Genomic DNA, 135,287 nt, shown 5'->3' on the forward strand with positions numbered 1-135,287 from the left:
TTGTATAAAAAAAATTTTAATGCACTAATCTATTATGACCAAAAAAAAGCAAATCAGTGTTTGCCTGAGGCCAGGAAACTTCTCCAAACTCATGGATTCCTATCCAGCAGGAATAGCAGGGAGGAACAGACTGACCCAAAAGGAACAGAAGGAATCTTTTGGGGGTGATGGAAGTGGTCTGTATCTAATTATGGTGGTGTTCTCAGGGGGGTGTGTAACTGCTGAAGCTCTTTGGATTGTAAACATTTTAAAAACATTTTTATAACACCCTCACTCCTGTGGCTCAGTTGATTGAGTGCTGACCTGCAATCCAAAGAGTCGCCAGTTCGATTCCCAGTCAGGGCACACGCCTGGGTTGCGGGTCAGGTCCCCAGTTGGGGGTGCATGAGATGCAACCACACTTTGATGTTTCTCTCCCTCTCTTTCTCCCTCCCTTCCCCTCTCTCTAAAAGATAAATAAATAAAATATTTTTTTAATCTTTTTATAAGACTTTACTTGAGCCAAACTAATAACATGCCAGGGAGCAAGATCTCAAATGCTCCAGAGAATAACATTTTTGCAGCTTATACATTTGCAATTAAGGAGGCATTACATAGAGGTGGGAGAAAGTAAGGTGGGGGTTAAATTGCAGGATAGTTCACAAGACCATGTGCTTTCTTGAAGGTGGTTACAGCTTATTTCAAGGGTGTGTTAACTTAGAAGCACAGAAACAATTGGCAGGATCTGCTTAAGACAAAGGTAAACCTTTTACTAAAGAGTTACATGACTGGGGTGTGACTACCCACCATGCCCTGTCCAGTTAGGAGCTTATGATCAGATCACTCTGTAAAGTTATTTTCCATTGAACCCCCTTTTTCATCTGTAGTTTTCCCTTTTGGTCATAAACCAATTTGCAGGATCCATTGATGACCAACTTTTTGGTTGGATAGTGTGGTCTCTGTCACAGGCAAGGGGGCATCCCCAAAAAGAATCACTTATACATGTTTGTGTCTTTTCACAATGTCAGGCTTATTAGGGGAGACCTCCGCAATCAACCAATAGCATCACAGGCAGGTTACATGCAGAGAAGGGCAGCTTACGCAATAAAAGCAAGCAGAGCACCACAAAGTCCCAGTCACTGGCAGCGTCCACAGGTACAGAGGTGGGCATGGATCTCAAGCCAGGTGGCTACAGTGGCAGCCTGCATCTGGTGGAGTGGAAGTCTGTCAGGGCTCCAAGCATGACCCATGGTACAGCCAAGCTCAAGCACTGAGTGATTGGAGCCCTGAGTTCTTATAGCCCACAAGGGGCAGAGGTCCAACTCATATCGGTGTCCAGATGGAGTCCTTATTCAAGTGTCCAGACTTGAGGTTTTGAGTATCCGGGCCCCTCCTAAGGGTGTTCCCGTTATATCCCATTACTTCAGTATTGAAATAACACTCAACATAACTGTTATGGCTGACAATGACTCCATATTCGATTACCAAAAGTGTCCAAAGTTCACTATGCTCTTGCTCTATACAATCTCACAGTTCTAGGAAGGCCCATCCCTAGGAAGTCTCAGTATTGACATCTGCTTGTTGACCATTGGTGAATGGGACAATACTGTTAACATGGGATCTGAGTTGAGGCTGAATTTTCCCCATAAGGAAAAGTCAGGTAAGTGCAATGCAGTCAGGTGTATGGCTTTCATTGCAAGAAAACACTCCAGATCATTTCCATCCTATGAACTATCATGACCCAACTTTTGCCTTCTGTCTCATTTTTCTGTATTTGGCACCTACTATAATATTTACATAAGCCATGAAAAATATATTACTAGTTATCTTATACATGTTCAGTAATCATAAACAGTTGGACTATATAGAAAAACCCAAAGGACAAGTATAACTATTATTTTGACTAATATCATTAGCAAATAGGTTAAAACTGATAAAGACTAATCGTAAATTTTTTATTAATTTTTGAGAGAGAGAGGAAGAGGGAGGAAGGGGGAGAGGGAGAGGAATATAGAGAGAAAAATATCGATTTGTTGTTCCACTTATCTATGTATTCATTGGTTGATTCTTGTATGTGCCCTGACCAGGGATCAAACCTGCAACCTTGGTGTATCAGGATGACAGTGTAAAATCAACAACCAAAAGACTAACTGGAACTTTAAGAAGACATAATCAGTCAGGAGGGTCTATGGGAGGAGCTACAGCAGAGGAAGTTCTTGTACTCTACGTGATCATGAGAAACCTACAGGAAGAACACAGTGTTTATAATAATGCTCTGTGTTCTAACTTGCCCTTTCTTTAACTTCCTTTTCCCTCATAAACTTCTCCGTCTTGGCACGCAGACCAGAGTATGCATGAGTTCTGCCATGTCTGCATGCACTGGGTTGCAACCGTTTCTTTTTCCCAAATAAATCCTTTTTGGTTACAAAACCCCTACCTGATATTATTTTTCAGCAGACAAAACAAACAAAATGGATTCTCAGTTCAGTACCAACCCATAGGTATACAAGCCTTGTCGATGTCTTGAGATAGCTGTCTACCTCTGATATCAGCAGCTTCTCATCCTCTAGGAGTCTGATTTCCGTAGACAAGGGTAGATGTCCACTCAAGATTAGGTGCCTGATAAGGTCCCTTCCAATGAGGTTGGAGAGTGTTTTTTATTTGATGTTCTTCCCAATAAGTAAAATCTCCAGGCAGCAGTCAATGACCTTTAAAGTCTTTATCTCCTGGGAGCTTGCTGTGAAAGGAAGTGGTTACCAATTTGGCATTTTCTTCAACTGACTCTATCAAACCTTGGCAATAGTGTAAGATGTCTCCTTTCAATAATGTCAGCTTAGCCCTGCCTGGCTGGGTTGGTTGGAACACTGTCCCATACAACAAAAGGTTATGGGTTCAACTCCCAGTCAGGGCGCATACCCAGGTTGCAGGTTTGCTCCAGGTTGGGGTGTGTACGGAAGGTAACCAATCAATGTTTCCCTGCCATATTGATGCTTCTCTCTCTTTTTTGTTCTCTCTTCCTCTCTCTAAAATCAATAAACATATCCTCAGGTGAGGATTAAAATAAATAAATAATTTCAGCTCATAAGTTCTTCATCTAAGTCCAGCGTAATGCACTGTGTTGATACCAGTGAGCAGGGCAGAACCAAGCAGTGATCTTAGGTTTCCCATACCCTAGAAGTTTTTCATCACCTAGTTTACAATGCTTATAAAACAAATATTTTGAAGTGTTTCAGGGTCCCTTCTGAAACACTGCAGTTATTCCTACCTATATTGAGATTTTTAACCCTTAAAGCCTCATGTCTAATAAAAACTAAGAAATAATTAATTAGCATTCTTTAGCTTGGCAGATTTATGGAGACATTCTATGACCCCTAGAAACATGTTCCATAAACATGAAAGTTAGTTATGTTAACATGGGCTTGTTTGTTTTAAACCCAGGCAAAATAAAGACATGTCTGTTGTATTTGAACCAACAAACTTAAGCCAGCTTTTATTTACTAAGGATTAATCCTGGATCACATGAACTTGAAAAGCATTTGAGTTGGTTTCTATATTTCTAAGAATGTTAGAATATTCGATCTTTTCAAGTGTTTGTCTTTAAATTAATTTTAACAATACCATCCAGAGGTAGAAAATTATCTCACATTTACAACATACATTAATAGACATACACAGACACAAACAGAACAGTTGGATCCAATTTTTTTTTCGGAAGCATTTACAATTTATATCTGTCCTTGACAAGCCAAGTTCCAAATGACTTTCCCCTTTTACAATAAGGATAGCCATTTTTAATACCTCAGAAAATTGGGTTGACATCTAAAGGACATCAAAGCTTGATCTATGTATCTAAATTCTCTTTTTGAAGCTTTGAGAGACCAATTAAATATGTTTTCCAGCCATTCTGCCTAATTTTATAGCTATTTTTTTCTAATTGTTTGCACCAAAGATTAATTTAGAAGTATCAAAGGATTCTTATCTTGGCCAGTTTAATATTAATGGGAGGCTGACTGTCATGGGCCTTGTCGGCGTAGAAATCTCGATTTCCCGTGTTAATTATTATTTTTTTTCAACTGTGTGGTTGCCTCTCACTTGCGCCCACAACTGGGGACCTGACGTGCAACCTAGTCATGTGCCCTAACTGGGAATCAAACCAGCGACACTTGGCTCGCAGGCCGACGCTCAATCCACTGAGCCACAGCAGCCAGGGCTTCCCGTGTTAATTTTGAAACCTGTAGAGTCCAGATAAACTTCTAGGGAAAACCAGCCCTTATGTGCATGTCTCCAGATGAGCCAAATGCAGTGAATATCCCCATAGGACTGCTTTACACCCTAGAGGAAATTTTTCCTGACAACGCACTAGGATTCTTAGCCACCTAAGAATACCCAAGCAAGAGTTTACCAAATGCTCTTTGAATCACAATGCTTTACAAGGCATGGGCTCCTCTCTCGGGTCCCCTTCTCAGGGTGAACCCATTCCAGGGCACCCTGCCCTTCTCCCCAGGGCTCCCACCAGCTTCTCGGGGATCAGCTGTGCTACTGCACTGGACAACTCCTGGCACCCATCCCCACTACTCCCATTTTGGGGGTCTGAACAATGGTCATCACCCTATTAACTATTCAGGTTGGGAAAGCAAGTGTCCTTTCTCTATCTGAGCTAAAAAAAAGTTCAGTCTCTCATATAACCAGCAAAGATTTTGCTCAGACTTTCGGTAAGCAGTCCAATTAAAAAGCCAAAATTAAAAGCAGCAACCCATATTTTTCCCATTCCCTGGATTATCTCAACTCTTATCCAACCTCAAGGATTTTCTAAGAATAACTCAAATAAAATCATGGCCTGCTCCTTGAAGCAAGGAGGCCTAATTTCCAAGAGAAACTCAGCCAAGTTCACTTGGTGCAAAGTGGAGAACCAGTGGAGCACAATGGGCACTTGCTGGTACCTGGCCCCCGGTCCAGCTCACAGGTTGGTCCTGAGTGGTCTTCTTCCAACTTCTGCCATACCACGCCAAGTAAATTTTGACATAAGAAATGTCCAAACCTGCAGAGAATTTTTGTAAGAGTGTATCTGAGCCAAACTTATGACATATGCTGAGGAGCAAGATCTCAAGTGCTCCTGGATTGTATACTTTAAATGAATGTACATAAATTAAACCACAATAAAATTGATTTAAAAATCAATAGCATAACAACTCTTGGTGAGGATGTGCAGAAATTTAAAACCTGTGCATTGCTGGCAGCAATGTAAAATGGTGCAACTGCTAAAAAACAGCGTAGTAGTTCCTCAAAAATTTAAACACAGAATGACTACATGACCCAGCAATTTAAGATACTTGAAAGATCTGAAAGCAGGGACTCAAATAGATACTTGTACACACATGTTCATAGCAGTGTTATGCACAATAGCTAAAGGTGGAAAAACCTAAGTATCCATTGACAGATGAATGGATTAACAAAATATGACATATACATACAATGAAATATTATTGAGCCATAAAAAGGAATGGAGGTGTTTTTTGTTTGTTTGTTTTTTATTTGTTTTTTTTAAAGAGAGGGAAAGGGAGGGAGAAAGAGAGGGAGAGAAATATCGATCAGTTGCCTCCTGTACACGCCCCAAGAGCAGGGGCCGAACCCACAACCCAGGCATATGCCCTGACCAGGAATCGAACTAGTAAGTTTGCTTTGCAGGATGCCTAACCAACTGAGCCACACCAGTCAGGGCTAGGAATGGAATTCTAATACATGCTACTATGTGGATGAACCTTGAAAACATTATGCTCAGTGGAAAAAGTCAAACACAAAGGACAGATATCATGTGATTTCATTTATATGAAATGTCCACATTAGGGAAATCCATACTGATAGAAAATATAATAGAAGTTACCAGGATCTGGGAGCCAAGGGAACAGGGGGAGTCGGTGTTTAATGAGTGCTAAGTTTCTGTTTGAGGAAATGTAAAAGTTCTGGAGACAGATGGTGGTGATAGTGTACAACACTGGGAATGTGCTTATGCCACCAAATTAAACGCTTTAAAATAATTAAAATGGTAAATTTTATTTTATGTATATTTTACCACAATAAAACATCAATAGCATTTCTTTATGTCAGCAGTAATAACAAATCTAATGGAAAACATGTCATTTCTAGTAACAATGAAATCCACAGTCATAAAAATCAACCTAGCTAATCATGCAGGATATCTTTACATGGAACAACCCTGCATGACAGAGGTCAGTGCTCCTAAAATTATTCTATAAATTCAATTCAACCCAATAAAAATTCTAGAGGATTTATTTTTTCAGGAACACAACACATTCATTCAAAAAATAAAGAAAATATCTATGATCTAAAAAGAAGCAGCAAGCTCCCAGATATTAAGACAAAGCCATAGTAATTAAGATAGGAACAAAAAAGACCAGAGATTTCAAGCAAAAAATACCCACATGCATGTGAAGACCTCATACCTCAGAAGGATGTCCCACAAACAATGATAGGGCATGGGGAGAGGGACAGACCTGTGGAACAGATGGTATTGAAAAATTGGGCTCTGCTTTTTCTGCCATATTGGAGCCTATGGAGGTCTGCTGGGGACAGAACGTCTGTAATGACATGTCTGGAAGGCTGCGATCCAAGGCCATTTTTGCCACCTATAAATGGGATCTCGGGAATCAGAGGGAGCACACAGTCTTCTTAAAATTGAAGGGGTTTACGCTATGCTCGAGATGAAACTGAGTTCTGTCTAGGCAAGAGATGTGCCTCTGTGTACAAACCAAAGAACAGCACAATAACTCCTGGTGGCAAACTGAACAAAACAGAGTCATCTGGGGAGAGGTAACTGTGCTCACGGAAACAGTGGTGGGTCCATGCTAAATTCCAAAGCAACCTTCCTACTAAGGCCATTGGATGCAGAATCTGTATAACGCTGTACACCTCAAGGATTTAAAATTATTGAAAAGTAAACAAATAAAATGGGCTTGTGAAATATATATATTAACATATGACTCACTGTATCAAGAAAAATAAAGCAAACCCCTAGCTGACATCATGTATAGGTTGGATACCAAAAGTATTAAAGACCTACTTATGACAGAGGAGACCACATGGGTAGAAAAAGACATGGCAGAACAGAGAAAGATACCGACACAGCAACAGTGTGCAAAGTGTGGGTATAACTGACTCCATCGGAATTTCAGATTCCTATTCAACAGACAGATTGGCAGCTAACAGAGAGAAGAGATTTCCATCACCTAAAAGTGCCCAAGGCTTGGTAAGTGAGAAAGCAAATTACAAATCAACAAGAAAAACAGGAAACCAATAGAAAGGGAGCCAAGGAGACAAGCAGGAATTCTCAAAACAAGACTAAGTGGCTAGTGATTTATGAAGACAGGCTCAACCTTTGTAGTAACCACAGAGATTCATATTCAGACAAGAATATTTACGAAATTAGAAAGGTAGATAATAGCAGGTGTTGACCATTTGGAGAGACAGACCCAACAATAGATTTTTTTTAAATAAGCAAAAGCAAAAGTAAGTGATGATCTGGAAAGAAGTAGTAAAAATTTGGATTGTGAAAAGAAGACAGCTGCCCTGGTTCCCACCTCCATCCCAGCAGCTTTGCAACCTGGAAGTGAGCTTCCTTCCGGCATTGGTTTAGCATTTTTCAGGATGCGCTGGAGCACACAGCGGGCTTCTTGCACATCTATCATCATTTACATATGATCCCTATTAGTCCTTGCTCTCTGTCAGGGGCTGGCTACAAGCACCTCCCCTCAGGCTATTGTTGGCCTTTTGACTCTGAGAGAACAAAACTTGGGGACAGTTTATTCTGCACATTTGTTTTAAAAGGCTTTTTTTTCCCTTTATTTTCACCTGGCTAAATCTGATGCCTCCAGTCATGTCTAAGAAGTCTGGCTTTGCTGATTTGATTGCTGGTGTGGACATATTTGGCTCTAATGTGATAATCCCCATGAAGCCAAGGGCAACCAGCCAGCTCCTGAGGCAGAACCATGTTCTCAGAGGGCAGTAGCTGTGCCCGGAACTCAGTAGATTGGCTCCTGCTCTGATTTCTCAAAAACAAAACTAACAACAACAAAAAAAAAAACTATCCCCCTGTTGGAAACCGCTCCTTGTGGTTTGGGAACTGTAGCCCAAGTGAGCCAGCAACCCCTCCCCCACCCCAACCCCACCGGGAGGCCTTTAAGTCTCAACAGAACACTGGAAGTCTGTGAGGCAGACAGGACCGAAGGCCACTCAAAGGGTTTCCATGGGGACTGGATTTAAAGAATGCTTATTATGCTTTGGAGCTTGCTCTGCTTTTCTTATCTCTCAGTTAACTATAAACAATCTCTAGCAAGGAATGTATGAAACCTTGCACCTAATGCAAGTGTGGCGTGAAGATGTTTAATAGACCCTGACACAGACTGGTCACTGTGCCCTCTATTTTGATACTTGTAATCTGTAACTGTCAACTGTAACCCAGGCACCTAAAAGCTATTGATGATTTATGAATTTTGACCCTGTATCTTCCATGCGTACCCTTCTCAATAAAAAGCATGAGGGACGGAGGTCTTGCACTTTCTCCACTAGAGGGAACAGCCACCTCCTTTTTCTTCCCATGGAAAATACAGTGTCCTGGATAAATTTGTTCTGCTGTGGTCATGAAACCTCTGCTGGACAGAGTAGTTTCCAACTGAGCCAGGGCATTGGAGGCAATTCAGCCTCATCCCCCAATGTGGACAAAATAGAAAAGGAGACTGCTGGTCTGGAGCCTAAAGCAGACCTGTCATTGGATCTCTGCTCCAGGTTGCCTCTTCCAGGAAGCCTCCCATGATTGGCCCACTCTTCCTGACTCTGGGAGGTCAGCCATTCTCTTCTCCTCCCAGGGTGCTACACCACTGTCCTGGAGGCCATGTTCCACTGGCTTCTGTCGGGCTCCACCTCACTATGGCCACCACTGACCTCAGGAGCTGGTTCTGAGGGGTGCTGACCCTCTTCCTGGCCTCCATGAACCCTGCCCTGTTCACTTCCTTGCTCCCATCTGAAGAAGAGCTGGGACTGCTTCATTCAAGACAGGGGAAATAGGCCAGATCCCAAGGTGGAGGTGTGGGCCAGGACCTGAAGTGGACATAGGCTGGGCAGAAGCAGCCGTCCAGTCTGAGTGCCTGCCTGCCTGAGGTCACTGCTGCGCAAGCCCTGGGCTGTGAGGCCCAGTGGGGCCTATGAGAATTGCCACTGAACTCCTGGTGCTGGGAAGGCCTATGGGCTCCTGGACCCTCACCCAAGCATAGCCGCCGCCCCCTCCCACCGCCACCATGTCTGTCCTAGATGCAGCCTTCAATGCCTTCTTGATGGAGGAGAGGAGGCTCATGCGCAGCTGGCTCCAGAGTTCAGGCCACCCCTAATATGACATGGCAGTATCCGGGAAGGGGTACAATCCTGGAGCTGACCCAGGTCTCTGCCTGGGTCCTGCTGACCCCAACACAGCTGGTCACACTGGCTACGAGCCCAGTGTGCTGGCCCAGGAGGGGCAGCCCAGCCAGATACTCCTCAGTGCCCTGGCCCATTTCTCAGACATGCTGATGTGCATGAGTGGCTGTCCTGAGTTGTTGGGTACAGGGAGGTAGGGCTGCCGTGTGCCCAGTTGACCTCTGTTGCACAGGCCCAGCTCCCAGCGGCCCCGGCTGCTTGCCGCCTGCCGGACCTCTCCTTCACACCCTGGGCCCTGCCCCCAGGCGGCACAGCCAGGACATCACGCTCTGGTTCCAGGCTTGCGTATGGACCTTCCTGCTGGCTGTGGGTGGTGCCACCCTCACCCAGATCCCAGGGACATCTCCTGTGACACCCTCCTGCAGTTGTAGAAGTGAGGTCAGTGGGTGGGGGTGGGGGGCCCTGGCGCTGAGTCTGGGCGGCTGGGTAATGACCCCACCCATGTGCCCTGACTCCAGAGTGAGGGGCTACAGAAACTTCCTGACCTACAAGGCATCTAGGGGTGAGAGCAGGTGAGTAGGGCTACCCTAACCCTCTGACCTCCCCCCCGCCCCCCTCCACAGTCTGGACCTGGGACAGTCACTGAGGGCAGCAGATAGACAGGGATCTCAGATGCAGTCCTGGCTGTGATTAGAAATCAGGCTTGGGCCCCGAAGGTCCTGCTCCAGGGCCTAGGCTTGGGGACTTCCACTCCCCATAGGTCAGAACCACATTGGGCACTCACTCATGTCCCCATGCCCAGTGGCAGAAACTGCCCACTGTGGCTGTATGAACAACTGGGAAACAGTGTCTTCACCAACCAGCCATCTGCTGCACTGGAACCTAAGGCTCAGTGGTGTGAACCAAGGGAGGGGACAGGCAGGGGAAGGGAGAGTGAGGGTAGGGGGACCTCGGCGGGGCGGGTGCCTTGGGGTAGGACAGGTAGCTCACTAATTGCCAGAGGACAGAAGCTGGGTGTCAGCACCAGGGTATGGCCAAGATGATGGGGCAGTATCTCCCACAGGCCCAGGTCCTGGGTAGACTTGTGCCAGCCCAGCTGACTGCCTTCCCCATAGCCTCAGGCGCCATCACTGGAAGGTATGCATGGCCAGGTCCTGGACTAGCTCTCTGTGGAGCTCCCCTGGTGGGCCTCAGTATTGGTCTCTGGCTTCAATGTGGCAAGTGTCTTGGGGGTGGTCTGAGCCCACTTCAGCCAGTCCCTCTCACCTTGTCCCCAAGCTTGGCCTGTACCCCACCCAGCACTGTCAACCCCATGTGGCTGGTCCTTTGTAAGCCCCCTTCGTGCCTATGATGATGTTATTTAGCTCTAAGACAGCTTCAGAAAGTACATTACCAGGTGTTGGCCAGGGCTGGCCCTGGTGGTCATGGGAGGATGACTTTGCCTCTGGCTCCTGGCATGCTCTCACCACCAAACGAATGCATGCCATACACTCACAAACACACCTGCCTCGCTGCCTTGACCACCGGTCAGGATGGCCTCTAGGAGCAGGAGCTGAGTTTTCTGGAGAGGTCAGGACTGGAGTGCAGGGGCTGACCCAGGACAGGAGGTGGCTCCAGGTCACCAGCTCCACATCTACCATGGAAGGGAAACAGAGACCAGAGATGGAGAGGGAGCCAGGACCTCAGCAGAATTTGGGGCGGAGCAGTAGGGGGACACCATGCCGGGCATACAGCGTGGCTTCCTGTCCCATCCCCACCCACACCAAGGCAGCTGGCTCCCTCCTCTAGAGTTTCCAGAGCCCCCAGCATGAGAAAGGCCTCCTCTTCCGCAGGGTACAAGAGACCCCCAGCCTGCTCCCAGCTGCTGTGAATGAACTGGGTGAGTTAGGGTGCAGCCACAAAGGAGAGTTTCAGGGATAGAGAAAAGGAAGCCTGGGGGGTGGGTCCACTGGGAGCTCCTGAGGCTGGGTTGCTGGAGCCCTAAATGGACAATTTCCAGGGTGACCCTCTCACAGGCAGCAGGCCAGGCCTGACCTTCACAAACCAGTAAAAATATCACACAGAGAAAACCAGCCAAGCTGCCAGTGATCGAGGGGCTCCCAGGTTCCTGGGCCTGGGTGGAGGCCCTGGAGCTGGGGACTCCCATGGGGACCCCAGCCCCACCCAGCCACCCCACAACTCTGTCACAAGGTACATGCTTCCTCAGATGCTCAGATGGTCCACCTGGATGACTTGAAGGGCTGAGTACAAAGTGTGAGTGCAGAGCCACCTCCAGGACCACTGGTGAGCCCAGCCTTGACGCTCCAACATGGCAGCTGTGAGCAGGATGTTCTAACACCGTGGGCTGCAGGAAATGCCCCCGAACAGTTAACCTGCTGCCACTCATCCCAGACAGGCAAGTTGAGTAAGCCCCTGTGAGAGAGTCACTCTGCACAAGCTTGCTGATTTATGACTGGGAACTCAGCCCTGACCAGCTTTGTGCCTGCTGTCCCAAAAGAGCAAACCAGGCAGTCTAGCCATCCCAAGCCTGCAGCCCAGAGGCCCATCAACAGAGGGTGGAACTGCGGAGCCCCAGAGCCTCCTCCCATTCTCCCTCCAGCACATAGTTAGGCAGGTAGCCTGCTCGCTGGCACTGCTCAGTCCACTGTACCCACAGAGTTGTGGTCTCTTGTGAGGGATCGCTCCTTGTGGTTTCAGGAATTGTAGCCCAAGCCGTGAACCAGGCCCCCCCACTGGGAGGCCTTTAAGTCTCAATGGAAAACCAGAAGGATGAGGGGCAGGCAGGACCGAAGGCCACTCAGAGGGTTCCCATGGGAACTGGATTTAAAGAATGCATATTATGCTTTACAGCTTGCTCTGCTTTTCTTATCCCTTCGTTAACTACAAACAATCTGTAGTAAAAAATGTATGAAGCCTTGCACCTAATGCCAGTGTGGCGTCACGATGTTTAATAGACTCTGACACAGACTGGTCACTGTGTTCTTCATACTGATATCTGTAATCAGTAACTATCAACTGTGACCCGAGCATTAGAAAGCTTATTGATGATTCATAAATCTTGACCTTGTATCTCCTGAATCCCCCTCAATAAAAGGCACAGGAGATGGAAGTTCTGAGCTCTTCTCCCCTAGAGAGATTGGCCACCTCCCATCTCTCCAGACAAAATACAGTGTCCTGGATAAATTTGTTTCTCCGCCATGGTCCTGAAACCTCTGCGGGACAGAGTTTCCGACCAAGCTGGAGCATTGGAGGCAGGACAGCCTCAGTCTCTGTGTCCCCTGCTTGGGCCTCAAGGGGCTGGGGCAGAGCCAAACTCACACACCTGTGGACAGGTGCACAGTGCACCTGTTTTCCCAAAGAGCTTGACCATCCCCATCACACAATGAGGCCCTCTCCATGACCTGTTCTTCCTGATGCTTCCTATAACCCTTTCCTGGGCGGGAGCAGAAGGAGGACCGCTGAAGGGCCACTGAAGGGCCATGACCCTCCTTCTCTCCCAACTCCCGGCCTGGTGCTAGCCTCCTCATTAGCTGCTAATTGCGCTCTGTGTCAGGCCTCCCAGGGCTATTGCCCCTATCACACCTGTTGACAAGATGTGGTGGCCCCAGTGGGAAGGTGCTGTGTGTTGATTACGGTGCTAATGATGTTCTCATTGCCCTCTGTAATTCCCCAAATGAAACACTGTCTAGGATGCAAATCTTTCTTGTAAAGCTGGGGGCGAGGGGGTGGGTGGTGGTGGCTTGGCTTGGGACAAATCGTCACCGGTGCGTGTCTTCCTATGAAAGTCTCCTTCTATCTCCGATTCTGAGAGTGACAGGTACAGGGACTCACACACGCAGGGGGCGGGGGGCTTTCTCACCTCTCCTTCCTGCACCTAAGGCCTGAGCATGAGGACCCCCTTATCATAAGGATACCCCCTAGTTGGCCACCCACACTAACAAACTATATAGTCCCTGGCTTATGAAAAGCATGGAGGTGGGTTTGAAAGGCAAGAGCCACTTAGTTGGGTAGGGGGCCAGCCCTGCACTCAGAGGGTTGCCTGAGCCAGGCCCCTGGGAAACCAGTCCTCTGTTCCCTGGGACTGTGGCCTCACAGGCAGACGCTCATGGATCCAGCCCCCTCCCCACTCCTCCCACCTGGCAGTTCATGGGCTCCCAAACTCAATATGGGCCGCTCTCAGCAGCTGATCCTGCAGTGCTAGGGGCAGCAGAAGGAAGGCCCCTCTCCCATGGTCCCTGGCCGCCCTTTCCCAACTTGTGCCTGATGGAGGGGCATCTTGGTGGATCCTGTGGGCCTCACCCTGGATGCACGTCTCTCTTCCTACACTTCAGCCATGCAGAGCAGGAGAGGAACAAACCCCACCCCTCCAATTTCTTTGGGAGCCTTTACCCACAACAAAGTAACACTGGAGAATGCAATCAATGTTTTGAAATCACATGTTTAGGGAAAATTTAAACTTATTTTGGAAAACAAAAATACCTTTTACTTGTCCCCACCCTGGGTCATTTTACACAGGCTAGCTGCCCCAGAAAGACGGCTGCTAGCCCAGCCCATGGGGGAGCCTGCTGGTGTGGCTTGGGCTGTCCCCTCCATCCCACCAGTCCCCCAAGGGCTGGCCCAGCCCACCTGGGAAGTGGCTACAGCCTGGTAAGGTGCATCCCATTAGGTAGCTGTCCTCCAACCCCTGAGGATCCCATAAAAACCTAGACATGTGGCTGTGGTGGGCCTAATGTGGCCCCTCAAATGATATGCCCAACCAGAACCTATGAATGGGAACTTATTTAGAAAAAAAGGTTTTTATAGATGTAATTAAGTTAAGAATCTCTCGATGAGGTCATCCTGGATTAGGGCCCTAAATCCGGTGATGAATCTCCTTATAAGAGATGGGAGGTTACACTGGCCTGCAAGCCAAAGGGTCAACCAGTTTGATTCCCAGTCAGGTCACATGCCTGGGTTTCAGGCCAGGTCCCCAGTTGGGGGCGCACGAGAGGCAACCACACATTGATGTTTCTCTCCCTCTCTTTCGCCCTCCCTTCCCCTCTCTAAAAATAAATAAATAAATAATCTTTCCTTAAAAACAAATTAGTATACACATTTAAAAAATATTTTTTTTAAAGAGAGATGGGAGAATACACACAGGAGCTTTGTGACCATGAAGGCAGAGGCTAGAGTGATACTCCCCAAGCCCAGGACTACCTGGAGCCTCCAGAAGCTGGACACAGCAGAAGGATCCTTCCCTGGAGCCCTTGGAGGGGGCACAAATCTGCCCACACCTTGATTTCAGACTTTTGGCCCATAAAACTGAGAGAATAAATTTCTGTTGTTTCAATGCCCCCCCCCCCCACTCCCGCCATCCCCAGTTTGCGGTCCTTTGTTATAGCAGCTCCAGGACACTAACACAGGGTCAATCCCTTGGAGGGTGAATCTGACACCTGAACCCGACACCGGCCTGCAGTGGGGGACAGACAGCTTTATGTGCTGGGTGAAAACCACACCTACGCCCTCCCAATGGTCAGCTGGTTGGCTTTGTGCAGACCTGTGGGCACGTCCAGAGCAGAGGCCAAGTTCTGCACTTGTTCCAGCTCAGGTACATGGGCATGCACGCGCAGTGGCTGCATCACAGCAGCTGCACAGGCCAGCTGGCCTGGCCACAGGAGCCGTGGCCCCTCCACGCATCCTCAGCCGGCCCTTGAGTTCCGTCCGCACAACACGTGTGCAAACTCTGGTATTGCACATGGGAAGAAGTACACGGTAAATACTCGCTAATGATGATGATGAAACAATTTGCAAAATGTGAGAGCAGGCGCACCAGAGGTGCAGCATAACGTTGGCACTAGAGCCTGAGGATCTCTAGGGACACAGTCACCCAGGCCCTCCTCCGGGGACAGCAGGAGCAATGGTTCAAGCCTGGGCAGACCAGGATGTACTTACTGCCTGGCCTCTTGGGGCCACCTTGGGGCAGCCATGTTGAGTAGCAGTCTCTAGCCCCCTCGTTTTTAAAATAGTTTTACTGAGATATCAATTCACATATTAAACAATTTGCCCATTTAAATATTGAAACCTATTCTGCATACCTAGGTGTCAAACTCCACCCCTCCCGTGTTGGGGGAACTATCTCCCTACCCTCAAATGGAGACCATCCTTCGCCCCCTAGCCAAAGCCGAAGCCCCCTCCACTATAAATCTTTTCCATCACACCAGCCTAACTGATCCTTATCCTGCCTCAATCCCAACGGCACTTGTTACTGTCACAAATTTTTTGCAAACCTACTCTGGGGCATTTGGGTGAAACTAAGTTTATCTTGTGTTTCGCTAGTTATAATAATTAGCGGGACTGTTCAGATTTCAGGAATCACATCTCAGACCTTGCTGAGGTAGAGCCAGGACAGGGAGATGGGTGCGGATTGGAAGCCTACCTGGGACGCTTGCTGGGAAAAGTTCTGTCCTGGGAGCCAAGAGGAGTGCCTGCAGGGCTTGAAGAGGTCACACCAACAGGTGGTCTCAGGTCCCTGGACCATGTGGTAAACCCATAGGCAGGTGCAGGAGTCACCAGGTAGTGTCATCAGGGCAAGAACCCCAAGAAGAGCAGGAGTCCATGCTGGGCTGGCCCCTCAGAAATTTCGGAATACCACCAATACTCTGGGGCTGAACCTGTCAGGGAACCGAGAGGGCTGGGCCCAGGGACTGGCCAGACTGGACCACTGCGTTTTCTGAAAAGCCTTAACAAATAGTGTTAATTAAATGTATAACTGTACTTAAATCGTTTAATGAGCCATTTAAGAATTTAGCCCTACAGCAGCTGTTTCGGGTTTTAAAATCTTGCAGGGAAATAGTTTTATCAGGCTGGTCTCCAAAAATAACAGAAGACGGTGTGGAAGCCATCAGAGGAGCTCCGTGAGCCAGAGTTGTGAGGAACTGCTCCCTATCTCTGTCACTCTCATTTTCTTCAATTAACTGGCACCCTTGTGTGCCAGGTGCCCTTCTGGGCTCTCGGACTGCAGTAATATGTGAGAGCAAGCACACCAGAGGCGTGCCGCCACGAGTTCCCAGGGTGGGGACCCTGTGGCCGCACACCTGGCAGGCAGGGGATTACTGCCTGAGTGAGGGAGAAGTCATTCTTGTCCTCGAGGCCCCTCAGCCCGTGCCCCATAAACTGGGAAAGTGCAGGGTAGGAAGTCGGCTCCGCAGCAAGACTGGGTCCAGGCGCGCATGCGCTCCGTGTGGGGCCGCTTTCCGGCAGCGTGGCGGAACTACTCAGTCGTTTTTCTCTGTTTGGCGACTCCTGTACTCAGTGCTGGGCAGTAGTGTGGCCGCCATGGCGTCGCCCTTCAGCGGGGCGCTGCAGCTGACGGATCTGGATGACTTCATCGGGCCGTCTCAGGTGGGGCGGCCTGGGTGGGCGGCGCACATGCGCGGGGATTTGGGGGAAGTGGTAGTCCCCTCCCGTCTCAGTTTCTCCCCGTGAGAAATGGAATCGGAACCTAGGGACCCCGGCCTGTGTCCCCAGGGCTTCCGGCACTCTGGCCGGCTTCCTACCGACTGGGAAACTGAAGCCAGGGAGGGCGGTGCCCCCATCGGGTTACTATGCCCTAGGCCAGGTCCGCGGGTTTGGGTTCGGAGGCTTGCCATCCCGCACAGCCCAGTGAGACAAGTAGGAGCTAGTTATGTTGCCCTCAGGACAACCGGGCTAGGGGAGTGCGGTGTCCCCTTCATAGATGAGTATACGGAAGCAGAAGGGTGCCAGGCAGTTGCCACCAGAGTCATCAGCTGGGGAGTGGTGGGCTCAAGATTGGGGTTGTGAAGACCCTACCTAGCTTCACTGAGCCAGCTTTTTCTGTGTAAACGGGCGAGACGTCCCACCCCAGTTGCCAGAGCAGGGAAGCTGGTTCACTGGAATCTCGCACGTGACTGCCCCGTAAATGTCAGGGTGTGTGGTCACTGGCGTTGTTGCCCTTCTGGAGCACAGAGCTTGCCCCTGAAGGAGACAGGCAACTTCTTATCAGTTGCCTCCAGCTGTGCAGCCCAGGGCTGCGAGGGTCATAGTTGAGTCCCAGAAAGTGGGGGGAGGGGAACACCCCTGAGCAGAAATGAGCTCGGACAGGCCTCCTGCCCGCCCTTTCTGGGGCTGGATATGTTTATGAAGGCCATGGTTAACGAGGTTTCCTAGTGATGATGAGGCAGACAGGATGGTGAGGAGAGAAATGAACTTTTTCTGGGGCAGTAGGCAGGGAGGTGATGACCAAGCAAAGCATTCTTGCCAACTCCTAGGCTTCCTCTCAGTAGTCAATGTAATACTGGCCACTGGCTCTCTCGGGGGTGACCCTGCCTCCTGTTTACACTGAGAAGGGTAAAGGTCAAAGTTGACAGGTGTCTGCTGACAGATTACCAAGCAGGCCCAGTTAGCACCTTTTTTTTTTTTCTCTCTCTTTTTTAATCCTCACCTGAAGACATGCTTATTGATTTTAGAGAGGGGGAGAAAGGAGAGAGAAAGAGAGGAAGAGAAACGTCAGTGTAAGAGAGAAACATCGATTGGTTGCCTCTCATACGCACCCCTACTGGAGATGAACCCATAAGTGCGGCATGTGCCCTGATCAGCAATTGAACCTAAGACATTTTGGTTTGCGGGGCGCCACCAACCAACTGCAAACTGAGCCACGTGGATCAGGGCAGTACCAGTCTTCATCTGCCTCTGACCTGCAGAGTGATCGTCTGTGCCAGCAGAGTATTAGAATATGTGCCCAGTGTGTGAGCAGGCCACCCCTCTTCTTTAGGATACTCTGCCCACTCAGGCCTGGTTTGGGGTCTCTTCCTGGTATAGGAGTGCATCAAGCCCGTGAAGATAGACAAGAGGCTGGGAGGTGGCACGGCCAAGATCCACATCGAAGATGACGGGAGTTACGTCCAAGTCAGTCAGGTAGGTTCTAGCTCAGATGATCTGAAAGGCATTTCACTGCTCCATCCAGTCAGGAGTGCAGGGCCCATGAGATCTTCCACATCTGCCAGTCCTTCTTCACAGGTCAAATTCACTGAGTTCCAGGAAGCCTGAGAGAATAGGTACGAGAGGGACCAGAAACATAGAAGCTGAACATGGAGCTTGATTTCTTCTGCAGAGGTTCTTTTTGCAGAGATGGTGGTTTCTGTCTTCCCCTCTCTCTGTCTCTGAGTTCTAATTACATAAGATTTTCCAGTTCAGACACCTTGTTTTTAGTGAACACCTACTTCCTGTATAATTAGCAATGACAAAATCCTGATGTAATGCTGTTAAAATTCACCCCACCTAGCTACCATTTGGACTTTCAAGCACATTTGTGCCATCCCATGGACTCTAGGCACCAGGAGCACCTGGCCCAGGAACCCCTTCCAGGGTGACTGCTGGTAGGGGCAGACAGTGTGGATCAAGGCTTTACAGGGAGAAAGCAGGCTATTCACTTGGTGCAGGAGGGTGAGTCAGGAGCACTTCAGGATTCCCACTCAAGCCTGTCACAACACGGAGGACTGGGTCCTTTTTAGGGAAAAGACACCTTGGGAGGGGTCCCACGAATGAAGGGACCTAATTGAGGCAAGGGTGCCAGTGTGCCCCGCTGTCTAGAGCAGCAGTGCTTAATTTGGAGGGAAACTGGGGAGCTCATCAGCTCAAATTGTGTGGCTTTGTGAAAAGCGCTGACCTAGGGAGCTTGGCTAGGAACTTTAGTTTCCTCAGGCCTCTGATCACATTTCCAGCCCCTGTAGCTCACCTGGCCTTGGTTCAAACCATTCCTGCTTTTGCAGGAGTGAAGGGGCTCAGCTGGGATCATCTACACCTGAGAAGAGTCACTGTGTTTCAGACCGGAGGCTTGACTCAAACATGAAGTTCTGTATCTGCTTGGCAAAGTCTGACTTTGCTGTCCATTGTCTTCCTCCTGACTCCAGGTGCTGGCTCTGGGACATTAAAGCCCATGGACATGGGTTACACTGTCTCCTCCCTCTGCGCTCTGTCCTTCCTTCCTCCTCTCCCTTGCCTTTCTCTTCCCCTTTCAGAGCCTGGCCTTTGGCATTTTTCTGTCCTCACAGCCCCAGGAATACAACCTGGGGACCACCAATTCCTCCAGCGTCTCTGTGGAAGGTCGCAGGCTTCCAGCTGAGTTTGTACCAAAGTCAGAATTTGATGGTGCTATTTAAATCTAGAATGTGTATAAGTACTTCTACGATAAATAACGTAATAATTCAGTAGCACATAAAGCCAGCCAACTACCACATTGGTTGTTGGTGTTGTAAGAGAAGCAAGGTTTCCTGTAGGTCCCGATATCCTGAGAGCTCTGTTCCCTCGTGCAGAGGGGCCCTTTGCTTACCAGATTCTCGTGCTTCCAGGACGGAGGAACACGGAAGCTAGAGAAGGCCAAAATCTCACTCGATGACTGCCTGGCATGCAGTGGCTGTGTCACCTCAGCAGAGACGGTGCTCATCACTCAGCAGAGCCATGAGGAGCTGCGGAAGATTCTAGATGCCAACAAGGTAAGTGGCAGGCAGTCTTCAAGACTCCACCGTAACCCGACATCGGCCCCAGCATCCTTCACTCGTGCTGTCAAGGGCAGCTCCTCCCCTGGTGCTGTTTGTCCTGCATCTCCAGTGACCCCTGCCCCCACATTTTTTAAGTCTAGTCCGTGGGATTTCGACAGTGAAGTGTTGGACCCTAAACTTTGGGTCCTGTGTACGTATAAATGACACGCCCTGATGGAGTAGGGCTGCTCTTGCCAGTTCTGGCTCACTGGGAGTCTGTATAAAATTCACAAAGTGAGCAGTGTGTCCTTTGCTTTGCAGACATCGGCGCCTGGTCAGCAGAGGCTGGTTGTCATTTCAATCTCACCCCAGTCCAGAGCATCACTGGGTGTGAGATTTCAGTTGAATCCTACAGACACTGCCAGGAAGTTAACTGCATTCTTTAAGAAACTAGGTAGGTGAGAACCTTGGGTGAACGCTGCGGGTTAGAACATGGAGGCATTGGCGGCAGGGTAGGGCGGGCTCTTCACGCCTCCAAATCACTGAACTTAAACATGTCAGAAACTCTATTTTGAGTTTGACTTCAGCTTAAAGTTTTTGCTTGATGTTTGGAAGCAGTACTGTTAAAGAAAAAGCCACCTGAATCCTGATTTTGTACTCTCCCAGGACTCAGATTCACCTACTTTTTGTCTTGTTTCTGAGTTATCATTATCAAGGCACATTTCTCAGGTCCATGCTGGGACTGGCTCAGATTGAATATGTATGCTAGGGGCAGGGAGGGTGTGGGGCGCACCCGGTGCAGACCGACGTCCTAGGCAAATGAGGGAAGCCAGTGGTCACACTCAAGTCTCCCAGGCAGCAGCACAGGCTGTCCATGGCATTAGCTCGTCCTGTGACACTAGAACTGCATGTTTCATGTGGCCGCTGAGGCGCAGAGCCCTGCCCCTGGTGGCACGGTCAGCAGCACCTCATGCTCTGGCCGGCCTCCATGGTTCTCAGAGAGGTGCTCGCCTTCCAGGGGCACACTATGTGTTCGATACCGCCTTCTCGAGAAACTTCAGTCTCTTGGAGAGCCAGCGAGAGTTTGTTCAGCGGTTCCGCTCACAGGCCGACTCCAAGCAGGCCTTGCCCGTGCTGACTTCCGCCTGCCCAGGTACGCTCACACTGCTGACACCAGGTCAGCTGGGTGCGGGTAGTGGGAGCGCCAAGTGAGGAGGTGAGAGGGCTCGGCCAGCATAGAATGGTTTCTTTGGCAGAAGGAGCTGCTCTTAGAGTCACCTGTAGTCAGTTCAGTTCCCCAAGACAGCAGTCACATGGATGTTAAAAATAATAACAGACCGGGGGTGTTCTTTAATGGGATGGAACTCCTTGTACAAGTTGGTCCACCCCCAGAATGTCATGTCACAGCCAACAGTGAGAGGTGACTTATGAGCCACCCCCATTTGTTTCATGTCGGCTTCAGGCTGGATCTGCTATGCAGAGAAAACCCATGGGAGCACCATCATCCCCTACATTAGCACCGCCAGGTCCCCACAGCAGGTCATGGGCTCCCTGATCAAGGACTTCTTCGCCCAACAGCAGGTAACAGGGACAGTCCAGCTATGAATGATTTAGTGTCATTGTCTTGAAAGATGAGCCAATACCTGCAGTGTCCAAGAACCCATTCACAGACTCATGGTCACGCCCTGGCTGTGTTCAGGCCATTCCTGTGATGTCAACCTGTGTCACCCTAAAAGGACCCCTTAATACTGGGGTCAGGCAGTGACTCCACATTTCCACATCTCTCTGTGCAGCGTGTGACCCCCGACAAGATCTACCACGTGACTGTGATGCCCTGCTATGACAAAAAGCTGGAAGCGTCCAGACCTGACTTTTTTAGCCAGGAATACCAGACGCGAGACGTGGATTGTGTCATCACAACAGGTGTGAGTTCTGCCAACCTGAGCCCATGTGTGGTCCCCAAGCCCAGGGCACAGGCTCTGGCTGGAGCTGCCATCCCCTGTGCAGAGCGCTCTGGGCCTAGTGTGAGGCAGGGGCCCTTCCATAGAGCCTGGTTGGCATTTGCAGCTGTCTTGTCTCAGGGACCTGAAGTAGACGGGTTTCTCAGCACCACTAGTGTTTGTGCTAAAATAGTTTGCGTGCCCTGGCTGGTGTGGCTCAGTGGATTGAGTGCCGGCCTGTGAACCAAAAGGTCGCCAGTTCAATTCCCAGTCAGGGCACATGCCTGGGTTGCAGGCCAGGTTCCCAGTTGGGGCCATTCGAGAAGCAACTAATCAATGTATCTCTTGCACATTGATGTTTTTCTACCTCTTTCCGCCTCCATCCCCTTCTCTAAAAAGTAAATAAATAAAATATTTAAAAAGAATAAAAATAAAATAGTCTGTGTAAGGAGATGGGGAGGTGGTTTTGTCAGCCCTTCTGGCTCACATTGGTTACCCTGTTTCTGAGCTAAACAGCCTCACAGACTCTCCAAATGCTTAAAAAAAAAAAAAAAAAAAAACAACAACACAAATATAAATGCTGGAGAGCTGAATCTGAGGCAGGTCTCCATGTATGAGCACGTGCCCAGATGTGAGGGGCACACTGCTGTGGGAACACCTGGGAATAGGTGTGTCTGCCAAGTCATTGTGAGGGCGGGTGCGGTCCCAGGGCAGCACGGCAGCTCTCCCGAGGGTCTTCAGAAATGGAGTCTCCCTCACCCCTGTGGCGGGGTTCATCCTCCACCCTGGGAGTGGACATCTGAGTCTCAAGTGCCCAATTACAGGTTGTTAGGAATGCAGATGGTGTGGGTGTTCTTTGAGGTTCTATGTTTTTACTGAGATCCCAGCTGATGAGCATCTGCTGTGGTTCCATCATAGGAGAAGTCTTTAAGCTGCTAGAAGAAGAAGGAGTCTCATTATCAGAACTGGAGCCAGCCCCTCTGGACAGTCTGTAAGTCACTACCTGTGTAGTGGAAGGGATGAACCTACATCTGGTGTCCAGGCACTCTTGACATTGGGGGTTGCAAGTGTCCTGGCAGGCAGCAGGAATGTGGTGAATGGCAATGTCCCCTCCCTACCTCTTCCCACCACGGCTTCCTTCTGGTTGGTCCCATACCTGTCCTGGGGGACTGTCGCGGTGTCCACAGAGGTTGTCACCATAAGTTCTGGCCCCAACTTGATATAAATCTGGTCACCAGATACAACTGACTCAATGACTCAATGGAGCGGGACAGTCCTCTCCCACCTCCTGATACACCAACAAAGTTCCCAGGGGTCCATGACTCATTCCCACTCAACCATGAGAAACAGGTCCCCTGGAAGCCTCAGCAGGTAGCCGCCCTGCTGCCACCTGAGGTCTTACTCCCCTCACCAGGCACAGCAGCATGTCTGCCCAGGAGCCCACCAGCCATCGAGGTGGGGGCTCCGGAGGCTACCTGGAGCACGTGTTCCGGCATGCAGCCCAAGAGCTCTTTGGAATCCACGTGGATAAGGTTACCTACAGACCCCTGAGGTCAGTGGGAAGGGCTGCAGTTGAGGGCAGCCTTGGCCCTGAGTCCCTTTGCTGATGTGGGCTTGGTGGAAGACAGTAAGCTGGGCTTTGGCGCAGATCCTGAGACACTGGATAGGAGCTGGTCCTCCTCTCCAGCTCGCCTGAATGGGCCAGTGCTCTGGGCCTCGGTCTTCCCATTGTGGAGGTCAGTGTCCCCTGCCCACACCACAACAGCCCAGAGCCCTGGGAGGCTAATGGTGGCAGGGTGGTGTGCCTGGCACAGGATGTCCCATTGGGACATCCTATCCCACAGAGGGAGTTGGGAGCTTTGACCTCACCATGCTGCACAGCCACCCTTGAGAAGTGGGGTTCCCATTCTACAGATCAGGAAACTGAGGCTGGGGGTGGGTCACCTGCCAACTTGTGGAACTAAGTTTTCTGCCCTCCCTCTGTCACTGTCCTCCACCGGGAGCTGGTAACGTTGGCAGCCGCATCTGTTGGGGTGGGAATGAGCCCTGTCTCTGCTTTCCAGGAACAAGGATTTCCAAGAGGTGACTCTGGAGAGTGAGGGCCGCATCCTGCTGCACTTCGCTGCAGCCTATGGCTTTCGCAACATCCAGAACCTGGTGCAGAAGCTTAAGCGAGGGCGCTGCCCTTACCATTATGTGGAGGTCATGGCCTGCCCCTCAGGTACTCATAGCAGGCCCACTCTGCACAGAGGGTTCAGGAACCCCTTCTGGGACCAGTGCTGCGGGCAGCATCCTGAAGGGCAGGAGGGGCATAAGTGGGGCCCTGACCCCTGGTGTGCGAACAGCCTTCCCATGACTGTACCCGCGCCCATCCTGTTCTGCCACAGGTTGCTTGAACGGTGGAGGCCAGCTCAAGGTCCCTGAGGTGCCCAGCAAGGAGCTTCTCCAGCACGTTGAGAGGCTGTACAGCATGGTCAGGACGGAGGAGCCAGAGGATGTGCCTGGGGTCCGGGAGCTGTACGGGCACTGGCTGCACGGTGAGGGCTCAGAGCGGACTGACCGCCTGTTGCACACAAGTTACCACACAGTGGAGAAGGCCAGCTCTGGCCTCAGCATCAGGTGGTAGCAGTGCTCGCTGTAGCCAGTGCCAGGACCTCGAGATCCCAGGGTTCGCCCTTAAAATGCTAGGTGAGCTGCGACGATGGATTGGAACCCATCTGGAGATAGACTCAGGACCCACAGCCAGCAAGTGACTTCCAGCCTGCACTCACCTGGACTCCCCAGTGCAGGCCAGAGTTTCCATAGGGTACCAGAACCTCTCCACAGGCCCATGTCTACGAGCAGTGCCCTTGCTCATCCTGGTTGTGGTGACCAAGTGTGTGTGAAGGTTTCAGCCAGTCCCATGAGGAAAAATGGGGTTCCTCTGCCCCATTTCTAGAGGTACTCCTGAAGCTAGGGAGGGATAGGCTAGACCTGCCTGGCTGGTCAAGCTTACAGCCCAGCATGGAGAACCTATTGCACTTGGCAGCAAAGGACACTGGCAGGAAAGGGGCACTGAGCCCATGATACCACATGCTGGGGAAGCAATGCCCACTTCACCTGGCAGTTCCACCTGGAACCAGTGTTTATTTTGAGGAAGCTATGGCCTCCAGAGCCTAGAACCTATGTTCTTCACTGCTGGATCCCCACTTAACCAGGGTGGGGAGGGGAGGCAGAGAAGAGACTGGGCTCTGCCTGTTAAGCCCATCCCTACTGTAATAAAGGAACCTCCCTCTGAAAACCACTTCTCTAAAAGCTTCTGCCAGCATTGGAAAAAGGCCTTTCAAGGCTTTAAAGTTCCAAAGCCCTGTGTACCTTGCTAGACTGTTTCCCACTCAGGTCTTAGGGCTCAAGTGCACCCCAGAGAGGGGCCCACATGTCCACCACCAGGAAGTACCAGAGTGCCCACTCTCCAAGGCTGGGCAGCCAGTTGAGTGGGGATGGAATATGCTGCTGCCTGACCCCACAGCAGGTCCATGCAGGATTCACTTTGATTAAGGTGTGGTCAGGATGCCCTCTCACCCACTGCAGCACCAGGAGGGCCTGGGATTGTGGCTACAGTGGCTCAGCGGCCTGCTTCAAGCTCGCCCACTCCCTGCAGAGCACCTCCAGACCTCATCTGGGGCCACCTTCCTGGTGAATTTGCTCACAGGCTCCTCTTTGCTGGAATAGGGGGTGCCATGGGAGCTCAGAGGGGAACTACTGGGCAGGTGCTGGCAGCTTCTCCCCATTGCTAGTCAGCCCAATAATGATGGTTCCCCAGACACCTCCCTCTGTGTCTAAATGACTGCCAGGGAGTCCTCACAAACCCTTGGCTGGCTGAGTCAGTCACCTCTGAAGTGCAGCCCCTGGGGAGGGCACAGGACCTCCCAAGGCAAACTGGCTCAGGCCTTGCCATATGCTCCTGGCCCGCCCCACAGGAAGGCCCTGGACACCAGCCTCACAACACTCCCAGGAAAGGGTTGCAGAGGAGATCTTCTCCCAGAGTGGATGGTACTGTGGGCATGTCATCCCCACCCCTCTTCTGAAATAACCACAGGTCCTTGTTATGGCCTTGTCTGAGAGCCCCAGGCAGCTTGGCTCTGCTCAGCCCCACCCTGGACCTTGAGGGCAGCCACTCATGAATCAGTCCTACAGGCCGCCTACTACTCCCTGTTCAAGGCCTGCAACTCCTCCTCCCCACCAATGGGAGCCTCAGCTGGCGAGGGTACCCCAGTCTAAGCCAGGTCTAGTCACCCTGGCCTAGTCATGGCTGACTGCCCCTGCAGTGCTGCTCCTGGGTCCCCACTACCCTCCAGCCCTCTCACCACTGAGAGGGAAGAAGTGGCTGCACATTGGCTTGTGACAGCTTGGCCCTCACATGGACATTGCAGGGCTCCACAAACTCCAGGTTGCTCATGGCCACAGAACATGTGGCCCAGGCTGGTGTGGCTTGGTTGGGCATTGTCCTGCAGACTGAAAGGTCACGGGTCTGATTCTTAGGGCAAATGCCTGGGTTGCGGGTTTGCTCCCTAGTCGCGGTGCATGCAAGAGGCACCTGATCGATGTTTCCCTCTCTAGAATCAAAAGAAAATACTTCTTTAAAAAGAACACCTTCTGGAGAGAGGCACATGGTGGGTATACAACACTGCCACAGGCAGATATGGGACAGGCACTCACCCTGGCAGCCTGTCCAGGCCCCTCCCCAGACCCCAGCACCCTTCTGTGTGCCCCTCACCACACCCAGTCTGTCCTGTCCTGGCTGGCAAGCATTCATTCCACACTCCTGGCACAAGGTAGGTGCACAGCCTGTGGGTTGTGCTAGGAGGGTGGACCACAAGGGAGAAGGGATAGGCCACTCAGTGTCTCAGGGGGCAGGGTCTCTGCCAGGCTCTGGTACATCTGTTGAGCTGTGCTTTCCAGGTGCCAGTTGGAGGAGGGCAGGTCAGAGAAGGTGGAGCAGCTGGGTGCAAGGCAGCTATACTGGAGAAGAGGACAGGCAGATCCAGGACACTTATCTTCCCACTGGAAGTAGCTAGTGTGGCCGGAGGTTGGCTGGGCCTCGGGAGGCAGCACACGGGGATGACCCCAAACTGCCACAGAGGAGCAGGTTGGTGGGTGAGGTGGGCAGACCCGGCACCCTTCTGGCCCTCCAAGGCACATGCTCATGGGGAACTTCTCACCATGTGCCAGTCTGGGTCAGCACACAGATGTGCTCATTGGCATCCAGCACTGCCAGCCCAAGCCACAGATATACCAGCTCTGCGTGTCCTTGCCCCTGGTCCCTCCAGACTGGTGGGAGCAGAATCACACAGGGGCCAGGGTGGAGTAAGGCCAACACCCTTGAGCCTCAGCCCACCCCAACCACACTCAACAGCGATAGTGAATGGTCAGTACAGTGGTCAGTGATACCCCCTTCCAGCCCACGATCTCCAGCAGTTGAAAGGGATGGAAATTAAGGAGTTGCAAATGCTCCTAGTGCCCTTCCCATATCGGGGCACAAGGTCTGGTATGCACAGCCCCTCATTATGTGGTGGGAGTGAGGGTGATCCAGCAATTACTAAGCTGCCAGAGTGTAAGGAACAGTTAGGCACCAGAAACTGGGAAAAGAGAAGGTAGGGGTGGTCAACCCCAGGGGAGACTCAAGATACAATCAAGGAACACTAAATGTAAAACCACCAGATGTTAGAGAGCAGAGGAAGGATCTACTCCAACCAGGGTGGTCGGGCAGGGAGCCTCTTTGAAGCGGGACTGGATGGCCAGTTGCTGCCCAAGATGCCTGGGCGCACTTCCTGCCCTCACCCTCTTGGGCACAGCCATGTCCATGGCCACAACCTTCCGCGTGTGCTCCTCGATGACTAGATACATTTAGTTGTCCTCAAGCACAGAAATTCCCTCAACGTTCAAGGTCGCAGAGCTCAGTCTCCCCGGGTGCTGCCTCCAAAATAGGCTCCCAGCCTTCCTAGCTCCTTCCTCAGGGTAGGACTTCCCTCTCTCAACTTCAGGTAGGGCTGTAAGCGGCAGGGGTCAGCTCTACAAACACACACACACTGGGGGCCAGAAAATGAGCCACGCTCCCGGCTCCAGAAATTCTCCGAAGGACCCGGGTGGAATCCCTCACGCCAGGCTCAGATGACAGACAGCTGCGGACTTCTGCCCTTGGCCAAGCCAGCCTGTGCTGCAGGCCCCGCCCCCTTGAGTCAAGTCCCCAGCGTGTTTTTTATCTGCCTTGCCTTCTCCCTGGCTGTGCCCCAAGCCTAAGTATCGGACCTGGCGGGCCACACCTCCTCCAACAGGCCACGCCCCTATCGAGGCCTGCCCCCCGACCCCCTCCAGCTGCTGCCGGACCCCGGTCCCCGACAGCTCCCTTCCTCGGGCTCCTACTTACCCGCGTGGGCTGAGTCAGCCGTCTTGCGGACGGCATGAAAGGCGCGGGACAGAAGCGGACTTCGGGCGCTGGTCACAGGACCTGGACAGAGCGCAGTGCTCAGGCTGGCCGCCGTGAACGGCCCCCAAACCACCCGGTGTGCCGCAAGCACAACCACCCCATGGCGCCCGGCACTGTGGCACTCTTCCGCGAAGCCCTCCCTAGCCTTCCTGCTCCCCCTTCCCTCCGTGTGGGATGTGCGGGGATCTGTCCAGTTTGTTTACCTTCCCATCCCAGCTCTCAGCCACCACCAAGAGGCACACAAAAGGCTTCTAATGTGTATGCAAACCCGTACTGTAGGGCAGGGCACCCTACCCTACGTATTGTAGGGTAACAGGAACAGCAGAGGCAGCTCCTTTTTGTGCGTGCTGTCCCACACCTGCACAGACTGGGCAGTTTCAAACACCCCTGGTTCCATCTGCACTCCGGATAAATGCAAGGGTGCTGGTCTACATTTCCCAGGTGAGGCAACTGAAGCCAGAAAAAATGGTTTGCAATATACCGAATATATAAATATACTGAAGGAGTTGAGAGTCCCCCCCCTCCAACCACTGAACTGTCCTGTCTGCCTCTGTGTGTGTGTGTGTGTGTGTGTCAGGAGGAGGGTTGGTAGGCAGGAGACTCTGGGGACCAACAGAGGCCTTGGCAACACAAGACACCATGTCCCAACAACAGGCCAGTAAACAAGACTGCACTAGGCGGCAGCCACAGTTCCTTTTGCCTATGGAGCATGCAGCAGCCCTAGGCCCCAAGCAAGGGGTCCCATCTCAGGCCATTGAGAATGTGAGTCCTCCCAGGATGCTGCTGCTTCTGCCATGGGGTTGGGGTTCCTCCCTGACCCCTCAGGGATCAGGAGGGGTGCAGGTACCCATGTCCTGGGCCTGATCTTGGCTATATGCCTGGTTTCACCACCTTAGCTAGGCTGGGTGTGTGGGAGTGGATGGCTTGTAGTTCTATGGGAGTGGAGGCCACAACCCAGGCCTGAGACCCACCTGGGGATGGGTGGTGGTTCCTCCCCAGGTTCTACCACTGGCTGAGGACTGGCTGCCAGGTGTCCCTGGAGATGTCCCACCCTGGGCCATCAGTCTTAAGACAGAGCTTCTCTCAGATCTAGAGCTGAGTGAGGAACAGCGGCTGCAGGTAAGTGTGAGAGCCCTGAGGAGCTAGCAGGTAGGGTGCCCACAGGATCCCACAGGTACCACTTCTTACCCTGGCTACCCACAGATCTCCAAGGAGCTGGTCGATCTGCAGATCACAACCCATCGTCTGCAGGAGCAGCACGAGGCTGAAATCTTTGGGCTGAAGCGTGAGGTGGGTGCTGATGTGTGCCCACATGTGCCAGCCTGAGAGCTTTGAGCAGTGCATACATAGGACCAGTGCTGGGGGGGGGGGGGATATGCCCATGTGACAGGGCATTCACACAGTATTAATTCCTGAATGTCCCACATGCGCTGTATGTCCATGTGTGCCCAGATGGATGTTGATTTGGCCCAGCAGGCTGGTGTACCTGCTCACCCTGGTCACCTACAGGTCCTGAGGCTGGAGAGCCGGGTGCTGGAGCTGGAGCTGCATAGAGACCATGCAGTCCCAGAAGAGACTGGTCTGGGACACCACCAGGCATTTGCACGGAAGCTAGCACAAAAGGCCAAGGGTCAGGTACTTGCCAACCATCTCATCCTCCAGGTCACCATGAGCTCCTGGAGGACCTGGCTGGGTGGGAGCCAAATAGGGATGCAGCACGGGTGCAGTGAGGCTAGGACCCACTCTCCCTTACAGGCACAGCCTGATGACTTCCAGACCCCTGAGAATGAGCTGCAGAAGCTGGGACATGGTGTGAGTATGCAGCCACCTAGCCCGGGGGTCTGTCCAGGTTTCTCGCAGCCCAGGGTTGGGTGGGGCAGCGCAGGGGACCCAGAGCTTGGGGTCTCATCCAGCCAATCCTGTGTACTCTACAGCAGCAAGAAGTGAAGTGGGCGCTGGAGCAGCACAGGGTCAGGCAGCAAGCACTAGAGTTGCGCGTGTGAGTGGCTGCCTTACCTGTCAATGTGCATGGAGCAGTTGTTTCCAAGGGGCAAAAGGAGTCCCCTACCCTGAGCCTGAATAAGCCTCACACCCATGTCAGCAGGTCGGCCCTGGGCCAGCAGCTGCAGGGAGCCCAAGAGGAGGCCAGGACAGCTGGGCAGCAACTGGCTGCACAAGCCGTGGTGAGTGAGGTCCAGCCGTACCCAGTTTGAGATCTGGGGGGTATGGGTCCTACAAGCTCAGCAGAGGCTCACCTCAGGGAGTATAGGTTCAGGGCTGCCTCCATTCCCTAGGTGTTGTCCACCTGCCAGGGCCAGCTCTGCCAGGCCGAGGCCGAGAATGCCCGGCTGCAGTTGAAACTCAAGAAGCTGAATGAGGAGTACACTGTCCGACTGCAGCACTGTGCCCGTGCCCTGGTGGTAAGTGCTGGTCAGGGTGGCCCTATTGTGGGCAGGAGGCCCCTGGGTCCTGGGGAGCCCAAGCCTGGCCTCGGTTTGCTGGACTGCTTCAGAGACCCTCTGGGCCTTCACTGCTGAACTGCAGGGCCTGCTCCACAGAGGTAGGGGGAGGGGTGTGGGCCCTACCAAGCCCAGGCCCCGCCCCACCTCCTCCAGGAGTATGCAGATGGTGCAAGCCAGGCACCTACAGCTGCAGTCCTTCGGACATTCCTGGAGACCACCCTGGAGGACATCCGAGCAGCATACCACAGCCGTGAGCAACAGCTGGCCCGGGCTGCTCGCATCTACCGCAAGCGCCTGGCAGATCTGAGCCGAAGGCATGAGGAGGTGCTAGGTGCCCACAGGTAGGCCCCTCCCCTCAGATGTGAATTTGGGGTGGGGTGGCACTGTACAACCTCACTTGTGGCTTAGTGTGCAGCAGGTGCTAGCAGACCCCAATGGGGCACCTGGGATCCCCAAGGCTACCTCTGATGCAGTCACATCGGACCTGAAGCCACAGCCCCTGAAGCTGGTCACCGAGCTTGTCCACCTTCGGAAGGATCAGGCAAGGCTGGAGACACAGCTCCAGAAGCTCCAAGTCCAGATTACCCCTCCCTGCTGCCCCACACTGTCCTGGGGTGCAGAGCCCAGAACTCATACTGGGGCCCATCCAAGGCTAAGCAAAGCCCCCACTACAGGGCCTCTGAGCAGGCCCTGCTCAGCTAACGGAGAATCCCAATCATGCAGCCGTATTACAAAGGGCTCAGTCTGCTGCTCTTGTTCCCACAGAAAGGACCTGACAAAGTCTCCCAGGGGAGCACAGCAGAGCCACAGTGAGTGCCTTGACATGGGTGTTAGGGGAGACCTGGAAGGGGGTCAATCATTTATTCTACCAACTCTTAACTGCTGGGTGGGGCTCAGGTTGCAGCAGTGAACAGGTGGTGGGTCTGTGCTGTCAGGTCTTGGTCTGTATGGGAGGCACTAATAATTACAGAAAAACCAAGTGTGTGGGGTGAAGAGGGTCCCTGAGGGGAGGGGGACTGTCCTCGAATGGGTTAGGAAAAGCCCAGGAAAATATGTTTTAGTTGATCCCACAGGACAGGGCAGGAGCAGGCTATCTGATGCCCTTCATAGCCCTTGCCTCTGGGCCTCCATGCTTCTTACTGTGGAAGGTACAGGGGCTTATGCAGGCCCATCTCCCAGGGTTTGGGAAATCAACCCCCAGCACAGCATCCTTACAGACACTGGGGTCACTTTCCAAGCGGGGCTGTGGCTTAACTGTCCCTGAACATGGTCAGTGGGCCCTTTTGGCCTGGGCTGCCCTGCCCCCCATGCATAGATGGTTTGGGCCCATGCTGTCCTAAACTTGCCCCAGCAGGCACCTCAAGGATCTAGGTGCCACTACTTGAGCAGGGTCACTGGCCAGCCCCTGGAACATCAGGCCTCACGTCCACCCCCTTCTTGGCTCACAGGAGCCTGGAAGCTGCATCCTGGGCCCAGATCTACCAAAAGCTCCAGAACTTCTATCGTGGCACCCAGGTAGTGTGTGAGCAAGACCTAGCCAGGGATCCTTCTTCATACTCTGTCCTGGCTCATGGCTTATACCCCTCCATGCCAGGCCGAGCTGGAATGGGAGCGGGCACAACTGCTAGTCCGAGCCACAATGGCTGAGGAGCAACTTTCAGAGCTTCAGGAGTATGTGAACCAGCACTTAGGCAGGTGAGCTCTTGGAAATGTAGGATGGGTATGGGTCCCAAACGCTAGATGCAGGGTTTGTCCCCAGCCAGGCCGGTGACTAAACCTAGTCCCTCCAAGCAGGTACAAGAAGGAGATCCTGAGGCTAAGGAAGCTGGTGGGTTCAGGAGACACCCAGAAAGTGGGGACCACGCCTTCAGCCAAGCCTCAGCGCCCAAGGACTGCAGCCGCTAGCCAATCAGGTAAATTTGGAGCACAACTATTTCCAGCCAGCATGGAACCCTCCCCACAGCCCCACCTTGGAGAGTCATTCCACCCAACCCTCCACACAATACGAGTCAGGATAGAGCTCTCTGTCTTTATTGTGTCCACATGGTTAGCCAGCCTCAGGATCATGGGCCCTAGGGACCAAGGCAGAACTGGGTGCAGGAGCAGCCTGCCCTACTGGCCCACCACTATGGATGTCATAGGCCCAGACACGGTCCAGGCCCTCACCCACCACAGCCACAGGCTGCCAGGTGGGGAGGGGGAAGCGTCCGGACACCACACGGGCCCCCTCAGGCAGTTCTGCCTGAAGCTTTTTCTCCAGCAGTCGGAGCTGTAGGAGAGAGCAGGAGAATAGGGTAGGCAGGGCAGAACACACCTACTCCCTCCCAGCTCCTCCAGGCCCAGCACATACACTGGGATGGCCTGGGCCTCCCCTGGGGCTAGCAAACCCCAGACCTACCACGCTGGGGGCCAGGAACACAGACACATTGTAGCAGTCCCCCAGGTTCACCTGTGGAAAGAAAAAGTCACCCCAGTAGAGGACAGGACCGCAGCCCTGAGAGTTCTGGCGGGCACGGGACTACCTCAATTTCTGAGTGTCAGCCCCTAGCCCACCCAGTAGGCAGGGGCATCTGGGGCTGTTAGCAGGATAGCCAAGTCAGAAACAGAAGCATGGAGATCAGGTGTGGGGTCTGAAGGAGTACAGGACTCCTCAGGTTACCTTCCAGAGGTCCTCACGGTGGTAGCAGACACTGCTAGCACAGCCTGCCCTCCAGGCATACAGCCTTGCCAGCCCCACCAGCCAAGGGTTTAGCTCATAGCCCACAGCTGGATGGAGACCGCATCTGTGGGCAGCCAGCACCTGTGGGCACCAACAGCGTCAGAACCAAAGGTGGAGAGGTGTGCTGATGGGAGAGGGCAGTGAGGAGCCACCCTCACCCCAAAACTACTTACAATCCTGCCATCTCCAGAGCCCAGGTCCACCAGCTTTCCAGAACGGCCTCGCAGCAGCGATAACACATGTTCCACCTGCCTCACACTTGCCCCAACATAGGGTACCTGGGCACGGAGACATGTGGCTGGGAGGGCTTTAGTCCATTAGACACTCAGGACCTTCACACCTCTGGTCCCAAACCTGAATCTAACAGGTGGCGGGGCAAAGCCTGCACGGGTTGTTCTGCCCCACCTGAAACAGGTCCCAACCCACAGCCAGGCTGGCCCTTAAGTTCAGCACCGTCTCGGCTCCACCCCAGCCGGGCTCGGCGCCTCAATTCAGGCCCCGCCCCCAGACTTGGTCCCGCCTACCAGCCAGAGCCCGGGCCCTCCAGACAGCAAGGAGCTGCTCCCGTCCATCTGCCCGGAACTTCCTCCCTCCGTAGGCCCGGAGCCATAGGTCCCGCCTCTCACCTGCAGCCGCAGCGGCACCCGGCGGAAGCCCGGCTGCAGTAGCAGGGCCCACACGGCATAGGCGGCCAGGCCCGAGCCCGCCGCCACCTGCAGCAGTTCAAACGGCCCCAGTCGCCGCTCACGCAGCTCGGTCAGCGCCTCGGCCGGGTCGTCCTGCTCCATGGCTGTGGAACACGCTGCTCAGAGTTGTCATTCCCGAGACCCGAGACCCCCCACACCCGACGGCAACGACGCCGGAAGCGGCGGGCCGGAGGCCGGGGCGGGGCGGAGGCGGAGGCGGAGGCGGTGGCGACTGCGCATTCTGCCCTGCCTGGGCCCAGGATATTTCTGTGGCACTCAACCTAAAGCAGCGATTTTCAACCGGTGTGCCACAGGAATGTTTAAAAGATGCAGTACCTGACTATTTAGTCCGGAGCACTGACCTCTTTTCCCTTAGATTGTCAGGAAAAAAAAAAAAAAAGAACAGCCAACCCAATAGCTGTCTGGTGTGAATTAATCAAAACTATTGTATACCTATTCTTGTCAGATAAGCAAAAAATATATTTTTTGGTGTGCCACAAAATTTTAGCAAGTAGCTTATGTGTGCCATGAGATGAAAAAAGATTTAAAATCGCTGCCCTAAAGCATGAACATCACCATCACTCCACTAGGGTTCTTCAGCCAGCAGCTAGACCTGGTGGGCAAAAGTATAATCCCCTTGCCTGAGAGCCATTCCTGCCAGTGTCCTTTTATTTATTTATTTTTTAGAGAAGGGAGAAGGGAGGAAAAAAGAAAGCACTGATGTGAGAGTCATCAATTGGCCTCTTCTCACACATGCTGAATCCTCTACCATGGACTGAATCCACAACCCAGGCATGTGCCCAGGTCGGAATCAAACTGGTGACCTTTCTCACTTTGGGGAACGTCGCCCAACCAACTGAGCCACACTGGTTAGGGCCCTGCTGTTGTCCTTTTAGTTCAGTCCACTAGAAGAAATAATCATGGGACCCCCTCCCCATCATCTTGTACCCAGGTACTAGAGACTCTCTGTCATTCTCATCATTCTCAGTACTTTCCTGCCAATTTTCTCTCCTATGAAATCCTCTTGCTGACCAATCCTCTTGTAACGTTCTCATAACTTTCTCCCTGTCTTAATCTTGACCTGGCTATCATCCCTTCCTTCACTGACAAAATCCCTTAGGACTGCTTGATGCTGACAGATCACCTTTTGACGCCCCATGATAACTTACAGGAAGTTCCTCTGACCGATGCAAATTTTTCATGGTTTAATGTTGGTTCTTATTTAAGTGATATATATTGGGCTGGATATGCTACTCTAACTACTTCTGACGTTATCAAGGCAGCACCTTGGCCTCTGGCTATCTCTGCCCAACAGGATGAATTATACACCTACTCCGGTTTGTGTTCTATCCAAGAACAAAACCACAAAAGTTACACTAATAGTTGCTATGCCTTTGGGGTAACTCATGACCTTGGAATGCTATGGAAACCTTGAGGTTTCCTTACCTCTGATGGGAATATGATTAAAAATAGCTCTTAAGCTCTGCATCTGGGGACACTCACAGCTCCTAGCGCCCAGCCCAGCTTCTTTCAAAATGTCTACTGTTCGTGAAATTCTGTACAAGCTCAGCTTGGAAGGTAATCACTTTACACCCCCAAATGTGTACGGGTCAGTCAAAGCCTACACCAACTTTGATGCCAGCCAGGATGCTTTGAACATTGAAACAGCCATCAAAACCAAAGGTATGGATGAGGTCACCATCATCAACATTTTGCCACAGCAATGAACAGAGACAGTATATTACCTTCGCCTACCAGAGAAGGACCAAAAAGGAACTTGCATTAGCACTAAAGTCAGCCTTGTTCGGCCACCTGGAGATGGTAATTTTGGGCCTACTGAAAACACCTGCTCATATGATGTTTCTGAGCTGAAGGCCTCCATGAAGGGACTGAGGTCTGATGAGGACTCTGTCAGTGAGATCATCTGCTCAAGGACCAACCAGGAGCTGCAGGAAATTAACAGAGTCTACAAGGAAATGTACAAGACTGACCTGGAGAAGGACATTATTTCCAACACATTTGTTGACTTCCGAAAGCTGATGGTTCCCCTCACAAAGGGTAAAAGAGCAGAAAATGGTTTTGTCATTGATCATGAATTGATTGATCAAGGTGCTTGGGATCTCTATGATGCTAGAGTGAAGAGGAAAGGAACTGATGTTCCCAAGTGGATCAGCATCATGACCTAGTGGAGCATGTGTCACTTCCAGGAAGTATTTGAAAGGTACAAGAGCTACAGCCCTTATGACATGTAGGAGAGCATCAAGAAGGAAGTCAAGGGAGACCTGGAAAATGCTTTTCTGGACTTGGTCCCGTGTATCCGGAACAAGCCCCTGGATTTTGCTGACCGACTATATGACTCCATGAAGGGCAAGGGGACATGCAACAAGGTCTTGATCAGAATCACAATCTCCCACAGTGAAATGGACATGTTGAAAATTAGATCTGAATTCAAGAAGTATGGCAAGTCCCTGTACTATTACATCCAGCAAGACATGAAGGGTGACTACCAGAAAGTGCTGCTATACCTGTGTGGTGGGGATAACTAGGCCCACGGTGGCTCCAGCACCCAGGAATGGTGCTCCTGTGCTTCCAGCTAGTGATTCTAGAAAATCAACTTGCGACTAATAGCCCCTTGTGTCCTTCCCTGTGAGGATAATGTCAACATTGCTCTTGCCCTGACCTTATTTCGGTTGCCCAAGCGTTGCCTGGCTTTCCCATCTAGTCTCTTCTTTTAGCTAAAGAAATGAACATTCCCAGAAATTGGAAGTGAAATCTATGATGTGAAACACTATGCGTCTTACATACTGTGTCATAAACAGATGAATAAACTGAATTTTTACTTGCAAAAATAGCTCTTAAGTCCAAAATCTATTAGATGCCATACTCCTAACAGCTGCCTTGCTATTAAGATACTTGACCATTCCAAACTTAATTCCCTGAAGACTAAAGGAAACCACTTTGCTGATATATTTCCTCCAAGTACACTGTTCTGAAAGGAACTGATCACCAAACCCCTGTCATGGTCCAAAGGGATGTTCTCCAAATGATAATTTAGAAAAAATGGAGTAATGCCCTGGCCAGGTAGCTCGGGTAGTTAGAGTGTCATCCCAATACACCAAGGTTGCAAGTTCAATTCCCAGTCAGGGCATATACAAGAATCAACCAATGAATGCATAAGTAAGTGGCACAACAAAATGATGCTTCTCTCTCCCTTTCTCTAAAAGAAATTTTTTTAATTTAAAAAAGAAAAGAAAAATTGACTAGCAATGCTCTAAAATCAGCCCCAGAAAAGGAAAAACAGTATTGGAACTCTAATGAACTGTTGGTTTGATAAAAATAACTCTGGCTTTTTATCCACTCCTGCTAGAAATTCTAAATTCCGCCCTTGCTGGTGTGGCTCAGTGGATTAAGCGCTGGCCTGTGAACCTAAAGGTTGCTGGTTTGATTCCCAGTCAGGGCACATGTCTGGGTTGCAGGTTGGGTCCCTGGTTGGAGGCATGCAAGAGGCAACCAACTGATGTTTCTCTCCCTTACTTTCTCCCTTCCTTCCCCTCTCTCTGAAAATAAATAAAATCTTTAAAAGAAAAGAAATTCCAAATTCCCATTATTGACTACTGTACATGCATTAAATCATTGATCTACTGATAATATGGTTTATTTTAACCTTTATAAACCAATGCTGGTGCAAAAATGTTAAGAAGGTTGCAAAATGCACCTACTTTACTTGCCCTACCTGCCCTAAAAATAATCCAGGGAAAACTGTCCACACCACCCCTAGACATTTTATTTATTTATCCTCACCTAAGGATATTTTTTCATTGTTTTTAAAAAGAGAGGAAGGGAGTAAAAGGGAGAGAGAGAAACATCAATTGGTTGCCTTCTCATACATACCCCAGCAGGGATCAAACCCACAACCTGGGTATGTACCCTGACTGGGAATCAAACCCACCACCTTTTGGTCTATGAGACAATGCTCCAGCTGAGCCACACAGGCCAGGGCCATACCTGGATATTTTAAATTGCCCAATGGATCATTCAAGGTTTGGCAAATGGACTTTATTCATCTACCCCCATCTCATGGATACAAGTATGTCTTGGTAATGATTTGTGTTTTTGCATTGGGTCAAACCCTTTCCATGCTGACAAGCTGCATGCCTCTTCAGTGCCTAATCCTATTGGGGGGAAAAATCATTCCTACCTGGGGAACTACTCTTGAGCTTCATGGAAACCAGGGAATCAGTTTTATTGGTCAAATATTATGGCAAGACTGTGCTATTTGGCCAGTTCTATAGCATTTTTGCTTATCAGCCTCAGTCATCTGGACTAACTGAACCGATGGCATCATCAAAACTCAACTGGCAAAACTTATGGAAACCCTCCAAAACCTGGGCCAAAAGCATTGCCATTGGTCCTTCTAAATCTCAGATCCACCCTCTTTGAAACTCATAAACTCTCGCCCTTTGAGATAGTCACAGGGTGCCTGATCCATCTAGCCCCTGCCTCTTTTGATCCATAGCTGATAAGAGGAGATATACTGCAATATTGCAAAAGTCTAATCACATCCATTGAAAATAACCATGTTTTTGCCCTGGCTGGTGTGGCTCAGTGGATTGAGTGCCAACCTGTGAACCAGAAGGTTACCGGTTCGATTCCCAGTCAGGGCACATGCCTGGGTTGTGGGCCAGGTCCCCGGTTGGGGGCATGTGAGAGGCAACCAATTGATGTATCTCGCACATTGATGTTTCTCTCTCTCTTTCTCCCTCCCTTCCCCTTTCTCTAAAAGTAAATAAAATATTTTTTTTAAGGAAAATAACCATGTTTTAGTTTGCAATAGCAAACACCATTTGTTGCACATGGGTAAATTCTTCTGGAGAAGTAGAAACCCAAGTACACAAAATTTAGGTAACAAGCCCATTGGTTACAGCAAATTTCACCTGACTCTCCATGGGCCTTTGGCCTATACAGCTGGTTACCTCAGGCTTGAGCTCCCGATTTAGGACCATTATACAAACTGGATTTTATTCTGCTCTTCATTTTGTTTTGTATAATTTTCAATTTTGGTATCTGTTGCCTGTCAAGTGTCTGCAGAAATGCACGAAATGATGTGGGCTCAATGTTTTGATATGACCTGCAACACTTATAACCCTGGAAAGACAGACTTTGAATGGGAATGCCTGAGCATCCTTCCTTCTAACCGTCCTTGTTACTCAAATGAAACCTCAAACATTTTCAATCTCTGTACACTTTTCCTCCTACATGGAACATGACAACCAGGAAAGGTCCTTCCTGACACAGAGGGACTAAATTACTAAATGGGGAAAAACTGATTGGTCAGTGATGCTTTCAGAGAAAGATCTTGATCAAAGTGGGAAATGTGAAAATGAGTAAAGGAAACTTCGAGTCAGAAAACTTTGAATGGGAAGCTGTCCCGCACTTACTGCACCCTGCAGACAGCAACAAGAAGCTTACTTTAACTACTCCAGTAGGAGGAAGATTTTTATCCTAACACAGCAACAACTCAGCCAATGAAAATCCACCACCATCCTGAACCCTTGCTCTTCTCCATTGAACTATTGCTTATAATCACCTCCCATCTTCCTTCTTTTTCTCTATAAAATAACATTCCCCTTTGTTCTCAGACTTGCCTGCGTGCAAGCCCAAAACTGAAATTCCGCTGCCCTTCCCAGATAAACTCATTTTTGCTGGTAAAATAGCTATTTTATTTTTAAGGTTGACAGTGGGAAATGGGCTCACTGGGGATGAGTGACATTTAGGCCTGTCGACCCTGGGTCACAGCCAGGCCCTATACAGCTATCTCTGGGAGACTAGTGGGGGCTCTGCCAATCAGGGCTCCCCAAAACCCAAGCAAGCCTAGGAGCAGTTGCACGGAGGACACCCTTTGGGCTCCCTCCCATGGCTGAAGGCCCTTAACCCAAGTAGGCAGGAAACAGAGGATGTGCTGTTGCATGAGGGAGAGGGAACAGTGGAAGTTGGAGATCAGCTGAGGGGGCAGGGAGGAGGGGGCTGATGTGAAGATTGAGCAGATCCACCACAGATATTGGCTGTCTGTGAGTGTGGTGGGAGGGGAGCCAAGTGTGAGGGGCCAGGGCTTTTGGCAGCTGGCCCAGCCATGGTGGTTGGAGAAAGAGCCCCAAGAGTTGGGGAAATCATGTTACTTCTCAGAAAACATCAACAACAACAAAAAAATGAGTTCCTAGAGGTGACCTGACAAAGCCTGGGGGTGGAAGAGACAAGTGGGAGGATAGAGCCCTACATTAAGTGGCAGAGCCAGGATCTCTGAGGCCAAATGGCCATGAATGTCAGGGGCCTGTCTGCACACAGGGCCTTACCTGGCTCCCCAACCACCCACAGTCCTGATCAGGAACCCCAGCAGGGACACAGGCTGCTCCAGACCCTGGCCACACCCAAGACCCTTGCCCCTACCTCCCAAGGGCAGAGTGCCTCACGTGCCTGCCAGTATTGTGCCCCAGCTGCCACTAGTCCTGAAAGACAGGTGTCCCCGAGTGGCAGGAAACTGAGGTGCTCTGCTCCCAAGACATGATCCTTGGGGAGGAGAGCCAGCTCCACCTGGCTTAGAGAATCCTGTCTCCTTGGGGCTGTCATTGTGCCCTCCCCAGAAAAGGTGTGCCCTAAGCTCTAGGCTGGGGAAGTCTTACACAGCAGTTGTCTCTTTCTTTACATTATTCCCAAAGCACAGAGCAGCACCAGCACCTAGAAGGCGCTCCGTAAATACTTGACTAAATGCATGCATCTAATTAGCCTCCACAGCATACACACACCCATAACTCTCTACGGTTCACACCTGGCACTCTGCTCCTCAGCCTTTGGGCACTGGGCAATAGGGCCTGTGTCAATGTTCAAGCACACACCCTGAAGTGTTCTGCAGGTGCCCGGAAGGCCAGCTTCCATAGCTCCAGCCCACAGGCTCATGCATGCTGGTTCCCATTGGCCACTTCCCCCACGGCAGGTGAAGCCACTAGCCCAAGACTTCCAGCGCTCCAATGGCCATGTTAGCCACACCCATTCCAGCCCTTTGTGAGCCTGAGGAGGGCACCAGTTACAGGTAGTGTTTGCATGGGAGGCTCAGGCATGTTGTGAAGCAGGTGAGTAGATGCCATTGTCAGCCTAGGACCCACTCCAGAGCAGCTGCCCATTTTTGTGGACAGGTGGTCCGAGGCAGTCCAGTCACCACTGCATGTGGCCAGGGTCTCCTTCCAAACAAGAGACTGTGGGGAGAATCAGGGAAGGGCCAAGGGTAAGGGTGCTTCTCAGCCAAGGGGGGGAGCCCTCCTTGGAGCCTGCCCAAGACAAGAGAGGAAAAGACCTGTGGGCACCCTCACTTCCTCCTCCTCTGATATTTGCTGGGATACTCCCTGGTTGGGGGAGGGGGCTGACAGGATGCTAGTCTGCAGTCCAGGGGAGAGGTCCAGGCTGGAAACCAGAATGTAGAGGTCATCAGCACACTGACAGTGTTTAAGGCCATGAGCTTGGAGAGATGAGGAGTGGTAGGAAGCCTCAGCAGCAGAGGAGACAGAGGTGGGAGGAAACCCAGTGAGGCTTGCCTTCCAGGGTGGAAGTGCTCCCCCCACCCCGTAATTCTCACCAGCCCCCGTGAGCAAAAGGACCGACCCCCCATGCACATGCAGCTTCCAGGCAGTCACTCCATGACAAGTCCAGTGTGCCTCCAAATTTGGAGGAAGGGGTCCTGTACATGTGCCCTGAACAGCCCTGTTCCTCTCCCAGCCTCAATTCCTGCCCAAAAGATGGCAGGACCCCTGGCTTCCACCTGTACCCGTGGCCCTTCCCCAGCAAGGAAGGCAGGTGAGGATGGGACACTTTCTAGGGTTCAGCCCAGGCATCTCCCCAGACTTGAGCTTTTCTTTCTCAGAAACTGTGTGGCTGGGGTGAGCAGAATGAGCTCATTCAGTGTTCAGAAGCCCTGAACCTTGGGGTCTTTCAGCCTCAGGGCTGCCAGCTTTGTCCAGAACCACCAACTTTATGTGACTAAAGCTGGAGCAGGATGTGGGCAGCAACAATGGTAGTGGAAAATGCTCCTTAGAGGTCTCATGGTGTGTATCGCCTGTCAGAAACAGCAACAAGCAGGACCCCACAAGGAAGACCCCACACCCTATGGGCTCAGGATGCTCAGCCCATTGCAGGGGCCTAGGGACAGAGGGACCCTTTCTTCCCTGAGGGTGAGATGGTGCCAGGATGGCTCTGCTGGGCTCCCAGTGAACCATAGAGGGAAGTCGCCAGCCAGCCAGATTGCAACCCCTTTCCTCCCAGACTGCGAGTGATATTGGCTTTCCTGTCCCCATAAGAGACACAACCTGCCTCAGACCTTGGGAGTTACAGCCCCCTTTCCACTACCACATAGAAGCACCTGATGTTGGGGGCAGGAGCAACAGAACTGAGGCTCACGTGGGTGGGGAGTTCCCGCACACACCACCACCCAGCAGCAGCCCCATTTCAGGGTGTAGGCATGGGCTGCTGTCCCAAGACACCACTGCCCTCAAGCCTCAGTCTGGGCTCGGGTATGGGACACTCAGCCTACGCTGACCAGTGATATCAATGTTCTTATTGGTCATTGCTATTCCCTCAGAAGCAGGTGGTACTGGGATGCTCTTTGGAGGCCACACCCTCCTCACCCACCCTCCTCCTAGCCCCTCCCTAGAGCCCTGCTCCCAGACCCTTCAGTCCAGTGCCACCTTGCAGGGGTAGAGGTGGTTGGTATGAGAAGTTGCATAGGCACGACTGAATTCCTGGATGCAGGTTGCACAGCCAAGCCAGGCCTCACCAAAATGGCTCCAATTCGTGAAGAGGAAAGTGCCAGGACCAGGGCGGACACCGCAGTGCAGCGGGGTGCAAATGGAGGCCTGTCCCTGGCCCCCAGAGCCCTCCATCTGTAATAGCGGCAGTGTCTGGTGGAGGACACAGGCAGCTGCCACGGTGATAACGGACTCCTGTAGCTCTGTGTCGTGGGCAACCCCATGGATGGTCCCATGGATCACTGCAGGGAGACACATTGGCCAGTAGCCCTAGGCTACCCCCTCTCTCCCAACTTGGTGTGGCAGGAACTCTCACCAAAATCACTAGTGCACAAGGCCAAGAGGAACTCAGCATCACTACAGGGCCTGCAGGCACCTGGCATGCAGGGGAAAATGGTGAGTGTAAGCCCTGCCCTCTCCTGGACCACTCAAGGGCCCTGCTCCAAAAGCCAGAGGCAGGCGGGAGAGGGCAAGTGACTAGACACCCCCTCAGGGCCATTAGGCAGTTGGAAATCAGGGAGCACATATGCACAAACCCTGAAGAACTCCTGCATTCAGGGTGATGCATGTAGGCTCAGGTGTGCACCCCATACATTTGCAACAGACATGGGCCTCAGAGTTGTGCCCAGCACAAGAGGACTCACCTACCTGAAGCTCAGTGTCCTTGTGTATGCTCTAGCACACTGATGAGGTAACCCCTGTGTCCTCCCAGAGCTGCCTCCAGGACCCAGAGACACGAGCCTAAGGGTGGGGAGCAGCAAGAGAGTATCGTGGGCTCTGGAGTCTCTGGCCTGGAGCAAGAGGCAGAACAGAGAGACCCCTCATTCCCTGTGGAATCAGGCTCTAAGCTCTAAGAGAGCAAAAGAGCTGGGCCTGTTGCCCTGCAGGGAGGAGAGGGCGTCTCTAGGGTAACATGCTTACGCTAGACTTTAGTTGTCCTGGGCTGGGGGAGGGGAGGGAGGTCCCCGCAGGGGCTGAGCCGGGGAGTCTTGGACAGCATTGGCCGGAGGTTTTGATCCCCTCATCCCCAGCCCCTTAAGGACCAGGGCTTGGGGTTGTCTCCCCCCATCCGCCCGCCCCAGCTTCTGCCCACCACCACCCCATTCCCCGCCCCGGCTTCTGCCCCCTGCCGGCTTTTTCCCTAAGATGGATCACCGGGAATTGCCCGCGCGCCCTCTAACCTGTCCTGGCGCTGCTGCTACTCACTAGGCGTCTGGCTCTGTAAAGCGCCTGTTTCTCCCTGTGGGGTGGGGACAACAGGCATTTCCCACCCCGCCCGGGTAGAGTTCGAGTCCAATGACTCCCACACCTCACCACCCAGACCACCACTCACCTTCAGCGCCCAGACCGCGGAGGCTGCTCTGGACGTCAGTGCTCGCTCAGCTCGAAGCGGAAGGCCACGCGGCGGCTGATGTCGCGGTGCGGGGTGACCTGCAGGAGGAGGGCCCGGCGCATCGCGGGGACCCCAGCGCACGCACGGACCCCCGGCTGGGCCCGGGCCCTCAGCCAGCAGCAGATCCAGGATGCCGCCCGCCCTCTTAGCTAAGATCTGGACATCAGCAAAGGGCCGCGCCGGCCTCAAGCAGGCGATTCGAAGCCGCGCGCCGGAGTCAAAGCTGCCCAGGGTCAAGCGCAGCGCACCGGCTGGGTAGAGCCGCCCTCTGCACAAGCCAGGGCCAGCTGCCTCACGCTGCGGGGCTCCTGGGTCAGGCCTCTGGGGACAAACGCGCGGACAGAGGCGGGCGTCCCGCGTCCCCGCCCGGAGCAGCCCCTTCCATGCTGCCGCTTCCCGCGTCCACTCTGTGAAAATGGAAACTCAGGCCTACTGTCCTCTGTACTCCGGAGGGAGGGCAGGAATTCACTGCCAGGGCGGAGCGCACCCCCACCCAGTAGTGGGCTATACCATCCCGCAGGCTTCTCCTAGAGGAGAGCGCAGCGCAGCTCCAGTGACTGACCGCGGGGGTCGTCCCTGCCCCCCCAGCGGCAGCGATCCTCCGAGAAGCCTGCGCGGGCGGCCGCGACCAACAGGCAGCAGCAGAACGCGCAGAGCACCGCAGGGGGCGGCATTACGCGGGGACAGGGCACCGGGAGCAGCTGGGGTCAGCGGCCAGAGCCGCTTGCAGCCCTGCCAGACGCAGGAGCAGCCTGAGGCGGACCGACCAATCGCGGCGCGGCCACGGAACTTTCCACCAATCGAAGTGGCGCTCGCTGGGGCGAGAAGACAATCCAGCGACCCAGGAGGCGCCGGGGAGGGAGCCCCTAGCACTGCGTGCTCTGAGTCGCCCCCTCGAGGTACCCCCGCCTTGGCTTTGTGCACGCCAACCCGGTTGGCCTGCTGTTCTCTGAACCCTTGACTAGGGTGGGAATGGCTTTGGTGCCCACGGGAACATGGGGCCGTGGGGGAGAGGGCTCCTCACGGGTGGCCGTTTCCAAGGTTGAGACCTGGGCTCTCAGCCCCCATCTCGTCCCAACCTGGGCTCAACCAACCCCAGGAGGCTACAGATACCCTAGGGAGAAGCAGCCAGGTGCTGGGACTACCAGCACATGTTGCAGGAGCTGAGGGGCAATCCTGAGTCACAGAATCAGGCCCCAGGAGGTCCTGACATGGGACCCTGAAATGGTGCCAACTCTCAAAATGAATGGAAAGGTGTGGTGGTGGTGGGGAGGGACACAGAGATTTCCTACAGCCAGGATTTCCCCTGAGGGGAGGGATGGCGTAGTTGCTGGCCAGTGAGGACTGGAGAAATTCCAGGCCTATGCAAAAGGCCTCAGGTGGGGGCCAAGTGGATAGGGCCATCAACAACCAGGGAAACTCCCAGGGTCAGCTCACAGAGGCGTTAGCCGCAAACCCAGCAGTCCAACCTCACGCCCAGTCACTTGGGGTCACTGACAGCCAGCATAGATTCTCTGCCATTGGGGGTGTGTGAGCCATCCACCCCACTGTCCCCAGATCTCAGCCATCCTGCTACCCCTGGGCCTGAGTGCATGACTGACAGATGAGGGCAAATGGCCCAAAGGGAAGGGAGAGGTTGCAGCAGCTGTCAGACTGAACCTGCCATTGCCCTCTTGCCTGGTCCCAGGGCCCTCCCAGGCCCGAGAAGGGCAAGGCATGTATAAGGCTCAGTTGGTGGGGTGAGGACCACCAGCTGTCACCATCACAACAGCCAAAAGGGGGGTGCAGCCCAAGTATCCGTCCACAGGTGAACAGATAAGCAAAATGTGGTCTATTAATACAGTAGAATATATATAATTTAGCCTGAAAAAGGAAGGCAAGTTTGACACATGCTACAGCATGGATGAACCTTGAGGACATTACACTCATGAAACAAGCCTGTCACAAAAGGACAAATACTATATGAGTCCACTTCCGTGAATCCTAATTCATAGAGCCAGCCAGAACTGTGGGTGCTAGGGCTGGAAGAAAGGGGCATGAGGAGTTAGTGCTTAACAGGGCAGAGTTTTAATTTGAAAAGATGAAACATTCTGAGATGGATGGTGGTGAAGGCTGCATTACAATGTAAATGTATTTAAACACTACTGAACTGTACACCTAAAAGTGGTTAGGATGGTTGTACATTATGTGTATTTTGCCCAATTAAAAATAAAAAGGGGTAGTCAGGACCTGGGGCTGGGCACTATAAAGCAAAAGAGGCGATGTAGAAGGAAGGAAAAGGGCAACAGGTCAGCTGCTATGGCTGACCAGTTTCCACAAGTGGGTCCACTTCTGATGGTCACTAAGGCCTTGGCAGCCCCTGCCCTACCTCTGAGGCAAAGAGTGGGCCCCGTGCTCCCTCTAGTGGCAGTGTAAAGAAACAATCTCAGACCCACCCCCAGCCAGCCTAGGACCCCTGGCTCCCCACTCCAAACCTACAACCAGATAATGGGTCAGTTTCTGTGGGTGCAAGGGAGGGGTTCATGACAGGTGACCTGGTTCAGAAGGGGCACGCACCTGGCCCTGAGCTGTCTCTTCACTAGGCTTCCCCTTCCCTTGCCCCAGACTCTTCTTTGAGGGACCCAGCAATGATGCTGTAACCTACAGAAGACCCAAATGGGGGCCGCCTGTCCTCACAGCTCCTGGCCCCACCCAGGAAAACACTTGGGTGTTGTTAGCCATCGGAAGCCTGCTGCCTACAGGACTGGGAGACCAGAAGGCCATGTCTGGCCTCGACTGCTGTGGGTGCAGGACCAGACACAGTGCAGGTACCCAGTAAATACTTGGAGAATGAGTGTATATGCCAATGAATGAATGAGTACATTTATGAATGATATTCCAAACAGCAGGCAAATCCCCCAATGTCTATGCTCAGATTGGGGGCTCCTTCGCATCTCTCAGCTCCAGATTCTCAGTGCTCTGATCCTCCAAAACAAGCCTCTCTCCATTTCCAAGCAAAACCTAGGTTCTGGCAAGGGACTGGAGCTGATGCTGGGACAAGGAGCACAGGTTGAGGTGAGCCCTGCCCTGAGCAGTGCCTGGGACAGATGGCAGTGACCTCCGGCAGAGGAGGCAACCCCACAAGGTGAAGGGCACCTGCCAGGAAATCTAAAGTACTAGGGGCACAGGCAAGGAGCAAGGCAGGATCTGGTATGCTCAGGGGCCTGGGGGAGCAACACAAAAGCCAGAGAAGAGTGTCTCAAGTCCACAGAAGAGAGGGCAAGGGCCCCAAGGCCAGGACGGAACTCAGGGCAAACCAGGAACCAGAAAGGTGGCCAGTGGGAGATAGGCTGGGCCAGCCCTAAGCCCATCACCCAGGGGAGAGTGGCCTCAAGAGAACAGCAAACAGAGCCCCTGAGGAAATGGTGAGAAGGTCCAGCGGGGTCAAGCCTCCCACTTGCTCCAGACCTCTATCCTGGGCTCCCACTTCAGCAAAAGCAGGGCAGAGGGAGAGATGTGGGCAGAGCAGAAGCTAGCCCCACCCAGCACCATGCAACCAGGACCACCTGCACCCCTGGGTGGGGATGGGGACTAGAGACAGCAGGTACAGTTTCCACAGCTGAGGTCCAGGGAATGCCAGGAGCCTGCTAGAACCTGGGCCACCCAGTGCTGTGCTCTGATGATGCCATGATCACAGGCCTGGATCATCTCTGCTCAGCCTGACCTAGGGAGCCCCAGGGTGCTAAAGTGACCAGCCATCCCACAGACCCCATCAGGGAGATGGTTATATCTGCCAACTCTTCTGGGCAGCCTGTGCAACCTTTGGCTGTCTCCCCTTCACCTGTATCCCACTCCCCCACATCCACTCCAGGCAGAATCTGGCCTTGCAACCTATGAGCCTGCTGCACCTTGGGACATGGGGCAAGTTTCCTATAGCCAGGATATTTTCATCCCTTTGATGAGAATTACACACACATACACACACACCTTGCATCTTCCCCAAAAATGCAGTTGGGACTGATTTGCAGCTGAGCTAAAAATAAATGCCAGACTCCAGCCAGGACTGGGAAAATATCCCATTGCTAGGAGACATCTGTTACCAGGAGACTGCCATTGCTAGGCGACAGGGTTGCCTTGGTGACAGCTAGACCCTGAGTCATCCTCAGCCCTGGCTACTCCGCCTCCTTTCCCTGGTAGGTGGGGCCTGGGTCCCAAGAGGAAGGGGAAGGAAGGCAGGGGACAGAAGCTAGAAAGCAGCAGGGAGACCCACCACCTGTGGTTGTGCACCCAGGGCCACCACGGCCACCCCAGGCTGAGAGGTTCTCATTCTTGTGGGTGTCCATTCTGGCTGTGGAGTGTGGAGGACAGCCAAACACATCTGAGGCCTGCCCACCCCACAGGGGCCCCTCCCAAGGCACTCTAAGGGCCCCTATCTCTGGGTGGGGCCTGCGGCAGTGCGGGACACAGTGTCTATCGAGTGGCTCCAAAGCAGGAGACATCAGAGCTATCCTAATTACTATCGGACATGAGGTTCTCACCATCTGTGCTGTGCTGGGAACTTCAGGGCACCCCTGAGACCCCAGACCCATTTCCCAGCAGGGGAAATACTTGCCTGGGGCCCCAGGCGAGTATTCAGAAAGGGAATATTGGGCCTAGGCAGGTGGCTCTACGGCACACATACCACCTCAGCGCCCCCCAAGGAAAGGCCTGATAACCTCCTGTGAGGAGGTTTAGGGTGTTTCAGAGCCACTGCCCCAGGCATCGAGAGCCATGAGGGGCAACCCCCCATCACAGGCATCCCCATTCCCTGATGTGACAGTGGCTCCCTTTCTCTTAGTCCCAAAGTCTAAGGGCAGGATGGGCCAAGAGCCTTTTGGTCCTCACTTCCCATGACTCCAGAGCTGGAGTCCCCCAGTAGCCTGGGCTGCAGAGACTCCTTCATGCCCAGGCCTCCAGACAAGGGAACGGTGCTCCAGGAGAGAGATGCTCCCTGTGAGAGGTGCTCCAGGTGAGTTGATGCTGTAGGTGAGGAACTTAGTACCCTCCTGGCCCTAGAGGAAGGCCATTGTGGCAGAAGCTCCAAGAATAAGGGGCAAGGCTGTGGGCTGGCATTTCTGGAGACTCAGGACTTGGTAGGCTGCAGGGCAGAGCCCTGGGAGGAAGAAGACCGTATCTGCACTATAAAGTGATCCCTCCGCACCATGGGGAAATCAAGTTGGGGGCAGCAGGGTTAGACCAGTGAGGAGGTAGCTGCCATCAGCCATGGGGAAGAGGGACACTTGGCATAGGGAGGGGTGACAGAGGTAGAGAGGCAAGCCATCCACAGGTGTTCAGGAAGCAGGCCTCCCACAGCAGTATTTCATATCCCTCTGAGTAACTGCTCTTGGCTCAGATTCTTCCAAGACAGGACGACTTCTCAGATCCAGATCCTTTGAGGGCCCAGCTCTCTGCCTGAGGCCCTGACACCTGCTGAAGGGCAAGAGCCACACTTCCCCAAGCATTAGATGAGACCCTGCCTGCCAGTCAGGACAATATCCACACTGGGGTCCATGTCAGCCTCCGCCTGGAAGGCTGAGCTGGAAGGCCAGCTGCCAGATTTGCACTTTGGAGGTGACCCGACAACACACTTTCCTTGTCACCCCAAATGTCTTCACGCAACATGTCCCGCTTGCCCATGCCAGGCTTTCTCCTTTGCTTTGTGTCAGCACAGGGACAAGGCTGATTCTCAGTCCCTGCTACACCAGAGAGTTGCCTTCACTAAAGCCAGTGTTTCACACACAGCAAGGACAGAAGCAGCCCCTAAACCAGCCAAGGTCCTGCCAGCCTGGCTCCCTCTCCTGCCACCACCATCTTCACTGGGCCCTGTTTCCGGTTATAATGCTGCAAACACCAAACACCAGGTGGCTTCATTTCTGTGAAGAAACTTTCTCAGGGAGCCTCTTTCCCAGGCCTGAGGCTCTTTCCCTGATGCGAAGACCCTACTTTGCTCTCCCCACATCTGGTCCCTTCTCTGTCTCCGCTCCCAAGAGACCTCAGGATCTGTACTATTAGCTTTCATCCTCCTCCCTGAATCTGCTGGGAGGTCTGGCAAGTTGACCCAGACGGCGGTCCTCCACTGCCTGCCACATCCCACCTCCTCTGCCTTCTCTCCCAGCCTGGTCCTTACAAAGCAGCTGCCATCTCAGCCTCCAGTCTGCTACAGAGGGAGCTTGCCAGGCTCCTTAAGGCCTCGGGACCTTTGCGCATCCATTCCTGGACCACTTTACTATCTCACCCTTGGGGTTTCAGCCCAAGCATCATGACCTCAGGAGCCCTACCATCACGTGGCCCTCTTCAACTTTCGTTGCACTCAAGATGTCACTCTGAAATGATCTGCTGGTCACTTGTTTCTCAGCTCTGCGGGTGTGTGTCTCCCACTGAGAGGTGTTCCGGGGCCTGATGCCCTGGCAGGTGCGCAGATGTGAGGGCCTTGAAAGGGGACTGGCCACCCACTCCGCAGGAGGCGCAGGAAGGGTAAGGGTCAGGCCACCCTGTTCCCGCGGATGGCAGCCAAGGGTTAGGACGCACGGGCCGGCCCTGAGCACCACAGGACCGACCGCGCATCCCTGAGCCAACCGCCAGTGCCGAAGGGCTCGAGTCTTCTATGCACCTCAGGATTAGGGGTCTCCATCGCTCCGCTCAGGCAGGGCTATCTCCAGGCCTGCTCTCCCGCCGCGCGTCCTGCCCTCCCCTCGCCTCCCTCCCTCTCTTGCCCTCCTCTTGCCCTTCCCTCCAGTCCCCGCGCACCCGCGCGCTCGGGTTTGTTATTGTGAGGGTGCCCGCGGCGAAGGTGGGGGCGGGGTGCGTGCCGGAACTGGCGCGTGCCCGTGGGCGCCGCGGCAGGAGCGCGCTGTGCGCGCGGCAGGGCGGGGCGGGGCTCGGCCTCTTAGGCGCTCCGCCCGGGCTCCCCAACTCGGATTGGCTCCGGGCACCGGGAGCGCGCGAGGGCGCGGCGTGTAGGGCCGGGCGGGGGGCGAGCGAGGCGCCGCCCGCGACCGCGGAGGAGCGTAGGGAGGAGGGTGGAGGAGGAGCGCGGGGAGGAGGGCAAGGGGAGGGAGAAGGCGCCTGCCTGGCTCCCTGCAAAGCGGCCTTATTTATCTGGGCACAACCTCAGCCTCCCCGGTGGGAGGCTTGGGGCGGCTGATCCTCTCCCACCGGGGAGATCCTCTCGGGGTGCGGCCGAGGTGGCCGGCCAGACCGGGCGCGGGGTGCGGCCGGGCCCTGCTGGCCAGGCCAGTACCTCCTCCGCCTTCCCGCTTCGCCAGCGCCCATGCCGGGCTCCCCATGACGGGAGGACGCCCGGCAAACAGCGTGGCATGAGCCAGAAGCCCGGGCCGAGGTAAGGTGTGTGCTCCCGGGCAGGATACCGGGTGGGAAGGGGCCAGGCTACACCACGGAAGCGACCACAATGAAAGGATGGGGAGGGGGCTTGAGATAGCGCCTCTGCTACCCCCGAGGGCTTACATAACTGCAGCCCCTTCCCTGGCAGTGCCTGCTGGGCATCGGGCCCTGCCAGGCCTTCCCACAGCCCCATTACCCCAATGGAGGGCCTGGTCGAGGCCCACACCCCATGGCAACTGGACCTAGACTATGGGTCAGTGCCATCTGACCATGTCCCATGGCAGTAGAATTGCAAGTCCCCAGATGGCCTGGCTGGGTGAAGTCCTGGACCACCGCTGAGCCCTGAGCTTTCTGCCTCAGCACCATGAGCCCCTGGGCCTATGAGAGAGGTGTGAGACACAATTACATTTCAGGTGAGGCCCTAGCCTGAGGGCCTGTCTGTCCCCTGGACACCTGGACCTGTATGGAACTGCCACAGTGGATGAAGGAGGGGACAGGAGGGGGCTGAGCACATGCCTGGTTCTGGAGGAAGGGTCAGGCCATGGCCAAAGCTGGAAGGTCTCAGAAAGGGACATGGGTACCCTGAGACTTGCTGTGGAGGGGTCCTGTACTCCTGGAGTTTGAGTGGGTGGGGAAAATGGCACATCATCCCAGAAGGAGAGAAGTCCTGGCCATTGGAGCCATAGGGAGCCCACAGCCCAGTGGCCACTCCTCCAGCACCCCCCCACCCCGCCTCTGCATAGGAAGCCTTTCCTCCAGGGAGAGAGCAGATGGTGGATGCCACCTCACCTGCCCCCTCCAGTAGGCCCCTCCCCACACCAGCTACCTCCTAGGGCCCAGTGACCAGAGTCAACTTAGGCCACCCTGGTGCCAGGTGGTCACAGGGCCCCTTCTTCCACCAGACTTTTCTGAAGGCTGCTGGACAGCAGCCTGGGCACAGAAGACTTGGTCTGGGTTGGGGCCCTGAGAGGTTTGGGGTCCCACAGGCCAGAGAAGAAGCCTGATGGAGATCCCTAGCTTCAGCAGGAGGTGGCCACAGGGCTGGACCAGAGCTGTTTGGAGAGGAGAAAAAGCCATGTCCCGGTCATAAACATGGGCAGTGCAGGGCAGGCTGTTCAGGCTCCAGGGGACCCCAGGACTCAGCTGCCCTAGTGCCAGTTCCCCCCCACCTCAACCACCCCTCACCTTGGGCCAGGCCTATGAACATCTCTAACACTGGGGAGGTTCATGCGACAGTGCCACCCTCCGGCTCACACCCACTTCCAGGGCACTTGAGCGAGTCATATCTCCAACTGATGAGAAGAAAACAAGTGGACCTGAGGTTAAGGGACCTGGCGCCCTCGAAACAGCTGGGCCCGGGCCCAGGCCCAGGAAGGCCTACACTGCTGAAAGCCAGGGAGACATCTCACCCCGAGGTAGGGGAAGGGGCTTCTTGGCTGGCCTGCTTTGCTGCCCACAGTCCCTGTTTTGTGACATGTATCTCAGATGCTGGTATGGAGGGGGCAGTGAAGGTGGCAGTGAAGGAAGGTCTGTGGGGTCAGTGGTTGGTCCAGAACCTTCCCCATCAGTGGACTTCAGGAGCTTCAATCAGACCAGCCCCAGAGGGTGGACTTGGGCCACCTTCTCCCTCTTGGCAGGAAAGAGGGGGAGGGATCGAGGCAGCTGCCCAAGCAGCAGGTACTAGATACGCCAGGCTTGGGCCCTGCGGGCATCAGGTCCTTCAGAGCAGAGGGGCTGAGATGAAGCCTGGAACTCTATGCCTACTCCCCAAGGCACCCAGTCTTACATGGCTGAGCTGTTCTGAGCATGGCCAGAAGACTGTTGCAGCATGAACTCCAGTCTCTCTTGAGGCCATGTGCTCCCTCCCCAGAACCCCTGGTGCATGGGTGGGGCAGCCTGCACCCCAGAAGCATCTCCAAGCTGGGGGTGGGAGGGGAGTGCTGCTGCTAGGACATGTGCAAAGTGGCAGGGTTGTGAATATGCCTGAGTCACAGGGCTTGTCATAGAATGTGTCAGCCCATACCACACCCCCAATCCCAAGCTGCTCTGGTTGTTACCCCAGCCCCTGGGGCTACCATCACAGATCGATCTATTTGAGGTTTTCTGGCTACCCATGCCCTGCCCAGCTTTGTGACCCTCAGCAGGCAGGGGGAACTAGTCAATGCAGGTTTTTACCAGGGCCAGGTCCCCTAGTATCCAGGGCAGGCTGCATCAGATGGGGGCATCAGGGATGGAGGAAGAGTCCTCTGAGGTGGGGGTCATGAGGGGTGAAGGATTTCCTTGGAATGAACAGTCCAAAGTAAGAGTGTCCCAGTGGTGGGAATGCATCTTGCAGCCTCTGGAAGGAGAACAGGGGTGTGACAGGGACAATGGTGGTAGAGATCCATCAGCCACAGGATTCCAAACTAGGAAGGCACAGGGATGGAAGGAGCAGAACGGGGCAGAGAAGAGAGGCCACAGGGGGTGTACCTGGCCATCAATGGACCAACCAAGGGTCCTGGGTTGCCCTCTGGACCAATGTGCCTGGCTTGCGCTTTGGGAGTCAGACAGATGGGGATCTTGGGGTCAAATCCCAGCTTTATGCAACTTCTAACAATTTACTCTCTGGGCCCTGTTTTTCCCACTGTGGTCAGGCAGTGTGTGAAGGGCTCAGACCACCAGTGATGGGCGTGGTGCTGGGAAGAGCAGGATCAGTAGCTTCCCTCCCTCCTGGTAGTATCTGTCCCCTTCTCCTCAGGTCTGGCCAGATTATGGGGGACAGGTAGCCAGCCTCCTTAATGCTGCAGCTCCCAAGGGAGTCTCAGCCAAAAAAGAGGCATGACTTGTCTTCTTCCCAAGGGTCTGAATAATTGCAAGGCCCACCCCAAGGCCCAGGGTCTTGGGGGCCTTCTCAAAGACTGACACCAACCCAACGCCAGTGGCCTCCTCCCCTGTGGACATTGGCCTCTGTCACAACCAGTATTAATGAATTGAGCTGCAGGTCCCCCACTAACTGCCTTCCTCTTAATCTAACCTGTCCTCCATCAAGCCTCATGGACCTCAAGCAGCAACACCCCTTTCTGCATGGCCCTGCTAACTGGACTGCCATTCCTCATTCATTAATTCATTCACTTAAGAAGCCCTGAGAGGGCCCTAAGTCATGGTGCCATCTGTCCTCATGGAGCCTCCAGCCAAGGGGAGAAGCCAACAAGTATACAGTGATGATAGCACAGCTGATGACTGAGACCCTGGGGATACTTTCTCATTGCTGGGGGTCCCACCAGGGGATGCAGGGGTGGTGCTTATACCAAAGAATGGAGGAGGATGCACTTACAGGGTTAAAGACCACAGAGGCCTACTGAGCAAGCAGGAGGACCAGCATGTGCCCAGACAGATGCAGAGGGGAGGAGGCAGTGCTGGAAGGTGCTAGGTGAGGCTGTAAGGTAGAGTTGCTGGGTCTGAGGACCTAGTGATGACCTGCAAGACGCAGCTCCTTAGGAAGCCCCAGCATGGTTATCTGCAGACTGTCACCCTGGAATCCTCCCAGGAGCCCCCAGGACCCCGCCATGTTTCCTGAGTCTGCTGGCCCTCATGCCTCATGGTAGGTCTGCTGGAAAAATACAGACTCTCCTAAGTGGCACCCTGATCCAGCTCTGGCTCAGGCTGATGGGGACAAGACAACTGAAGTAATGGCCACCATCTCCCTCCTTGCCCTGAGGTGAGCCCAGGAGCCCTAAGCCCCCAAAACCTCCCCTGGAATTCTACTACACACTGAGAGGAACAACCAGCTGGAGCTGAAGCTAGTAATAGTACAAGTGTGACCATCTTTTCAAAAAGCCTCTTTTGCCAGCATTAGCTCCTAGTACTTATCCCTAAAGGGAGAGGCAGCCGCCAGCAGACTGGCAGCTGCCCCTACCCCTTCCTGGCAGGAAACTCTAAGCAGGTCCTCTAAGCCCCACTGGGCGTAGTCACAGGTACCAGGAAGGTGGGTGCTCTGCAACTCATCTGGCTAGGTGGATGGGGCTTGGGCTAGGCAGAGAGGCCCTTGTCCTAGCTCCCGCAGGGACCTCTTATCTAACTGGCAGGAAGACCCATCTCCCAAAGCTCTGACCTCTGGGCCACAATGTGGCTGTTAGTAATTTTGAGCTACAGAGCCAGGGAGTCTTAGGCTGGGTCAAAGAGGCTGGGTTGTGAGGAACAGTTGGAACCCAGCAGGAAGGACCATGGACAAGGCTGAGGAGCAGCAGAACTGCCTTTGTAGGGAGGCAGCTCCCATCCAGGGTTTGGGTTTAGGGAGAGCTGACCGACAGGCAGGGCAGTACCTTCTGGCCAGGGATGAGGGTGTGGGACGAGGGGCAGCCTGGCCTCACCCAGCTGCTGAGGGTCATGTGGGCCTGGCCACTCCCCGTGGGCTTTCATTCAGGAGCAAGCTTATTTTCACCACTTCAGCCCTGAGGCCTGGAGGGTGGGGATGGGACTGTGGACGGCAGTGTACAAATGTAAACTCCAGTTGGGGACAGGAAGTCAGCCTCAGTTGCCGGGGCATCCACGTGCACGCCCCCACCCCCACCCCCAATACAGGCGCTCCGCGTGCACACCCGTGGCTAGGAGCATTTTCAACCTAAATCTGCTCTTGAGTTATTTCTCCCTTGGAGCCGCCTCCGCCGCCTCCTTGGGATCTTAGACGAACGGGATGGCTTCTTTCCTCCCCCTCCCCCACCCTTCCGCCCCCAGGGCCCCTCCCTGCTAAGCTGGGTTTGACGATCAGTCCCCCACACACCACACAACCAGCCGCTGTCCGCGGTGGATGCTGGCCGCACCTCAGAGCACGCGCACAGCGGCTGCAGGGCGCTGTCCATGGTGCTGCGCGCTGAGGGCCCAGCCAGCCGCGCCTCGTCTGCGGGATGTGGCAGAGACCGGGTGGGCGGTGCGCCGTGAGCTGTGAAATCATGGAGCCCTGTTCCGGGGTCACAGAAGGTATTCAGGTTGGGGCTACCTGTCTGCACTCAGCAGCCCAAAGGAAGAACTTACCGCGACATCCTTTCCCCTGGACACAGGAACGGGGGCCAATTGTGGGCTTTATCCTGTTCCTCCATGAAGCACTGCTGGCCGAGATGATCCCCTCCCCCTGTACTGGCATTAAGGGGAGCCCTCATTTTAGACCACCCCCACCACTGTGGGCAAACTGCAATTCCTTGGAGCCTCAAGTTCCTAATCTACCCCACCCCCCCGAGTTTCTGTGAAGTTGAAATCCATGATTATCTCAGTGGGCAATCCACAGATGTTACGGGTGTCATGTGTCGGCCTCTGTGAAGTCATGAACTATAGTGAGGGGCCAGCCAAAGTGTGGGAGCCTCTTCTCAGGGAGACCACTAGCCTGGGAGTTCATGGCTGGCAGGTTAGGAAGGCCTTGGGGTAAGTTGCATTGTCAATCATGACAGCCACATGTCCCAGTTCTGTGCCCCCGTCTCCAGATGTGGCATGCTGGCAAAAGTTGTCCTGTCCAGGGCTTGAAAACAATGGAGGGTGTAGTGCTGGAAAGAGCTGGATAGGACTGCCCGTTTACTTCCCTTGTTCCTGGTAGCTCACGTCTCCTTCAACTCTGTCAGGCCATGGGGCTCAGAAGTAATGTTTATGTCACTTTCTAAGTGCTCATCGTAGGCCATGCACTATACACTTTGCACATGCAGTCCAGTGACAGAGGTAATGTCAACTCCCAAGCTTCTAAGTGAGGCTTGGAGAAGGGAAGGCCTTACTCAGGCCACACAGCCAGCGTGTGTGACAATGTGGGTGAACACAGTGGACAGCATCTTCACTGAGTGTTTAGTGGGTGATGGGCAGGACAGCTAGAATGTGGGGCAGAAGATAGCACTATGATGGCCCACTGCCCCTTCTCTCAAGGGCCATCTGCAGCCTGTGCCTTCTGCCACCCATTCACAGCTTTGGAGGCCTAAGAATGAGACCCAGGGTGGTCTCAGCCCGACCTGGGGGGAGCTCCCTTCACATAGCCTCCCATAGCCAGTTCTGGTCTAAGCTCTGCTCCACCACTATGACCTTGAGCAAGCAATTCATACTAAGCCTTGGTTTCCTCATCTGGTTAATCGCTACAGTCACCACAACATCATCCTCAATGAACTAGGTGGAGGATTAAAGAGACGGTATGTATCTAGGGCTCACTGTGCTGGCATCACAGTAAACTCTGAGAAGACACCTGCCCTTTCTTTCAGTAGATTATTAGTCATAGAATCTGCTGTAGCCACAGTGGAGGGGCCAGAGACTGTCCCAAATCTTCAAAAGTTATGCAGCCCCTGCACAGTGGAAGCAGACCTGGCAGGAGCTGATGGTGGGCATCAGGGTAGCAAAGGGAGCATCACAGGTGAGTCTTGTCTCCACCTCTGTTCTCTCATCTATAAAATGGGAACCTTGTACCTAGGTGTCAAAAACTCTAGGAACACTAGGAACTCAGGGACCAGAACTGTGCTGTTGCTGCTTCATCAGGGAAGGAAGCTTACTCTTAGATCCTTTTTGTTGAGTGGTTCTGGGAGTGCCATGGGAGAGGATGCCCAGGGACAGGAAGGGGCCCAGCTCTGCCCTGTCTTCCCAGAGAGAGCATGGAACTCACTCCTCACTCCGGGCCCCTATCTGCAGAGTGACAGAGGAAGATGTCCAGCCCTGGAGTTGACGGCGACCCCAAGCCCCCATGCTTGCCTCGAAATGGCCTGGTGAAGTTGCCAGGCCAGCCCAATGGCCTGGGTGCAGCCAGTATCACCAAGGGCACTCCGGCTGCCAGGAACCGCCCCTGCCAGCCGCTGCCCCCACCCACTCTCCCACCACCCAGCCTGGCTGCTCCACTGCCCCGGGCTGCCCTAGCTGGGGGCCTGTGCCCCACAGCAGGGGTCCCCCTTGGTGGACCACCCTCAGCCCTGATACCTGGGCCCCCAGTGGAGCGGCCACCACTGGCCACAGATGAAAAGATCCTCAATGGCCTCTTCTGGTACTTCTCGGCCTGTGAGAAGTGTGTGCTGGCCCAGGTATGCAAGGCCTGGCGACGCGTGCTCTACCAGCCAAAGTTCTGGGCAGGCCTCACGCCTGTGCTGCATGCCAAGGAGCTCTACAACATGCTGCCTGGTGGTGAGAAGGAGTTCGTGAACCTGCAGGGCTTTGCTGCTCGTGGCTTTGAGGGCTTCTGCCTAGTTGGAGTCTCCGACTTGGATATCTGTGAGTTCATCGACAACTACACCCTGTCCAAGAAGGGTGTCAAGGCCATGAGCCTCAAGCGCTCCACCATCACTGATGCTGGCCTGGAGGTGTGTCCTGCTGCTTGCTCACTGGCTCAGAAGGGATGGGGATAAGGGGTAGGACCAGGCAGCAGCAATGGAGCAGGGGTGAGGGTGAGGAGAGGAGGGGGCTGTAAGAGGAAGCTCAGACACACAGGAAGCAATGTAGTTGAGGGCTGAGCTGGTGCCCACAGGGGGATCATGGCTGTAGGAAGGGAGAAGCAAGACTAGTTATACAATTTGAGCAACCCAACCCAAAATGAAAATGCAGGCCCCTTGTTCAAAGATGATTAAGAATTCCAATATAGTGACAGAAAGAAAAGTAGTTCATTAAGTGTGAGGCTCCACATGCTAGTAGGGATCATAGTGCAGGTAATAGAGGGAGCAGGGGCAAAGGGCAGAGGTGCAGGCAGCCCCTTCCTCAGGACCCGGACTGTAAACAAATCATTAATACCAATTGTTCTGGGCACCTGCTCTGGCCAGGCCCTGGGCTCCCAGTTCCCCTGTGCCCTGCCTCCGCTTTTGGAGTATAGTTGAAGTGTAACAGACACACTATAAAGTAAACTTGTCCAAAAGTACAGCTCCATGTTTACACACAAGGTTCCTTCTACCCTACCTCCTACCCTCCTCGCCATACTCTGTGGGGAGGGGCACACCTAGGAACATAGGTGGGTTTGAAGGTCAGGCCTTCTGACTCCTAACCTGCCCACCCACAGGTGATGCTGGAGCAGATGCAGGGCGTGGTGCGTCTTGAGCTGTCCGGCTGCAACGACTTCACTGAGGCGGGTCTGTGGTCCAGCCTGAGTGCGCGCATCACCTCACTGAGTGTGAGTGACTGCATCAATGTGGCTGATGATGCCATCGCAGCCATCTCGCAGCTGCTCCCCAACCTGGCTGAGCTGAGCTTGCAGGCCTACCACGTGACGGACACGGCGCTGGCCTACTTCACAGCGCGCCAGGGCCACAGTACGCACACCCTGCGCTTGCTTTCCTGCTGGGAGATCACCAACCACGGTGTGGTCAACGTGGTGCACAGCCTGCCCAACCTCACAGCGCTCAGCCTCTCTGGCTGCTCTAAGGTCACAGATGATGGTGTGGAGCTTGTGGCTGAGAACCTGCGCAAGCTACGCAGCCTCGACCTCTCATGGTGCCCCCGCATCACTGACATGGCGCTGGAGTATGTGGCCTGTGACCTGCACCGCCTGGAGGAGCTGGTGCTCGACAGGTGTGTGCATCCCCCACCCTCAGGCCATGGAGGGAGGGGCTGGAGGAAGCCAGCTGAACCATTTAAGAAGGCAGCCTAGGTTAGTAAATAGGTCTGTAAGTAGAGTGGGGCTGCATCCCGGGTGGGGAATGGGTTGAAGGGCGGGCCCTCAAAACCCAGCCTAGTGTGTGAGGTGGGGCTATGGAAAGGAAGGAGCTATTATGAGTGGGGCAGGGGATAAGTTCATGCCAGGGCCACTCCAGGAAAGGGAGTAAGGGGTTGGAGCTGAGGGATGGGGAGAGGTGTTTTGAAGGTAGGCAGTTCCCGTTCTGTTGCAACCACAGGTGTGTACGCATCACAGACACTGGCCTCAGCTATTTATCCACCATGTCGTCCCTCCGCAGCCTCTACCTGCGATGGTGCTGCCAGGTACCAGCCCTCTACGCCTCCGGAGATTGGGGAGTAGGCAGGGGAGGTGGGGGAGGGCGCAGGGAATGCCCCCGCCCAGACAGTCCTCTGATCTGCTCCCGGCCCACTCAGATCCTGTAAGGAAGTCTGGGATTCCTCCACACCCAGCGGCCGACGTAAGCGGAGCATGCGGAGTCCCCAAGTCCCTCAACGGCACTCCCCAGCTGCCTCCTCGCTCCCTGAGGAGCTGAGGAACCCCCGTTTTGAACCCTGCTCCCTGCCCCTCCAGGAGCTCCAGGCCAGCGAGCGGCCTGACCCCAGGTGTGGGGCTCCTACAGGGCGCGAGTGCAAATAGTTAACTCGCTCCGCCCTTCCGCCCAGGTGCAGGACTTCGGGCTGAAGCACCTCCTGGCCATGAGGAGTTTGCGTCTCCTGTCTCTGGCAGGTGAGACTCCCCCTGGCCGCCCTACTGGACAGTCATACCCACACACGCACCCACGCACACTTAGTGCAACTCCGCCAAACCTGCGAGGTCCCTTGGGCGGCTGCATACCTGGGGCTGACTCGTCGTGGTCCAGGTCAAAAAAGGGAGACGCGGACAGGCTGTAGCCCCGCCCACTCAAGCCTGGGCCCGCCCATGCCCTGGTCCCCGCCCACTCAGGCCGCCCCCTGTGTCCCTCAGGATGCCCACTGCTGACCACAACCGGGCTGTCGGGCCTGGTGCAGCTGCAGGAGCTGGAGGAACTGGAGCTGACTAACTGCCCCGGGGCCACCCCCGAACTCTTCAAGTACTTTTCACAGCACCTGCCCCGCTGCCTCGTCATCGAGTAGCGCGGGGTCTTCTCGCCTCCGTCGCAGGAACTTGCCAGGATCTGGGCGGGGACGCGAGGGCGCCACTGAGCCCCCTTTCTCCGCGACCCCCTAGTCCAGTGCGGGAGGCGGAGCGAACCGAGGGAAAGCCCTGCACTGCCCCTACTCCTCTCCTGGCCGCGCCCAGGCAGGGAGGGGCGACGGGCGGTGCCCGCCCCACGCACGCACGCACACTCGAGGATTTGTGCATGCCCCTCGTGTCCGCCCTGCACGCCCGCACGCCCCGCCGCAGCCACCTCCCATGATTCGCCCGCCCGCTGGGAGGGGGGGGGGGCCGGGCCTGGTCCTGAGGGGCATTTTAAGCTCGTCAGACAGCCTTCCTTACTGCTTTCCCTGCCACACTCCTCTGTCTCGCGGCTGTTCCCCCGTCTTGGGCAGGGCCCAGGGGGATTGAGGGGGGCTGGGTCCCCCAGGAAACAGGAGCCCAGAAGAGCCGCATGGGCTGCCCTTATATTCCACCGCACGGCGCCTGGAGCCCTCCAGAGGGTACAAGGGGAAACAGGCCTCTGCCAAAGTCATGGCCCACGGAGGAACCCAAGTCCCACCCGCCCTTCCACCTCATGCCAGCCTGACACAAACGACCTCCCTTCTTCCTTGCCACTGTGTGAGACAGTCCCTTGCTCGCCCCACCGCCATCCGCAGACCTACAAGTCCTTGGGCCCTGGCTAGACTGGGGCTGAATTAGGTTGGGAGAGGGGCAGTGTGTGTGACAATTACCTTGGCATAATCACTGTATTCAGGCCATCTCAATGCAGAGGTGGTGTAGCTACCTTGACAGACCCCAAGCTGGAGTGACACAGGGCCCACAGGCCTTGGGAGCAGTCCTGGATGGACCCTACACTGCAGCCCCTGTAGCCAGCTGGGCCCAGGTCCCTCAGCGCCATATTTCACCCTGGGCAGGTTTCTGTCAGGTAGAAGCTAGTAAAGTGGGTCCCAGCCAAAGCTCAAGGTCAGCAGTAGCCAGCGACTTCAATCTTCCAGTGGACAGCACATCCTTAGCACCCAGAAGAAGGAAAGCTCCTTTCTAGCCATCCGTCACCCCTCTCCAGCTTCTGAAACTTCTGCTTGCCCAAATGGGCTCTGACCGTGTTCTGCCCCATCCCACGACTTGGAAGTCCTAGGGGATGCTGGCACATCTTGGCAATTGCTGAGGAGGGGGCTGGGACCCCTTTCCATCCCAACCTTGAACCCCAGGAGATACAGCACCCACACCTAATCTTGGGACACCCCCACCCCCATCTGGTTGGAAGAGAGTAACCAGTTTCCAGAGGGAGAGAGTGAGCGAGCGAGTGAGCAAGAGATGCTACAGAAGCAGAGAAACAGTTCAACAGCCCAAAGATCTCTCTGCCCCTGGAGTGCCCACAGGAGGCTCCTGGGTTGAAGTGGTCGGGAGCCAGTTTCTTCAGCCCTTCCCACGGCTCCTTAGTGGGGAGGTGGCAGCTGTTCATTTGTCCAAAGTATTAATGTAACTGAAGCTGTGATATTTCCAACGACTGTAGGAGGAAAAATTAAGGGGAAAGAGGAAAACAAAACCAACCAACCCCTAAAATCATTTTCTTATTGTACATAACGACCTCATTCTCCTGTATATGCGGAAGATATAACCTTATATTTGGTAAGTGTTTCTTGTGCTATTTTATCACGTGACCTGTTTATAAAAATATATATTAAAAAAGTTGTAAAAACACGTGTCTGAGTTGTTTTCAGGTCGTCAGGTCATGTCAGGGAAGGTTTATCTGCCCTGAGGGGCTTAAGTCTCTGGACTCTGGTGCACTTCTCAATTCATCAAACTTGGTTCTTTCAACAAACATGTAGGGTCTGAGTGCTACAGTGCCAGACTGGAAACCCAGCACTGACCAACAGAGGTCTGTCCCTAAGCTCTCTGCGTAAGGTGGGAAAGACAGACACTAAAGGCATTATTACACCTACTACTATTCCCTCCAAAATACCTTGGATCTAGCCCATCCTTTCAGAAGGGCAAAAATGAGCCCTGTTTTATGCACAGGGTAAATGAGTTTAAGAGAAAAGCAGGGATGTCCTAAAAGATCACGTAGTGCCTCAGGGCCAAACCCAAACTCACACCCAGGAGAGAAAGGGAGGCTCACAGAGAAGGATGGTCATTTGAACAGTGTGGGAACAGGCAGGCCGGCACTGGAGTTTGTGGAGACCAAGACAGATGAGCTCCACTCTGCCTGGTGGAGCTCATATTTTTATGCATCAGGCAATAACCAGTAAATATAAGAGTGGGTTATGACAAATGGAGGTGACAATGATTGGAGAAGCCACGTTAGATGAGGTGGCCGGAGAAAGCCTTTGAGAATGGAACACTTAAGCTGTACGCTCAAGGATGGGAAGATGAGTTTTAGAGAGGGGCCGCGAGGCAGGAAAGAGCTTGGCGGACTGGAAAAAGTAATGGAAAGCGCTCTGGCTGGGGGAATGCGGGGAGAGGAGGAGGCCAGGGGGTTGGGATTTACTCATGACGTGGTGGGGAGTTATGAGGCGCCTGGCTGCTGTGCGGGGATCAGATCACGGAGAACAAGGGCCCAGGAAAGCCTTTAGGAAAACCTGCTCCTGGGGCTCAGGGGAAATGAGGAAGGAGGTAGAGAGGATTGGAGGGATTCGGGGTTAGTTCAGTAGTGCATGGACTTGCCGAAGGGCCATGAGGGAAAGATAAGCACTGGTAATAAATATCGCGATAAAAAAAAAACCAACCACTGAGGCGCAACCGCGGAAGACCCTCTACCTCAGGCCTGAACCAAACCCCCGCCTCCAACCGGCCTGAACACAGATCCGGAACTTTGGCGGTGTGGGAACCCACTTCCGGCGAGGAGCTGACAATAAGAGGACTACTTCCGACAAGGGGCGGGAAAGAGACACGCTATTTCCAGTGCGTCAGTTCCGACTCGACCGGGCAATCTATTAAATGGTTTGGGTGCTGGTGGAGGAAGAGGGTTCTGCGGAGCCGCTGGCTCTGTTCCCGCTGCTTCTGCTTCCCCACGGCACTGCAAACTCGAGCCACCGGCGTCTCCTGCCTTCCGTCCCACCAGACCCCTCAGGCTCCTTAAACAGCTCGGTCTTGAAGGTCTCTGGCCTTCGAGCCTCCCTAGCTCTTCTGCTTCGTCCCCGAAGGCCCCGGAGTCGACTCTGTGAATGGTGGTAACCACCTCACTTCTCTGTTGGGGTTAACTGACTGAAGGTCCTCTGACCGCCTAGATCTGACTGTTGGGGGATAGAAAGGTGGCCTGGGCTGGGACTTACCAGGTAGGGTCTTTCCCACAACTCAGACATAGGACTGACCAGCTTCAGGGAGGCTGTGGCACTTTCTGACCGCCCAGCCAGGGTGATGGAACTTGTCTGTGAGACTGAATGACTAGTCCAGGTCTAAGCAGTTTTGGAGTATCCAATCAGGGTGAAGGGTTTGAACTGACAGTCCCCCCGTCCTTATGGTGACTAGGCCAGCCAACTTCACTGACCTCCTATCTCCACTACCCATGCAGCCATGGAAAAGATGTCCCGAGTGACCACAGCCCTGGGTGGCAGCGCACTGACAGGCCATACTATGCACTGCCACCTGGACGCGCCAGCCAACGCCATCAGTGTGTGCCGTGACGCGGCTCAGGTGGTCGTGGCAGGCCGCAGCATCTTCAAGATCTATGCCATTGAGGAGGAACAGTTTGTGGAGAAGTTGAACCTGCGTGTGGGCCGCAAGCCTTCACTCAATCTGAGCTGCGCTGATGTTGTCTGGCACCAGATGGATGAGAACCTCCTGGCCACAGCAGCCACCAATGGTGTGGTAGTCACGTGGAACCTGGGCCGGCCATCCCGCAACAAGCAGGACCAGCTGTTCACTGAACATAAGCGCACAGTGAACAAAGTCTGCTTCCACCCCTCTGAGGCCCACGTGCTGCTTAGTGGCTCCCAGGATGGCTTCATGAAGTGCTTTGACCTCCGCAGGAAGGACTCTGTCAGCACCTTCTCGGGTGAGGCCCTCAGAGGCAGCTTGGGCAGTTGTGTCTTTGAAGGTGGTCGGCCTGTGCAGCCAGGTTAAGAAGTGCTGCAAGCATCAAAGGCACTCAGATATGCTCCCAGAGGGCTTCCTTGAGGAGGGGCCAACTAAGCTGAGACTGAGAGTGGGTTGGGGGTTAGCAGGGGAGGGACAGAGGCTGACCTGGTTGAGGTGTGAAGAGTAACTGAAGTGTGGCTGCAGCTGTAATGCACCTGAAGGGCCAGCTGGAGTTAAGGCTGGGAACGGATGGGGAAGAGGGCAGAGCCTGAGCAAACCCAGTCATCCTGGGTGGTTGAGCAGATGGCTGTTTCACTGCCTCCTCTTCCCTTACCTCAGAGCTCCAGGCTGCCTCATTGCAGGAAGTCCACTGGGATTTCCAAGGTTCTCGGCCCAGGGATGCAGAGGAGGTAGGGTACACTGCCTGATCCCCCCATGGTTCTTTTCCCAGCAGGCCCAGCTCCCTGACAGTGGTCTTGAGCCAGTTCTCCCTTGTCCACCTTGATGAAACCAAGTGAAGCACAGGGCAGAGGCCTTGGAGAATTGAGAGTGGCGTCTCTTAAGAGAGACACTGAGCTATCTGTGTTGGGGTAAAGCTGGACACTGCTCTCAAAGACTCTTGGTGTGGCAGTTTATGGGGGTGAATATGGACCCTCAAAGCCTCCAGTACTCTAGAGTCGACCCAGAGTTCCAGTTCAAGGTGGAGGGACTGGGCAGAAGCTGGGGTACCCTCATTTGTGCCTCCTTCAGGTACCTCAGAACTCCTTGCAGAGTGTGGACAGGTGACTGGTGAGGCTACTGTTCACGCAGTGCTCTGATACCCAGTCCTGAAGCTGGGCCACAGCTTTGCACAAGGACTGGTATCAGAGGACGAATCCAGAGAAAAGCGATGTCCTGGAGTTTGTGTCAGAAACTACCAGATGCCTGGCCCTGGCCAGCATGGCTCAGTTGATTGACCAATGTCCTGCAAACTGAGAAGTCACCGATTTGGTTCCCAGTCCAGGCACATACCTGGGTTGCGGGCTCCGTGCTCCATCCCTGGTTGGGGCACTTGCACAAGGCAGCCAGTCACATCAATATTTCTCTGCCTCTTTCTCCCTCTCTTCCCCTCTCTCTAAAATAAAATAAAAATGCCCTGGCTAGTGTGGGTCAACAGATTGAGTGCCAGCCTGCGAACCAAAGGGTCGCCAGTTCGATTCCTGGTCAGGGCACATGCCTGGGTTGTGGGCCAGGTCCCCAGTTGGGGGCACACAAGAGGCAACCACATGTTGATGTTTATCTCCCTCTCTTCCTGCCTTCCCCTCTAAATAAAATTTTAAAAAATAAAAAATAAAATAATTAAATTTTATAAAAAGTAACTGATATCTGGTGTCCTCCCCAGCCCAGGCTGTTGTGTCTGTGGGCATTTCCTTTCCCTGTCTACCCTAGACAGGACTTAGAGGGTCCACAGCCACTCCAAGGGCTCTCAGCCACTCTCCCTCCTGGAGCCCCCTGTGGACTGTCCCCCTCATCTTCTCCCTTCATTGATGTCCTGCCCACAGGCCAATCTGAGAGTGTGCGAGACGTCCAGTTCAGCATCCGGGACTACTTCACCTTTGCCTCTACCTTTGAGAACGGCAATGTGCAGCTCTGGGACATTCGGCGGCCTGACCGTTGTGAGAGGATGTTCACAGCCCACAATGGCCCTGTCTTCTGCTGCGACTGGCACCCCGAGGACAGGTATGGGGTGGGCTAAGGGCAGGGGCAGCAGGGCTGTATGAGTGGTGCTCATGGAAGGGCTTTCTCACTGCCTCAAGTGCTGTGAGCCAGACAGTTGGGGAACCCTCCCATACCGGGAGAGGAAACTGAGGGCTTCATGGGCTTTCCACAGGGGCTGGCTGGCCACAGGTGGGCGTGACAAGATGGTGAAGGTCTGGGACATGACCACACAACGCGCCAAGGAGGTGCACTGCGTGCAAACCATTGCCTCAGTGGCCAGAGTCAAGTGGAGGCCTGAGTGCCGCCACCACTTGGCCACATGCTCCATGATGGTAGACCACAACATCTATGTGTGGGATGTGCGCAGGCCCTTTGTGCCAGCAGCCATGTTTGAGGAGCATCGCGACGTCACAACAGGCATCGCCTGGCGCCATCCACATGACCCCTCCTTCCTGCTCTCTGGCTCCAAGGACAGCACACTGTGCCAGCACCTGTTTCGTGATGCCAGCCAGCCTGTTGAGCGTGCCAACCCTGAGGGCCTCTGCTATGGTCTTTTTGGGGACCTGGCCTTTGCCGCCAAGGAGAGCCTAGTGGCCGCTGAGTCAGGACGCAAGCCCTATGCTGGTGACCGGCGCCACCCCATCTTCTTCAAGCGCAAACTGGACCCTGCTGAGCCCTTCGCAGGGCTTGCCTCCAGTGCCCTCAGCGTCTTTGAGATGGAGCCTGGCAGTGGTAGCATGAGCTGGTTTGTGGACACTGCTGAGCGTTATGCCCTGGCTGGCCGGCCACTGGCTGAGCTCTGTGACCACAATTCAAAAGTGGCTCGGGAGCTCGGCCGAAACCAGGTAGGTGGGGCTGAGCTGAGGGGGGCCCAGGGGCCATGACCTTGGGGCAGGGTCATGGAGCTCTTCCAACTGCTGTACCTAGACCCTGTCCTGCATTCAATCCACTGCCCTCACCCGCCCCAATAACTGATTTTGAGGGTGCTCAGGACCCCAGAGCAGAGCAAACACCAGTGCCCTCTTGGGGAGTATAGGTGTGGGCCATCAGAGGGCTTAAGCCCCCTATTCTTGCTTTGGGCTTCCTAAGGTCCACCCTTCCTCTCATCATCTCCCTGGGACCCTGGGCTCATTTCCACATTAGCCAGCTCCCACATCTGCTTTCTTCTGTGCCCTGCAGGATGGGGGCTGGGGTATTTTGTCTTTCCCATGGGCTTCAGTTTCCCTACCTGGAGCAGGCCAGGACATTGGGTCCCTCGGACAGCTGAACTCTGAGAGTTTTGCTTCCATCCAGGGTGGGGGCCTTCATGGGGCAGGACTCAGGACCCTGTGAGTGACTGGTGCCCACCCCTAGGTGGCGCAGACATGGACAATGCTACGGATCATCTACTGTAGCCCTGGCCTGGTGTCCACTACCAATCTCAACCACAGTGTGGGCAAGGGCAGCTCCTGTGGCCTGCCACTCATGAATAGGTAGGTCCCTGGTGGTGGCTCTAAAGGGTGGGACTGCTGGAGCCCACCCACCTATCAGATCCCTCTGCCCCCAGTTTCAACCTGAAGGATATGGCCCAAGGACTGGGTAGTGAGACCCGGCTGGACCGCAGCAAGGGTGACACACGGAGTGACACGGTGCTGCTTGATTCCTCAGCCACACTCATCACCAATGAGGGTAGGTTGGAGGGCAGCACAGGACATTGCTGGGAGTGGGAGTGGGGCTGGGGCATCCCAAAGCAAGTCAGCAGTGGAAATCCTTCCCTGCGTGTGTACCTCCCCCAGCAGATAATGAGGAGACTGAGGGCAGTGATGTGCCTGCTGACTATCTCCTGGGTGATGTAGAGGGTGAGGAAGACGACCTGTATCTGCTGGATCCAGAACATGCGCACAGTGAGTGTGGGCTAGGCGGGGCAGAGCTGGGAGGCAGGACCAGAGGCTGACTATCTCCTGGGTGATGTAGAGGGTGAGGAAGACGACCTGTATCTGCTGGATCCAGAACATGCGCACAGTGAGTGTGGGCTAGGCGGGGCAGAGCTGGGAGGCAGGACCAGAGGCTGACTTTGCTTTTCCCGCCTCTGCTTCGCAGCCGAGGAGCCCGAGTACGTGCTGCCCCAGGAGGCCTTCCCACTGCGCCACGAGATTGTGGACACTCCACCGGGCCCTGAACACCTACAGGACAAGGCCGACTCACCCCACGTGAGCGGTAGCGAGGCAGATGTGGCCTCCCTGGCGCCTGTGGACTCCTCCTTCTCACTTATCTCTGTCTCACACGCACTCTATGACAGCCGCCTGCCACCTGACTTCTTCAGCGCCCTGGTGTGTGACATGCTACGCTTTTATGCTGAGCAGGGCGATGTGCAGATGGCCGTCTCTGTACTCATCGTGCTGGGTGAACGCGTACGCAAAGACATCGATGAGCAGACCCAGGTTGGTGAGCGGGTAGGAGAGAGGGCCTCCCAGCACACCTGCCTGTGTTCGTACCCAGCATGCTAGGGGGAAACCTCTCAGTGTGCCCACAACCCTAGCCTCCTGTCTCCCTCCTTCCTTCCCCACACCACCAGGAGCACTGGTACACGTCCTACATCGACCTGCTGCAGCGCTTCTGCCTCTGGAACGTGTCCAACCAGGTGGTCAAGCTCAGCACCAGCCGCGCTATCAGCTGCCTCAACCAGGCCTCCACCACTCTGCACGTCAACTGCAGCCACTGCAAGCGCCCAATGAGCAGCCGTGGCTGGATCTGTGACAGGTGCCACCGCTGTGCCAGCATGTGTGCAGTCTGCCACCACGTGGTTAAGGGTTTGTTCGTGTGGTGCCAGGGCTGCAGTCACGGGGGTCATCTGCAGCACATCATGAAGTGGCTGGAGGGCAGCTCCCATTGTCCTGCTGGCTGTGGCCACCTGTGCGAGTACTCCTGATCCACTCGCCCAATGGGGGAGGGAGGAAGCTGGGGCTTGTGAACCAAATAAAGGAAGCGGAGCCGCAGTGTGAGGCCGCCTGTCACCCGGTCTATAGCGCCACAGGTTGTCCTGTTCTCTCCGGTGGGCGTAAGGCAGTGCACCCACCATAACTGATAGAAGTCGCTTGCAACTCTCGTCTTCACTCTGCTTTCCGGAAATCCCGCCTCTTGTGGGTGGGCCGAGTGAGGCCACTTCCGGGAGTTGTATCAGCTCCGGGGATGTTGCCACAACGATGAAGCTCCCGTTGTGCCTCGCAGCGACGGGCTCATGGCGCCGAGGGTGCGTCCTCTTGCTGCTCATGCTCTGGGCGCTGACGGCCCCAGCCCAGCCCGGTCCAGAGGAAAACAACGGAGGGTGGTGAGCGGCACGGGGTAACCAGGGAGCGGGCGCACTGCAGGATGGCCTAGTTCGTTGATGGCTGTGCTCATAGGCAGCGGCATGGACCTGGAGCGCCAGCTGCCGTAGCGGAAGAGGAGGATTGCACAGTAGAGCGCCGAGCGGACCTCAGCTACACAGAGTTCGTTCAGCAGTACGTGAGCCCTGCCATTCTGCCACATCTCCCACGCCCGGAAACCCGTACAGGAGTTCCGTCACCCTGAATCGATGCTGTCACGCCCTTGTTCACCTGCCACCCACCGGGTCGAATGCGTGGGGCAGGGGTGGGTGAGACCTGACTGTGACTCTGCCCTTCCTTCCAGCTACGCCTTCTCCAGACCTGTCATTCTGCAGGGGTTCACAGACAACTCAGTGAGTGCTTGTTCCCCTCTGGCCAAATTTCGCCAGTGGGGCCAAGCCTTTAAGTCCTCCCCCTCCCCTACGCCCCCACAGAAGTTCCGGGATCTGTGCTCCCGCGAAAGACTGCTGGCCTCGTTTGGGAACACTGTGGTACGCCTGAGCACTGCCAATACCTACTCCTACCAGAAAGGTGAGCTGCCCCATCTCCCAGCCCAGCCTGCTTGCCAGCATCCCAAAGGCAGCATCAACCAGTCCTGACCGGCCCTTTTCCTGCAGTGGACCTACTCTTCCACGAGTATGTGGAGCAGCTGCTGCACCCCCAGGATCCCACTTCCCTGGGCAATAGTGAGCACTTGGATTGGCGGCGGTGGGGTGGAGAGGGGGAACTTGCGAGTGCTCGGGTACCAGGATTCCTGCACCCTCCTGTGTTCTGTTCTGGCAGACACTCTGTACTTCTTTGGGGACAACAACTTCACTGAATGGGCATCACTCTTTCGGCACTATGTCCCACCCCCATTCAGTCTGCTGGGTACCACTCCTGCGTACAGTTTCGGGATCGCAGGTGGGTGCCTTTAGGACCAGGGGATCTGGGGGGATTGCGATTGCATATTAGGTTTGGTCATCAGCTGCTCATGACTGATCCCATAGGAACTGGCTCAGGGGTGCCCTTCCACTGGCATGGCCCTGGGTTCTCGGAAGTGATCTACGGACGCAAGGTCAGCACAGGGTGGTGGCTGAGACTTGGGGCTCACTAACCACAACTCAGAGAGTAACCTTGCTGCTCCCACCCCTAGCGCTGGTTCCTGTATCCCCCTGAGAAGACACCGGAGTTCCACCCCAACAAGACAACTCTGGCCTGGCTCCAGGACACCTACCCGACCCTGACACGGTCTGCACGGCCCATGGAGTGCACCATCCAGGCTGGTGAGGTCAGTGGCTGATAGGAGGAAGTCAGCCTGAGTTAGACTGAGGGCCCCCACTAATCCCTATCCCCCACCCCATCCAGGTTCTGTACTTCCCTGACCGATGGTGGCATGCCACACTCAACCTCGACACCAGTGTTTTCATCTCTACCTTCCTCAGCTAGCCAGAGAAGGCAGCTGGTGAGCCCAATCGCACACCTGCACACATCCCTATACTGCTCACAGATTTTATTACTGGGACAGTGGTGGCAGCAGCAGCAGCTTCAGTCCAAACCACCCTAGCCTGCTGTTTCCGGCCCAGAAGGGGAATGGTGGGGTGGGGGTAGGGTGCTAACAGCCTACCAGCAGAACTAATGGAAGATGGGATGGGGACACCAGAGCAGGGATCCAGGTACACAAACTATGTACAAGGGTTGGGGGCTACTGCCCCAAGGCCCTCCAGGGCCACGATGCCAGGCAGTGTGGGATGATTGGCCTGCCACTGGCCCTGCCTCAGTAGTCCTCCACCCAGCCATTCTCAGAGATGAACGCATCGATGACCTCTTTCATGGCCAGGTTGGGGATGAGCTGTTCCTGGGTCAGAGGGCTCCGGGTCACAGGGTCAAAGTGGCCCACACGCTGCAGCAACAACAGGGTCAGAAGGTGCTTGATGGGCCTGGGCCCTGCCCCCAGCGCCCACGGGCCCTCACCTGCAAGTGCTCCTCAATGTCCTTTCGGTCATAAGTGATGCCGCTAGGTGTGATGCACGGCTCCCGCATCAATTCGAAGCTGATTTTGCCACACAGATAGTCAGGGATATCTCGCTTCTGCATCACACAGGGTGAGGTCAGGGATCAGGAAGGGGACACCACTCCAGTTCCTACTACCCACAGGCCCCAGAGAACAGACAACTCACCTTTCTCTTCTCATCCACCTGGGAGAAGAGCTCATCCATGTCTGCTAAGTACTTGTCCTGCAAAGAACCGAGCAGCCATGCGTGGGCCAGACATCCTGTCTCCCTTCCCCAGACACAGACCCAACAGAACCCAGCGACACCCTCATGTCATGTGCATGCAAACACAGACCCACACATGGGCTGGGGCACCCTCACGTGCTTGGCCTCGATGCAGGCCTGCTGGGCCCGGATGTGGCCATCGTCCTCATCACCCTCATGGTTCCGCTGGCACTCTTCCAGTTCCCTGGGGGTTGACCAGGAACTGGTCAGAGACAGGTCTGTCCAGGAAAGGTCAGACTCCACCCCAAGCTCAAGCTTGTTCAAGCCTTGTTCCCCTCTGTCTCCTATTCACTGGGGTTTGGCCTTCAATAAACACTTGTGTTCATGACTTAAAAAGTGGTGACTTGGTGGTGGGGGGTGTTCCTCGAGGCTGTCACCACAGCCTACCTCTCACGCTCAGCCACAATGAGTCGCGTGAGGTAGGAGTGCAGCTCATTCTCCTGGTGGATGCGCCGCTCCTCGATGCTATTCCAGCGCTTCTTCTTGGCAATGCGCAGAGCACTGGGGATGTCATCCCCAAAGTTGAGCCGCTGCTCCTTAGCCAGATTGTAGGCTGAAGGAATAGAGGCTTCAGGTCACTCTCTGGCCAGTCTACTAGTCTGGTCCCAGGTACCCCCATAACCAGTCAGCTGGCAGACCTACCTCGCTGCAGATTGGCAATTGCCTCGTCATAGCTCTCCATCTCCAACTGGCATTGCCCAAGGAAGAAGTGTGCCTTCACAGACTGCCCATCCAGCTCCAGGGCACGCCGGCAGTCAGCCAGGGCCTGCTCATGCTGCTGCATCTTCAGGTAGCACAGTGCCCGGTTGGTGTAATACACTGCTACCAGGGGATTCCGGGTCTGGGCACCGGGGCAGCCAAGGCAGACCAATCAGCATGAAGGAATGAACTCAGACTGCCACCTCTGTCCCAGATCCTTGTTCTGGCTTGGGGTCCATAGTTGGAATCAAAGAAACTAAAGGTTTTACAGCTTCAAAATCTGAGCCCTGAGGATGGGTGGATGGTGTCCTGGCCCTGAGCCTCTCGACTCCAGTAAGTTTTGTAAAGGTAAGTTTCCCAGACCTGTGGAGATCTCGAGTTTTGGGCCTGGAGTCCCTGGCCTTACTGGCCTCAAGGGCCCCGAAGTTCCCACCCGTCTTAGTACTCCGGCAACCAGCACTGGGTTCAAGAATCACGGCCTCAGCACCCTTGGAAGACCATCGAGTCCCCAGAGCCCAGGCGCCCCTCCCCCGTTGGAGTCAAGACTCGTTGATGGTCCGACGAGTGCGGCTAGGGAGGTCCCAACCCTTCCCTTGGCCTGGACGCCGGTTCCCTTCCCCGGGGCGGGTGCACTCACGATGGCGCGGCCGTAGCAGGCCGCCGCCTCCGGATACTTGCGGCCGACGAAGAGACGGTTGCCCTGCTCCTTGAGCTCCTGCGCACTCGGGCTCTTCTCCGGGCTTCCGCCAGCGGCACCCAGCCGCGCACCGCCCTCCTTCTCCTCTTTGCCCTTCATGGCGCCGCGCGGCACAGCCTGGGCTCCGCTCCCAGACTCCGTTCCCGGCCTGTCCTGCGGCCGCAGCACAAGCTCGCAGCCCGAGCCCGGGATCCACTCGGGCCCGGTCCAGCGATCCACCACCGGAACTTCCGGTAGCGTGGGGCGGAGTAAGAGGGACGGACCTACACAAGCAGGTGGGCGAGGCCCTGCGTGCAGCGGAAGCTCTACGGGGCGGGGCTGACGAGCTTGTGGGTCAGGGCAACGCTAACCAGGATGCCGGAAGTCTGCGAAGCAGCTCCGCCCCTCTCGTTAGGTAGGTGTCCTTCCAGAAGTCGGCCCCGCCCACGCCCCCGCGGCCTCCCACGCCCCTCTTGGGCCCACCCGAGGGGACCCGAGACGTTGAGCCACCATCCTGGCGCGCCACGGGCAGGTGCGGGGGGGCTGGAGTGGTGCCCCAGAGGCGACTGGAATCCCTGGATGGATGGTAGGGTCGTGGGGGCATCGGTAGGGCGGGCAACCCTCGTTGCTCATCCTACTATTACCTCCCTTCCTCTGCTATCTAAAGGATTTGCCCGAAGCCACCCAGGGCTGAGCGGAGAAGCACGTAACACAAGAAGAGTTGGAACGGCTGCTGGCCTGGAAGCTGGCGGTGAGGGGCTTCCACACAGGTGGCGCAACCTCAGTGGGCTGGCCCGCCTCCTGGTGTTGGGGGCGGCCCTTTGCGCCATGGGGCGGGGCTTCCTCCTGGGGGTGGTTCCTCGCGTCGTGGAGCAGGCACCCCTGTCAAGGTCCACCACTATTAACCACCCCACCTAACTCTACTCTGCCGCAGAGGGGCTGCAGTGGGGAGAGCTGGTCATATGGGAGGGTGGCGGAGGGGACCAGTTAGTGTTTTTGTGATATGAACCAATGACTACATTTGTGACACAGAGGGTCACTGGGAGTGGCAGCCCACAGTGAAGTTGTTCTGACACTGGTGGGGTCTGAGTGCTGGCCCTTCACTTATTCCCGCAGTCCTGGCTGTTGGAACTTCTGAGGTAGCAGCCTTCATGTCTGATGAGGCAGTGCCTTAGGACTGTGGACTCCTCACCATGTGGGGACAGCACTATAGATCTGGACTGTGGGGCAGAAGCTGTGGCTCAACCTGATCCCTGACCTCAGCCCTAGCCCAGCCATCCCTGAGAATACCAGGCCAGCCAAGAAGTCCAAGACCTAGGCCGACTGAACTTGACTGTAGCCTGCTCACCTGCCATGTGACTATGGGAGCTCAATAAATGCTTGCTGTGCTCACTCAACTGTAAGGTCCATAGCCTCTACCAGGGGGTCCCACCTCCCACACAGACACACCTCATACAGGTGCAGTGGAGCAAGGAAGAATCTAGGCTGCCCACATGAAGAAAGAGCCCTCATAGTCTGCTCAGTGAGTTGGTGGGTAGGCCAGCCCAGTCCCCAGAGCTCCAGTACAGCCACTTGGTACTGTGTAAAATATTTATTTTCCAAAAAGGCTCAGACTGCAAGTCCTGGGGGAAGGACAGGATAGGGTCTCCTCTGAGGCCACACTTGGGATCTCTACTGCCCAGCCTGGCCCAGCAGTCCTAACTCCCATCCAGGCCTGAGCTGGTGTAAGGCTTGGCCTGGACTCAGCAGGTCACAGGGACCACCTGCCCTCATGGAGAAGCAGTCTTGAGATGTACATTCACAGGAGGTGGACTTGCCCTAGCCCGTGTGGCCCCCAGGAGCCCCCTCAGGGCGGTGGAGGAATGTGGGCACCCAGCAGGTCATAGGCGAAGATGTTCCAGAAGATGGCAAAGAGCAGGAAGGTGCCGTAGGCAAGCAGCACCACCCACCAGCCGCACTGGTCCCGGAGGCGCTCCTCATAGCTGCGCAGGATGGTCAGGCCCATGCTGACCCCCACCACTGCACCAGCCAGGTGTGCCATGAAGCTGGGCTGTGGGCCTGAGGCAGGCAGTGGTGGGGAGAAGCGCAGCCACACAGCCCGGCCCACCTCGGAGCTCACTGCAGAGGGAGTTGACATATGGGAGGTGCCCTGGCCATGGACTCAGCCCTCCCTCCCTCCCTCTGCCCTGGTACCCTTTGCCCCTACTTACTGCACACCAGGGCCAGCACCATTCTCAGCAGCTTGTAGGGACACCTCATCCCAGCCCAGTTCTGATGGGGCATGAGACAGGCCATAAGGCAAGCCTTGTGGGCCCCTCCCACACCCGTCCAGGCTGTTCCATTACCATGACAACATTGGCCAGGTGTGCAGAACATAGGGCGTAGACTCCACCAGAGCCTCCCACCACAGGGGCCCGCATGTCAGTAATGGAGACAGTCAGGGAACCTGTGTGAAGCAAGGGAACAGCTTTGAGGGTAAGGCCTGTCAGTGAGGTGGCCAGGGGCTATGTGCCTGCCTCACCTGCCAGCACGCCAGCCAGGTAGAGCAGGCTGATGCGGAGCAGGCCGTGCACCATCTCCAGGGGCACCCCAATCATTAGCTGTAGGAGCGCGTTGAACCCCAGCTGCTCCAGCCTGGCCATGTGGGGGCAAATGGGTATAAGGGGTGGGAACAGCCATTAGGCCCCCAGCCACAGCCACTTTTAAGTCAGGGGTGCCAGAAGTGGGCCCTCACTCACCCGACGTGCATGAACATGTAGGTGAGGAAGCGCCAAGCCCGCGCTCGGTGGCCAGGGTGGTATACAAGGGGGCTCTTCATGTACTCGGGGTGGTAGGTCTGCAGCACCCACTTGTTGAGGCGGGCCCCATAGCACAGGAACACAATGATCTAAGAGTAAAGGACATTAGGACTGGGCCAGGCCAAGGATGTGGGGATGAACAGGTGGGAAGGCTCACCTGGGCCAGGGTGACTGAGGCCATAAACACAGGGGGTGGGCAGCTTCGGTGCCGGTAGAAGTACCAGTGGCGGTCTACCTCTCGGGGCAAGATCTCGTAGGCCACGTAGCGCACAAACCGCTTATAGACACCCAGGCCTGGCTCATCTAGTATCCCATCCTGGGGCAGTGCCCGCTGTCCATTGGCGATGGCCCGTTTAAAACTGCTTGAGCGCTTGCTGCTGATCTGGGGAGCGGGGGACATCATACTACCCTCATGACCTCCATGCCCACCTGGTCTGTCCAGCTCACAGGGTCTGAGGCCCTGCCCCCGTGGGAAGGTGAGGGAAAGGGAGCCACCTGCCCACCCAACTCCAGCCAGAGCACTATGCTGGCCAAGGCCTGGGCCCCCACCCCTGCTGCCTACCCACTGTAGTACTGACCAGGTCCACCAGCTCCTGGTAGCAGACCTGGCCCCGCTCATTGCTCTGAGCCAGGGCCACCAGCATGTCCAGCTTGGCTGGATCCAGGGGTAGCTCATGGCTGTGCACCAAGCCAGTGAAGGTGTCCGCACCGATGAAGCCTGTGTTCTCAGGGTCCAGCTGCTGGGGTGGGGGGTGGGGGGTGGCGCTGGCCAAGGCCTGAGGGTGGACCAAGCCCACAGACCAAAGGGCTGCGCCAGGCCAGCTGGAAGAAAGTCTCCCAACACCTTTGGGCTAGATCTCTGTGCCCACATGGTCCCAGAAGCTGCCAGGGAACTGGAGCCTGGGTCCCAAGCATCCAGGAGTATCCCCACCTCATTTTGGCCCTGCCCATCCTAAAAGGGTAGTGCTAAGGTCTGAGGACAGTCACCCTCCCTCCTGCTCCTCCCCAGGCGCCCTGGTCTAGCTCTCCCTCTCTTAGGGGTCTCAGGCTGCGGGCCAAGGTCGTGCAGGAAGGGGTTTGAGGAGTGGACGTGAGCAGAGGCTGGGCTGGAGCTCTGTGAGCTCCGCTTCCTCAGCCCAGCCCAACGACAGAGGGGCGCGGCAGGGGCGGTGCCGGCGCCCCTCTACCCCAACGCACCTGCTCCTGGATAAGCTGCAGCAGCGAGCTCCTGTCCATAGAGCCGAGGCCGGAGGCCGGGGTCGACGGCCACGGCCGGGAGGGGCTGCTCTGCGGATGACTCCGCTCCGCCCCGGCCCATGCGCTCCGCCCGGAGCCGCGTCACCGAGCTGCCCGCCTCCGCCGCACGCGTGGCCGAAACACAGGCGTGCTCTGCACGCGGACTGACGCGCTCCCGGATGGGGATGGACCAGTCAGTGCCCTGTCCTCCTTTCCCACTCACCGTGCCCCCGTCCCCCAACCCTGACTCCCTCCCTGGCAGAGTTGCTCCTCCTAAAGGGACAGCAACTGGGAAACTGAGCTACAGGCGGCACCCAAACCCCTCCTGCGCCCGCCCCTTCTGGAGTTGAAGCCTCAGTGCCCACGCCACCTCTTTAGGGAAGCCTCCTAGGACCACCCCACTGCCTGTGATTCTCCAGGCTGAGATTCCCTGAAAGCCCCTGCCTGCCAGACATGCTGGTCCATGTGCAAGTAGACAGCTTAAAAGGCGCCAGGGTCCCACCGAAGGGTGGCAAAACCAACAGGGTATTAGCCAAGAGCGAAGGAGGCTCCTGCATGCTCTTTTCCAGAGCAACCCCCAGCATACACCTTGGGCTGGAGCCCCCCACCCCCACCCCATGGCTCCTGCAGCCATAATGCTGGACAGTGACAGTGGAGCTTCCAGCCCCAGGAAGGCAATGGGGGGGAGGGGGGGTCCAGGCAGACCCGTGGTATCAGTGCAGAGCCCCCAAAGGACAAGGCTACAGCTGAGATAGGAAAGGGCCCTATTTCCTGGGGAGGGCAGGTAGACCTCTTCAACAACAGAGGTTACAGACTGGAGGTGTTACCATAGCAACTCTTTCAAGGGCCACTCAGGAGCCCAATACCATAGAGCCATTAATCCTGGCAGCTGGGCCTAGGAGGATAGAGGCCCAACAAGCAAGAACACCTCCGTAGCTGGAAGGATACCAGGATGGTGGAGGTTCAACTTCAAGAGTGACCCACCTTTCACCCCTACAGGTTAGGTAGCTCCCCCCACCTCCTAGAAATAGCACTTCAGTGACTCCAGGAGAGACCCTAGTATGGAAGGAGCTCTCTTGCAGAGAATGACTAATGGTAGGAGGGGCACACTCCATGGGCTGTCTCTGCTCCAGGCCCCGGAATACTGGCCAAGTAAGCACCTGGGACAGGAGGTATTGAAACATAACTCCAAGTAGGGCCCCCTCCTCACCAAGAAGGGTTTTGTCCCCCTTCCCTTAGGCTAGGGCCTCTTGCTGTCTTCTGGCCAGGGAGTGGTGGAGGCCTCCACTCAGAGTGTGAAGGAGAACAGGGCAGCTCCTCCGCACTGGCAGACACCCTGCACACAAGTGAGGCGTCTGGCACGCCTCAGAATCCCAGCCTCCCTGCAGCTCAGGCAGGCTGCCAGGATGGGTGCTGAGGTTTGGGGAAGAGTCAGGCATCAGGACGACTTTGGGAATCAGGCCCCTTCAAGAAAACATGGACCTTAAGGTAGAGGCTCCCAGGCTGCAGCTGGGTCATAATTAGACCTCATGTAGGACCTAGAGGGGAGACATGGGGGTCAGGAGCAGTTTCCAGTCCACACCAAGATAAAGAACATGATTCAAGAAAAGCCACCTTCAGAAAGTATGGTCCAAGATGAAAAAGACTGAAGTTTAATCAGGAAACCAAACCTCACATCTTCCATGGGACCAGCCTCCCAGTGGTAGCACAATGGTCCAGCCACTTCCTACCCATACCCCCTGCCTTTGGCTCAAAGCTCTGCCCTCTGATGCCCTTCATACCCACTGGCTGCATGGGCCCAGGAAGGGGTGGAGAGCCCTGAGAATTCAGATCTGGGATCACTGGCTTCCTTAGCCATACCCCACAGTCTCTCCAACACTAGGCCCACATAGGCACCTGGGGGCCCACCCTTGGGTCTGGGCAGTGGGCAGGCTGCCCTCAGAAGCAAAGTTGAGACAGAAGGAAACTCCAGAGTGGCCCGACATCAGCACCCTGGGGCCGTGAGATCAGACTGCAGGGTACCAGGGCCTCATCGGCTCTTCACCAGGACCCTGTAGAGTGAAAAGCTGAGGACAGCAGCAACAGCAGCCCCAATAGCCCCCAGTGTCAGCCGCAGCCAGAAAGAGGTGGGGTGCAGCTCCCCATGGACCAGGTACCTGCAGGAGAGAGGGGCTGGCTGGAGACACACTAAGGGTGCTGCCTAGATGCTTGCTGCTAGACCCCCCTCACCCCCATCTCCTAGAAAGTCACAGAGGTCCACAGAGCTGCTACCTGTCAGCGGCCAGCACAGCACGGCTCCCAGACCATGGGACAGCAGTGAGACCGGCCCCAGAGGGCCCTGCCATGGCAGCAGCACCTGACCAAGGCCCACCCTGCAATCCTAACTGAATCCAGTCCAGACACCATAGCTGTTCCACACTCCTGGTGCTAGGAAGCAATGGTACCCTGAGGCAGGCCTCCCACCACAGGGGCTGTGGTGCTGATACCCACGGGAAGGTGGCCATGGTGGCAAGCCGGGCGAAGATGGCTGTGCTGGGCTCTCCTGGGCTGGCACAGGAAAACAGGGTGGGTGCAGGCAGCCGGTGCCGGCGGCAGAACTCAGCTGGAGACAGACCAGGCAGTGAGACACCTTCAGGCAGATCAGCCTTAGAGGAGACGAAGAGGCAGGGAGTCTGCCCATCCATGTAATGGCGCTGTGGGGGGAGAGGCCATGTGAGACACAGTCCCAGGGCAGGCAATGTGAGTGTGCTGGGGGACCCCCACCCACAGCTGTGCTGCCCACAAGACGCTGGGGTAGGTGGGGGCTTACCTTGTAGACACTGGTGCAGAGCGCAAAGGACTGGAGGTCACTGCCATCGAACATCAAGCAGGCAACATCACAGGCGGCATCAGTCGCAGAAGACAGCAGGCTATCTGCATCTACCTCACATAGCTGGACAAAGGGTGGCCTCAGGGAGAGGCCAGGAGCTCAGTTCCCCAGGCCGCACTGGGACAGCACTGCCCAGTGTGCACCTGGGGTGTATCACAGGGACACCCCCCCCACACAACCCCAACACTCACTATCAGGTACTTCTCCTGCCCGTTGACCTGCACTGTGTTGATGGCATAGACCGGAAGCACCTTGTGGAGTTCCCTGGTATCTTGATGCTGAGGAGAGACATACCTGATGCTCACTGACCCTGACATTCCCCAAAGCCCCTACAACCCTCACCAAGAAGCCCCAGATGGAAGCTGGGTCCCCTCACCCCGCACACAATGAAGCTCACCCCTAGGCCACGGCCAAGGAAGGCCTGTAGGAAGGCAGACTTGCCCACTCTGCGGGCCCCCACCACCTTGCACAGGAGGACATTCCTCTGCGTCTGTCCCTTCTCCTGGTCCAGCCTCTTCTCACGGGTGACTGAGAGAATGGAAAAGATAAACAAGAGTGAGGGGCTGCCAGAGGGGAGCGGGGCCAGGACATTGTGAGGGTGGGCACCCACCTGTGATGGCATGGGCCTGGGAGTCCTGCTTGCAGAGGGTGGGGTAGCCCAAGTAGCCAAGGTGTTCCAGAGAGCGCCGGACATCCAGGTAAGTCACCAGGCTGGGGCGGTGGGGGGGATGGGGGGAAGCATCAAGAGAGGGCCACGTTGTTTGGCCAGTAGGGGTAGGTGGGGGCTGTGCTTACGTCCACTTGCAGAGGTAACCATGCAGGGGCAGCCGGCCCGCTTCAGTTCGGACCTCTTGCAGGAGCTGAGGACCCCAAGGGGCCACTGGGAACACACTGAACAAGCCCTGTAGCTCCACTGGCGAGAGGGCACCATCATGGTCCTGCAGGCAGAGGGACTGCGGTGATAATGGCTGGGGGCCAGGATAGGAAACCAGGACAGGCAACACAGCAGGGTGATGGCGCCCTCACCTGGTCATGCTTCTCAAACACCCTCTGCACAAACTGGTAGCCAAAGTGGTTGAGCTCTGTGCTGCAGCCAGGGGGCACGTGGAGCCTGTGAGGTTGCCGTCAGTTTCCCACCATGCTCAGCACACCTCCCATCTGTGCAGTTGGACTGAACCCCAGAGGTTCCTGCACCCCTCTCCTTTGGCTGAGCACCACAGCAGAGAAGCAGGCAGGAATGTGGCTGGAGCCAGGGCCACCTGCTCAGCATGAGTCCTAGTTTGCCCACAGCAAGGCACCTCCTACATAGGCCATCCCCTGCCAGAGCAAAGGCTCCAGCCCCACCCTGGCACCATTGGACACTAAGAGCCCCATCTAACACTCACGGAGGGAAGAGGTAATCAGTGGACAACTCAAGTGTGTCGCCATAGCCAAAGCGCCGCAGGATGGTCCACGTGGTCTCATGGCGGCCACGCTGGATGAAGAGTGTGTTCAGGAAGAGAAAACCTGCTCAGAAAAGGGCAGAGAAGGTAGCAGTGGGTATTACCCGAGACCCTCCCCACACTGGGGGGACATGCAGGGTGCCAGGCCTCACCGTCCAGGGTCAGCCGGTCATCCTGCACGCCTCCTGCCACATTTTTGCGCACCACCATTTTTACATCCTCCAGGGCCTGTGGGGCCAGGGGATGCCCAAAACAGGATTTCTGTCTCCGAGAGAAAGTTGCTGTTAGACAGGCAGCCACCCCATCGACTGCTTGGCCTGGTCATTAATGGCATGGAGCCTGCCTGTAGCCCAAGAAGGGTGGGCACCACCAAGAGGTGGATGGGGGCCCCACCTGGAAAGCATTGAGCTCCTCATCACTGAGCGCCTGGTCCAGATCCTGGTCTGAGAGCCTGAAGATGCGTGTGAGGGCCTGGGTGCATGCGGGCCTCAACTGTGGGGACAGCAAGCTCAGCACATTCGCCCCACTCCCACCTGTCAGCCACCCCCATCCACGTCAGCTGCTCACCTGCTTGGTCTCAGGGTCATAGAGGGGAGCTGTGGGGTGCAGCACGGCCTTCTGTGCATAGTAAAACAGCTCTGAGATGTTCCTTAGGTTCTTGGCCGAGCACTGGGAGCCACCAAAACAGATTCAAGAGAAGTGCCTGATGCCAGGAGACTCAAAGGAACCCCAACAAAGATGTAGGCACAGGTGGTCAGCAGTCCCCGCCCCAAGGAAACCCTCAAAAAGACAGCTTGTCTGTCCTGATGTCCCAGGCCATAAGCACACAAGTGCCTACTGCAGGGCCCGGCCCTGCCCCTTCTCTTCTCCACCCCAGTGCACCCTGCCTGGCGCTGCCATGCATGCCTGCTCACTTCCACGCAGGTCTCAATCTCAGGGAACTGGCTCATGATAGGCAGCACAGCCTCCATGGAGCTTCCTGGCCGCAGATCCGACTTGTTGCCCACCAGGATGATGGGGACCCTGGAGAGAGGCCCATGGTCATCAAGGATTAGGAAGCTGGAGGAGACCAGTACCCCTGGGCCCTACCTATTACCTGGGCCCCTTCTCAGTCCCTCCATTCACCAGTGGGATCCATTTGGTTCGGATCTGAAAGGCAACAGCTGGCATGAGGTGAGGGGGCTGCCCAGCCCACAGCTTCCAGAGGGAACTTGAGCCTACCCGAGGAAGAAGGGGGGGGGTCGGGGGGGGGGGGTTAAGGCCCACTGAGTCAGAACCACTGGGAACAAGTGAAGAGTGCAGCTGACAGGTGTGACCTCAGCTGGTCCTAGCAGTTCCCAAATATCCCCAAGTGACCTGGAATCAGCAGCTCAGAAGAGCCCCTTCTGCAAGCCTATGTGGTTCAGACTCATGGCTGTCCATGCTTTCTGCAGGAAGATGGGGTCACAGGGGGCTCCCTGGGGAAGCTGTGGGGTCCTGGCCACAAGCCCCCAGCACCTATGGTGCTCCAGGAGGGTCCTTGAAGCACTACTTAGAAATGGAGCTGGCTCTGAGTTACCCCACAGCCTGCATCAGCTGGACATCTATCTGGGGGTCCGTGCAGAGGACAGGCTGATAACCAAGTTGGGCACCAGTGTCAGGGACCCAGGAAGAACACGCACTCTCACTCACCTTCTCGATGGTGACCTCCTTAGACACGTCATAAACCACACATACCACATTTGCCTGTGGGAGATGGAGCATGGCACAGCATTACCAGAGGCCTCCTGTCCACGTCACCCTGGCACTCAGAGGCAGGACAGGGCAAGACTCAGAAACCAGGAAACCATCCTTTACTGGTACTCCTCAGCTAGTGCTCTTTGGCCATGTCACTGGGACTGGTGGTCATCTGTGCAAACCTCAGAGAAGCCCTTCCCCACTCACTTCCAGATCCTAGTACTGCAACTTAGCCAGTGAGTCCCCTGAAGGGCTCAGGACAGACACAGCCACCCCCAAAACTTGGCACCCCAGCTCTGGCCTTGGTCCTCTACCCCTATATCGCTATGGCCAGATAAGACGAAGAGAAGAACAGCACAACAGGAGTCGATGGCAAGAAGGCTGCTCCTCCGTAGCTGTGGCCTGAACCCTTTCCCAGTGGCACCCCTAGGACACAATAGAAGCTGCAGAGCAACAGGGCAAGGCTGCAGGGGCAGCTTCTTCCCAGGATCTTGGCTTGGGCACATGTCCTCCTGATAGCACGTGAACAGAGGGCTGTACAGAACTGTAGCCCTGGACACAGCCCCACAGCCCCAAGGCCCAGGGTAGTGGACTGCACTACAGGGTGGGTGGTAGGTGGCTGGGGCATAGACTGCTTAAGGGGTCACTGTGAAGGATAATGAAACCTGTCCTCTGGTGTCCACTGAAAGAATGAATACTGGGTGAAGAGAGCCATGGGGTTGGTCAGCCATGTGGATAGGAGGAAGGGATGGTCCCTTTTCTCCCCAACTCCCAGCAGGGTGCATCACAGGAACCGCAACAACTCAGTACCGAGAAGTCACAGAAGAATTAGCGAGGCCACGGAGGTCCTGAGCATCTTAATCCAATCCCTCAGAGAAGCAGGATCAGATCTAGGCAGCAGCCCACTCCCAGAGCCTGAGCACTGAACCCATCCCTCCCCCTTTTCCTGAGCCCTCAGAATACACTGTACCTTGTGAATCTCATCCCGGAGCTCCTCCACCGTTTGCTCAGCTTCTGGACAGAAAAAAGATGACACTGCAGACCTCCTGCCCGAAATGCAGCTCCTGGGCAGAACCCTGGGATCGGGCTGGGAAAGGTGGTGGTGGGGTACTCTACCTGAGGAATCCACGATATGAGTGGGCACCTTCTCTGGGGTGACGTCCGCAGGAATTGTGATCTCTTCTGCTCGGGGCGGGACCTGAAGCATACAGACCGTGAGGGTGGCCCGGGGAGGTCCGCCCCCTCCTCTGAGCAACCACGACAGCGGCGCTGACCACCACCATCCTCACCTCTTCGGGGAACTCCTCGCTCACCAGTGACAAGATCAGGGACGTCTTCCCCACCTGGGCTGCGTGGGGTAATGCAGTCAGCGCCGCAGCCAACGTCGCGTGGCACCCCTATAGGATAGGCCCGGCCCCGCCCCGCCCCCGGAGCCTACCCTCACCCAGCCCCGCCCCACACCCCCGGCCTCCTGCGCCTACCCTCGCCCAGCAGCAGGATGCGGACGTCCCGCTTCATGGCAGCCGACAGAGGCTGCAGCCCGCTCGCAGCCCGCTCCCAGCCCCAGATGCAACTATCGCCGAAGCCCGCTCCTGGTCCTTCGCCCACGCTCTCCCCCAGAGTGCTCTTCCGGCCCCGCCCGCATGCCGCACTAACGAGTCCGAAGAGCCAGAGCGGCCGGACTGCGTGGCGGCGCCACCGCGTGGATATGCTGGGCACTGCTGGCGCCTGCCGGACAGAGCGACTGAGCCATGGCCTTGGGTACCACACTGCTCCAGCAACTTCCCGCTGGGCCAGGAGTGGCCCATGGACAGGATAATCCTTGCAAATGGACAGGCCAAGGCCTCAATTCTTGGCAGGGAACAGGAGGTATAGGGTTTGGGCAGAGGCTGAGTTCAGACCAGGAGGGAGAGCCAGGTCCAGGGCAGAAGGAGCCTGAAGTGAGTAGCAGACAATGCCCCAATGCAATGCCAACGCCCATGTTTATTTCAACTGTACAAGTAAAAACACAGAAGAGCACTGAGATGCCAACAAGCACTTTACACATGTTCAGTGTCTTGATGATTTATACAGAATCCTGTGCCTATCCAGTGTGAAGGAGCTGAGCCTACCCAGCCCTCCTGGTCTAGTACGAGGTTCTCCACTAATCCAGCTTCTTAGCAGAACCTCTGCTTAGGCCAGGTATCCAGAATGACCAGTTCAGCACACCTGACCCCAACGTCCCCATTGCGGCTCAGCAGTCTGTGACTTCCCACACCAAGATCTCATTGTGGGCCACTGTGAAGAGCAGGCTGGCAGACGGGGCAAACCTACAGAGCTGTATCCAGTCATCATGGCCTGTAAAGTCCTGAGCAGCTCCCGACACACAGTCCACCAGCCTCAGCACACGCTCTGCGGGCAAAAGGTATGGGGTGGGCCCTGTGCCCATGCCTGCAGCTCTAAGGCCCAGGTTTCCCCAGCCAAGCCTGGCTCTGTCTCCAGCTGGACACTGGTGCAACGTAAGAGGATCTGTTGAATGGCCTATGTCTTCCACACCAACAGCCACCTATTGCTGGGGCTGGGGCAGCAGAGCCAAGGAAGAGCCTATCATTGTCAGGATGTCTAACAATATGCATCTTCTAAAGCCCCAAGCTGCGCTGTTGAGTCCCTCCGTTCAGTGTTGGGTGCTGTACTGAGTACCCCACTTCAGAGATGAGGAACCAGGATGCAGATATGAGGGGGATGTCTCCATGTGGGGGCACAGGTAGCTCTACTCAGTCCCGCTCAAGATAGGCTGAGTCGACGCCCACCAGCACTCACCGGCAAAGCCAATGGCCATGAGGCAGGCCCTGGAGGACAGGCTCAGGGACACAGCAAAGAAAGGCAGTGTGATCTTCTCCACTACCTATGGGCAGTGAGTGTAAGGAACTAGGCAGGGGTTCCCATGGCCCAGGATACTCCCCTCCCAGGGTCACAGGGGGCGTGCACTTGCCTGCTTCTGGCGGAGGCTGTAGAAGACCACTTCTGGATGTGGGCCAAGGCCTGCACACACCAGCAGTGCCCTGTCCCAGGGGCAGAAAGCAGCAAGGGAGGGTGGAGAGCAGTCTGGAGCCTGAGGAAAGACACAGCATGCTGTGGTAGAGTGGACAGGCACCATTCCCACCTGAGGTGCCAACAGGACCCTTACCTTCATGAGGATGGGTGCTGGGAAGCTCAGCCAGTCCACAAGCTCACAGTGGTCCCGCAGCCAGTCAGAGGCCCAGATGCTGACCCGCTGGTCCCCACTGGCGGCCAACCACAAGTCTGTGCCCTCCACCCCGAAGTCTCCATACTGGGGGAGGGGGGTAAGGGCAGGTGGGTATCTCCTGTCCCACTTTGTCCAAGCCCCTTCCTGGCCAACACCCCCCAGATGGGTCCCTGCTAGCTCACAATGCCACTTTACCTCCTTTCTCGTGCTCTGGATGGTAGAGATGGGAGCACCCCAGTGGTCTCTCTGTACACGGAAGGTCACCCCCGTGTGCAGGTGGCTCACAGCCACAAGTCCATCCTTGTCTCCAGAGAGGATGGTCTGACCTGGGCCAGGTAGGGGACACTCTGTTACCCTGAGCCCCCAGCCCAAAGTTGTGACCTGGACCAGGCAGGAGCCATGTCATCACCCTGTGAGACCCTAGCCCCTCACCATCAGCAGAGAAGGCAATGGCTGTCAGTGCAGTCAGGTGCGGATGCATCTTGAGCTCCATTGAGATTCGAGAGATGCTGAAGACACGCAGTGTGCCATCGCTGTAACCTGCCGCCAAGTGCTGCTGTTCTGGGCGCCTGCAGGATAGGGGGCTCCAAGCCAAGCAGAGGCAGCTCTGGGGACCCCCGATGAGGAAACATCAGCATTTTCCTGGGGAGCAAGATGGGAACCCACCCCAAAGCCAAGGACAGACACTGAAGCTCCCAGAGCCCTTCAATGGGCCGGCAGGGCCCCACTCCAGCATACCCCCCAGCCCCCAGTGCCCTGAGTACCTGGTTCAGCACCTGGAACTGGATCACCAGCTCCATGCTGGCCATGGACCACACCCTCACACTCCCATCGTCTCCACATGTGGCACAGTGGGACTCACTGGGGCTGAAGACGACTTCATTCACCTGCAGGAAGCCAGCCAGCCCTACCTGAGGCCATGTGGCCCTTGGGCAGAGGACACACTGGGATCAGGTCATTCCTATGACAGCATGTGTCTCCTTTGCAAGCCTGCCTGGCTATAGCCACCTCCACGTGGAGTAAGGAAACTGTCCTGTCCTTCCCACGCAAGACCTGGGTGGAATTCCAATCACAAGCATCCCATCGGCCATTGAACCTGACTCTCCTCTTACTGGGACACCACAGAATTGTTCTGAAAGAATCTAAAACATGGTGATGGGACATGTCCCTAAAGAGAAGCACAAAAACACACTCCAGGCCATTCCAGCATTCCAGGGGCCTCACCATTGGTGGTGGTGGTGTGGCTTTTCCTGAGATTGTCATGTGTGCACTGAGGAAGAAAATAAGCATGTGATTACTGAGAATCAGAATGTTTGGTGTGGGAGGAAAGGAAATACAGAAAACATACACCAATGAAATGGCTACTCCTGCATTTAAATTTCAAAGGTGTGAACTCATGGTATATTTTATCTTTAAAAATAATAATTTAGCTGTCTGGCTGAGAAGCAATAAGCCCCTCTGGGAAGAAACAGCCAAGTCTGGTCCTGGAGGGAGCTGCAGAGGGAGAGCCTGGACACCTTCTCATTCCACATGCGAGGGAAATCACCAGTGACCATCAGCTCAAGTTCAGACTCAGGACCCAAATGCTCCCACCCTCATGGATGGATCAACACAATATGTTCTGTCTATACCATGGAATGGTATCTGGCAATAAAAAGTGGTGAAGCACTGACACATGCTACAATGCAGAGGAACCTTGAGAACACGATGCTCAGTGAGAAGCCAGACAGAAAGAATCTCATAGTATCTGATTCTGTTTATGTGGAAAGTACAGAACAGGCAAATCCATAGTTAGCAGCTGCCAAAGAATGGGAGGCGAGTGCTTAAGAGGTATGGGGTTTCCTTTTGGGGTGATGAAAATGTTCTTAAATTGACTGTGGTGCCCTGGCCAGTGTAGCTCAATTGGTTGGAGCATCATCCCGTTACCTGAAAGGTTGAGGGTTTGATTCCCAGTCAAGGCTCATACCTAGGTTAGGGGTTCAGTCCCCAGTTGGGGCACGTAAGGGAGACAACCAATGTTTCTCTTACATCAGTATTTCCATTTCTCCTTCTCTCTCTCTCTGAAATCAATAAATGTACCCTTGGGTAAGGATTTTTTTTTTTTTTAATCTCTCTTTAAAAAATAAATAATAAAATTGACTGTGGTGAGTTGAATATATTGAAAACCACTGACTTTATTTTTTTAAAACATTTTCTAAAGATTTTATTTATTTTTAGAAAGAGGGGAAGGGAGGGAGAAGGAGAAGGAGAGAAACATCGGTGTGCAATATTGATTGCTTGCCTCTCACTCACCTCCTACTGGGGATCTGATCCGCAACCCAGGCATGTGCCCTGACCAGACCAAACCTTCAAACTTTTGGGTTTGCAAACCAGCACTCAATCCATTGAACCACACCAGCCAAGGCTGAAAACCATTGACTTTAAATGGCTGAAACATAAGATATATAAATTATACCTCAATATAAAACTGTTACCCTAAAAAACAGAAAGAGGTATATAATCCTTACTCCTTTCAAACTATCATCTCAAAACAAATATTTTTTTTAAAAAATAAGGACTTGGTAGCCAACCCAAAGGACCCATCAGTGGTCGAAGCCAGGGATCTGTGAGCAGTGACCAGGGGGAGGGCCCAGCGTACACATACGCCCACCAGCTCTTAAAGACTTGAAAAGCAAAGCCATTGGCCATTTGTTGGCAGAACCAACCCAATTCTCAGGAACCTGGTCCACAAGGGAGAGAACCAGCTACCCTGCTGCTCTTGTTCCAGCTCTGCCTCAGGAAACCCAACGCTCACGAAGCCAGTTCTCTCTTCTATCGCCACCTGCATCTCCACTAACGTGACAGATTGCTCTGGACAAGAGCAGCACTGAAAGGCAAGTAGCCTCCATTTGATTCCCGGTGGGAGACACCGCTCACCCAAGGAGCTGTGGGACTGACTGGCCTGATCACATTCTGGCCTAACCTCCAGATCCTCGGACCCCAGGGAACATGGCAGTAGAAAGGTAGGTCCAGCTCTGGTCTGTGGGAGGCTCAGGGATGGATGACCTTGTTTCTTCACCAAGTAAATTACAAAGGAAAAACAGCAACAGAAAAGAGGAAGGACCAAGAAAAGGCCAGGCCTATGGTGCTGACCACAAGTGGACACTGTGGACTATGTCAACACAAGATGAGTATGCAGTTCTAAAGTGTATGAACTGCTTGTCCTGAGAACCTGAGATGTTTATGCGTGAACCAATTCAACAGCTGGCCTTGAATCAGGATGACAAGTGGGGGCAGAGGATACAACATATGGTGGGGGAGTGAATGGGGGGCTCAGCCCCTACCTCTGTCCAGGGTGGAAACCCCCGTGGACATCTTTGACAAAGAGCCGGTTGCTCAGTGGCCTCACCTTGCCTCTGTGGCCACTGATGAGGCGGGTACTGGTGCCCTCAGCCCAGCTGATGTACCAGAGCGTGCTTGCCGTGGTGCCCACCACACCCATGTCCATGCTGTCGTGGAAGACGGCGCTCACGATGGCCCCGTCCAGGGTCAGCTCGCGCTCCATGAACACGGAGCTAGACCTAGTGGGGAGCAGTGGGTCCCGAGAATGGCGGCAATGAGAGCCCAGGAAGCCTGGTGCTTCTGGGGTGCATCTACGTTCTTGAGCCTTGGCCTCAGGAAGCATGTCCCAGCAGTGGGCAAGCCCAGCTGGTGACAAGAGTGTTGGCTTACAACTCTGGGCAGCAGCTTGACACAAAGGCTCACCTGGCTCCCGCACCCTTGCGCCTTAGCTCTGGCACAGCTCCCACGGCCCACAGGCGCAGTCGCCTGGTGTTGCTGCCACTGACCAGCCGTGATCCTGAGCAGAGCAGTACTCCTAGGAGGCAGGAGGTGGCATGAGCTGTGTTCCCAGATGCCCAGGACTCCAGACAGGGTCCTACTGCCCCAGCACTGAGGCTCTCAGGGAGAGGCCAAGCCCCTAGTTGAGGGGGGGCCACAGGGGCTCCTCAGACACCCACCGATCTCACCGTCGTCTGCCTCCCAGGCCAGGAAGCAACAGCGGGCCCTCATGTCCCAGACGCACACCTGGCCGGCATTGGAGCCACAGTACAGCAGGGGTGCAGCTCCATAGCACAGTGACGTCAGCTCACTTGCCTCCACAGCCTCAGGGATGAGCTCCTGGTGCACCTAGAGGGACACAAGGGCAGTGTCGGTCAGTGATCTCCCGCACCCAGCCAGATCCCATACTCCAAAACCTCCTCTGCCCCCTGGCACCTGGAAGCTGACGTCGGCCCCATGCTGCTGCAGGAGCCACAAGGTGAGGGTGCCCTGGCCCACACAGGAGAGCTCACCAGCATCCCAGGGGTTGAAGGCCATGCCGTGCACCGGCTCTGGGAGGTGGGTGGACCAAATGAGCTTGTAGGTGGCCATACTCCACAGAGCCAGGGTTCGGTCACCGTAGTCCCCTGGGGAGATGCATGGTGGTCATACCAGCTGTGCAGGGGTCCCAGGACAGGCAGCAGAGTCCAAAGGCCACTGCCCTCTGCCTCCACCCCCTCTCCCAGCTGACCTAGTGTGACAAGGAGCCTATCATCCAGTGAGAAAGCCAGGGCTTGCACAGTGGTACAGTGGTGAGAAAGGAGCTGCTGGCAGGAACCCCCAGGCACGTCCCAGATGCGGATCTGGCAGCAGGAGGTGGCATCACCACGTCCCGAGGCAGAGGCCAGGACCTGGCAGATGGGTGAGAGGAGTGTCAGTGGGATGGGGGCAGTCCAGGGGCCCATTCTGGCTCTGGATGGATGAGAAACCAGAACAGTGTTCCCTGTGCTGCTCTGGAGGCCCCCAGGATGCCACACTGTCACATGCAGGACAAGCACCTGGGCATCATGGCTGAGAGCCAGTGTAGAGATCTCCTCAGAGTGGCCGAGCCAGTGCTGCTGGGCACCGGAGTGCAGGTCCTCCACTACCACCAGGCAGCCGTACGTGTAGGCAAAGAAGCCTGTAGGTAGGGAAGGTGCCCCACAGTGGGTCAGCTGTGGCGCTGTCACCCTCCCTGCCAGTTTCAATAGCTACGGGGGTCACACTGATTCCTTCCAGGAAAATGCTCAAAGAAGGTACAGGGAACATGGTTAGAGTAATAGCAGATGTGACAGGGAAATGCCACCTTAACCTATACCACCCTCCATGCCGGTGCTCACTTGTTCTCCTGGGGTCTGGCCTGGGGATGAAGCCAGAGCTGGGCTCTGCCCTGCATATTCTGGGCTCGGAGCCAGGGTGGGCTGTGGCCCCTACCTGTGTCCGGCCTCCAGATCACGTTGGCCCGCCCATTCCCATTGTAGCCCACGACAGCCTTCAGGTGCAGCCACTCGCCCCCGGCAGGGGGGAAGGAGACTTTCTGTGAGGAAGTGATCCCAGGACACTGGTGTATGGCCTACCTCCCAACCACCCCACCCTTGCCTCAGGCTGTGTCCCATTAGGCTGGAGCCTGGGATGGAGCTTCAGGAGGTACATGCTCCCGGGATGGGGCAAGTGGCAGGAGCCTCAGGAGATGCATTCTGCTGGAATGGGACAAATGGCAAGCACATGGGCCTCAAAGCCTGCACACAGGAGGCCATCTGGGGATGGGAGCTGGGGGTGCAGATAGGAAGGCAGGACTGAGAGATGTGGAAGTCCCTAGAGTCCACGGAGGCCAGGCAGGGAGGTCAGCAAGACCCAGGGGCCATCAGGTACATAGTGGGCTTAGCAGGACACTGCCCAGCTCCAGTCCGAGTGCCAGCATGACAGTGAAAACACAGTGTGCAGGGTGGGTGGGAACCTGTGAGGTGACTATCATCAAAGCATGGACTGCTGTCAGCTTTGGGAGCAGCCTCAGGGAGACTCTCGGGGACCTGTGTACTAGGGAGGGAATAAAGCCCCCAGAAACCACAGGGCTGTGCCACCATCACCCCTGAGCCTCTGGGGTGTCCACCTGTGGCCCAGTCTGTGAGAATCCCACCCCTGGCCAACCTTGGCCATCAGGGAGGCCTTGTAGCGTGCTGTAAAGTGCATGTAGGAGTCCGGGCAGGTAGCGGGCTGGGTCCTGGCTCCCCTTGTGCCCCAGGCACCTGGCAGAGGAGAAAGAGGCCACAGGAAGTCAAAACACCTACAACCATTCAGAGATCCTTCCCTGACACAGTCACCTGGCCCTGACTGGACAAGAAAAGTTCCTGACCGAGGAGACACTCAGGGACAGAGGGTACAGCTGAACCATATCCCACCACCCTACCTAGCAGGGGCCTCAGGCTCATCCACTTGTTCTTTAAGTGACCAGGCCTCATCTCCTGGGGTGAACCCCAATCGGGGGCCCATGGGCACCTGTATCTGGGCCAGGCCCGGTCATGAGTGTCCCTGCCCTACCCTACTTACGGGGCTGGCCATGGGGGTAGGGCAGCATGCTGAGGCCCCAAGGGTACTCTGCAGCCCCCCAGGTTCTGCCTCCAGCCCCATAGGCCGCCTTCTGCACCAGCACGGTTGGGCTTGAGGCCTGGCAGAGCTCCTTGGGGCTGTAGCTCTCCTTCAAGGGTCCTTCTTCATCTGACATAGAGAAAGTGCCTGGGGAGTTGGGGGGGCAGTGAGAAGAGAGCACCCCTGCCCCTCCCCTCAGGCCTGGAGCAGTACCCAAGCACATGGGATGGGACCCTACCCAGGTGCTCTGAGACCCCTGCCCTTACCATCATCGCCCTCTGAAGGCCCAGCGCAGATGCTTAGATGGGGTGGGGTTGCCTGGGATGGCAAGGGCACCTGCTGCCGAGGGAGCCCATTGGTCTTGGACGCTGCATCCTCCAGCTGTCTTGCATTTGAGCCTAAGGATGGAAGAGGCTGGGCTGTTCTCAGAGCCTGAGGAAGGCAAAGCACAGAGAGGGAGGTGTGCCTAGCCCTCCCTACCCCATGCACTGGGATCTCCAGGACAGGAAGTGGTACCATGCCACTCCCAGTGGCTACAGTGCCAGCACCAGATGTCACCATAGACCTTCCATGGTGGTGGGACCACTCACCAGCCTCATAGGTTGGGGGGGCCCTGGGTATGCCTCCAACACTGCAGAAGTAACAAGAGGGGTTGTCCGGTGGGGAACGTGCAGCAGGAAGCCTGGCAGACACATGTCAAGGGCACTTGCCTTCCTGGGGGTGACCTCTCAGGGAAGGCCAGGATGTCCCAAAGGAAGATGGCATCACCCACGCTGAGGAGATGCTGCTGGTCAGGGGTGAAGGCCACAGCCTGCACGGGTTCTGAGTGGCCAATGTACACCTGGGGGCAGTGCATATCACATACAAAGACCCCTGAGGCCTGGTTGGAGACCCCACTATCCTCCCATACCCAGGCCTGGCCAGGCTGGTGACCAGGCAAGAGGTCCTCATGTGGTGTCAGGCTCCAGAGGTCACCTTCCACCCTCCCTCTCACCCGCCTGCCTGCACACCCCCACGCCCATCTGCTGCACATACCTGGCAGCTGGGGTTGGACTGCATTAAGTAATCCCACACCTTGATGGCTCGGTTGGCAGCTGTCAGCAGGAAGCGGGCATCTCTACTGACAGCTAAGGAGGGGCAGACCCCAGGGTGGACACCACCCAGCTGCAAGAGAGCACGCTCATGGGGGAAAAGGTCGAAGCATGTGAGTCCCTTGAACCAGGAAGTCTCCCTTCTGAAAATGCCCAGCACCTCCCTCCTTGAGGCACTGGTGACACCAAGATGGAAGCCAAGCCACCAGTCACGACCCTGGACTCACCTTTCGGACCATGCGGCCTGATACAGTATCTAGCACCACAATCCTGTTGTACGATGTAGACACCAGCAGGTGGCTAGGGGGTGCAGGACCGAAGCAAACAGCCACAGCCGAGTCCAGGTGGCTGCTTTCCAGGTCCAGGGAGCTGATATCAACCCGCAGCAGCTGGGTGAGAGCAGCAAATAACCACCAGCCATGACCTCCGGGCAGAGCTCACACCCCCAGAGCCAGGGCACAGGAGGCAGCCAGCCTAGGGCAACCCCCACACTGTTCCCTGGCCAGCCCACACTGGGCATACATGTTCCCTGTGTCTGTGAGTGAGGGCAGCAGGGCCTGGGTCCTCTCTGAAGTGAGCACGGGCCTCCCACCTGCCCCCTTGATGCCCCTGCACTCCATGCAGGGCCAAGGAGAGGCTCTGCCTCCCGCTGCCCCCCATTCTTGGCAGAACCCAGGGAAGCCATGGAGCAGCTAACTGAGATATCCATGGGGTCTGCCAGCCAGGCTGGTGTATCCCCTGCCCACACTGGACACACAGAAGGTTCTGGCTGACTCACATCTTCCAGTGAGGCTGCATCCATGATGGTCACTGTGTATTTAAAGGGACCCACAAAGGCCAGCAGGCGGCTATCCTCACTGACTGCCAGGGTGTTGGGACATGAGCGGGCATCCCGGCACACCACGTTAGCTGCCAGTGTCACAGGAGCAGATGGTCAGCTGGGTGGGGCAGGGGTCCCCAGAGCAGACACAAAACCTGCCCATAACTGCAGGAAGCAGCCCAGAGGCCTGGGCATCAAAGAGCCAAGACACTCAGGCCCCAGGGACCGCCAGTAGCTGGGCTTCTCCTGGGCCAGGAGTGACCCCCAAGTGACCGCCTGACTGGCCATGGGAGGGGCAGATGCAGTTGGGTGGGCAGACCCTCTGCCAGCCTGGTGCTCAGGCTATTCATCTCCTTCTTGGGTGGAGCAGGCACAGACCCACACTGACCTTCAGTACTGAGGGCCTGGTGTGTCCTAAAACCATACTTGCTGTGGGGATCTAGGTAGTGAGGCCACAGAAGGCAGTTTACTGCTGTCAGTGGACACTAGGCAAGCCCCACCCCTACAGAAACCTGATGATGGGAAGATTGGGAACTGTAGTGGGGCTGGGCACAGGGGCCTGACCTGCAACACGAAGAACGCGACAGCAGGTGGCAGCACAGTGGTATTGAGCCAGGGCGCCCTGAGAGCAGGCACTGAACAGGAGGCTGCCGTCAGGGCTGGTGACCAGGCCAGTGATAATTCCTCGGTGACACCTGCCCACACAGGGATGCCCGCTGCCTTGGCCCTGAGCTGTACCATCCCGGACCTCCCACAGTGGGGCCTGGCTGAGTCCCCAAGGGGCACCACAGCACAGAAGCTTCCTATAGACACCCGTCCTCTACTCCCCCCTGCCACCCACATGCCCCAGGGGACCCCAAAAGATTCCACCATAGGCATCCATGGGGTCAGGGGCCAACTGGGCACCCACCTGTGCTCCACCAGGACCATGGCAGCCTCCAGGCTAAAGGAGCGGACGGCCCCACTGCTGAAGCCACAGAAGAAGACCGGCTGCGTGGGATGGAAGGCGACTGCACACGGGGCCTCCTCAGGAGATGAGAAGTCATAGAGCTGGAAGGTGGGGCCATGTGAGGGCAGGCACAGTGGTGGCTGCTTGCTGGCCAGGAAAACCTGAGAGCTAGTCTCTCTTCAGGTGATCTAAACCTGAAGGTCCCCAACACAGGCCACGAGACAAAGCATGACAAAGGTCCTCCCCAGCCCCCCACCTGCCTGGGCCCTAACCCCTGGCCCTCAGCGTGGCCTATGGTCCTCCTGTCCTTCCCTCCTAGCCATACTCTACCTGTTGCAGGGTCGCCAGATCCCAGACTCGGACAGTGTGGTCCTGGGACACAGTGGCCAGCTGCCCGTGGTTGTACTCAGTGGCAAGGGCCAGCACCAGGGCGGTGTGGGAGCGCATCAGCACACTATACTCCCGGGATGGTATGTCCAGGAAGCCCAGGTGGCCCAAGGAGGTGGTGGATAGCACACGCAGGCCATCAGGGCTGAGGCAGACTGAACTGACAGGGCCCTCATGCTCTGCAGACAAGGTGGGTGGGTGACCTCACAGGCCCGAAGCGGGATGGGCCAGGAACCAGGGCCAGCTGGCCACATCTCCAGGCTCCACCTCCCGCTCCCTCCGTTCCCCTCTCCACAAACCCATTTCCTTGCTGCCCAGAGCCCCATCTTCCTGTGGACAGGGACATGCAGCTCCTGCATGGCCACCCACTCCTGGGTTCAGCAATGGCAGAGACCCAGGGTCAGGATGCAGCCCCTCAGACCCCTGTGACTGCCATCCAGGCCAGGGACGGCACAGAGATGTGGCCCTCCTGTGGTGACCACGATGGTGAGGTGCTGTCTTGTCCCTACCTGCCTCCAGGTGCACAGAGGAGAAGTCCAGGGGCCAGAGGCGCAGGTAGCCATCCTCCGAGCCCACGGCGCACTCAGCTTGGGAGACACTGAGGCTGCTGATGGCGATGCCAGGGCCTGAGGGACAGGCAGAGTCAGCACAAGCATCAGGAATTCTCCTCCCGCACAGCGGAGGCCGCTTACCCAAGCTGAAGGTCTGCTTTTGTGGGAGGGGGCTGTTGGGGGTCTGTGTGGGCAGGAGACGGCGAGCGTGTCGCACAACCATGCACTGGTGGTCAATCTCCAGAATGTGGCCACTACGGCTGCAAACATACCTGCCCAGGAAGGTGACAGGTGAGGGCCAAAGGGGCAGACAGAGCAGAACCTGACTAGTTAGGGGAGGAGGGCAGTACTCACAGCGTGCGGCCACCCTGGGCCTGCCCAAAGGCCAGGTCAGTGAATTCCAGTGCACAGTGCTCCCCCAGGTCCACAGGGCAGGAGCGGAGGGCCCCACCTCGCAGCCACCACAGCCGCACACTGCCTTGCCCGCATGACGCCATCCTGCAAAGGGGTATAAGGGTGAGTGTCATCCAATCCCTGTAAGGAGGTGGGCTGCTCTGGACAGGGGCCCTGAGCAAGGAGGGAGTCAGGCTCCATGGTCTGGCCCCCATCCAGGCCCTTGTGCTGTCAGGCCTTCACCGCAGCACTGCAGGTGACCAGGAGGCCTAGTTACCTGGTTTCATTAAAAAAGGCTATCTCAAAAGCCTGGATGTCAACGTCGGTGTTGACCTTCGCGAGAATGACAGCTTCACCACCTCGTCCCACCTGGTCAGTGCCCCACGCCACCACCATCTGTAACAAGCCCCTGCTGAGCCCCTGCTGCACCTGCCTGCCCTGCTGGGCCTCCACTAGGCTTTTCTCTCCTATGGAAGCCAGCATGAGCACTCAGCTGATGAGGATGTGGGGAGGGTGGCCCCCTCTCCCCAAAGGGACCTACACTTGCCCAACTTGGCTGCTGCAGACACGTGAAGCTGACCTGTTCACAGAAACAAACAGAAACACCAACCCACAAGTAGAAAGGAGGTCCAGCGGTGAAATACCACTTCAGACAAAAAACCTGGCTGTCCTATGACTCCAGAACATGCCTCCAAAGAGTTATTTAAATACTGACTCCATCCACAGACCCCCTGCAGTGTGTTGGGGGAAGGGGGCCTCCTGGTGGGGCTAGGGGAAAGCTACTCCCTAAGTGGTGGGGACTCTACCCCGCCCCCTCAGCCCAGCCTATTACCGTCTTCCCGTGGTGGGCCTTGCCAATGCAGCACAGCAGTGCCCCACTGTCAGAGAAGCTGTGGGTGTGGAGGAGACAGTCAGTGTCACCAGGGCTGGCCCGCACCCACCTCAGAGGTCCCTCACCCACCTGAGGGAACAGATAGTGTGGACAGGGCTCCTGAACAGAGACAGGCAGCTCCTGGTCTGGAAGTCCCAGAGGCGCAGCATGCTGGGAGGTTGTGCCTGGGCTGAGGCCAGCAGAGAACTGCTCCCATCCAACGCCAGGGCGCAGACCTGAGAAGACGGCAGGTTAAATGGCCTGCAGGTGCAAGCCACCCTGGGCCAGGCGGTGCCCACCTTGTCTGTGTGGCCGAGGAAGAAGCACTGCTCCCGGGTATCAATACGCAGGACCACAATGACTGCGTGGCAGGGGTACACGACCGCAGTCCCATCCTTGGTCCACAGGGCCTGTGCACAAGGGCCAGAGGCTAAAGTCATAGGCTGGCTGGCCTTGTCTTCCCACCCTGGCACATCCTTCCCCATGTAATATACACAGGAACCAATGGGATACACACACCAAAAAAAACCAGAGAAAACTTGCAGACACATGAATATACATATATGTGCACTCACACACACGCAGTTTCCTTTGAGCCTTGTCTGCAATAAAAGAAACTTTGGGGTTTAAGCAATGACAAACTGGAGAGCCCACAAAGACTTGGAGCCTGCATCTAGGAGAGCCTGATCATTCCAGGGCTCCTCCCACATTGTCTCCCACCTCACGTCACAGGGACCCACAAGCCATGCCCACACTGACCCCACACAGCTGCATCAAAGCTTTAATGGGTGAGAGCTCGAGGGTCTCTGGAAGCTCAAACACTTAGACCAACACTGACCCAGCCAGTACTTGTGAGAGCAAAGGGAGGCTCATGAGTGAAGGTCACTGAGGAAGCCCTGAGTCATGGTGCAGGTGTGAGCAGGACTGGGTATCCACGCAGCAACCTGAGGGGATACAAGGCCTTCCCACTATCTCCCCCACTGTATGTGGTGCTTGTCCAACCCAACAAGAGCATGGGATACCTCACCCATTTGGTGCTGTGGCCCCCAAGGCCAATGACTCTCTTGAGCCTCAGGACAGGATCCGGGAGAAAGCTCTGAAACAGGCAAACTCACAGTGAGACCCCAGAAGCAAGACCCCGTCCAGCCACGGCTACCCCACTAGGCTGGTTCCTGCCTCCCAAGACCTCCTAAGAAGCTCCTTAGTCGTAGGTGGCTTCTGCTGGCTACTCTGTGGCAGGAGGCCAGGATTCTGGCCACATTGCCAGATCTTCCAGGGACCCCAGGTGCTGCCCTTGAAGTACCCCCAGATGCCCTGGGGTTGGGAGTTGGGGGCCAGACACCATCCCATCCTTATTCTTTGTTGAAAGGGATTTTTGCCCAAAGCTGCCTCTTGCCTGCTCTTTCTGCCAGGGGCTGAATGAGAAGGGACCCTCAGAGGCCCATCTGCCCCACACAGTTTGTGGTGGGCACAGGCCCCATAGCCCCCTACCCATACCTCATCAAGGCCCCACCCACCTCTATGGCTTGGTCAACCCCTGCCTTCAAGACATGAACTCACCTCGTGCGTGGCCACAGCCTCTGGGGCTATGGGTGCCACAGCCAACTTACAAACAGACCCCTGAAGGCCACTGCCAGCAGCATGCTTGTCAGTGGCCTTCGTACAGGCCAAGGGCTCTTGGCTATTGCCACTGGGGCCACCCACAACTGAGACTTCTGAGCACTCACAGGACAGGCTGTCCTCTGGAAGAAGCCCCAAGGACTGTGGGGAGACAGTGTCTGTCAGACCCTGGGGCTACCTCCCCTATCCCCATCTGAGAACACAGGCACTCACAGCTGTGGGGCCAAGCATCTGAACCACAGGGGATGTGCTGGCCTGTCTGGATTTGCGGAAGGCCACCAGGTAAGGGGGAAGAAGCTGTGGCACATGCTTCGGGAAAACTGCAAAAAAGCAAGGGGCCATAGAATCCAACTGAGCAGAGTTCAGAGGCCTGAGGATGTGACAAAAGGCAGCAGGCAGAGCAGCACTGCACCCAGGCCCCAGCACCCCTCCTAGCTGGAGAACTTGAGGCTCCTAGGCACCCTACACACAGCTTCAGGGTGATCTTAAGGCTAGCCTTGGCCCCTGCAGGCACTGCACCTCTGGTTCACCACCCCAGACCCAGTGCCAGAGCCCCCTCTCCCGCTGAACTCTGAACGCCCCACTAGCCCACCTGCCTCAGGAGGGGAACAGCTCCTCTGAACTGGCTTGGCGGGTGCTGCTGAGCTGCTGCTTGGAAACCTCGGGTGGAGGGAGAGTCAGTGTAGGGGCCACCCTGCCCTCCCCTACCAGCCTCCCTAGAACAGGCAGAGCTCCTTACCGGATGTGGATGTAGTGGTCATGCCAGCTCTCCCCCTTTGGCACTGGGAATGACATTTCTCGAGGAATGGGGATAACCTGCAGCTTTGCCCTGCGGGCCTCAGCAACAGTGACAGCTACAAAGAGCAGAGTTGCTACAGGTCCAGGGAAGCCCGCCCAGCTGAGACTCAACACCAGGCACCTGCAGGATATCACCCAACCTCCTGCCCAGCCACCACCTCCCGGGCTGGGGAGCTAGGCGCTCAAAGACAGTATGGCACGGGCATCTTCATCAAGTGCCAAGGCCCCTCCTGGGCAGAGAACCTGGGGGGAGGGATGGGGTTGGAGCAGCCCACCTGTAAGCTTAGTGCAGGGTGTGGGGTGCAGCCCTCACCTGGGTCGAAGCATAGGTCACTGGTGTAGAGGCTTCGGACCAGCAAGTTGGCACACAGCCGAACACTCTTGAGATGGCTGTAGCGCCGGTTTAGATAGACGAGGAGGGTGTCATGCAGGTCCAGCTGCAGGCAGGTCCAGCGGGCACCTGGGGGAGCCCCACCTGCCAGGTCTGCAGGAAGAAAGCCAAGGTCAGCAGTGCCTATGCTCTCACCAGGCGGCCCACAATGCCTTCTGTCCTTGGCCTGCCCCCATTCCCATGGCCAAAACCATGTGGCCCCACCCAGGCTGCCCCTACTCTAGGCCACAAGGAGCCTGTCTGAGCCTGACCTACCCGCTACTGGGCCTACCCTGTCTCCCTGTCTGCCTTCAGGCTGACTCTCCTGGACCATCCCTATCCCATTCATGCCCCATCTCTGTATCACCTTTCCTGGATGTCCCAGCCTCACAGACGAAGGGGAATTGAAGCCATGTGGCTGTAGACTTGAACTCCTTGAAGAGGTTAGAAAGGGACACACGAATGACCTGGCTGTCCTGTGGTGACAATAGGTGGCCGTAAGGAGACAAGATGGCGTACCAGGAGTGTAGAGCCCCTATCCCAGACTCTGCTCCCAAACTCAGCACCTCGGTGGACAAGTCCAGATGGATGATGAAATGCTTCGTGGACAGGGGTCGGAAAAGCAAGTAGAGGTATCGGCCAGTCAGCCCCAAGGACTGGGTGCTGGTTTTGGGGAGCTGGATGAAATTGCTGGCAGAGACGGAGCCCCGAATACGATACACAGTGCACTTTAGGGTCTTGTCCTGGAAACAGATGAGTCAGTGTCCCCTACAGAATCAGGGAGCATCAGGAGAGGTGCCACCCGCATGACCCTCGGGTGGTGGGGCTGTGTCCACGGCACAAAAGGGGGCCCCCACCCATCCTGCTGCCTGGTCCCCTGGCCCACTTACCATCACGGTGGCCACATCGCCCTCCTTAGTGGACCGCTTCCACTCGTCCAACTTTAAGTGTCTGAAGACATTGAGGAATGGGTGCTGCCACACTAGGGGGACAGGGAAGAGTGGGGAGCTGTTCCAAGTGCCAGGCCCAGGGAGGGACCGGGGACCGGTTCTTCGCGCAATCCAAGCGTGAGTACGAGGTTCCGTCCCGTGCTCAGCACCAACCCACCCCAGGGCCTGCAACTCAGGCGCGGATGGAGCCAGGCCGCAAGCTCAGTGCGCGCCAGCCGCAGGACCCTGCCTGCCCCCCTACAGCTTAACCCCTGGTCTCCGGACTGCCACCCCAGGTCCGACGGCCGCAAACGTACCTCGCGCCATGACGCCGTCACTCGCACTTCCCGCCAAGCCGCCGCCCGCACTACGCAGGGCACGCAACCCGCGCCTAGCAACGGCCGCCTGGCAACGGCGTCACTTCCGCCTTACGGAGAGCGGCGCCGCGTGACCACCGGAAGGCAGCCTCCATCTCAGCGGTGCCAGGTTCTTCCTCTGCAGTCCCTTGGGGCTCCCCAAGATATTCCATGGCCTGCTCTGGCCACCCCTTCGCCGTCGCACCCTGGAGCAGGAAGTTTGGTTCCAAAGTTTCTGCGGCCACTCCCAAGTCAGGGCCCTACTGAGCAGTTCTATCACAACCAGTTATGGATAGGATTCAGGGAGGTTCCTAACTCATTCTGGGGCCCACCTCTATCTGAAATGAAACGCACCCGCAGGGCCCGTTTGTTACAGAGCCCCTGGGCTGCTCCAATTAAAAACAAACCCACGGGCTCTTTAGTGAAGGGTCCGATTGCCCGCCGGCAAAATTACAACTCTGAACGTTATATTTGAGTGCAAAGAAAAATTGTTTATTTAACAGTTACACATATCCTCGCCTCCCCTCTACCAAACCTAACCCGTTTTAGGGGGGGTCAGAAACAACGTTTCCCTACTTCCTAGGCACAGTTCAGCTTTACCAGCAGCTGCCAATCACTCAATCTGATTGGGGAGGTCCTTTCTGTGCTGTGGTGCCCTCCAGCTCTCGGTGCAGGACCACCTGGATTCTCAGCCTCCTTGCGAACTGTCTTCTTTCTGTAAACCGCGTGGATCTCCTCTTCTTCTCCAGAGCACCTCTGCGAACACTCACCAGCGAGGGAGACAGCCCCCGAGCGTGCCCCCCCCCAAGGTGTTCGCAGCTGCCTATATATCCCTGACTGCGTCCTCTGACGCAGTGGGTGTTGCCAATAGTTCTGACCATTGGCAGAACCCCACGTAGGCTCTGTGCGCTTTCCATACAGTCCCCTGGTTCAAGACTCCTCCCATCCACCTGAGGCTTTGGATGCATTAAAGCAATTTACATAATGAGAGGCACCGGCCATCAGCCTCAGGCATGTGGAGGCATTCTGAAAGCTGCTTCCTTCTCCCCATCCCCCAGCCACAAACTCCGGGGATTTTCGGACTCCCCTGTTTCTGTAACAGTTTCCCCCCTCTCAGACTTAGACCCTTTATAATCTTATAAAGGACAATGGGCGAAGGTCTCATGCTCTCCTAACTGCTTCCTGCTGGATGTGGTCGTCGTCCTCCCTACCCTTGGGTCTAGAGATCCCTAATAAGAGTGGGGATGTAGGGGAGGGTGGCCTTTCCACATGGGGAAAGATCTTGCAGAGTCCAGCTTAGTTCGCTGTTTCTGGGTAGCGGTATGCTTAGTTTCCAAGGGCTCGCACTGCTGCACAAGCTGGAGTCCTTGTCGTATTCTGGAGGCAATAGATTTAAAAGGAACAGGGTTAAAAAAAAAAAAACAAAAAAAAAACACACAATTCAACCTACAACCACTATATACAAAAGACATCATTAAAACCATAATCACTAGATGACAGAAAAAAAAAAAAAAGCAGGGATTTATCTCTCAGTGCCTCACATTACAAAAACAAATGGCTTCTTTGGAGGAAGGTGTGCAGGGCGTGTCACACCTGTCTAAAGCCCTTTTGCCCGCTTCACTTAGCTTGGGCTGAGGGGTATACTTTAAGATTTCCCCCCCTCTCAGACCTCTGGGCCCTTTCTGTCCAAACCACTATGACAGAAAAGACAGACCAGTTTTAAGGTGAAGCCCACAGACCACCCCATACTTCACCAACTCAATCACTCAGTTCAGCCAAGCCGTTGAGTCTCAGGAGGTGGGAATGCAGATGGGCTTCTTCAGTGAGGCCTATACATATGGACAACCGCTCAGGTAGAGATCATAGGTTTATGCCCTATGAAAACAGGGGAACAAAAAGACAAACTAAAAACAAAACAAAACACACACGTTAATTCACACAACACGATTCACAAACCGGTCTCTCAATTTGCGAGACTGTCCTATTGGGAAGACCTCCAATTGCAAGGCCCCTGCTGTTCTTCTTGCTTGTGAATAAAGCGTCCTTTATAATGCCACAGACCTGGTCCAACTTTTAAATGAAAACAACCCTTAAATGAAAATAAACTTTAGGGACAGTGAGCTGCACTAGTTTATGGTCTACCACTGAGCATTATGATTTTCCTTGAGTCTTGATTTTTCTCCCTGAGATCACCCTCCTTGTCAGTAAAGGGACGGCATTAAGTCCATTTATAATTTAGCCTGTTCATTTGCATAAAAACAACAAGAGCAGTGATTGATCACATATGATCTTTAAGTCTACTTTGCTGGAACTTACAGTAGGAACCTTCATGTTGACTTTTAGTTTGCCCGTCAGGGCACAGGAGCTGAGCCACACACCTGCCATTCAGCCTTGTCTTTAAGCACCTGCTTTCCCAAATCCTTCAGGTTTTCCATTATGCCTTAAGGTTCCTTCTAGCCACCTTTCAGGAAAGCAACCTTCGTTCCTTCCCTCGAAAGGTTGCCGTGAACCGCACAACCAACCACGGTGCCAGGCTTTGTCTTCTGGGCTCTCCTTAGCTTCAAAAGTCAAGTCTGGTTCCTCAGGGCTTCCTGGTGACAACCAGAGCCCACGCATGCCTTCCTCAGGCATGTCATTCCAGCCAAAGTCTTGGTAAAAACCTCTATTAACAACTGGTCTTGTTAGTTTTATGCAAAGAAACCTAATGTCATTACCTAATTCTTCAAAATTGCCAAATTCTGGAGGGATCAGGTAAGGAGAAAAATACACAGTGTGGAGGAAAATCCTTGTCCATCTATATATGGCCAGTACCAATACACAGAATTCCAGACCTCTCCTAGGGCTCAGAGAATTCTAGCCAATACAGAGAATTCCAGACCTTTCCTAGGTCTGAGAATTCTAGACCTTTCATAGGTCTCAACGGCCAATACCAATTCAGAGAATTCCAGCCCCTTCCTAGGTCTGAGAATTCTAGACCTTTCATAGGTCTCGAGGCTCAATGCCAATACAGAGGTATGGTAACCATACAATAAGACCACAGGTTGTTGAGATTTCCTTTTCCCAGGTTTAAAAACTTTCACGACCTTATTATACAACATTTCCAGGCTTTCCATATATTTACCCATTCGGATTTCAACCATAACCCATTTCCAATTCTTGTGCTGAACGTTATATTTGAGTGAAAAGAAAAGTTGTTTATTTAACAGTTACACATATCCTCGCCTCCCCTCTACCAAACCTAACCCGTTTTAGGGGGGGGTCAGAAACACCGTTTCCCTACTTCCTAGGCACAGTTCAGCTTTACCAGCAGCTGCCAATCACTCAATCTGATTGGGGAGGTCCTTTCTGTGCTGTGGTGCCCTCCAGCTCTCGGTGCAGGACCACCTGGATTCTCAGCCTCCTTGCGAACTGTCTTCTTTCTGTAAACCGCGTGGATCTCCTCTTCTTCTCCAGAGCACCTCTGCGAACACTCACCAGCGAGGGAGACAGCCCCCGAGCGTGCCCCCCCCACCCACCCAAGGTGTTCGCAGCTGCCTATATATCCCTGACTGCGTCCTCTGACGCAGTGGGTGTTGTCAACAGTTCTGACCATTGGCAGAACCCCACGTAGGCTCTGTGCGCTTTCCATACAGTCCCCTGGTTCAAGACTCCTCCCATCCACCTGAGGCTTTGGATGCATTAAAGCAATTTACATAATGAGAGGCACCGGCCATCAGCCTCAGGCATGTGGAGGCATTCTGAAAGCTGCTTCCTTCTCCCCATCCCCCAGCCACAAACTCCGGGGATTTTTGGACTCCCCTGTTTCTGTAACAGTTTCCCCCCTCTCAGACTTAGACCCTTTATAATCTTATAAAGGACAATGGGCGAAGGTCTCATGCTCTCCTAACTGCTTCCTGCTGGATGTGGTCGTCGTCCTCCCTACCCTTGGGTCTAGAGATCCCTAATAAGAGTGGGGATGTAGGGGAGGGTGGCCTTTCCACATGGGGAAAGATCTTGCAGAGTCCAGCTTAGTTCGCTGTTTCTGGGTAGCGGTATGCTTAGTTTCCAAGGGCTCGCACTGCTGCACAAGCTGGCGTCCTTGTCGTATTCTGGAGGCAATAGATTTAAAAGGAACAGGGTTAAAAAAAAAAAAAAAAAAAACACACAATTCAACCTACAACCACTATATACAAAAGACATCATTAAAACCATAATCACTAGATGACAGAAAAAAAAAAAAAAAGCAGGGATTTATCTCTCAGTGCCTCACATTACAAAAACAAATGGCTTCTTTGGAGGAAGGTGTGCAGGGCGTGTCACACCTGTCTAAAGCCCTTTTGCCCGCTTCACTTAGCTTGGGCTGAGGGGTATACTTTAAGATTTCCCCCCCTCTCAGACCTCTGGGCCCTTTCTGTCCAAACCACTATGACAGAAAAGACAGACCAGTTTTAAGGTGAAGCCCACAGACCACCCCATACTTCACCAACTCAATCACTCAGTTCAGCCAAGCCGTTGAGTCTCAGGAGGTGGGAATGCAGATGGGCTTCTTCAGTGAGGCCTATACATATGGACAACCGCTCAGGTAGAGATCATAGGTTTATGCCCTATGAAAACAGGGGAACAAAAAGACAAACTAAAAACAAAACAAAACACACACGTTAATTCACACAACACGATTCACAAACCGGTCTCTCAATTTGCGAGACTGTCCTATTGGGAAGACCTCCAATTGCAAGGCCCCTGCTGTTCTTCTTGCTTGTGAATAAAGCGTCCTTTATAATGCCACAGACCTGGTCCAACTTTTAAATGAAAACAACCCTTAAATGAAAATAAACTTTAGGGACAGTGAGCTGCACTAGTTTATGGTCTACCACTGAGCATTATGATTTTCCTTGAGTCTTGATTTTTCTCCCTGAGATCACCCTCCTTGTCAGTAAAGGGACGGCATTAAGTCCATTTATAATTTAGCCTGTTCATTTGCATAAAAACAACAAGAGCAGTGATTGATCACATATGATCTCTAAGTCTACTTTGCTGGAACTTACAGTAGGAACCTTCATGTTGACTTTTAGTTTGCCCGTCAGGGCACAGGAGCTGAGCCACACACCTGCCATTCAGCCTTGTCTTTAAGCACCTGCTTTCCCAAATCCTTCAGGTTTTCCATTATGCCTTACGGTTCCTTCTAGCCACCTTTCAGGAAAGCAACCTTCGTTCCTTCCCTCGAAAGGTTGCCGTGAACCGCACAACCAACCACGGTGCCAGGCTTTGTCTTCTGGGCTCTCCTTAGCTTCAAAAGTCAAGTCTGGTTCCTCAGGGCTTCCTGGTGACAACCAGAGCCCACGCATGCCTTCCTCAGGCATGTCATTCCAGCCAAAGTCTTGGTAAAAACCTCTATTAACAACTGGTCTTGTTAGTTTTATGCAAAGAAACCTAATGTCATTACCTAATTCTTCAAAATTGCCAAATTCTGGAGGGATCAGGTAAGGAGAAAAATACACAGTGTGGAGGAAAATCTTTGTCCATCTATATATGGCCAGTACCAATACACAGAATTCCAGACCTCTCCTAGGGCTCAGAGAATTCTAGCCAATACAGAGAATTCCAGACCTTTCCTAGGTCTGAGAATTCTAGACCTTTCATAGGTCTCAACGGCCAATACCAATTCAGAGAATTCCAGCCCCTTCCTAGGTCTGAGAATTCTAGACCTTTCATAGGTCTCGAGGCTCAATGCCAATACAGAGGTATGGTAACCATACAATAAGACCACAGGTTGTTGAGATTTCCTTTTCCCAGGTTTAAAAACTTTCACGACCTTATTATACAACATTTCCAGGCTTTCCATATATTTACCCATTCGGATTTCAACCATAACCCATTTCCAATTCTTGTGCTGAACGTTATATTTGAGTGAAAAGAAAAGTTGTTTATTTAACAGTTACACATATCCTCGCCTCCCCTCTACCAAACCTAACCCGTTTTAGGGGGGGGGGTCAGAAACACCATTTCCCTACTTCCTAGGCACAGTTCAGCTTTACCAGCAGCTGCCAATCACTCAATCTGATTGGGGAGGTCCTTTCTGTGCTGTGGTGCCCTCCAGCTCTCGGTGCAGGACCACCTGGATTCTCAGCCTCCTTGCGAACTGTCTTCTTTCTGTAAACCGCGTGGATCTCCTCTTCTTCTCCAGAGCACCTCTGCGAACACTCACCAGCGAGGGAGACAGCCCCCGAGCGTGCCCCCCCCCCCACCCAAGGTGTTCGCAGCTGCCTATATATCCCTGACTGCGTCCTCTGACGCAGTGGGTGTTGTCAACAGTTCTGACCATTGGCAGAACCCCACGTAGGCTCTGTGCGCTTTCCATACAGTCCCCTGGTTCAAGACTCCTCCCATCCACCTGAGGCTTTGGATGCATTAAAGCAATTTACATAATGAGAGGCACCGGCCATCAGCCTCAGGCATGTGGAGGCATTCTGAAAGCTGCTTCCTTCTCCCCATCCCCCAGCCACAAACTCCGGGGATTTTTGGACTCCCCTGTTTCTGTAACAGTTTCCCCCCTCTCAGACTTAGACCCTTTATAATCTTATAAAGGACAATGGGCGAAGGTCTCATGCTCTCCTAACTGCTTCCTGCTGGATGTGGTCGTCGTCCTCCCTACCCTTGGGTCTAGAGATCCCTAATAAGAGTGGGGATGTAGGGGAGGGTGGCCTTTCCACATGGGGAAAGATCTTGCAGAGTCCAGCTTAGTTCGCTGTTTCTGGGTAGCGGTATGCTTAGTTTCCAAGGGCTCGCACTGCTGCACAAGCTGGCGTCCTTGTCGTATTCTGGAGGCAATAGATTTAAAAGGAACAGGGTTAAAAAAAAAAACAACAACAACAAAAAAACACACAATTCAACCTACAACCACTATATACAAAAGACATCATTAAAACCATAATCACTAGATGACAGAAAAAAAAAAAAAAAGCAGGGATTTATCTCTCAGTGCCTCACATTACAAAAACAAATGGCTTCTTTGGAGGAAGGTGTGCAGGGCGTGTCACACCTGTCTAAAGCCCTTTTGCCCGCTTCACTTAGCTTGGGCTGAGGGGTATACTTTAAGATTTCCCCCCCTCTCAGACCTCTGGGCCCTTTCTGTCCAAACCACTATGACAGAAAAGACAGACCAGTTTTAAGGTGAAGCCCACAGACCACCCCATACTTCACCAACTCAATCACTCAGTTCAGCCAAGCCGTTGAGTCTCAGGAGGTGGGAATGCAGATGGGCTTCTTCAGTGAGGCCTATACATATGGACAACCGCTCAGGTAGAGATCATAGGTTTATGCCCTATGAAAACAGGGGAACAAAAAGACAAACTAAAAACAAAACAAAACACACACGTTAATTCACACAACACGATTCACAAACCAGTCTCTCAATTTGCGAGACTGTCCTATTGGGAAGACCTCCAATTGCAAGGCCCCTGCTGTTCTTCTTGCTTGTGAATAAAGCGTCCTTTATAATGCCACAGACCTGGTCCAACTTTTAAATGAAAACAACCCTTAAATGAAAATAAACTTTAGGGACAGTGAGCTGCACTAGTTTATGGTCTACCACTGAGCATTATGATTTTCCTTGAGTCTTGATTTTTCTCCCTGAGATCACCCTCCTTGTCAGTAAAGGGACGGCATTAAGTCCATTTATAATTTAGCCTGTTCATTTGCATAAAAACAACAAGAGCAGTGATTGATCACATATGATCTTTAAGTCTACTTTGCTGGAACTTACAGTAGGAACCTTCATGTTGACTTTTAGTTTGCCCGTCAGGGCACAGGAGCTGAGCCACACACCTGCCATTCAGCCTTGTCTTTAAGCACCTGCTTTCCCAAATCCTTCAGGTTTTCCATTATGCCTTACGGTTCCTTCTAGCCACCTTTCAGGAAAGCAACCTTCGTTCCTTCCCTCGAAAGGTTGCCGTGAACCGCACAACCAACCACGGTGCCAGGCTTTGTCTTCTGGGCTCTCCTTAGCTTCAAAAGTCAAGTCTGGTTCCTCAGGGCTTCCTGGTGACAACCAGAGCCCACGCATGCCTTCCTCAGGCATGTCATTCCAGCCAAAGTCTTGGTAAAAACCTCTATTAACAACTGGTCTTGTTAGTTTTATGCAAAGAAACCTAATGTCATTACCTAATTCTTCAAAATTGCCAAATTCTGGAGGGATCAGGTAAGGAGAAAAATACACAGTGTGGAGGAAAATCCTTGTCCATCTATATATGGCCAGTACCAATACACAGAATTCCAGACCTCTCCTAGGGCTCAGAGAATTCTAGCCAATACAGAGAATTCCAGACCTTTCCTAGGTCTGAGAATTCTAGACCTTTCATAGGTCTCAACGGCCAATACCAATTCAGAGAATTCCAGCCCCTTCCTAGGTCTGAGAATTCTAGACCTTTCATAGGTCTCGAGGCTCAATGCCAATACAGAGGTATGGTAACCATACAATAAGACCACAGGTTGTTGAGATTTCCTGTTCCCAGGTTTAAAAACTTTCACGACCTTATTATACAACATTTCCAGGCTTTCCATATATTTACCCATTCGGATTTCAACCATAACCCATTTCCAATTTTTGTGCTGAACGTTATATTTGAGTGAAAAGTTGTTTATTTAACAGTTACACATATCCTCGCCTCCCCTCTACCAAACCTAACCCGTTTTAGGGGGGGGTCAGAAACACCGTTTCCCTACTTCCTAGGCACAGTTCAGCTTTACCAGCAGCTGCCAATCACTCAATCTGATTGGGGAGGTCCTTTCTGTGCTGTGGTGCCCTCCAGCTCTCGGTGCAGGACCACCTGGATTCTCAGCCTCCTTGCGAACTGTCTTCTTTCTGTAAACCGCGTGGATCTCCTCTTCTTCTCCAGAGCACCTCTGCGAACACTCACCAGCGAGGGAGACAGCCCCCGAGCGTGCCCCCGCCACCCAAGGTGTTCGCAGCTGCCTATATATCCCTGACTGCGTCCTCTGACGCAGTGGGTGTTGTCAATAGTTCTGACCATTGGCAGAACCCCACGTAGGCTCTGTGCGCTTTCCATACAGTCCCCTGGTTCAAGACTCCTCCCATCCACCTGAGGCTTTGGATGCATTAAAGCAATTTACATAATGAGAGGCACCGGCCATCAGCCTCAGGCATGTGGAGGCATTCTGAAAGCTGCTTCCTTCTCCCCATCCCCCAGCCACAAACTCCGGGGATTTTTGGACTCCCCTGTTTCTGTAACAGTTTCCCCCCTCTCAGACTTAGACCCTTTATAATCTTATAAAGGACAATGGGCGAAGGTCTCATGCTCTCCTAACTGCTTCCTGCTGGATGTGGTCGTCGTCCTCCCTACCCTTGGGTCTAGAGATCCCTAATAAGAGTGGGGATGTAGGGGAGGGTGGCCTTTCCACATGGGGAAAGATCTTGCAGAGTCCAGCTTAGTTCGCTGTTTCTGGGTAGCGGTATGCTTAGTTTCCAAGGGCTCGCACTGCTGCACAAGCTGGCGTCCTTGTCGTATTCTGGAGGCAATAGATTTAAAAGGAACAGGGTTAAAAAAAAAAAAAAAAAACACACAATTCAACCTACAACCACTATATACAAAAGACATCATTAAAACCATAATCACTAGATGACAGAAAAAAAAAAAAAAAGCAGGGATTTATCTCTCAGTGCCTCACATTACAAAAACAAATGGCTTCTTTGGAGGAAGGTGTGCAGGGCGTGTCACACCTGTCTAAAGCCCTTTTGCCCGCTTCACTTAGCTTGGGCTGAGGGGTATACTTTAAGATTTCCCCCCCTCTCAGACCTCTGGGCCCTTTCTGTCCAAACCACTATGACAGAAAAGACAGACCAGTTTTAAGGTGAAGCCCACAGACCACCCCATACTTCACCAACTCAATCACTCAGTTCAGCCAAGCCGTTGAGTCTCAGGAGGTGGGAATGCAGATGGGCTTCTTCAGTGAGGCCTATACATATGGACAACCGCTCAGGTAGAGATCATAGGTTTATGCCCTATGAAAACAGGGGAACAAAAAGACAAACTAAAAACAAAACAAAACACACACGTTAATTCACACAACACGATTCACAAACCGGTCTCTCAATTTGCGAGACTGTCCTATTGGGAAGACCTCCAATTGCAAGGCCCCTGCTGTTCTTCTTGCTTGTGAATAAAGCGTCCTTTATAATGCCACAGACCTGGTCCAACTTTTAAATGAAAACAACCCTTAAATGAAAATAAACTTTAGGGACAGTGAGCTGCACTAGTTTATGGTCTACCACTGAGCATTATGATTTTCCTTGAGTCTTGATTTTTCTCCCTGAGATCACCCTCCTTGTCAGTAAAGGGACGGCATTAAGTCCATTTATAATTTAGCCTGTTCATTTGCATAAAAACAACAAGAGCAGTGATTGATCACATATGATCTTTAAGTCTACTTTGCTGGAACTTACAGTAGGAACCTTCATGTTGACTTTTAGTTTGCCCGTCAGGGCACAGGAGCTGAGCCACACACCTGCCATTCAGCCTTGTCTTTAAGCACCTGCTTTCCCAAATCCTTCAGGTTTTCCATTATGCCTTAAGGTTCCTTCTAGCCACCTTTCAGGAAAGCAACCTTCGTTCCTTCCCTCGAAAGGTTGCCGTGAACCGCACAACCAACCACGGTGCCAGGCTTTGTCTTCTGGGCTCTCCTTAGCTTCAAAAGTCAAGTCTGGTTCCTCAGGGCTTCCTGGTGACAACCAGAGCCCACGCATGCCTTCCTCAGGCATGTCATTCCAGCCAAAGTCTTGGTAAAAACCCCTATTAACAACTGGTCTTGTTAGTTTTATGCAAAGAAACCTAATGTCATTACCTAATTCTTCAAAATTGCCAAATTCTGGAGGGATCAGGTAAGGAGAAAAATACACAGTGTGGAGGAAAATCCTTGTCCATCTATATATGGCCAGTACCAATACACAGAGTTCCAGACCTCTCCTAGGGCTCAGAGAATTCTAGCCAATACAGAGAATTCCAGACCTTTCCTAGGTCTGAGAATTCTAGACCTTTCATAGGTCTCAACGGCCAATACCAATTCAGAGAATTCCAGCCCCTTCCTAGGTCTGAGAATTCTAGACCTTTCATAGGTCTCGAGGCTAAATGCCAATACAGAGGTATGGTAACCATACAATAAGACCACAGGTTGTTGAGATTTCCTTTTCCCAGGTTTAAAAACTTTCACGACCTTATTATACAACATTTCCAGGCTTGCCATATATTTACCCATTCGGATTTCAACCATAACCCATTTCCAATTCTTGTGCTGAACGTTATATTTGAGTGAAAAGAAAAGTTGTTTATTTAACAGTTACACATATCCTCGCCTCCCCTCTACCAAACCTAACCCGTTTTAGGGGGGGGTCAGAAACACCGTTTCCCTACTTCCTAGGCACAGTTCAGCTTTACCAGCAGCTGCCAATCACTCAATCTGATTGGGGAGGTCCTTTCTGTGCTGTGGTGCCCTCCAGCTCTCGGTGCAGGACCACCTGGATTCTCAGCCTCCTTGCGAACTGTCTTCTTTCTGTAAACCGCGTGGATCTCCTCTTCTTCTCCAGAGCACCTCTGCGAACACTCACCAGCGAGGGAGACAGCCCCCGAGCGTGCCCCCGCCACCCAAGGTGTTCGCAGCTGCCTATATATCCCTGACTGCGTCCTCTGACGCAGTGGGTGTTGCCAATAGTTCTGACCATTGGCAGAACCCCACGTAGGCTCTGTGCGCTTTCCATACAGTCCCCTGGTTCAAGACTCCTCCCATCCACCTGAGGCTTTGGATGCATTAAAGCAATTTACATAATGAGAGGCACCGGCCATCAGCCTCAGGCATGTGGAGGCATTCTGAAAGCTGCTTCCTTCTCCCCATCCCCCAGCCACAAACTCCGGGGATTTTTGGACTCCCCTGTTTCTGTAACAGTTTCCCCCCTCTCAGACTTAGACCCTTTATAATCTTATAAAGGACAATGGGCGAAGGTCTCATGCTCTCCTAACTGCTTCCTGCTGGATGTGGTCGTCGTCCTCCCTACCCTTGGGTCTAGAGATCCCTAATAAGAGTGGGGATGTAGGGGAGGGTGGCCTTTCCACATGGGGAAAGATCTTGCAGAGTCCAGCTTAGTTCGCTGTTTCTGGGTAGCGGTATGCTTAGTTTCCAAGGGCTCGCACTGCTGCACAAGCTGGCGTCCTTGTCGTATTCTGGAGGCAATAGATTTAAAAGGAACAGGGTTAAAAAAAAAAAAAAAAAAAAAAAACACACAATTCAACCTACAACCACTATATACAAAAGACATCATTAAAACCATAATCACTAGATGACAGAAAAAAAAAAAAAAAGCAGGGATTTATCTCTCAGTGCCTCACATTACAAAAACAAATGGCTTCTTTGGAGGAAGGTGTGCAGGGCGTGTCACACCTGTCTAAAGCCCTTTTGCCCGCTTCACTTAGCTTGGGCTGAGGGGTATACTTTAAGATTTCCCCCCCTCTCAGACCTCTGGGCCCTTTCTGTCCAAACCACTATGGCAGAAAAGACAGACCAGTTTTAAGGTGAAGCCCACAGACCACCCCATACTTCACCAACTCAATCACTCAGTTCAGCCAAGCCGTTGAGTCTCAGGAGGTGGGAATGCAGATGGGCTTCTTCAGTGAGGCCTATACATATGGACAACCGCTCAGGTAGAGATCATAGGTTTATGCCCTATGAAAACAGGGGAACAAAAAGACAAACTAAAAACAAAACAAAACACACACGTTAATTCACACAACACGATTCACAAACCGGTCTCTCAATTTGCGAGACTGTCCTATTGGGAAGACCTCCAATTGCAAGGCCCCTGCTGTTCTTCTTGCTTGTGAATAAAGCGTCCTTTATAATGCCACAGACCTGGTCCAACTTTTAAATGAAAACAACCCTTAAATGAAAATAAACTTTAGGGACAGTGAGCTGCACTAGTTTATGGTCTACCACTGAGCATTATGATTTTCCTTGAGTCTTGATTTTTCTCCCTGAGATCACCCTCCTTGTCAGTAAAGGGACGGCATTAAGTCCATTTATAATTTAGCCTGTTCATTTGCATAAAAACAACAAGAGCAGTGATTGATCACATATGATCTTTAAGTCTACTTTGCTGGAACTTACAGTAGGAACCTTCATGTTGACTTTTAGTTTGCCCGTCAGGGCACAGGAGCTGAGCCACACACCTGCCATTCAGCCTTGTCTTTAAGCACCTGCTTTCCCAAATCCTTCAGGTTTTCCATTATGCCTTAAGGTTCCTTCTAGCCACCTTTCAGGAAAGCAACCTTCGTTCCTTCCCTCGAAAGGTTGCCGTGAACCGCACAACCAACCACGGTGCCAGGCTTTGTCTTCTGGGCTCTCCTTAGCTTCAAAAGTCAAGTCTGGTTCCTCAGGGCTTCCTGGTGACAACCAGAGCCCACGCATGCCTTCCTCAGGCATGTCATTCCAGCCAAAGTCTTGGTAAAAACCCCTATTAACAACTGGTCTTGTTAGTTTTATGCAAAGAAACCTAATGTCATTACCTAATTCTTCAAAATTGCCAAATTCTGGAGGGATCAGGTAAGGAGAAAAATACACAGTGTGGAGGAAAATCCTTGTCCATCTATATATGGCCAGTACCAATACACAGAGTTCCAGACCTCTCCTAGGGCTCAGAGAATTCTAGCCAATACAGAGAATTCCAGACCTTTCCTAGGTCTGAGAATTCTAGACCTTTCATAGGTCTCAACGGCCAATACCAATTCAGAGAATTCCAGCCCCTTCCTAGGTCTGAGAATTCTAGACCTTTCATAGGTCTCGAGGCTCAATGCCAATACAGAGGTATGGTAACCATACAATAAGACCACAGGTTGTTGAGATTTCCTTTTCCCAGGTTTAAAAACTTTCACGACCTTATTATACAACATTTCCAGGCTTGCCATATATTTACCCATTCGGATTTCAACCATAACCCATTTCCAATTCTTGTGCTGAACGTTATATTTGAGTGAAAAGAAAAGTTGTTTATTTAACAGTTACACATATCCTCGCCTCCCCTCTACCAAACCTAACCCGTTTTAGGGGGGGTCAGAAACACCGTTTCCCTACTTCCTAGGCACAGTTCAGCTTTACCAGCAGCTGCCAATCACTCAATCTGATTGGGGAGGTCCTTTCTGTGCTGTGGTGCCCTCCAGCTCTCGGTGCAGGACCACCTGGATTCTCAGCCTCCTTGCGAACTGTCTTCTTTCTGTAAACCGCGTGGATCTCCTCTTCTTCTCCAGAGCACCTCTGCGAACACTCACCAGCGAGGGAGACAGCCCCCGAGCGTGCCCCCGCCACCCAAGGTGTTCGCAGCTGCCTATATATCCCTGACTGCGTCCTCTGACGCAGTGGGTGTTGCCAATAGTTCTGACCATTGGCAGAACCCCACGTAGGCTCTGTGCGCTTTCCATACAGTCCCCTGGTTCAAGACTCCTCCCATCCACCTGAGGCTTTGGATGCATTAAAGCAATTTACATAATGAGAGGCACCGGCCATCAGCCTCAGGCATGTGGAGGCATTCTGAAAGCTGCTTCCTTCTCCCCATCCCCCAGCCACAAACTCCGGGGATTTTCGGACTCCCCTGTTTCTGTAACAGTTTCCCCCCTCTCAGACTTAGACCCTTTATAATCTTATAAAGGACAATGGGCGAAGGTCTCATGCTCTCCTAACTGCTTCCTGCTGGATGTGGTCGTCGTCCTCCCTACCCTTGGGTCTAGAGATCCCTAATAAGAGTGGGGATGTAGGGGAGGGTGGCCTTTCCACATGGGGAAAGATCTTGCAGAGTCCAGCTTAGTTCGCTGTTTCTGGGTAGCGGTATGCTTAGTTTCCAAGGGCTCGCACTGCTGCACAAGCTGGCGTCCTTGTCGTATTCTGGAGGCAATAGATTTAAAAGGAACAGGGTTAAAAAAAAAAAAAAAACAAAAAAAAAACACACAATTCAACCTACAACCACTATATACAAAAGACATCATTAAAACCATAATCACTAGATGACAGAAAAAAAAAAAAAAGCAGGGATTTATCTCTCAGTGCCTCACATTACAAAAACAAATGGCTTCTTTGGAGGAAGGTGTGCAGGGCGTGTCACACCTGTCTAAAGCCCTTTTGCCCGCTTCACTTAGCTTGGGCTGAGGGGTATACTTTAAGATTTCCCCCCCTCTCAGACCTCTGGGCCCTTTCTGTCCAAACCACTATGACAGAAAAGACAGACCAGTTTTAAGGTGAAGCCCACAGACCACCCCATACTTCACCAACTCAATCACTCAGTTCAGCCAAGCCGTTGAGTCTCAGGAGGTGGGAATGCAGATGGGCTTCTTCAGTGAGGCCTATACATATGGACAACCGCTCAGGTAGAGATCATAGGTTTATGCCCTATGAAAACAGGGGAACAAAAAGACAAACTAAAAACAAAACAAAACACACACGTTAATTCACACAACACGATTCACAAACCGGTCTCTCAATTTGCGAGACTGTCCTATTGGGAAGACCTCCAATTGCAAGGCCCCTGCTGTTCTTCTTGCTTGTGAATAAAGCGTCCTTTATAATGCCACAGACCTGGTCCAACTTTTAAATGAAAACAACCCTTAAATGAAAATAAACTTTAGGGACAGTGAGCTGCACTAGTTTATGGTCTACCACTGAGCATTATGATTTTCCTTGAGTCTTGATTTTTCTCCCTGAGATCACCCTCCTTGTCAGTAAAGGGACGGCATTAAGTCCATTTATAATTTAGCCTGTTCATTTGCATAAAAACAACAAGAGCAGTGATTGATCACATATGATCTTTAAGTCTACTTTGCTGGAACTTACAGTAGGAACCTTCATGTTGACTTTTAGTTTGCCCGTCAGGGCACAGGAGCTGAGCCACACACCTGCCATTCAGCCTTGTCTTTAAGCACCTGCTTTCCCAAATCCTTCAGGTTTTCCATTATGCCTTAAGGTTCCTTCTAGCCACCTTTCAGGAAAGCAACCTTCGTTCCTTCCCTCGAAAGGTTGCCGTGAACCGCACAACCAACCACGGTGCCAGGCTTTGTCTTCTGGGCTCTCCTTAGCTTCAAAAGTCAAGTCTGGTTCCTCAGGGCTTCCTGGTGACAACCAGAGCCCACGCATGCCTTCCTCAGGCATGTCATTCCAGCCAAAGTCTTGGTAAAAACCCCTATTAACAACTGGTCTTGTTAGTTTTATGCAAAGAAACCTAATGTCATTACCTAATTCTTCAAAATTGCCAAATTCTGGAGGGATCAGGTAAGGAGAAAAATACACAGTGTGGAGGAAAATCCTTGTCCATCTATATATGGCCAGTACCAATACACAGAGTTCCAGACCTCTCCTAGGGCTCAGAGAATTCTAGCCAATACAGAGAATTCCAGACCTTTCCTAGGTCTGAGAATTCTAGACCTTTCATAGGTCTCAACGGCCAATACCAATTCAGAGAATTCCAGCCCCTTCCTAGGTCTGAGAATTCTAGACCTTTCATAGGTCTCGAGGCTCAATGCCAATACAGAGGTATGGTAACCATACAATAAGACCACAGGTTGTTGAGATTTCCTTTTCCCAGGTTTAAAAACTTTCACGACCTTATTATACAACATTTCCAGGCTTGCCATATATTTACCCATTCGGATTTCAACCATAACCCATTTCCAATTCTTGTGCTGAACGTTATATTTGAGTGAAAAGAAAAGTTGTTTATTTAACAGTTACACATATCCTCGCCTCCCCTCTACCAAACCTAACCCGTTTTAGGGGGGGTCAGAAACACCGTTTCCCTACTTCCTAGGCACAGTTCAGCTTTACCAGCAGCTGCCAATCACTCAATCTGATTGGGGAGGTCCTTTCTGTGCTGTGGTGCCCTCCAGCTCTCGGTGCAGGACCACCTGGATTCTCAGCCTCCTTGCGAACTGTCTTCTTTCTGTAAACCGCGTGGATCTCCTCTTCTTCTCCAGAGCACCTCTGCGAACACTCACCAGCGAGGGAGACAGCCCCCGAGCGTGCCCCCGCCACCCAAGGTGTTCGCAGCTGCCTATATATCCCTGACTGCGTCCTCTGACGCAGTGGGTGTTGCCAATAGTTCTGACCATTGGCAGAACCCCACGTAGGCTCTGTGCGCTTTCCATACAGTCCCCTGGTTCAAGACTCCTCCCATCCACCTGAGGCTTTGGATGCATTAAAGCAATTTACATAATGAGAGGCACCGGCCATCAGCCTCAGGCATGTGGAGGCATTCTGAAAGCTGCTTCCTTCTCCCCATCCCCCAGCCACAAACTCCGGGGATTTTTGGACTCCCCTGTTTCTGTAACAGTTTCCCCCCTCTCAGACTTAGACCCTTTATAATCTTATAAAGGACAATGGGCGAAGGTCTCATGCTCTCCTAACTGCTTCCTGCTGGATGTGGTCGTCGTCCTCCCTACCCTTGGGTCTAGAGATCCCTAATAAGAGTGGGGATGTAGGGGAGGGTGGCCTTTCCACATGGGGAAAGATCTTGCAGAGTCCAGCTTAGTTCGCTGTTTCTGGGTAGCGGTATGCTTAGTTTCCAAGGGCTCGCACTGCTGCACAAGCTGGCGTCCTTGTCGTATTCTGGAGGCAATAGATTTAAAAGGAACAGGGTTAAAAAAAAAAAAAAAAAAAAAAACACACAATTCAACCTACAACCACTATATACAAAAGACATCATTAAAACCATAATCACTAGATGACAGAAAAAAAAAAAAAAAAGCAGGGATTTATCTCTCAGTGCCTCACATTACAAAAACAAATGGCTTCTTTGGAGGAAGGTGTGCAGGGCGTGTCACACCTGTCTAAAGCCCTTTTGCCCGCTTCACTTAGCTTGGGCTGAGGGGTATACTTTAAGATTTCCCCCCCTCTCAGACCTCTGGGCCCTTTCTGTCCAAACCACTATGACAGAAAAGACAGACCAGTTTTAAGGTGAAGCCCACAGACCACCCCATACTTCACCAACTCAATCACTCAGTTCAGCCAAGCCGTTGAGTCTCAGGAGGTGGGAATGCAGATGGGCTTCTTCAGTGAGGCCTATACATATGGACAACCGCTCAGGTAGAGATCATAGGTTTATGCCCTATGAAAACAGGGGAACAAAAAGACAAACTAAAAACAAAACAAAACACACACGTTAATTCACACAACACGATTCACAAACCGGTCTCTCAATTTGCGAGACTGTCCTATTGGGAAGACCTCCAATTGCAAGGCCCCTGCTGTTCTTCTTGCTTGTGAATAAAGCGTCCTTTATAATGCCACAGACCTGGTCCAACTTTTAAATGAAAACAACCCTTAAATGAAAATAAACTTTAGGGACAGTGAGCTGCACTAGTTTATGGTCTACCACTGAGCATTATGATTTTCCTTGAGTCTTGATTTTTCTCCCTGAGATCACCCTCCTTGTCAGTAAAGGGACGGCATTAAGTCCATTTATAATTTAGCCTGTTCATTTGCATAAAAACAACAAGAGCAGTGATTGATCACATATGATCTTTAAGTCTACTTTGCTGGAACTTACAGTAGGAACCTTCATGTTGACTTTTAGTTTGCCCGTCAGGGCACAGGAGCTGAGCCACACACCTGCCATTCAGCCTTGTCTTTAAGCACCTGCTTTCCCAAATCCTTCAGGTTTTCCATTATGCCTTAAGGTTCCTTCTAGCCACCTTTCAGGAAAGCAACCTTCGTTCCTTCCCTCGAAAGGTTGCCGTGAACCGCACAACCAACCACGGTGCCAGGCTTTGTCTTCTGGGCTCTCCTTAGCTTCAAAAGTCAAGTCTGGTTCCTCAGGGCTTCCTGGTGACAACCAGAGCCCACGCATGCCTTCCTCAGGCATGTCATTCCAGCCAAAGTCTTGGTAAAAACCCCTATTAACAACTGGTCTTGTTAGTTTTATGCAAAGAAACCTAATGTCATTACCTAATTCTTCAAAATTGCCAAATTCTGGAGGGATCAGGTAAGGAGAAAAATACACAGTGTGGAGGAAAATCCTTGTCCATCTATATATGGCCAGTACCAATACACAGAGTTCCAGACCTCTCCTAGGGCTCAGAGAATTCTAGCCAATACAGAGAATTCCAGACCTTTCCTAGGTCTGAGAATTCTAGACCTTTCATAGGTCTCAACGGCCAATACCAATTCAGAGAATTCCAGCCCCTTCCTAGGTCTGAGAATTCTAGACCTTTCATAGGTCTCGAGGCTAAATGCCAATACAGAGGTATGGTAACCATACAATAAGACCACAGGTTGTTGAGATTTCCTTTTCCCAGGTTTAAAAACTTTCACGACCTTATTATACAACATTTCCAGGCTTGCCATATATTTACCCATTCGGATTTCAACCATAACCCATTTCCAATTCTTGTGCTGAACGTTATATTTGAGTGAAAAGAAAAGTTGTTTATTTAACAGTTACACATATCCTCGCCTCCCCTCTACCAAACCTAACCCGTTTTAGGGGGGGTCAGAAACACCGTTTCCCTACTTCCTAGGCACAGTTCAGCTTTACCAGCAGCTGCCAATCACTCAATCTGATTGGGGAGGTCCTTTCTGTGCTGTGGTGCCCTCCAGCTCTCGGTGCAGGACCACCTGGATTCTCAGCCTCCTTGCGAACTGTCTTCTTTCTGTAAACCGCGTGGATCTCCTCTTCTTCTCCAGAGCACCTCTGCGAACACTCACCAGCGAGGGAGACAGCCCCCGAGCGTGCCCCCGCCACCCAAGGTGTTCGCAGCTGCCTATATATCCCTGACTGCGTCCTCTGACGCAGTGGGTGTTGCCAATAGTTCTGACCATTGGCAGAACCCCACGTAGGCTCTGTGCGCTTTCCATACAGTCCCCTGGTTCAAGACTCCTCCCATCCACCTGAGGCTTTGGATGCATTAAAGCAATTTACATAATGAGAGGCACCGGCCATCAGCCTCAGGCATGTGGAGGCATTCTGAAAGCTGCTTCCTTCTCCCCATCCCCCAGCCACAAACTCCGGGGATTTTCGGACTCCCCTGTTTCTGTAACAGTTTCCCCCCTCTCAGACTTAGACCCTTTATAATCTTATAAAGGACAATGGGCGAAGGTCTCATGCTCTCCTAACTGCTTCCTGCTGGATGTGGTCGTCGTCCTCCCTACCCTTGGGTCTAGAGATCCCTAATAAGAGTGGGGATGTAGGGGAGGGTGGCCTTTCCACATGGGGAAAGATCTTGCAGAGTCCAGCTTAGTTCGCTGTTTCTGGGTAGCGGTATGCTTAGTTTCCAAGGGCTCGCACTGCTGCACAAGCTGGCGTCCTTGTCGTATTCTGGAGGCAATAGATTTAAAAGGAACAGGGTTAAAAAAAAAAAAAAACAAAAAAAAAACACACAATTCAACCTACAACCACTATATACAAAAGACATCATTAAAACCATAATCACTAGATGACAGAAAAAAAAAAAAAAGCAGGGATTTATCTCTCAGTGCCTCACATTACAAAAACAAATGGCTTCTTTGGAGGAAGGTGTGCAGGGCGTGTCACACCTGTCTAAAGCCCTTTTGCCCGCTTCACTTAGCTTGGGCTGAGGGGTATACTTTAAGATTTCCCCCCCTCTCAGACCTCTGGGCCCTTTCTGTCCAAACCACTATGACAGAAAAGACAGACCAGTTTTAAGGTGAAGCCCACAGACCACCCCATACTTCACCAACTCAATCACTCAGTTCAGCCAAGCCGTTGAGTCTCAGGAGGTGGGAATGCAGATGGGCTTCTTCAGTGAGGCCTATACATATGGACAACCGCTCAGGTAGAGATCATAGGTTTATGCCCTATGAAAACAGGGGAACAAAAAGACAAACTAAAAACAAAACAAAACACACACGTTAATTCACACAACACGATTCACAAACCGGTCTCTCAATTTGCGAGACTGTCCTATTGGGAAGACCTCCAATTGCAAGGCCCCTGCTGTTCTTCTTGCTTGTGAATAAAGCGTCCTTTATAATGCCACAGACCTGGTCCAACTTTTAAATGAAAACAACCCTTAAATGAAAATAAACTTTAGGGACAGTGAGCTGCACTAGTTTATGGTCTACCACTGAGCATTATGATTTTCCTTGAGTCTTGATTTTTCTCCCTGAGATCACCCTCCTTGTCAGTAAAGGGACGGCATTAAGTCCATTTATAATTTAGCCTGTTCATTTGCATAAAAACAACAAGAGCAGTGATTGATCACATATGATCTTTAAGTCTACTTTGCTGGAACTTACAGTAGGAACCTTCATGTTGACTTTTAGTTTGCCCGTCAGGGCACAGGAGCTGAGCCACACACCTGCCATTCAGCCTTGTCTTTAAGCACCTGCTTTCCCAAATCCTTCAGGTTTTCCATTATGCCTTAAGGTTCCTTCTAGCCACCTTTCAGGAAAGCAACCTTCGTTCCTTCCCTCGAAAGGTTGCCGTGAACCGCACAACCAACCACGGTGCCAGGCTTTGTCTTCTGGGCTCTCCTTAGCTTCAAAAGTCAAGTCTGGTTCCTCAGGGCTTCCTGGTGACAACCAGAGCCCACGCATGCCTTCCTCAGGCATGTCATTCCAGCCAAAGTCTTGGTAAAAACCCCTATTAACAACTGGTCTTGTTAGTTTTATGCAAAGAAACCTAATGTCATTACCTAATTCTTCAAAATTGCCAAATTCTGGAGGGATCAGGTAAGGAGAAAAATACACAGTGTGGAGGAAAATCCTTGTCCATCTATATATGGCCAGTACCAATACACAGAGTTCCAGACCTCTCCTAGGGCTCAGAGAATTCTAGCCAATACAGAGAATTCCAGACCTTTCCTAGGTCTGAGAATTCTAGACCTTTCATAGGTCTCAACGGCCAATACCAATTCAGAGAATTCCAGCCCCTTCCTAGGTCTGAGAATTCTAGACCTTTCATAGGTCTCGAGGCTAAATGCCAATACAGAGGTATGGTAACCATACAATAAGACCACAGGTTGTTGAGATTTCCTTTTCCCAGGTTTAAAAACTTTCACGACCTTATTATACAACATTTCCAGGCTTGCCATATATTTACCCATTCGGATTTCAACCATAACCCATTTCCAATTCTTGTGCTGAACGTTATATTTGAGTGAAAAGAAAAGTTGTTTATTTAACAGTTACACATATCCTCGCCTCCCCTCTACCAAACCTAACCCGTTTTAGGGGGGGTCAGAAACACCGTTTCCCTACTTCCTAGGCACAGTTCAGCTTTACCAGCAGCTGCCAATCACTCAATCTGATTGGGGAGGTCCTTTCTGTGCTGTGGTGCCCTCCAGCTCTCGGTGCAGGACCACCTGGATTCTCAGCCTCCTTGCGAACTGTCTTCTTTCTGTAAACCGCGTGGATCTCCTCTTCTTCTCCAGAGCACCTCTGCGAACACTCACCAGCGAGGGAGACAGCCCCCGAGCGTGCCCCCGCCACCCAAGGTGTTCGCAGCTGCCTATATATCCCTGACTGCGTCCTCTGACGCAGTGGGTGTTGCCAATAGTTCTGACCATTGGCAGAACCCCACATAGGCTCTGTGCGCTTTCCATACAGTCCCCTGGTTCAAGACTCCTCCCATCCACCTGAGGCTTTGGATGCATTAAAGCAATTTACATAATGAGAGGCACCGGCCATCAGCCTCAGGCATGTGGAGGCATTCTGAAAGCTGCTTCCTTCTCCCCATCCCCCAGCCACAAACTCCGGGGATTTTCGGACTCCCCTGTTTCTGTAACAGTTTCCCCCCTCTCAGACTTAGACCCTTTATAATCTTATAAAGGACAATGGGCGAAGGTCTCATGCTCTCCTAACTGCTTCCTGCTGGATGTGGTCGTCGTCCTCCCTACCCTTGGGTCTAGAGATCCCTAATAAGAGTGGGGATGTAGGGGAGGGTGGCCTTTCCACATGGGGAAAGATCTTGCAGAGTCCAGCTTAGTTCGCTGTTTCTGGGTAGCGGTATGCTTAGTTTCCAAGGGCTCGCACTGCTGCACAAGCTGGCGTCCTTGTCGTATTCTGGAGGCAATAGATTTAAAAGGAACAGGGTTAAAAAAAAAAAAACAACAAAAAAACACACAATTCAACCTACAACCACTATATACAAAAGACATCATTAAAACCATAATCACTAGATGACAGAAAAAAAAAAAAAAAAAGCAGGGATTTATCTCTCAGTGCCTCACATTACAAAAACAAATGGCTTCTTTGGAGGAAGGTGTGCAGGGCGTGTCACACCTGTCTAAAGCCCTTTTGCCCGCTTCACTTAGCTTGGGCTGAGGGGTATACTTTAAGATTTCCCCCCCTCTCAGACCTCTGGGCCCTTTCTGTCCAAACCACTATGACAGAAAAGACAGACCAGTTTTAAGGTGAAGCCCACAGACCACCCCATACTTCACCAACTCAATCACTCAGTTCAGCCAAGCCGTTGAGTCTCAGGAGGTGGGAATGCAGATGGGCTTCTTCAGTGAGGCCTATACATATGGACAACCGCTCAGGTAGAGATCATAGGTTTATGCCCTATGAAAACAGGGGAACAAAAAGACAAACTAAAAACAAAACAAAACACACACGTTAATTCACACAACACGATTCACAAACCGGTCTCTCAATTTGCGAGACTGTCCTATTGGGAAGACCTCCAATTGCAAGGCCCCTGCTGTTCTTCTTGCTTGTGAATAAAGCGTCCTTTATAATGCCACAGACCTGGTCCAACTTTTAAATGAAAACAACCCTTAAATGAAAATAAACTTTAGGGACAGTGAGCTGCACTAGTTTATGGTCTACCACTGAGCATTATGATTTTCCTTGAGTCTTGATTTTTCTCCCTGAGATCACCCTCCTTGTCAGTAAAGGGACGGCATTAAGTCCATTTATAATTTAGCCTGTTCATTTGCATAAAAACAACAAGAGCAGTGATTGATCACATATGATCTTTAAGTCTACTTTGCTGGAACTTACAGTAGGAACCTTCATGTTGACTTTTAGTTTGCCCGTCAGGGCACAGGAGCTGAGCCACACACCTGCCATTCAGCCTTGTCTTTAAGCACCTGCTTTCCCAAATCCTTCAGGTTTTCCATTATGCCTTAAGGTTCCTTCTAGCCACCTTTCAGGAAAGCAACCTTCGTTCCTTCCCTCGAAAGGTTGCCGTGAACCGCACAACCAACCACGGTGCCAGGCTTTGTCTTCTGGGCTCTCCTTAGCTTCAAAAGTCAAGTCTGGTTCCTCAGGGCTTCCTGGTGACAACCAGAGCCCACGCATGCCTTCCTCAGGCATGTCATTCCAGCCAAAGTCTTGGTAAAAACCCCTATTAACAACTGGTCTTGTTAGTTTTATGCAAAGAAACCTAATGTCATTACCTAATTCTTCAAAATTGCCAAATTCTGGAGGGATCAGGTAAGGAGAAAAATACACAGTGTGGAGGAAAATCCTTGTCCATCTATATATGGCCAGTACCAATACACAGAGTTCCAGACCTCTCCTAGGGCTCAGAGAATTCTAGCCAATACAGAGAATTCCAGACCTTTCCTAGGTCTGAGAATTCTAGACCTTTCATAGGTCTCAACGGCCAATACCAATTCAGAGAATTCCAGCCCCTTCCTAGGTCTGAGAATTCTAGACCTTTCATAGGTCTCGAGGCTCAATGCCAATACAGAGGTATGGTAACCATACAATAAGACCACAGGTTGTTGAGATTTCCTTTTCCCAGGTTTAAAAACTTTCACGACCTTATTATACAACATTTCCAGGCTTGCCATATATTTACCCATTCGGATTTCAACCATAACCCATTTCCAATTCTTGTGCTGAACGTTATATTTGAGTGAAAAGAAAAGTTGTTTATTTAACAGTTACACATATCCTCGCCTCCCCTCTACCAAACCTAACCCGTTTTAGGGGGGGTCAGAAACACCGTTTCCCTACTTCCTAGGCACAGTTCAGCTTTACCAGCAGCTGCCAATCACTCAATCTGATTGGGGAGGTCCTTTCTGTGCTGTGGTGCCCTCCAGCTCTCGGTGCAGGACCACCTGGATTCTCAGCCTCCTTGCGAACTGTCTTCTTTCTGTAAACCGCGTGGATCTCCTCTTCTTCTCCAGAGCACCTCTGCGAACACTCACCAGCGAGGGAGACAGCCCCCGAGCGTGCCCCCGCCACCCAAGGTGTTCGCAGCTGCCTATATATCCCTGACTGCGTCCTCTGACGCAGTGGGTGTTGCCAATAGTTCTGACCATTGGCAGAACCCCACATAGGCTCTGTGCGCTTTCCATACAGTCCCCTGGTTCAAGACTCCTCCCATCCACCTGAGGCTTTGGATGCATTAAAGCAATTTACATAATGAGAGGCACCGGCCATCAGCCTCAGGCATGTGGAGGCATTCTGAAAGCTGCTTCCTTCTCCCCATCCCCCAGCCACAAACTCCGGGGATTTTCGGACTCCCCTGTTTCTGTAACAGTTTCCCCCCTCTCAGACTTAGACCCTTTATAATCTTATAAAGGACAATGGGCGAAGGTCTCATGCTCTCCTAACTGCTTCCTGCTGGATGTGGTCGTCGTCCTCCCTACCCTTGGGTCTAGAGATCCCTAATAAGAGTGGGGATGTAGGGGAGGGTGGCCTTTCCACATGGGGAAAGATCTTGCAGAGTCCAGCTTAGTTCGCTGTTTCTGGGTAGCGGTATGCTTAGTTTCCAAGGGCTCGCACTGCTGCACAAGCTGGCGTCCTTGTCGTATTCTGGAGGCAATAGATTTAAAAGGAACAGGGTTAAAAAAAAAAAAACAACAAAAAAACACACAATTCAACCTACAACCACTATATACAAAAGACATCATTAAAACCATAATCACTAGATGACAGAAAAAAAAAAAAAAAAAGCAGGGATTTATCTCTCAGTGCCTCACATTACAAAAACAAATGGCTTCTTTGGAGGAAGGTGTGCAGGGCGTGTCACACCTGTCTAAAGCCCTTTTGCCCGCTTCACTTAGCTTGGGCTGAGGGGTATACTTTAAGATTTCCCCCCCTCTCAGACCTCTGGGCCCTTTCTGTCCAAACCACTATGACAGAAAAGACAGACCAGTTTTAAGGTGAAGCCCACAGACCACCCCATACTTCACCAACTCAATCACTCAGTTCAGCCAAGCCGTTGAGTCTCAGGAGGTGGGAATGCAGATGGGCTTCTTCAGTGAGGCCTATACATATGGACAACCGCTCAGGTAGAGATCATAGGTTTATGCCCTATGAAAACAGGGGAACAAAAAGACAAACTAAAAACAAAACAAAACACACACGTTAATTCACACAACACGATTCACAAACCGGTCTCTCAATTTGCGAGACTGTCCTATTGGGAAGACCTCCAATTGCAAGGCCCCTGCTGTTCTTCTTGCTTGTGAATAAAGCGTCCTTTATAATGCCACAGACCTGGTCCAACTTTTAAATGAAAACAACCCTTAAATGAAAATAAACTTTAGGGACAGTGAGCTGCACTAGTTTATGGTCTACCACTGAGCATTATGATTTTCCTTGAGTCTTGATTTTTCTCCCTGAGATCACCCTCCTTGTCAGTAAAGGGACGGCATTAAGTCCATTTATAATTTAGCCTGTTCATTTGCATAAAAACAACAAGAGCAGTGATTGATCACATATGATCTTTAAGTCTACTTTGCTGGAACTTACAGTAGGAACCTTCATGTTGACTTTTAGTTTGCCCGTCAGGGCACAGGAGCTGAGCCACACACCTGCCATTCAGCCTTGTCTTTAAGCACCTGCTTTCCCAAATCCTTCAGGTTTTCCATTATGCCTTAAGGTTCCTTCTAGCCACCTTTCAGGAAAGCAACCTTCGTTCCTTCCCTCGAAAGGTTGCCGTGAACCGCACAACCAACCACGGTGCCAGGCTTTGTCTTCTGGGCTCTCCTTAGCTTCAAAAGTCAAGTCTGGTTCCTCAGGGCTTCCTGGTGACAACCAGAGCCCACGCATGCCTTCCTCAGGCATGTCATTCCAGCCAAAGTCTTGGTAAAAACCCCTATTAACAACTGGTCTTGTTAGTTTTATGCAAAGAAACCTAATGTCATTACCTAATTCTTCAAAATTGCCAAATTCTGGAGGGATCAGGTAAGGAGAAAAATACACAGTGTGGAGGAAAATCCTTGTCCATCTATATATGGCCAGTACCAATACACAGAGTTCCAGACCTCTCCTAGGGCTCAGAGAATTCTAGCCAATACAGAGAATTCCAGACCTTTCCTAGGTCTGAGAATTCTAGACCTTTCATAGGTCTCAACGGCCAATACCAATTCAGAGAATTCCAGCCCCTTCCTAGGTCTGAGAATTCTAGACCTTTCATAGGTCTCGAGGCTCAATGCCAATACAGAGGTATGGTAACCATACAATAAGACCACAGGTTGTTGAGATTTCCTTTTCCCAGGTTTAAAAACTTTCACGACCTTATTATACAACATTTCCAGGCTTGCCATATATTTACCCATTCGGATTTCAACCATAACCCATTTCCAATTCTTGTGCTGAACGTTATATTTGAGTGAAAAGAAAAGTTGTTTATTTAACAGTTACACATATCCTCGCCTCCCCTCTACCAAACCTAACCCGTTTTAGGGGGGGTCAGAAACACCGTTTCCCTACTTCCTAGGCACAGTTCAGCTTTACCAGCAGCTGCCAATCACTCAATCTGATTGGGGAGGTCCTTTCTGTGCTGTGGTGCCCTCCAGCTCTCGGTGCAGGACCACCTGGATTCTCAGCCTCCTTGCGAACTGTCTTCTTTCTGTAAACCGCGTGGATCTCCTCTTCTTCTCCAGAGCACCTCTGCGAACACTCACCAGCGAGGGAGACAGCCCCCGAGCGTGCCCCCGCCACCCAAGGTGTTCGCAGCTGCCTATATATCCCTGACTGCGTCCTCTGACGCAGTGGGTGTTGCCAATAGTTCTGACCATTGGCAGAACCCCACATAGGCTCTGTGCGCTTTCCATACAGTCCCCTGGTTCAAGACTCCTCCCATCCACCTGAGGCTTTGGATGCATTAAAGCAATTTACATAATGAGAGGCACCGGCCATCAGCCTCAGGCATGTGGAGGCATTCTGAAAGCTGCTTCCTTCTCCCCATCCCCCAGCCACAAACTCCGGGGATTTTCGGACTCCCCTGTTTCTGTAACAGTTTCCCCCCTCTCAGACTTAGACCCTTTATAATCTTATAAAGGACAATGGGCGAAGGTCTCATGCTCTCCTAACTGCTTCCTGCTGGATGTGGTCGTCGTCCTCCCTACCCTTGGGTCTAGAGATCCCTAATAAGAGTGGGGATGTAGGGGAGGGTGGCCTTTCCACATGGGGAAAGATCTTGCAGAGTCCAGCTTAGTTCGCTGTTTCTGGGTAGCGGTATGCTTAGTTTCCAAGGGCTCGCACTGCTGCACAAGCTGGCGTCCTTGTCGTATTCTGGAGGCAATAGATTTAAAAGGAACAGGGTTAAAAAAAAAAAAACAACAAAAAAACACACAATTCAACCTACAACCACTATATACAAAAGACATCATTAAAACCATAATCACTAGATGACAGAAAAAAAAAAAAAAAAAGCAGGGATTTATCTCTCAGTGCCTCACATTACAAAAACAAATGGCTTCTTTGGAGGAAGGTGTGCAGGGCGTGTCACACCTGTCTAAAGCCCTTTTGCCCGCTTCACTTAGCTTGGGCTGAGGGGTATACTTTAAGATTTCCCCCCCTCTCAGACCTCTGGGCCCTTTCTGTCCAAACCACTATGACAGAAAAGACAGACCAGTTTTAAGGTGAAGCCCACAGACCACCCCATACTTCACCAACTCAATCACTCAGTTCAGCCAAGCCGTTGAGTCTCAGGAGGTGGGAATGCAGATGGGCTTCTTCAGTGAGGCCTATACATATGGACAACCGCTCAGGTAGAGATCATAGGTTTATGCCCTATGAAAACAGGGGAACAAAAAGACAAACTAAAAACAAAACAAAACACACACGTTAATTCACACAACACGATTCACAAACCGGTCTCTCAATTTGCGAGACTGTCCTATTGGGAAGACCTCCAATTGCAAGGCCCCTGCTGTTCTTCTTGCTTGTGAATAAAGCGTCCTTTATAATGCCACAGACCTGGTCCAACTTTTAAATGAAAACAACCCTTAAATGAAAATAAACTTTAGGGACAGTGAGCTGCACTAGTTTATGGTCTACCACTGAGCATTATGATTTTCCTTGAGTCTTGATTTTTCTCCCTGAGATCACCCTCCTTGTCAGTAAAGGGACGGCATTAAGTCCATTTATAATTTAGCCTGTTCATTTGCATAAAAACAACAAGAGCAGTGATTGATCACATATGATCTTTAAGTCTACTTTGCTGGAACTTACAGTAGGAACCTTCATGTTGACTTTTAGTTTGCCCGTCAGGGCACAGGAGCTGAGCCACACACCTGCCATTCAGCCTTGTCTTTAAGCACCTGCTTTCCCAAATCCTTCAGGTTTTCCATTATGCCTTAAGGTTCCTTCTAGCCACCTTTCAGGAAAGCAACCTTCGTTCCTTCCCTCGAAAGGTTGCCGTGAACCGCACAACCAACCACGGTGCCAGGCTTTGTCTTCTGGGCTCTCCTTAGCTTCAAAAGTCAAGTCTGGTTCCTCAGGGCTTCCTGGTGACAACCAGAGCCCACGCATGCCTTCCTCAGGCATGTCATTCCAGCCAAAGTCTTGGTAAAAACCCCTATTAACAACTGGTCTTGTTAGTTTTATGCAAAGAAACCTAATGTCATTACCTAATTCTTCAAAATTGCCAAATTCTGGAGGGATCAGGTAAGGAGAAAAATACACAGTGTGGAGGAAAATCCTTGTCCATCTATATATGGCCAGTACCAATACACAGAGTTCCAGACCTCTCCTAGGGCTCAGAGAATTCTAGCCAATACAGAGAATTCCAGACCTTTCCTAGGTCTGAGAATTCTAGACCTTTCATAGGTCTCAACGGCCAATACCAATTCAGAGAATTCCAGCCCCTTCCTAGGTCTGAGAATTCTAGACCTTTCATAGGTCTCGAGGCTCAATGCCAATACAGAGGTATGGTAACCATACAATAAGACCACAGGTTGTTGAGATTTCCTTTTCCCAGGTTTAAAAACTTTCACGACCTTATTATACAACATTTCCAGGCTTGCCATATATTTACCCATTCGGATTTCAACCATAACCCATTTCCAATTCTTGTGCTGAACGTTATATTTGAGTGAAAAGAAAAGTTGTTTATTTAACAGTTACACATATCCTCGCCTCCCCTCTACCAAACCTAACCCGTTTTAGGGGGGGTCAGAAACACCGTTTCCCTACTTCCTAGGCACAGTTCAGCTTTACCAGCAGCTGCCAATCACTCAATCTGATTGGGGAGGTCCTTTCTGTGCTGTGGTGCCCTCCAGCTCTCGGTGCAGGACCACCTGGATTCTCAGCCTCCTTGCGAACTGTCTTCTTTCTGTAAACCGCGTGGATCTCCTCTTCTTCTCCAGAGCACCTCTGCGAACACTCACCAGCGAGGGAGACAGCCCCCGAGCGTGCCCCCGCCACCCAAGGTGTTCGCAGCTGCCTATATATCCCTGACTGCGTCCTCTGACGCAGTGGGTGTTGCCAATAGTTCTGACCATTGGCAGAACCCCACGTAGGCTCTGTGCGCTTTCCATACAGTCCCCTGGTTCAAGACTCCTCCCATCCACCTGAGGCTTTGGATGCATTAAAGCAATTTACATAATGAGAGGCACCGGCCATCAGCCTCAGGCATGTGGAGGCATTCTGAAAGCTGCTTCCTTCTCCCCATCCCCCAGCCACAAACTCCGGGGATTTTCGGACTCCCCTGTTTCTGTAACAGTTTCCCCCCTCTCAGACTTAGACCCTTTATAATCTTATAAAGGACAATGGGCGAAGGTCTCATGCTCTCCTAACTGCTTCCTGCTGGATGTGGTCGTCGTCCTCCCTACCCTTGGGTCTAGAGATCCCTAATAAGAGTGGGGATGTAGGGGAGGGTGGCCTTTCCACATGGGGAAAGATCTTGCAGAGTCCAGCTTAGTTCGCTGTTTCTGGGTAGCGGTATGCTTAGTTTCCAAGGGCTCGCACTGCTGCACAAGCTGGCGTCCTTGTCGTATTCTGGAGGCAATAGATTTAAAAGGAACAGGGTTAAAAAAAAAAAAACAACAAAAAAACACACAATTCAACCTACAACCACTATATACAAAAGACATCATTAAAACCATAATCACTAGATGACAGAAAAAAAAAAAAAAAAAGCAGGGATTTATCTCTCAGTGCCTCACATTACAAAAACAAATGGCTTCTTTGGAGGAAGGTGTGCAGGGCGTGTCACACCTGTCTAAAGCCCTTTTGCCCGCTTCACTTAGCTTGGGCTGAGGGGTATACTTTAAGATTTCCCCCCCTCTCAGACCTCTGGGCCCTTTCTGTCCAAACCACTATGACAGAAAAGACAGACCAGTTTTAAGGTGAAGCCCACAGACCACCCCATACTTCACCAACTCAATCACTCAGTTCAGCCAAGCCGTTGAGTCTCAGGAGGTGGGAATGCAGATGGGCTTCTTCAGTGAGGCCTATACATATGGACAACCGCTCAGGTAGAGATCATAGGTTTATGCCCTATGAAAACAGGGGAACAAAAAGACAAACTAAAAACAAAACAAAACACACACGTTAATTCACACAACACGATTCACAAACCGGTCTCTCAATTTGCGAGACTGTCCTATTGGGAAGACCTCCAATTGCAAGGCCCCTGCTGTTCTTCTTGCTTGTGAATAAAGCGTCCTTTATAATGCCACAGACCTGGTCCAACTTTTAAATGAAAACAACCCTTAAATGAAAATAAACTTTAGGGACAGTGAGCTGCACTAGTTTATGGTCTACCACTGAGCATTATGATTTTCCTTGAGTCTTGATTTTTCTCCCTGAGATCACCCTCCTTGTCAGTAAAGGGACGGCATTAAGTCCATTTATAATTTAGCCTGTTCATTTGCATAAAAACAACAAGAGCAGTGATTGATCACATATGATCTTTAAGTCTACTTTGCTGGAACTTACAGTAGGAACCTTCATGTTGACTTTTAGTTTGCCCGTCAGGGCACAGGAGCTGAGCCACACACCTGCCATTCAGCCTTGTCTTTAAGCACCTGCTTTCCCAAATCCTTCAGGTTTTCCATTATGCCTTAAGGTTCCTTCTAGCCACCTTTCAGGAAAGCAACCTTCGTTCCTTCCCTCGAAAGGTTGCCGTGAACCGCACAACCAACCACGGTGCCAGGCTTTGTCTTCT

At 53.3% G+C, this 135,287-nt stretch overlaps 12 protein-coding genes and 2 pseudogenes across 19 annotated transcripts; 7 read left to right on the forward strand and 7 right to left on the reverse strand.

Annotated features, from left to right (window-relative positions):
* Positions 1–16,630: 16,630 nt before the first annotated feature.
* Positions 16,631–25,097, forward strand: CIAO3 (cytosolic iron-sulfur assembly component 3). 2 transcript variants are annotated; one of them, XM_090277345.1, is made up of 11 exons: positions 16,631–16,782; positions 18,220–18,315; positions 19,713–19,892; positions 20,199–20,331; positions 20,896–21,030; positions 21,340–21,458; positions 21,671–21,800; positions 22,736–22,808; positions 23,232–23,369; positions 23,881–24,038; positions 24,205–25,097. In XM_090277345.1, the coding sequence occupies exons 1-11, from the start codon at positions 16,717–16,719 to the stop codon at positions 24,441–24,443; spliced, it is 1,467 nt and encodes a 488-aa protein (XP_090133471.1). In that variant the 5' UTR covers positions 16,631–16,716; the 3' UTR covers positions 24,444–25,097. The 2 variants fall into 2 exon arrangements, with proteins under 2 accessions (XP_090133471.1, XP_090133472.1); XM_090277346.1 differs by having other exon boundaries at positions 19,749–19,892.
* A 324-nt stretch (positions 25,098–25,421) lies between these two features.
* On the reverse strand, positions 25,422–28,680 carry HAGHL (hydroxyacylglutathione hydrolase like). The gene is given in 10 exon segments (XM_090279377.1): positions 25,422–25,474; positions 25,477–25,519; positions 26,190–26,347; positions 26,695–26,798; positions 26,976–27,032; positions 27,034–27,120; positions 27,201–27,275; positions 27,639–27,846; positions 28,224–28,291; positions 28,583–28,680. Coding segments are annotated over 10 exon segments (951 nt in total).
* Positions 28,681–28,861: 181 nt separating this feature from the next.
* CCDC78 (coiled-coil domain containing 78) lies at positions 28,862–34,369 on the forward strand. Its single transcript, XM_090277349.1, has 15 exons — positions 28,862–29,045; positions 29,283–29,402; positions 29,487–29,573; positions 29,793–29,918; positions 30,039–30,095; positions 30,218–30,282; positions 30,388–30,466; positions 30,578–30,703; positions 30,899–31,086; positions 31,154–31,319; positions 31,511–31,554; positions 32,194–32,260; positions 32,340–32,440; positions 32,540–32,658; positions 34,063–34,369. Exons 1-15 carry the CDS (start codon positions 28,923–28,925, stop codon positions 34,074–34,076), a joined length of 1,482 nt encoding a protein of 493 aa, XP_090133475.1. The 5' UTR covers positions 28,862–28,922; the 3' UTR covers positions 34,077–34,369.
* On the reverse strand, positions 32,761–34,364 carry ANTKMT (adenine nucleotide translocase lysine methyltransferase). The gene is made up of 5 exons (XM_090277347.1): positions 34,091–34,364; positions 33,638–33,742; positions 33,405–33,545; positions 33,144–33,194; positions 32,761–33,014 (listed from the first exon to the last, which is right to left on the reverse strand). The coding sequence occupies exons 1-5, from the start codon at positions 34,250–34,252 to the stop codon at positions 32,793–32,795; spliced, it is 681 nt and encodes a 226-aa protein (XP_090133473.1). The 5' UTR covers positions 34,253–34,364; the 3' UTR covers positions 32,761–32,792.
* LOC150009529 (annexin A2 pseudogene) lies at positions 34,366–36,984 on the forward strand (annotated as a pseudogene).
* A 5,867-nt stretch (positions 36,985–42,851) lies between these two features.
* METRN (meteorin, glial cell differentiation regulator) lies at positions 42,852–45,094 on the reverse strand. Its single transcript, XM_090279187.1, is given in 7 exon segments — positions 42,852–43,181; positions 43,256–43,315; positions 44,273–44,289; positions 44,291–44,388; positions 44,390–44,592; positions 44,595–44,653; positions 44,891–45,094. Coding segments are annotated over 7 exon segments (870 nt in total). The 5' UTR covers positions 45,007–45,094; the 3' UTR covers positions 42,852–42,864.
* Positions 45,095–51,394: 6,300 nt separating this feature from the next.
* FBXL16 (F-box and leucine rich repeat protein 16) lies at positions 51,395–63,098 on the forward strand. Of its 3 annotated transcripts, XM_090277352.1 has the most exons (7): positions 51,395–51,689; positions 52,958–53,106; positions 58,319–58,977; positions 59,664–60,172; positions 60,496–60,580; positions 60,941–61,004; positions 61,242–63,098. In XM_090277352.1, the coding sequence occupies exons 3-7, from the start codon at positions 58,333–58,335 to the stop codon at positions 61,388–61,390; spliced, it is 1,452 nt and encodes a 483-aa protein (XP_090133478.1). In that variant the 5' UTR covers positions 51,395–51,689; positions 52,958–53,106; positions 58,319–58,332; the 3' UTR covers positions 61,391–63,098. The 3 variants fall into 3 exon arrangements, with proteins under 3 accessions (XP_090133478.1, XP_090133477.1, XP_090133476.1); XM_090277351.1 differs by lacking the exon at positions 52,958–53,106 and having other exon boundaries at positions 51,395–51,694; XM_090277350.1 differs by lacking the exon at positions 52,958–53,106.
* A 1,421-nt stretch (positions 63,099–64,519) lies between these two features.
* On the forward strand, positions 64,520–70,140 carry WDR24 (WD repeat domain 24). Its single transcript, XM_090277362.1, has 9 exons — positions 64,520–64,585; positions 64,927–65,409; positions 66,974–67,151; positions 67,303–67,975; positions 68,484–68,602; positions 68,677–68,798; positions 68,909–69,013; positions 69,210–69,550; positions 69,685–70,140. The coding sequence occupies exons 2-9, from the start codon at positions 64,929–64,931 to the stop codon at positions 70,036–70,038; spliced, it is 2,373 nt and encodes a 790-aa protein (XP_090133488.1). The 5' UTR covers positions 64,520–64,585; positions 64,927–64,928; the 3' UTR covers positions 70,039–70,140.
* Positions 70,141–70,280: 140 nt separating this feature from the next.
* Positions 70,281–73,060, forward strand: JMJD8 (jumonji domain containing 8). Its single transcript, XM_090277360.1, is given in 10 exon segments — positions 70,281–70,367; positions 70,369–70,437; positions 70,511–70,609; positions 70,779–70,827; positions 70,909–71,005; positions 71,092–71,160; positions 71,258–71,377; positions 71,464–71,531; positions 71,610–71,744; positions 71,822–73,060. Coding segments are annotated over 10 exon segments (807 nt in total). The 5' UTR covers positions 70,281–70,347; the 3' UTR covers positions 71,903–73,060.
* On the reverse strand, positions 71,952–74,498 carry STUB1 (STIP1 homology and U-box containing protein 1). Its single transcript, XM_090277359.1, has 7 exons — positions 74,069–74,498; positions 73,375–73,573; positions 73,120–73,285; positions 72,829–72,916; positions 72,634–72,690; positions 72,428–72,544; positions 71,952–72,356 (listed from the first exon to the last, which is right to left on the reverse strand). The coding sequence occupies exons 1-7, from the start codon at positions 74,225–74,227 to the stop codon at positions 72,231–72,233; spliced, it is 912 nt and encodes a 303-aa protein (XP_090133485.1). The 5' UTR covers positions 74,228–74,498; the 3' UTR covers positions 71,952–72,230.
* Positions 74,226–75,434, forward strand: LOC150009535 (uncharacterized; annotated as a pseudogene).
* A 251-nt stretch (positions 75,435–75,685) lies between these two features.
* RHBDL1 (rhomboid like 1) lies at positions 75,686–78,229 on the reverse strand. 2 transcript variants are annotated; one of them, XM_090277358.1, is made up of 8 exons: positions 78,103–78,229; positions 77,484–77,642; positions 77,063–77,287; positions 76,846–76,994; positions 76,629–76,741; positions 76,453–76,553; positions 76,318–76,378; positions 75,686–76,225 (listed from the first exon to the last, which is right to left on the reverse strand). In XM_090277358.1, the coding sequence occupies exons 1-8, from the start codon at positions 78,139–78,141 to the stop codon at positions 75,954–75,956; spliced, it is 1,119 nt and encodes a 372-aa protein (XP_090133484.1). In that variant the 5' UTR covers positions 78,142–78,229; the 3' UTR covers positions 75,686–75,953. The 2 variants fall into 2 exon arrangements, with proteins under 2 accessions (XP_090133484.1, XP_090133483.1); XM_090277357.1 differs by having other exon boundaries at positions 77,484–77,645.
* Positions 78,230–79,770: 1,541 nt separating this feature from the next.
* Positions 79,771–85,715, reverse strand: RHOT2 (ras homolog family member T2). Of its 4 annotated transcripts, none has more exons than XM_090277354.1 (19): positions 85,650–85,715; positions 85,482–85,516; positions 85,285–85,366; positions 85,139–85,182; positions 84,124–84,177; positions 83,549–83,601; positions 83,367–83,475; positions 83,020–83,121; positions 82,846–82,944; positions 82,605–82,713; positions 82,396–82,516; positions 82,037–82,121; positions 81,806–81,948; positions 81,621–81,721; positions 81,408–81,538; positions 81,202–81,288; positions 80,951–81,073; positions 80,628–80,834; positions 79,771–80,297 (listed from the first exon to the last, which is right to left on the reverse strand). In XM_090277354.1, the coding sequence occupies exons 1-19, from the start codon at positions 85,684–85,686 to the stop codon at positions 80,148–80,150; spliced, it is 1,872 nt and encodes a 623-aa protein (XP_090133480.1). In that variant the 5' UTR covers positions 85,687–85,715; the 3' UTR covers positions 79,771–80,147. The 4 variants fall into 4 exon arrangements, with proteins under 4 accessions (XP_090133480.1, XP_090133481.1, XP_090133479.1 ...); XM_090277355.1 differs by having other exon boundaries at positions 80,632–80,834; positions 85,458–85,516; XM_090277353.1 differs by having other exon boundaries at positions 85,458–85,516.
* A 416-nt stretch (positions 85,716–86,131) lies between these two features.
* WDR90 (WD repeat domain 90) lies at positions 86,132–102,952 on the reverse strand. Its single transcript, XM_090277363.1, has 42 exons — positions 102,914–102,952; positions 102,558–102,649; positions 102,234–102,410; positions 102,035–102,143; positions 101,611–101,781; positions 101,239–101,353; positions 101,092–101,159; positions 100,713–100,819; positions 100,440–100,640; positions 99,907–99,975; positions 99,179–99,289; positions 98,970–99,115; positions 98,841–98,898; positions 98,286–98,404; positions 97,970–98,113; positions 97,757–97,887; positions 97,574–97,690; positions 97,008–97,243; positions 96,639–96,778; positions 96,293–96,423; positions 95,687–95,817; positions 95,136–95,297; positions 94,853–94,981; positions 94,528–94,658; positions 94,408–94,448; positions 94,084–94,215; positions 93,779–93,964; positions 93,380–93,477; positions 92,666–92,768; positions 92,251–92,372; positions 91,944–92,103; positions 91,649–91,839; positions 91,393–91,561; positions 91,139–91,250; positions 90,783–90,954; positions 88,159–88,281; positions 87,827–88,001; positions 87,590–87,720; positions 87,335–87,478; positions 87,140–87,259; positions 86,968–87,052; positions 86,132–86,559 (listed from the first exon to the last, which is right to left on the reverse strand). The coding sequence occupies exons 1-42, from the start codon at positions 102,921–102,923 to the stop codon at positions 86,402–86,404; spliced, it is 5,427 nt and encodes a 1,808-aa protein (XP_090133489.1). The 5' UTR covers positions 102,924–102,952; the 3' UTR covers positions 86,132–86,401.
* Between the last annotated feature and the right edge of the window lie 32,335 nt (positions 102,953–135,287).

Source organism: Furipterus horrens, unplaced genomic scaffold (assembly GCF_987537825.1).
Source record: "Furipterus horrens unplaced genomic scaffold, mFurHor1.1.pri manual_scaffold_5, whole genome shotgun sequence".
In the NCBI taxonomy this organism is placed as follows: Eukaryota; Metazoa; Chordata; class Mammalia; order Chiroptera; family Furipteridae; genus Furipterus; species Furipterus horrens.

What these genes read in the sequence shown, in the direction of transcription:
- CIAO3 (XM_090277345.1), top strand. Translation starts at nt 16,717, where the DNA reads ATGGCGTCGCCCTTCAGCGGGGCGCTGCAGCTGACGGATCTGGATGAC. An exon ending in GTTACCTACAGACCCCTGAG is followed by an intron (nt 23,370 to 23,880) that starts GTCAGTGGGAAG and finishes TCTGCTTTCCAG; the next exon opens with GAACAAGGATTTCCAAGAGG. An exon ending in GGTCATGGCCTGCCCCTCAG is followed by an intron (nt 24,039 to 24,204) that starts GTACTCATAGCA and finishes GTTCTGCCACAG; the next exon opens with GTTGCTTGAACGGTGGAGGC.
- CCDC78 (XM_090277349.1), top strand. Translation starts at nt 28,923, where the DNA reads ATGTCCCAACAACAGGCCAGTAAACAAGACTGCACTAGGCGGCAGCCA. An exon ending in CACAAAAGGCCAAGGGTCAG is followed by an intron (nt 29,919 to 30,038) that starts GTACTTGCCAAC and finishes TCTCCCTTACAG; the next exon opens with GCACAGCCTGATGACTTCCA. An exon ending in CAAGCACTAGAGTTGCGCGT is followed by an intron (nt 30,283 to 30,387) that starts GTGAGTGGCTGC and finishes CCATGTCAGCAG; the next exon opens with GTCGGCCCTGGGCCAGCAGC.
- ANTKMT (XM_090277347.1), bottom strand. Translation starts at nt 34,252, where the DNA reads ATGGAGCAGGACGACCCGGCCGAGGCGCTGACCGAGCTGCGTGAGCGG. An exon ending in GGGTGCCGCTGCGGCTGCAG is followed by an intron (nt 33,743 to 34,090) that starts GTGAGAGGCGGG and finishes CTCCGTGCCCAG; the next exon opens with GTACCCTATGTTGGGGCAAG. An exon ending in GCTCTGGAGATGGCAGGATT is followed by an intron (nt 33,546 to 33,637) that starts GTAAGTAGTTTT and finishes TGGTGCCCACAG; the next exon opens with GTGCTGGCTGCCCACAGATG.
- FBXL16 (XM_090277351.1), top strand. Translation starts at nt 58,333, where the DNA reads ATGTCCAGCCCTGGAGTTGACGGCGACCCCAAGCCCCCATGCTTGCCT. An exon ending in TCACTGATGCTGGCCTGGAG is followed by an intron (nt 58,978 to 59,663) that starts GTGTGTCCTGCT and finishes GCCCACCCACAG; the next exon opens with GTGATGCTGGAGCAGATGCA. An exon ending in ACCTGCGATGGTGCTGCCAG is followed by an intron (nt 60,581 to 60,940) that starts GTACCAGCCCTC and finishes CCTTCCGCCCAG; the next exon opens with GTGCAGGACTTCGGGCTGAA.
- WDR24 (XM_090277362.1), top strand. Translation starts at nt 64,929, where the DNA reads ATGGAAAAGATGTCCCGAGTGACCACAGCCCTGGGTGGCAGCGCACTG. An exon ending in CTCTGTCAGCACCTTCTCGG is followed by an intron (nt 65,410 to 66,973) that starts GTGAGGCCCTCA and finishes TCCTGCCCACAG; the next exon opens with GCCAATCTGAGAGTGTGCGA. An exon ending in GACTGGCACCCCGAGGACAG is followed by an intron (nt 67,152 to 67,302) that starts GTATGGGGTGGG and finishes GGCTTTCCACAG; the next exon opens with GGGCTGGCTGGCCACAGGTG.
- STUB1 (XM_090277359.1), bottom strand. Translation starts at nt 74,227, where the DNA reads ATGAAGGGCAAAGAGGAGAAGGAGGGCGGTGCGCGGCTGGGTGCCGCT. An exon ending in CCTGCATCGAGGCCAAGCAC is followed by an intron (nt 72,691 to 72,828) that starts GTGAGGGTGCCC and finishes GGTTCTTTGCAG; the next exon opens with GACAAGTACTTAGCAGACAT. An exon ending in AGGTGGATGAGAAGAGAAAG is followed by an intron (nt 72,545 to 72,633) that starts GTGAGTTGTCTG and finishes TGTGTGATGCAG; the next exon opens with AAGCGAGATATCCCTGACTA.
- RHBDL1 (XM_090277357.1), bottom strand. Translation starts at nt 78,141, where the DNA reads ATGGACAGGAGCTCGCTGCTGCAGCTTATCCAGGAGCAG. An exon ending in TGCAGCTTATCCAGGAGCAG is followed by an intron (nt 77,646 to 78,102) that starts GTGCGTTGGGGT and finishes CCCCCACCCCAG; the next exon opens with CAGCTGGACCCTGAGAACAC. An exon ending in GGTGCTGGCCCTGGTGTGCA is followed by an intron (nt 76,226 to 76,317) that starts GTAAGTAGGGGC and finishes CTCCCTCTGCAG; the next exon opens with TGAGCTCCGAGGTGGGCCGG.
- RHOT2 (XM_090277353.1), bottom strand. Translation starts at nt 85,686, where the DNA reads ATGAAGCGGGACGTCCGCATCCTGCTGCTGGGCGAGG. An exon ending in ATGACCCTGAGACCAAGCAG is followed by an intron (nt 82,945 to 83,019) that starts GTGAGCAGCTGA and finishes CTGTCCCCACAG; the next exon opens with TTGAGGCCCGCATGCACCCA. An exon ending in TCTGCACCAGTGTCTACAAG is followed by an intron (nt 80,835 to 80,950) that starts GTAAGCCCCCAC and finishes CTCCCCCCACAG; the next exon opens with CGCCATTACATGGATGGGCA.
- WDR90 (XM_090277363.1), bottom strand. An exon ending in TCGCGTTCTTCGTGTTGCAG is followed by an intron (nt 95,818 to 96,292) that starts GTCAGGCCCCTG and finishes TGACACTGGCAG; the next exon opens with CTAACGTGGTGTGCCGGGAT. An exon ending in CGCAAGGGTGCGGGAGCCAG is followed by an intron (nt 90,955 to 91,138) that starts GTGAGCCTTTGT and finishes GCTCCCCACTAG; the next exon opens with GTCTAGCTCCGTGTTCATGG.